Consider the following 144,179-nt stretch of genomic DNA (forward strand, 5'->3'; position numbering starts at 1 on the left):
AATAATAACACAATGGCACCCAAAGACAATGAACTCCAATCATATAACTCTAGTCATGTGAGAAAAAGAAAGCTATGATGACAGGTCACCCAACCTACAGGGCCCATGCCTAGGGAATCTTTGGGTCTTCAGGGATGTAGGAAATGCTTAAGGAATGGGGCCAAACTAATATGGGAAGATATGATGTTCCTTAGAAAGATTCATTATGCCAGTTAATTCTATTTTATTATTTTAAAATATCATCATCATCGCAAATTATAACCATTTACATTTTTCCAATAGATTCAGTGTGAGACCACAGACTTCAGTTTCTGAATTCTTCTTTGGATTTAACTCCATGTTGAACTGGACAGTAGATCTGAGCTATCATGGACTACTTTTTTCAATTTAATCCTGAAACTGGGGTATACGTCTAATGTTTATGCATCCTTAACATTTCAAACTATATCTCCCATTGCACCCAGCATCAGAAATACATGGGCATAAATGTACAGTATATGCTCCTTTTCCCAACCATTCTGAAGTGGTTGTCCATTCCCAAAGAAAAAGAAAAATGTAAATAGAATAGAAAAGAGAAATATTTCATCAATTATAAATATGGCTAGGGAATGTAAGTACTTATGCCATTCTGAATGAACACATTAGCAACATGTGCACAGGGAAAAATGGGTAGCATATTCTCTCAAAGGCTGATTTTATCCATAGGAAACAGCACTTTCTTCAAAGACTGTATTTTTCAAAATGTTTACATCCCTATATGAGAAAAAGTAAGACTGCCTATTTGATCCATCCAATGAATTAAAAAGTACCAAGTTATTTTAGTTAGGATGTCAGGAATAAAAGAGAGAGAGTGAGAGATCTGAGAAATACCCAGGTATTTTTAAAACCTAGCTTCCTTTCTGATGATCCATGAAATAGATTTGTTGTCTAAATGCCTAAAAGGAGAACAGAGGTGAGAATCTGATTCAATAGATGTCCTCAGGCTTACAATATAGACACTTGTATCTTGTCCTACAGCTTCAAAATAGCAACTGAACCTGCAGTTGATGACATGCTAAATAAAGGAAACTCTAGGATCAATTTATAAGCCAATTTAGGCTGACGACCAGCAAATCCTTAAAGTTATTTCCAAGTCACATTTTTGGCAGTTATGCCTTTTGCACATATTATATCATTATCTGTTATTTTTTTTAAAAAAAAATCAGTATGATGAATGTTTCAGATGGAATAATCTATACCAGGCACTTAAAACATAAAACTGGCACAATGGAGTTTAAAAGAAAAGCAGTGTGATGGATAAGCTAGTGTTATGTATAATGTTCTCTCTCAATAAGGACTTTGTTTCCTTAGAAGTCCAGAGTCATTTTTAAAAGGTTGTTATTTATTGATCATCTTTGTTTTAATGATCAATAAATAACAACCTTTTAAAAATGACTACTGCATAACATTACTGGTGTGAGTTTCAGGCTTGTCTTCAGATATAACGGGTAAAATCAAGGAAAACATTTAATGACTGGCAACTTTCTATGAAGTGCTTCTATATTGTTTCTCCACTACTAGGTGGTTGATAAACTTTCCAAAACTTTATGTACATAATAGCCTGTCATATGCAATGCCATTTTAGTCAATCCTAGAATTGGAACATAGATTGGAACATGGTGTTTGATTTCAGATATATCGCTGGCTGAACCATAAAATACAGATTCAGTTTTAATGGGCATCCAAATGCACTTTAAGGGTGCAGTGTGTGTGTGTGTGTGTGTGTGTGTGAGAGAGAGAGAGAGAGAGAGAGAGAGAGAGAGAGAGAGATCTATTGGCACATCCTGCAGACTGTATAAGAAGAAAAAGCTTAGGAAAACTGTATCTCTTTCATAAGAGAATTCATGTTTTCTCTTGTAGAATACATTCATTGAATGTCCTTCTTTGTATTAATTTATAGCTTCTTAAACTGCCAAAAATGTGAAGGGGTAATAAATTAAAGTATCCTATTTTATTTGACTTGCTCAGTAAATAGATGGGTTAGAATTCAAGCATTTTAGCACGAATGTTATAGAGATGATTTTTTGGGGGGGGGGATTAGGGCCAATTCTCTTCCTTGTGCATTTCAAACATATAAGTACTACAATGGCCACCCCCCCCCCAACTTTCTGTTTTCTGCTGCATTGGAAGGTAATTATGGACTTTGCTTGTGTCTGGAAACGGATCAGGGACATCTGACTGATTTTTGGTAATGAGGAACAATTATAACAATGTTTGTCTGTTCAAATAACACATTTTCAGTGCTACCATCTTGCAAACACTCGTACAAGGTATCAAAAGACAGGGAAAGGGTCAAATGAAGCATTTCCTTGGGGGGCATGATTTCTCGCAGTTAGTAGTAATGCAACATATAGCAGGCAGTGCATAACTGAATGGTGTTCTGATCTAAGTAAACATTGTCTATAAGCACTTGGCCGAGACACATTTTTAATTTGACTTCACTTTTGCCTCACTAGGTTTGATAATGATACATTTTAAGTGACCCACTTCCCAGCCATCAAAAAGCAACAAGCAGCAATTCTACATTTTTTCCTTTTTTATCTTTCTTTAACAGAAAGTCATAGTTCCACAAGTATCCAAAAGAAATTCATAAAATATTCAGTAAAAGACTGATGCCTGACTAACAGTGAACTTTCAGAATTTATTCTTTGGCCATAAACTCCTGGTTATGAGGAGGTTGGATATACCAATAGGTTTTAAGTCATAAGAATATATGCATTCAGAGAAAATGGTGTCATCTGGACATCACACTAAACCAGAATTTCCAATGATTTTTTCCTGCCATAAGCAGTAGCAATGAAGTAGTTCTGTTCCAGTATGTTATACATTTATACTAGGCCACAATCTGCATCTCTGATTTACAGGTAGAAGGTCAAGACTTGCTTGTACTGAGTTCAAATCCTAGTAACTTCCATATAGCTTTTGAGGAGACAACACAATAAGCTAGAACTTATTATCTTCATGTTCTGCTTATGAGATGTTTTAATTTATATGTGGGCCTCATTCTCTGTTGATCTACATCTGATTGCATAACATAAGGTCAAAAGTTTCAAAAGCCTATGCAAAAAAGAAAAAGAAAAAAAAAGCCACCAAAAGAATAACTATCAACTAAAATGTTTAATGTTACATAAGAGGCAAATTTCAACATACATGAAGAATAATTATATTAACTGGAATTAACTGAAATTGAATTGATTCTCTTAACCTGGCCTTGCCCACTTTTTCTAGTGCTGCTCCTGGGATACAATTCAAAAGCTAGCAGTGTCTTCTGGCCTAACCCACTAAAGCTAATTTATGTTAGAGTTCAGGGGTAGAACTGATTCTGTGCACACTACTTGTGCTTCCTGCACATACAACCATTTTTTTTTCTTGAACTATGGCCTGAAGAAGATGCCATTTCTCATAATCTTTCTACCAGGAAATTGAGGCCAGCACTTTTTTATTGTACTAATATTCATTTATTATCAGACAGTTTAGATGAATAAATAAACTGCAAAAGGTCCTTGTATATAAAATAACTTTTTTTTTTTGGGTGCCCTGTCAAGCAGCAATATGAAAAAGATTTTTAACTCCTCTCTGCCAAACATCTCTCTTCTTTTCTGGTGAGATTTTGATGCAATATCAAAGAGACACCTGGTCATTCTCCTGGCTCATTCTGTGATATTGTATAGAATCACAGATAGATTTAGAAGAATAAGAAATCTTTCTGGTTTTTAAGTTCTTCAAGACTCATCACGAAAGTTACTGACCATAAATCTGTTTACACTTATAAAAAGTGAGGAGGAAAAAGGCTTACCAGGATATCTTAAGCCACTAACTATTCCCCAGAAACACGTTTGCCATCCGCATCTAAGAGTGTAAAGGCAAAGATATCCATGATATATACTGTATGTCACACATTCAAGTTCAGTAGTTTTCAAATCTTCAAAGATACTGGAGATTAATAGCTTTTTCAAAAGCCCTGTGTACAGCATGAAGTTTTTTTCTAAACCTGAAATTATGAACTCATCCTAGAGATTGCTGAAATGGTACCAGCATTGTGATAGCCTGCAAAGAGAGCACCAATATAAGTGGGATTTCATTAGACACATAGCTTCTGTTTGGATAACTGTTGCTTAGCTTTCACGTAAGTATCTATTAATCTCTCTCTCTCTCTCTCTCTCCCCCTCTCTCTCTTTCTCTCCATCCACCCACCCACCCACTATGATGGGATATTTCAGATGCACAGGCATCTTCCAATTGGAAGACTAATTCTGGCAAAGATATCAGATTAAAAAAAAAAAAAAAACTTCTGTTGGCAATCATTTTCTCTTTCGAAAGCTTGAGGTGAGAACTGAAGAATCTCCTCCACTGGATTTTGTCCTTACTAACAGGGATGAGTTGGCTGAAGATGTAAATGTGGTGGCAACCTTAGGTACTAGTGACCATACATTATTAGTGTTCTTGATTTTAATAATAATAATAATAATAATAATAATAATAATAATAATAATGAGCTTCCCCAAATTTGTCAGCAAGAGGGAGCCAACCCAGATGGTGATCTCACTGCTTACTTTAGTTGGAGAAGTTTTAACAGCTGACCAAGGAAAAACAGAGGAATTTAAGTCTTATTTTGCCTTCGTTTTTACATCCAAAGGAAATTGTGATTTGAGGAACACAGACTGGGAACTAACACAACAGGGGCACGTGCAGGTCAGCAAGGATGTAGTAAAGGATCTTCTAACTAATACAAATGGTTTCAGATCTCTAATGATATATACTCTAGAATACTGAAGAAATTGGTTGAGGAGCTGTCAGGACCTTTTTAAATTATGTCTGAGGAGTTCTGGAGAACTGGAGAGGTACCAGAGGATTGGAGAAGAGCAAATGTCAGAGCAGATAATTAAACAGAATATCTCTTGAAGAGCATGCCATGATTGCTTTGAATTAGCACAGTTTTGTAAAAATTAGGTCATATGAGACAAATCTCATCTTCTTTGATAAGGTACTGGCAGTGCAATAAGATGATTGGCTAAGCACATTTCGAAAGTCAGCATTAATATCTTTACATTTAGTAGAGAGCAGTAACCAGTAGGATAGCACAGGGATCTGTCTTGGGGCTGGTTCTATTCAACATTTCTATTGATGATATGGATAATGGGATTGATGGGCTGCTTATCAAATTGTGGATCAAAAAAATGGAAGGTCTGGATAATACCCCAGGATGACAGAATGAGATTGCATTCTAATCTGGACAGGTTGGAAATCCAAACTGAGAAGAACAAAATCTCCTTCAATAAACATTATATTTAGGGAGGAAAGATATAGGGCACACATACAAAATGGGAAATGCATGACTTGGAAACACTTCATCAAAATGTTCATTGACAACAACTAAACATGAGTCAGCAGTCTAAGAAGAGCTGCTATAAGGGCTAACATACAGTCATTCTGGGTTGCATTAGAAGAAGCATTGCATCAAAGATACACTTGAAATATTGTGTCCTTCACACCAGATGGACTGTGTATGGGTCTGGGCATCACGCATCTAGAAAAATATTGACAGGGTAGAACAAAGAAGGTGACAATGATGATATAGAGAATTGAGGACATGCTGTATGTAATCAGGAACTTGAAATGCTCAGTCTGAAAAAAAAATTGAGGGGAGACATGATGCTGCTGCTTGATAACATAAAAGGGTGACATAGGAAACTATGTAACAGAAACTAGGACCAGAAACAATGGACATAAATTGCAGTTACCTAGATTTCATTTCAATATATGGAAATTAAGAGTCAATAGGATCAATAGGTTTAGGGTTCATATGGGATATGAAATGGAGAAATTCCCTTAATGATGAATAACCAATTCCAAGAACTTTCACCAGCTATGCTGGTGGCAATTAAGTCCAGAATAACTAGCCATTTCTTCTGACAACATGATAATATAGCACAAAGTAGGGTTCTCAGAAATCCTAGTTCCATATGCTGCTTTTCCCCCACCACAGAGACATAAGCCTTGGAAATCCACATGTGGTTTTTCTTGGAAAAATACAGGAGTGGTTCACCATTGCCTTCTCCCGTGCAGTATGAATCGATGCCTTTGGCATTGTCACTAAAGTGATAATTTGTCTTCAGCATCTTCCTATGTTGCTGCTGCCCAATATAGGTGCCTGCTGGCTTTAGCTGGGCAGCTAGGGTGACCTTCATGCCTTGGGTCACCCTGTGGGAATATATACTGTGAGCATACACTCCTGACATTCTTTGTCTGTAGGCAGTTAAAAGGAGGTTGATGGGTCTCTTTGATTAGAAAACAAACTATGTCTTGTACACTTAAGTAACCTGATTTGCCTGCAATGTCTCTCTGTTGGTGGCTAGACTATGCTTGGCAGGGGTTGGCCATTTTTAAAGGATGATTTGTCAGTCTCCTTTTACAGATTTCTCATAGAGATCATACACTACCATTAGAGATGAAACTGACTGAAGATCCTGTATTCTAACACTGACAACCAGTCCCAGAGTTAAAGGAGAATATGTCTCATTTGGTAACATGAATCATTCAAGTATGCCTATCTATAGTGTGCAACCATCTCATTAGAGCCTGACACAGAATCAGAAGGAATCAGAACTCTCTATAGCCAGTTTCATACCGAATTCATTTAACTGGGTTCCATTTTTTAAGGAATATAAAGAATATATTTTTTCCTAGGTTTCTCTGCTTATTATTAATTGTGCTAAAATCTGTACTCTTTGGAATACTTGAATTCTTCCCATTTTTCAATGTTTCACAAAGCTGGTTGTCAAAAGTCTCATTGCTTTTTATTTCAGGAGAGCAATAGATTTTTCATGCAAGTGCCCAAAAGCAAAAGTTGCTTAAGGGATACATGTGTGACAAGGAAACTGAGAAAAATGGCTGCAGCAGTTGGGCAAATGAATGCTTTAGTTTGAGACTGAATAGTATTTTACCAGAGATTTGTGAGACTTGTAAAAACATAGTGAAATAATCTTTGCATCTGATGTGAACCACATACATCATCTATTCCATTAAAAATATCCTTGACAATTACCCATTATATGAATTTTGACTGTATTTTTACCAAGCAATTCAATAATTAGACCATTATCCCGTCAATTATAATACAGTAATTCTTCTCCAACGCACATAATGTTTTAATAACAGAGTAAAAAAGATAAAGACAGCCCTGAAGCAGAATCAGCTCTGGAGTTCTTTTTTAACAACAATACAGAAGTATTTTACCTTTGCCTTCCTCTGGAACGTTTTTTTTTTTTTTTTAATTTCTCAGTCTTCCGCCAAAGTACTAACCCATTTTGATCCTATTTGCATATTTTCTTTTAAGATTAAGCCCACCACCCCCACCCACCCCTAACTTTTAAACACCAAGGAATACAGGCCAAGGAAGAAAATAATGAAATAATAAAGGTCCAGTATCCTGCCAAGTCCAGCTGCTTAAGATGGGCTGAAAGCGTCTTACTTCCAGGTATTAATTAGGTCTACCTAGAACATGTTTTACTCCTGTACGTGAGATTTGCCCCGTTCGACAGAGAAACTCTCGTGACACGTGTGGTTCACAAAGAAGGTTTACTCATGCGTAACGTAGTAGTCACAAGCAAAGCCAGGACTGGCTTGGTACAATTGCATCACTTGTTATATTCCCCCCTTCCCGCGCTTTTTCCCGCCTCGTGATCGCGTTGCGGCTGTGGGCTATTAGGCCCCCCAATGTCCCCCCTGATCGTTCATGATGGCAGGGTCGGTCAGAGTCCATTGTCCTTGATTGCCAGTCCCCCTCCGGCTGGGTTGGTCCCTCCCTGCTACGTGCAGACCCGCGGGTTCTGTGCTGCGTTGCGATCTTGTTTCGCTGCCCTGCGGCCCCGTTCCTTGCATGCTCGCGCCGTTATCAGTTCATAGTTAAAAGCTTCCGCTGTGGTTTTCCTGTTTAGCTGGCCGCAGGTGGCTCGTTAATTAGCGGCGCTTTCGGTTCCTCTTTTCCCCGCTAGCTACCGCCGGTGGATTCCCCGTGGTCTGGTTGCGAGCTTCCCTGCAGCCCCGTGCTTCCCTGAAGCCTCGTGCTGACCGAACCTGACACTGTACAAGTGCAAGAGGATTGTTCCTGATAGCTCATTACTACAGACCCACACATTCCTGCCTCATCTGTTTCTCTGCATTATTGTTTTGTTTAATATACAGTAATTTTATTAAAACTTTTAAGAAAGAAGATAAAAAGGTAATAGAAACTAATATAAAGTAAGAAAAAGAGAAATGAAAAAAATGCTAAAAGTGTAAAAGCAAAGAAAGAAAGAAAAAGAAGTAGCTGCCAATTTTCTTTACAGCAGTTATAAGTACAATTATAAATTTACCTCTTGGTCTTTGGTTACAGAATCACTCAATTTTTTCTATAATCTATCCTGTCTAATCATCAAAGCTGTAAATCATATGTTCATTTTTTTCCCGTTTCACACAAAAAGTCTATAAGGGGTTTCCAGTCAGCAATAAATGTAGATAATGTCTTTTCTCTAATCAAAGAAGTCAGTTTAGCCATTTCCACAAGTTCCATCATCTTCACTAACCATTCCTCCATTGTGGGTAGTACCAAATCTTTCCATCCCTGTACCTATAATAATCTTGCTGCAGTTGTCATGTATAAAAACAAATTTTCGTGACTTTTTCCCAACTGTATGTCCATCAGTCACAAAAAAAAAAAGCTCCTGTGTCAATTGTATACTAATCCTTGAAAACCACTGAATTAGTGTTATGTATTTGAATCATCATCCACCAAGCATGATAGCCTTGTACAAGCTCTACTTGGAGTTCACATTTCCAACATAAATTTGAAGTGCCTTTATACATTCTAGACAATTTCTCTAGTGACATATACCAGTGATACATAATTTTATAAAAATTCTTAAGATTATAGCATCATATCAATTTCAATTCTTTCAACCACCTGTTTTCCCATTGTTCCATCTGTATATTATAACCCCCCCCCCCAAATAGTACACTTTGCCATACATTCTTTCATTTAATTTTAGCAATAACATGTTCATCATTTGTACACAATTCTACTTCAAATTTAGTCTTACCATGTTCAAAACCATGAATTCTTTTATCTACTTTGAATCTTTCTAATAATTGTACAGAAGAAAACCATTGACAAGTATATCCCTCTGCCACCAGATCATCTCTTGATTTTATCTTACATTCCGCCTGACAAAATTCTATTATCTCACAATACACTAGCCATTTGTGTTTGCTTACTATTTCTCATCTATAAAATGCTTCTTATTCTGAGAACCACAAAGGTGTTTTCGAGCATAACCTGAGTTTGTTTCTAATATATATTCTCAATATGGCACATCTAACATAATCGTTTTTTTTAAATCTACATTAACCTTAACTTTATTGTACCACAAATATCCATGCTATCCAAATATTAGGTTGTGTCCTTCTAACTCCAAAAGCCTTCTATTTCTCAGCAGCACCCACTCTTTCATCCAAACCAAACAACAAGCTACAAAATACAATTTCAAATCAGATAAACCAATCCTCCTCTTTCCTTCACATCTTGTTACACCTTATATTTAACTCTTGTTTTGTTTTTTGGTTTTTTTTCCTCCTTGACATACAAATTTAGATATATCTTTCTGCCATTGTTTAAGTGGTACATCAGTTGTGAAAACAGGAATTGTCTGAAACAAAAACAACATTCTAGGCAAAACATTCATCTTAATCACAGAAATTCTCCCCAGCAAAGACAATTACAGTTTCTCCCACCTTAACTTGTCTTTTTAAAAGCTTTTTAAACTTCATTCCATGTCTTAACATAGTTATTTTGAAATAACATACAATTCTTATTTGTCATAGGGATACCCAAGTGTTTTATCATCTTCTCAATCTTAAAACTTGTTTTATTTCTCATTCTGTTTGATTTTGCATTTTCATATTTTTGTTAACATTTTGTCTTCTGTTTATTAATCTTAAACCCTGCTAATTCACCAAATTATTTTAATTTACCCATTAATGTTTCAATTCCCTTTAAAGGATCTTCCAAAACCAACACCAAGTCATCTGCAAAAGCTCTTAACTTACAAGTATCTTTTTTTTTAATCTTTAGTCCCATTATCTTGTCATCTTGTCTTAAGTCTCTGTTCACTATTTCAAGAACCAAAATGAACAAGAGAAGGGAAAATGGGCAGCCTTGCCTTGTTCCTTTTTGTATCTCACGTGGTTTTGTTAGATCTCAATTAACAATTATTTGTGCTTTCTGTGAAGTGTAAATCTTTCTTACCCATTTTATAAAATTCTCTCCAAAATTCATATCTTCTAATACATTGAACAAGAAAGCCCAGTTCAAATTATTAAAGGCCTTCTCTACTTCTAAGAAGATCAATGCAGCTTGACTTTCATTATGTTGCTCCAAATATTCCAAAATGTCTAACACATTTCTAACATTGTCCTTTAACTGTCTTCTAGGTAAAAACCCACATTGATCCTCATTAATGCATTCTTGTAAAATTATTTCAATCTACCAGCTAGAATCATTGTGACAACTTGTAGTCATTTTTCAATAGTGATATTGGCCTATAGTTTCTTGTTAAGGTCAAGTCTTGTCCTTGTTTAGGTATTAATGTTATGTTAGCCTCTTTCCAACTCTCTGGCATCTTTCTTCCTTGTAAGATAGAATTCATCATGTTTTGTAGAGGTTGTAAAAGTTCACCCTCAAAGCATTTATAATAAACATCTGATAATCCATCTGGTCCAGGCTCTTCTCCTGGTTTGTTTGTTTGTTTGTTTGTTTATTTAATAGCTTCAGAAACTTCCCTTATTGTTATAGGTCTATTCGTAATTCGTCTCTATTCCTCTGTAATCTTTGGTAAATTTTGTTCCTTTAGATAGTCATCTATTTTCTCTAAAGAGATATCACTTCCTTTATACAAATTATAATAATATTGATAAAATGTTTTATGTATGGCCAGATTGTTCATTAATACAGTATCTCCCTTTTGTAATTTCAGTATCATTTTCCTTCCTTCTTTCTTTCTTTCTTTCTTTCTTTCTTTCTTTCTTTCTTTCTTTCTTTCTTTCTTTCTTTCTTTCTTTCTCTCTCTCTCTCTCTCTCTCTCTCTTTCTTTCTTTCTTTCTTTCTTTCTTTCTTTCTTTCTTTCTTTCTTTCTTTCTTTCTTTTCATAATTTATATGCCAGCCACTTCTTTGGTTTATTTGTGAATACACACAAACACACACACATACACACACACACACACACATACATACACATACATACATACATACATACATAAAGTATGTCCATATAGGCTATACCAAGGTTATGAGCTTAGATAGAAACTCTCTTGCCTTCCTCTCCTCCTTCGCCTCCCAGCCACTTGACTCATTATTTCCCTTCATTATTGCTAAGTTGAATGGTAAGGACTGAGCTGAGAAAACCTCTGGGGGAGGCATGGTGAACTAGCACATCTCTGAGTGAGTGGAGACAATGACCATGGAAAAGATGGAAGAACTGATGAGTAGACTGGTTCTACAGAACCTCTCTGGATAGCTGCTCCTCTTGAGGAGACCACAGGACAGTGGTGTCCTGTGGGTTTGAGTGCCGGGAGATGAAGGGAACAGCCATCACACTCCCAACCATAGTGGAGCCTTTTAAAGGACACTGGTTTTGCCAACCTCACTTTCTAATCACTTTTGGAAATTGCCTATTCAACTACCTTACAGCTATTTGAGATCTTCAGAATGACAAATTTAAAAAGCCACTTGGTGAGTTTACTTTCATTCTTGAACAAAAGAAAAATTAACTATAAACTTAAGAATTTAAAGAATTGGAAATAAACAGCAAAAATTAAATAACATTTTGATCCAAGAAAGTTATAAATGAAGTAAGGGTCCATATAAACTTTTACTACAAGTTTTAGAAATAAGTGTATACATAAACAGCCTTTTGTGGGAACTAAATAGTTCTGTCTATCCTAAGTCATAAGATAGATTTGAGACTATGATTTCAGAAAGTGGACACTAGAGGGGACTAAAGATTCCAGGCAGAAAAGGAAAAAAAAAAGTGAAATCTTGCATTTTGTTTTAGGTTAGCACTGGGTTTAAAAAAAAAAAATGACACAAACTGTTGTGACATTTGAAACAGTCCAGGAGATTTTTGAAGAATGGGGTCAGCAGATATTTGCTTAGATGGATAGATCATATCCAAATGATGTTAATGAAGGAATGACAGATTTGAAACAAATTTTGCCTGATGTAGAAATATCAGAACCAAAAACATTGGATAATTAAGAAAAAAGAGCATGGATTATAAGACAGAGAAGGCAGTTAAAGTGGAAAAACAAATACAAATGAAAACTCAAGAGAATGTTCTTTTAATGATAATGTCTTTTTATTGGATTTGCAAAAGAGGGTTACTGAAGCCTCAAAGAAGCCTTTGGGATAGGAAAAGGAAAAATTGAAGAGATATCAAATCCCACAGCAACATCTGAATGAATTAAAGATCAAGATTGTTAGAAGTAAAAGGAAGGAATATAAAATTGGTTTCTTTGAACAAGGTTAAAATAAAAACTGTTTATACAAAGCTCTGGTAACCCTTTATGGACGTTCTGCTGACACCAGGACTGAAAAGTTGTTGCTTTATGGATTTGCATAGAGATAAGAGATGGTTAGGGGAATAAGAAATATTTGTGTGCAACCTTCTAGGGGGTGAAGAATTATTATGTTTGTTTATAATTATTGTGATAAAGATCACAATTTTTAATTTTGTGACAATTGTCACTTTTTTAAGTATTATTTTCTTCTTTTTCTTTTTCTCCTTTTTTCTTTCTTTGCACTTTTTGTTCTTTCTTTCTATCTTTGTCTCTGTCTCTGTGTTTATATTTGCTTTTACTATTGTAATAAAAATTGTTAATAAAAATTAAGAAGAAGAAGAAGAAGAAGAAGAAGAAGAAGAAGAAGAAGAAGAAGAAGAAGAGGAAAAGGAGGAAGAGGAAGAGGAAGAGGAAGAGGAAGAGGAAGAGGAAGAGGAAGAGGAAGAAGAGGAGGAGGAGGAGGAGGAGGAGGAGGAGGAGGAGGAAGAGGAGGAAGGACTGAGCTGAAATTATACTCTGCCTGCACATAAACAAAAGTCTTCCTAGCATTTGGGACTTCTGGGTTATCCAGATTTTGTGGATGGGACCAACTTCCATGGATTCATTCCAAGCACATGGGTCAATCCCCTTTTCATCCTGACTACTGAAAAGGCTTAATGTGCAGCACAGCTCCAAATGTTTGATTGAATTTAGAGAACCACTCAATTCCCTAAGGTTCTAGGCAGCATTAAAAACAGCATTAAAAACAATGGATCCCAGATATAATAAAAGCACAACGTATTTCACAGAAGGAAATATTCAATTAACATATAAAATCCTAAAAAAGGTTAGCCACCCACCCTAACCCAAAAACAGGACATGGTGTCCCTGAGCAATGAAGTGGCTCCTTATTGCATCTGGGAGTCCAGCTTTATATTTGACAACACTATATAGGTTCGGGAGATGTGTCTGAAAACTTTGGCTTTCTATCTCCCTCTTCCATAGAAGTGATGTTCTCTCAGCTGTCAATCAGGCAGTTCCCCAACAGAGTAAAACAAAAGAGAGGTTTTGTTAGGTTGGAGTTTTTTGGGCCATTGCCATTCTTAAGGGAAGTATGTTATTTTTGTATCCTTGCTGTCAATGTAATAAAAGAGATGTGTTGGAACAGCACTATGCTTCCAGTCTCGCATTTGGCAAGAATACCAAAACAGCATTATTCCATTAAAGCTGATCACATGCTTATGTACAAAAATCACAAGCCTATAAAGGAATCAAAGGTAAGATCACACCAAATTTAGCTATAGGGAATAAAGCAGCAAGGTAAAATTTGGGCACTCACATGACATCTGTAAAACTGTAAAATTGATTATTAGGGATCTAATGAGCAGTTTCCTCTGGTCTCTCCTGTAAAACTCTTTTTCCCTATTCAGAATTAAAAATATCCCCTCTTCTCCCTTTCCAGGTTGGATGATTTTATTTTAGATTTATTATTCCTTTGTTGGCATGTCAAGACAGCAAATTTATTATAGACAACTTTAATATTTTATACACAGACACACACACACTTTAGAGTATTCTCATTTTATGTGTGTGTAAGTTTGCAAGTTTTCTCATTTTTGATATTCTACTACAGAATTTCTTCTCTATGAAGCAACAACTTTTGAACAAACAAGTGATGTTCATCCACTGAACATTCATAAATTATACTGGAAGGGAAGCAAACAAACATAACCCCAAAGAAATTGGCTCCTCAAGCTCACTTCAAAAACAAGACAATACATTTTTTAAAAGGGGGGGGGGGAAAACGTGATTGCAAAATGAACAAAACATTAGCATTCTTATCAAGACAATCTGGCATGAAAACAATTCAGATAGCCAGATAAAAGAGATGACAGGTAAATGGCATTGAGAGGAGCCAGTTGCAACCTGTCTCTTAGCCTCTCTTTTCTTCTTCAATGTTCAGCTAGTTGGAATTTTTAGTACCAAGCAATAAATAAATCTCAAACTAGTAGAATGTATGTAGAGAGGCTGCTAATATATCAGCACCAATCCACTGTACTTACTAGTCAGGACTATCAGCAGTTTCATAACCGTATGGCACCATGTTGGCACCCTGCAGAAGAGGGTGAATATTTTTTAGTAACAGATATAGTTCAGGGAAATATAGACTATTATTGAATAAACATAGCAAAACGGCTGATTTTTTCCAATCATCCAACCTGGAAAGGAAGAAGAGGGGATATTTTTAATTCTGAATAGGGAAAAAGAGTTTTACAGGAGAGACCAGAGGAAACTGCTCATTAGATCCCTAATAATCAATAAACTTTACATAAACCCTTATGGTTGGTGAAGAGAGAACTTTTTCAACTGTGCATTCCTTCAAGGGAAAGACAGCTATAGCCCCCCAAGTGAAAAATTAGATAAATAAACCCTGAGGAATAAAAAGCAATTTGCTAAACACATTCTTGTTGATAGGATTTTATACAGTGATATTGCAAGTTCTAGATTTTCAAAACTGCAAGAAGGTTTTTAGTACATCACCCAAAAAAAGCAAACTGGAGAAATCAGGTTCAACACATTTATGAATAATATGAGTTAGGTGGCTAATAACAAATTCTTATGCAAGCTTGATCTTTATCTTTTTAAAGGTTCCCTTTGTATTTTCCAGATGTGACCTTCAGTTCCCTTCTACTTAATATAAATTTGACATTTTGCCCATTATGGACATCTGGTTCTTGAGCAAGAATGGAAGCAGGAATATCTTTCTTTTATTGTCTTTCATGCACTATAACTATAATATACAGCCTGGAGAAGAAAACAAATAGCTGTTACTTATAAGAGTGGAAAGGAGCAAAGAAAGTTATTAGCAGCATACACCCATACGGTTACACTTACACAGTACTGCAGACAGTGACACTGTCTCTTTTTGGAATATAAGAGGGCATGAAACAGATGAAGGTAGAAAATCTCCAGTCTGAAATTTTAGCCAGAGAAATGAGAACTATATTTTGATGTGGCAGATGTGTTTTAATAATTATATCATGGCATTCATGAGCTCACTGTGTAACATCTCAAGTTTTACGTTCACAGTTCTCTTTAGGAATAGGTGGCTAGCTTTTTCCTCACAGAGTCAGGACAGAAAACAATTCTGCAGATTCAGCTATTCCTGGCACACTAATACAATGAGAGAGACAGCTGTCATATGGTGAATTTTTGCTGGATAAACCATTATGCAAGATAGTGAGTCTTAATCAGTTTGAAGGATCTGATTGTTTTTAATTCCCCTCTCCCTCTTTTCATCACACAGTAATAGGGAGTTCTTTCTCCTGTTGGTGTTAGAGTTGGAATTCAATTTTTTATTTTTTAAATATTTATGTATTGCTATTAAGTGCAGGCTGCTCTTTTTTAGAATTAGTTTGTGCTTTCATAATTGCAGTTAGTTCATCTAACTGTTTCTGGGTAAAAGCATCAAAAGACTTTTTTTAAAGGATCCACACTGTTGTTTATTGTTGTTAATTAGTCAAAAACAGAGATTAATATATGTACTATTAAAACACATTGCTCTGTGAGATTCTTGATCTGTCCCTCCTTAGTGGAAGTTAAAGTTGCCAGAGAGACAGTAGCAGCCTCAGGAGAGGAGTGTATAGTAAAAGCATTTTGGCGATCGTCTTGGAGAGAAGAGAGATCTACAAGCTGTTGCTCAACATGTGATTTGATTCATGCAAGTAAAGTTTCTTTCTTTCTTTCTTTCTTTCTTTCTTTCTTTCTTTCTTTCTTTCTTTCTTTCTTTCTCTCTCTCTCTCTCTCTCTCTCTCCTCCTCCTCCTCCTCCTCCTCCTCCTCACCACCACCATCCTCCTCCTCCTCCTCCTCCTCCTCCTCCTCCTCCTCCTCCTCCTCCTCCTCCTCCTCCTCCTCCTCCTCCTCCTCTTCTTCTTCTTCTTCTTCTTCTTCTTCTTCTTCTTCTTCTTCTTCTTCTTCTTCTTCTTCTTCTTCTTCTTCTTCTTCTGGTTGCACAATCAGCCAGATGTTTAGACTGAATTTGGCATTTTTATCCCCCTAGAATAAAGGATATGGAATAGGCAGATGATGTTGTTTCATAGTGTTAAATGTATCATTGCAGGAAATCAGCTGTTCCAAGTAATTGGAATTGATTGATGGTGATTTTGTCAATGCCAATGGTGTTCAAGTATGATGATGATGACGATGATGATGATATTTGCTTACTGATAAGTCATTCTTTGGTGCTAAATAGTTGCTCACTATTAAAAAAGAAACCAATGCAACTTGTCCTAATTCCAAACTGATTCAACTTTTTGAAGGGCATGTATCCCACATTTTAATCTAATCAGATCAAGTTTCAAACTTTGAATTTAACAGACTTAAATTCAAATCCAGACCTGATCCACTCATTCATTCAAATCACATTTTCAAATCTTAACTGGGTTTTTGTTCTTTTCACACTTCTATTCAGTTCATGCATATTGTATACTGTCCTGTTCAAAAATATACATGCATGGATATTTTATCCTGTGAAAATATATGGTGGGAAATTAGAATTCTGCAGGACATGCAGAAGTTGAATGTTGTATAGGTAAAGGTCAATACCAGTCCCAAAAGTCACTGGAGATACATTTTAACAACAACAACAACAACAATAATGTGTACAGGGTGTGGGCTTTTGAAGGCTTTTGTTTGCAATTATTTATATAATTACATTATACATTTTGTATAAGTATTATACTTATGTAAGTATTATATTTCATTGAAACTGTTTTATTTTGTATTCACAATTTAAATTGACCACTCCGTACTTCAGACACAAAAGAAATCAGGATGGAGAATAGGGAAGAAAGAAGAAAGAGAAGAGAAGAGAAGAGAAGAGAAGAGAAGAGAAGAGAAGAGAAGAGAAGAGAAGAGAAGAGAAGAGAAGAGAAGAGAAGAGAGGAGATTAACATCAAACTGTCTTATTTGGGATAACATAATAAAGTTTGTCATTCAAAAAAGTATCTTGATCTTGAAGACCTACAAGAAAGCATTCCACTTCCTGATTTAAATATTCAACATTTCTCTGTCAGCAGAGTTAACTCTAAATTTTTGGGTGTTTAGTGGGTTAATTTTAAGTTAGTTCCAAATCGCAGACTGTGACATTCCTTCATAATGCTTTCATTAGCCTCCCTATATCCAAAAAGCTTTCAGAGAAATTTAATTTCACTAAGCAAAGTTTGGGCAGGTCCCATAGGTACTTTACATGCATGTTTTGTTTTGTCAACTCCTTTCTTTTTGAAACGATCAGACTTGTTAAGAAACCTTCTCAATAACATGAACTGCGCACATCCAGATCTTCACATCGCTCTGCCCATCCCTGAGGGAAAATCAGGTGTATCTCATCTAGGTCAACTTTTGACAACTTCTAGATAGTTCACATATTATTGACAGCTAGGTAACAATGGATTGATCCACATTGATCCATGAGAGTTTGTTGCCTAAGAAGAAACAATGAATACTCATTTCCCCTACCCTCAAATGTTACCCAAAATGTTTTACCTCCTCAGGCAGAAAATACCAAGAAACATTTCTCCCCTTTACTGGCAATAAAAAATATAAACATAATATTGGTAGCTAATAAGCAGTTGACACCCCACTGTGTTAAGCATAAAAGATCCATAATGGCAAGGCAGAAACATTTATAAAATCAAGAAGGTGGTCTGAGTGATAAACACATACACACAGCTAGTTTGATTAAAGTTCTATTTTAGTCATTTTAACTAAGTGAAATAAAATAAATTGTCAGAAGGCCGAAAGGAACTTAGCTAGTTTGGGGAAACGGCTTCCTGACCCAAGAGGATAAATCTGTCAAACTGAAACAAGTTCATGTGGAATAGGCCATTCTTGCATTCAAATCAGGTGGAACCAGAACTCTCCAAAACTGTCTGTTTAATTGAAAATGGAAGATTGCAAGGGTAGGAGAAAATAGTTTTCATACTGTGGTAACAGACTCATGCAAATACCATGGAACTAGCTAAAAGTTGCTGGAAAAAATTACTGAACCCCAGCATTTCTGACAACCTAATTGGGTTGTTAATTTCCTTTTGAGGCACAAGATAACGAGACTGTAGAATGCAGGCAACAGCACACACATTCTTTTCTTTTCCTTTATTTTTCTGGTAACGGCAGTACTGATATTCAAGTGAACTAAAACTTTCTTTTCTATTGACTAATACTTCAATAAAGCATCAGCTAAATGCTTCACTGAGTTGGTAAAATAGATTAAAATACCCTAAATGATTGTCAACTCAGATATTCCTCTAAGTCAAACACTTTATCCTTCAACATGTCATCACTGCTTTTCAACAGTCATATAATTTTCTTAACTAGGTTTCTGCCCCAAGGCAGTAACATTTGTAAAATAATAAATAAATAAATAAATAAATAAATAAATAAATAAATAAATAAATATTCAAATAAAATATCCAGCAAACTCAATATCAGCAACATGATTTAAAGAGGGTCTTCTCTCCTTCGCTTATCATCTTAGTATATGGCCCAAAGGAGAGAAATTTTATGACAGTAAACTCAGCTTTAAAGCTCAATTCATCACTGAATATCTTGGGGGGGGACAGCTGGTAGAATGAATGGCATTCAAGACAATTCAGTATATATATGTGTGTGTGTGACTACTATTGTATCAGTTTGATAAAAAGTCCATCTGTTTTGCAGTTTCCATAGAAAGTTAAACTTAATAGTTAAGACAGCCTTGAAGCCTTGAAGAAGAAGCATATAGCACTCAAACTTTAATTTCATGGACATCCATTTTTGTCATAATTTGTCTAGTCCTAACACCTTTATAGGGCTTCAATAATTCCAAGACCTGATTCAAAACTTGATAAAAGTAACAATCTGTGATTCCTTAAATGAGCAGATCAAAAATATCTCTCCACAATCACAGATATTGACGGGATGTTACATTTCCATATATTTATTATTATTACTGGTTCTATTTCTAAACTATCCATTTCTGCTGCCACAATCAAAGATACGACTCCCAAGAAGCTACGCCCACAGCAGTGAATAGGCCAAGCCAGTTTTATGTGGTATTGGCATGGTCAGCCTTGAAATAGACTCCGACAATCCGTCATTCCTCTATCTGTTGTTTTATGCTTATTTTTGAATGTTTTGCTTCTTGCATATCATTGGCTACAAGTGTCACTTTGCTGTGCCATATATTACCAGTATAAAACAGTGTTTTTGTGCTATACATTAAACATGACATGTGATTATCAACAAAGTAGCAATAATTGTGCACCTCTAAATACTATACAAAAGTTATCCTTTTATCACAAGGAGGATGACCTCAGAGCAAGATTAGTAGGTCCCACTGTTATTGTTTAGTTTGATGGATCACAAATTGTGCAGTTATGTATTGTTCCAGTGCTAATGACTGAGCCTCTCACATCTTTTGTTTAGCTTCAACCTGTCCCTAGTGTTGTCGTCGTACTTTATATTCTGAATCTATACACTGATTTTACCCTGGAAAGAATTTGCTTTTTGACCCCGCCCACCCCAAAAAAGAAAAAAAAAATGCCTAAAACATGTGGTATCAGCTTGCACATGATTTGACATTTGTTTGTGGTAGCACGATTCACATTTGAAAATAAAAATGCAAATGCAAATGAACTGAAGAACCTGAAAGCCGCAGCAAATTAGGAGGAGAAAGGAGTATTAGGTATGTTCAGCGCCTTGAGTTATTTATAAAAAATCATAAAGGCGGGATAAAAAAAAATCTAAAAAAAAATCATAGCATTAATTTTAGACATTTTCCTAGCTCTATTAGAACTGAGGAGGATTTTTTTTTACAAAATGACAAAGTAAGTAAATAAAGGACATGACTATGTCTTTAAATTTACATGCAATTTGATGGTAGCAAAATGCATATGTTCCATTGCTTTACAAATTATGAATCAATGTGTATGGCTTTTCAACAAAGTTCAGCCTGCATAAGCAGTAGAAGACTGGAGAAGTCTAATAATTTAAGAGGCAGTGGCAGTTTCCATGAACCAAATTTTCAGATGTTTCACTGATCATAATTCTATCTTCCACTTAAACCTCTCATAAGGAGAAGTTTAGGGTACATTCCAGAAATTGATTCAGTACCTGAAATTCTTTTACATTAAAGAATTCCAGAGGACAATTAGGTCATACACTTTGATAATTTCAATTTCAATTTTTACTTTTGTACATCTTAGAAATTACTTCTGTAGTAAATGAAATTTAAATTATACTCACATCTGTAACCAGCCCATGGGCTATTACAATTAATTGATAGAATACCAACCTGAGATCTTAGCCCACAGAGTCAACTCAAAGAATATCAGAGTGGTATTAAGCCTTCTCTGGTGAACGTATACCAACACTTTCATAAAGTAAAGGAAAGAGCCATTTTCAAGACTACACTGAAGATTTGTTCCTCTGACAACAGTGGCAAAAACTCAGCCAATCAGATTCTGTCTTCTAGGTACAGTGAAAAAAGTGAAAGTCTATCCAATTTCTGTAATTGGCTATCATCTGTCAATTACATAGAAGACGGGGGGGGGGAGAGAGAGAGAGAGAGAGAAGGAACATATGTGGTTATTATGCATTTTTAGGTTTTAATTGTATATTTATTTATTGTTTTAATATATTGTGAGCCGCCCAGAGTCCCCCATTGGGGGGACATGGGTGGGGGACAAATTAAATAAATAAATAAATAAATAAATAAATTTTAGAATGACAGAACCAGCTCAAGAAATATTGTAGAATTTAGGGCTGAAAGATAAAATAAGGAGATTGTAAATGATTTGGTGGAAAGTTGTAATCCTTGATCAATTGCTTGGATTGCTGTTTTGTATACCTTTTGTGTTTTGCTATTTATAATATATACAAAATGTTAATTGGCCCAATTATAGAGATTAACATTCTTACAGATCTGTTCTTAATGTATTAACACTTCCACTGGAATTGCTCAATATTACATATTTCTATAAATCATGATATCTAGCTTTGCTAAAGTAGAAATATGTAACCCTTGAGATTTTGTTAAGCTATAGTTGAACAGCAAATAAACTTTCCACTTTTCTGCCACTTTTCTCAAATGGCATTTGAACTGATAGGTTCACTAGATCTTATTTAGAAATTAAAAAAAAAAAAGATAAATGATCGTAAATTGGTTGCCTTTTACATTAACAGAATTACAGTATGTATCAGTATTTGAAAAGATAATGAAAGAAAAAATAAAAAAGAATACCTGAAGGTAATTAGTAGTTCCTCTTCTTTTTCTTTTGTAAATTCATTGATTCAATTTTCATTGGCAGACAGTCAAATGCATGTTATATGAATTAAATATCACATCAAAAGAACAGGTAAAAATTTAGTGTAGGAAGTAAAATAATGGCATATGTTCTTCTAATATTGAACTTAAATGGTGGGTGCCATAAAGACTGTGGTCTAAATGGGACCGGAAGAAAAAGAATACAACAAGAAAAAGGCATCAGAATGCTAGAAAAATGCTAAGGTTTGCTAAATTACAAACTTTTAAATTATATATTTAAAATGATATAGAACAAGTGAAGCACTGATCTACAGAGAAATGTGCATAGTTAGTAATGGAAAATTGAAATAAAAAATAGGGTGGGAGAGATGGAGGGGAGAATGGAATATTTTATTTGGAGAGACTGGTTAATTGGAATTTTGAATGCAGGAAGAAATGTAATGTAAATTGATATACATAGACACGCAGAACAAACCTACAGTATATACGTACACATACTAAATGCCATACATCAAGTTGATGTCAGAAGTTTGTGTGTGTGTGTCTGTGTATGTCTGTGGGTGTCTGTGTCCGCACATGTGTACCATTATGGAAAAATTATTGTGAGATTTTGTGTAAAATCTTGTGAGTATTATCATGTAAGATTTCAGATTATATGACAAGGTCTGGAAAAATGGCCAATTCTTGTTCTGTGAACATCCTTCCTTTGCTACCTTCGCAAATTAGGAAAACACATTGGTTGTCCGGCTTATAGCAGGCAAGAGTGATTTACTATCTGAGCTTAGTGGATCAGATGTTATGCTATTCTGTCCACATTAATACCTCTCTAGAGATTTCTAGAACATTATGGTTCTTAAGAAACAGTATGCAGCAATCTCTTTCTATAAATTATTTTGCAGTTTTATCTCTGTAAGCATTTTCATGTTTTCAATTGGAAAGCAATAAAGTATAAAATTTGGAATTTGTTGTGGGGGAAGGTAGAATGAAGACAGGGATCTTGGGAAGGGTGTGACTTAAAGTTATTGACAGAAGAAAACCCTATGCCTACTGACAGCCTTCTATTCCAAATCATTCCCCCCCCCCCTTTCCATGGTATTAAAATGCAGGCTTGAAAATATCAGTTTTATCTCTGCTGGGAGGGAAGCAGCTAGGAGGAAATATAACAAAGTACCACTGAAATTAGCAGAAGATGTCAGTTGTGGTGGACTATCTTTGACTGGAAACATAGTTCTTAATAATAACATGAGGTGACCAGATGGTTCATACATACATATTCATCATTCTTTGACTTAGATGTTATGTTTAAAACAGCTATCTTCACATTATAAAAGGCAAAAGGCACAGCTGGTAGCACCTTATGCCTTCTATCTCTAGTCAAATACAACCGTTTCTGAAGGAAACATTTTTCAGTGGAAGCAGTTCAACTCACAAGTTTACCTTGAAGTTATCAAGTACTGAAGAATCAACTGATGTTTATGCATGCCTGAACCAGAGACCTAAGCCTGAACTATGCAGAATCAAGGAGGTTTAAATAAGACAAACATGAAAAATGAATAATTCTTTTGAAAACTCAAAATAATAGCACACATCTTTTTAAAAAATGCAGTTATGATGGCATCCATGATTTTTCCAGACTTTAATGAAAATCTGAAAACGTCAGAATTCTTTTTTTCTTTTAACTAGTTAACAATAGTCTCCTTATAAGATCTGCGAGTGGTTTCCCATTCCCACTATATTAAGAAATACAGATTTGATTGTCTTGGCAGAGGCATTTAAAAATTGAGTATCTGGCAACATATTCAAATACACAGTCACCCAAACTCTGGAGAATAAAACTTCCTTTGGATATGTTGAAGTTTAATGGCTAACTAGACAACCCATGACCTGTTGGGTCATTCTTTCAGAAATATTTCCTTACCTAAACAGAGAAATAGAATGACCAAAAGCAGTGGGACTGGGAATGATTTGCAATTAACGACTTGCTGCCAGCTTCCCCATTGACTTGCTTGTGGGAAGCTGGCAGGGAGCGTCAGAAATCCTTCCTTCCTTCCTTCCTTCCTTCCTTCCTTCCTTCCTTCCTTCCTTCCTTCCTTCCTTCCTTCCTTCCTTCCTTCCTTCCTTCCTTCCTTCCTCCCTCCCTCCCTTTCCACATATAATATAGGTTTGTGCCATTTGCCCTCCCCTTATGACCCTGATGAAGTCACCACCGCTGCCGCCTCCTCCTCCTCCTCCTCCTCCTCCTTGGCTGACTCACGGAACTGCCTGCCACTTTGCTGGGGCAGGTGGAAAAAAAGGAGCTGTGGACTGTGATGAAAACTGCACCCCTGCTCCCCAATCCAACATGTCCCCAAGGGCCCCTTCCCTTGAGGGAGGAAGACGCCTCACCTGTCGACCACTGGCACCCCCCAGCCAGCCCTACCTCACCAGCAGGCATTCAGGTCACTACTTCATCCTTCCCTCATCCTTAACAGCCCACAGCCATTAAGAGATTTCAAATTTCTGCCTTGTTTCCAAAGCAGCCAACTCCCCCCATGGGGCCTTGCTGCAAGCCGATTGGGTGCAGGGGACAGAGAAAGGCAGGGCCTGGGCTGACCAAAGTGGTGCAGCAGCACAGTAGTGCTGAAGCAGCCACAAATTTCCCAAATTTTAATCCCACGTAAGTAATGTATCCTGGATTTTGAATGCATTCTGTAAGTTGGCCCATTTGAGGTACCTTGGTTCAAAAATTGTTGCCCTGTGATGCGCTGTTTTGCCCAGTTAATGTTACAAATACAAGAGTTTAGTAATATATAGATGGCTCACAAGATCTAATGAAGCTACATTTGAGAGACATATTGGCTTCATTTGTTCTCATGACTGTCCTCCACATCTTGTTCTTACATTCTTTGCATCATTGTCCTATGCCACCTTATCAATCTGCAAAAACATCACATTCATCTCTCAGTGGCTTTTCCGGATGGGCTTCAGGGGATGGGAATTAGGGATACCATCTTACAGTGCTTCCTTCCTTTGCAGCTGTTGGGGGATCACCGGGTCATCCACTGGTTTGAGTTTCAGCACTATCAGGATCCTGACAATACTCAATTATATCTTTTGTCCCCAGGCTGGCCAAGCGAAGCTCTTCAAGCTCTGTTCCACTGCCTGGAGACTGTGCAAGTCTGGATAGGGAGAAAGCAACTCCAGCAGAGCCCTGCATGTGATAAGATGTTAATGGATATCTGCTGATAATCCACCACTAAGGATAGTGATAGTATCTAGAAATTATGCCCACAGGAACGTATAAGAGTTTTCCATTAAAAGACAGGATGACTCATCCCAGATTTTGCTTTGTGGACTAATGGGAATGGATTGGAAATGACTTATGGTTTTACTCTTGCTTCAAATATATTTGTTTGTTGGATACATATCCTGCCTAATCCCACTAAAAATACTGTACTAATTGCTACAGTTCCATAATTATTTTTGTATCAGTTTGAAGAGAGAGACCCCAGAAACTCTTTTCTGTTCAAGCATATCCTCTGTTTGTTTTGTGTGCCATTTTTCTCTAATTATCAAGGCATGCATGTGTAATTTTTAACTGAGGCACCATATTTCTTACACTTCTTGATTACATTCAGGAAAATGTTAATAAAGTCTGGTTGCAAAGCTTTTCACCAACCATCAGAAACTATTCCTGATTTTATAATCGTCATTATTTTGCCAAAGTATTGCAGTTAATGCTTGGGATACAAGATAGCACAGCTTCACTTCTGGGTGATGACACTGATAGCTATGGTACATCAGTTTTTAAATTAGCAGCACTCTGTTGTTATCTTTCTAATTAAGAATAGTAGGTACATGATATTGAGAATTATCATGATAAATAAAAAAGGCATAACTAAAAGAGGATTGTGAGGATGAAACAGATCAAAAGCTAATACAGGTAAAACCAGACCGTGAGTATTGAGAAGAACAGGAAACCATTTCCAAGTGAACCAAGTGATAAAGGGTGTCTTGGCATGTTTTACTAAATTCTGAAGATTTCCCTCAGTTTATTTAATTAATTTACTTCTTCAATTCTTATTGAGAGGACCTGTGGGATAAAGAAATGCAATTTTAATCACAAAACAGAGGCTTCTCTGGTTTGAAACTCACTTCTGCATGAATTATTTGGGGGGCCTTTGACAAGCCATTTTGACTCTGCTTACACATCATGGGAAATGAAACAAACTTTAATTTTGGCTTACTGTGATATTACTGGCTTACTGGCTTGCAAACTATAGTACTAGTACGTAGTAATGCAGGGTGTGTATATGTGTGTTTGTGACGAAGATAGTGACAATGACAGAAAAAATCGGCTTCTTCAAATAGCTATTTATTGAATATGAAAACTGTTTGACTGATACTTTTTTTCCCCTTTCTTTCTTTTCCCCAAATCATTCCCACAATTAAAGATACTTTCAAGCTGTTTGAGTTCAACAGGATAAATTATGCAAATATGTTCTCTTCTAACTACTTGAGTAATACATTGCTATAGATGTGTGTGTGTGTGTGTGGGGGGGTGTCTTTAAATCAAATTGTTTATAGACTTTTTATTACGTAAACATGAAATAAAAGGTATTTACTAAATAAATTCTAAACTTCCTTGAATTCTATGATGTGCGTTGGCTTGCTTGTTCAATTCCTGAATGAAATGTGATCAGGACAAAATTGTTTAAAATATAATGCTTTCTCCAGAAACAAGAGCAGCTTAAAATGTTACTATTTACTTAGTATTCTCTCTGATGTTGTGTCCAAGCAGGTTTTCCTTCCAGCTATCAGAAATCTGAGATCATATGGGGGGGGGGGGGGAATGGTGATACAACATCTTCTGATTCCAGTGCTGCATTTCCCAAAATAGGTCTCAGCCACATGGTTATTAAGTATAAGTGGGGTGGATGTTCCTTTCTTTTATTTCAAATTGTGATATCTGAAGTATACTATTTCTTATTAGCCAAGATTGATTGATTGTTCTACCTTCTGTGAGTTTATTCATAAAGCAAATGAACAAATATAAATCTAGCTCAGCTAGTCTCCATAATTTCACCAACTAGATGTGAAGTCCATAATATGGAATATGACAGTCTTTCTCAGTGCATCATCTTCCATGGATATCATACGATGACTTCCATTATTCCTACGTAGCATAACCCTGAGGATTAAAGGATTAAAAGAATTATGGAACAACGTATATCAAGGCATTTATGGAATATACAGATAGATAAATTACATTTTATAGCTACATAACATAATTCTGAATATAAATGTTTACCTTTTAACCTCATGGGCAGAGAAATCATTTCTGTGTTGTGTTTAATTCATTGTCTACCACTAACAGTAAATACATGTGCGTGTATATTACACACACACACACACACACACATACATACATACATACATACACGAAAGTAAATGACAAAGCAGCATAAATATTCCACTGCTGGCGGAATAGATTTTATACTATATTTGAGTTTGATGAAAGATATTATGCTTTGCTGGGCACTGCACAGAAACAAAAGAGAAGCTGATTTTGGAAAGTGTTTGGATTATAGAAGATTCCACACAATGTGTTACCATGCTAAGTTCAGCAGTCTCAAATCTGTTCCAGTTTTCATGTTGGCAGAGTCTAGATTGATCCAAGAAAATTCAGCAGTCTCCCATTCTTCCTCCAATGCAATCTTTATGTATCTGTTCTGATTATATGTTATCCTTCAAAGCTGAAACAACTTGGGTCTATGTCTTTTCTGGATATCAACTCTATTAAATGAAAGTTTCTTTGAAAAGTTTCCTAGTGTACACCACATCCTTAATATAGAATTTAATCAATCCAAGCTTCTCAGAGTCAAAATAAGAACTTTAACATTAATCAAGATTTTTTAAAATATATTTTTATTAGATTTTAACGAACAACAGGTAACTACATGAACATAAATCCAAGATACATATAGAGAAAAACAATGAACAAAAATGAACAAAAATAGAAAATACAAAAGAGATCTACTTCAAGGAGAATAAAGAGACAGGTACTGTACATATGAAAATTTGGCATATATATAAAGTATACCAGATTATAGTCTATTGTTATTGAGATAAACCATACAATCCATCCAGATTTGATAGAAATTTGGTTCCTGGCTCTGATGTCTCATTAATTTAACTTTGTCTGTGATTTTTTTTTCTAATGTAGCAATTGAAGAGGCCTTGTTAATCCACAACTCAACTGTTATATTATCTAGAGTTTACCCATGTTGCACAATTATTATTTTGGCTGCTAAAATTAAATAATAAGTTCCTTACTTTCAAGTTTGATGTTAGATCCTGTATATAAATGCAGTAAGCCTAGCTCTGAGGAGCATTCAGTTCTTCAATTAGTTATAGTACTTATCTCCTCAAAGATTTCATGCCACAAGGGTATGACTTTATCACACGACCACCAAAAATGAAAGAATGACCCTTTTTTTTTTAACATTAATCAAGATTGAATTATCTTGATTTTCTACTTGACTTGAAGTAATCTTCGGAAAACTTCTGCAACCAAGTGCCACACTTTTTTTGGTGTGTGGGGGGGAACAGCCTCTGACAGCTGAAAGGGGAATAACAATGTCATGGTGTCATGACTGGAAGAGTTGGAGACATAGTTATCTACTCATTTTTTTTGTTTAATATATATATGGTGGTGCTGTTCTTTCTAAAAATAAAACAGATGTGTTGTCCAGCATACAGTTAACCATCTATCTTATTCTTGATTTAAAAATCTGTGCCACCAAAACCTCAGTTTTGCTCCTGAATTTCAGTAGCAATTTCAGTGGCACCATCCTGTGAAACTCCAGGGGCCACAGTATAGAGGTAAACTACATGAACACTATGAATCACAGATTGCCAATAGATAGGTCAGAGAGCCAGTTTGAGACTGGGAAATCATGAGTTCTAGTCCTCCATAGGCATAGAAGCCACCTGCATGATTTTGGGCCAGTCATTCTTAGCCAAACCTACCCCACGAGTTGTTGTGGAGGGGAAAATAGGAAAAGGAAACATTATGTTCACCACCTTGAGTTGTACAAAATAAAGATGGGATATAAATCTATAAAGAAGTAAAATAAAATCTGATTATGAACACTCATCAAGGAGCTTACAACACCACATGTTAAGAAAGAAAATTGTGAATACTTCTATTTGCAGTACTGTTTGTTTATTATGCTGTTTTCTACAGCCTACCCTATACCTAGAATTAAGCTGATAGTAGGTTGCAAGATAATAAATAGGAGGCACACACAAAACTGCTAATGCTTTTATAATGCCTGCCCCTTTAGTCAAAATCCTCAAGGGAAAGCAATGTTACAGAGCATATGCTTTGCATACCTAAAATTCCGAGTTGTTTTGTTTTACTATCCGCATTAAAAACAAAGGGCCAGAGGATCAGCTTAGCAGAAACAGTACTAATAGAGATATCTAAATTGTGCTAAGGTTGCACTCTTATATACATGATTATTTTCAAAATATCCATCTACCCATACATCCATCTATATTTCTGCTTACAAATAGGAACAGCTAAGAAAGAATGGTGGAGTCTAATAATTAAATATATAGAAGAAAAACATCCAGATTATGGCTGTCTACCATAATGTGGAGATGGAATGTGCTACAGTGAAGACATAGATTAACTAAGGAAAATGACATTTCCACTTAAAAAAAAAAAAAAAAACCTAACTAGGATTTATTGTCAGATTTGTTTGGATGGGAAACTGTGTAGAAGTTCTTTCTTAGAAGTGTTTGAACACAAGAAAATAACAAAACTGATGCTGATGTAAAATTATTAAGTTTCCAAAGTCCATTAAACCAAGGTGGAGGATAAGTACTGAAGCTTTTTGAAGTTGCTTTTCTGCAGCCCTTGTTCCTGCTGTGTTCAGTGTTGCTTGTTGCTTAGTAAGGTTTAAACCTTAGTTCATACTACCTTAATTTGGTTGTTGTAAGCAAAAAAAAAAAAAAAAAGGTGACCTAACATAATTTCCTAGTTATTAATTTTCAGACGTATAAAAATTCTAGTGTGACCTTAGATCAAGATTTGATTTATTCGGTTTTCCATTTGAGTTAGATAGCTTTGGCCCAACCCCATTCTGTGATACACAAAGGCTTTTTGGTTTGACTTGGCAAACATCATTCGTCTTTTGGCACTTAGAACTAAAACAATAACAACAACCACCTTAAAAAAAAAAAGCGTTTTAGCAAGTTTACGGAGAACTTTTGCTTAGTATCAGTTTCTATGTGTGAAGTGGATGACTAATTGACAAAAGCAGCAAAAGAAAAAAAAATGTTCCAACAGTAATTATTTCAAAACAACACTGATGGAAGTAACATTCCATTGTAAGTCATATTTCAACACTTACAAAAGAGGCAGCATATTTACTGACTAATCTTAGCATCTTATTTCTGAGATATCACAAAACAATCTCCCATCATCCAGCATTTCACACTTTCTTATAAGATGTGGGTCAAATACTGAATGACAGTTTTCATAACAGATATGTTCAGGAGATCTAATGTAGTCTAATATGTAAATTAAATTATTCTTTATGCAAACTAACCAGAATGGCTATAGAAATAAGAACAACTGGAAAAATGTTATAAGCCCATGTTCATCCACAATCTTGAGCTAGAAGAATGAATAGACTTGGTCTGTGTTGGGAGAGAGAAGTGATTCTTCTGTCTTGGAGATTTGCTCTTCTTGATTTTGGGTTCCTCAACGACCTTGACTCCATGAGCAGGGATAGGAATAATGATGACAGTAATAGAAATTTTGTCTGGGACCTTTGGATGAGGTGGAGTGTGAATGTTTATGTGCAGAGACAGTTTAGTGATCCTGTTCCTGTGTTAGCTGGTATGCTATACAAGATCCCCTCTTATGCTCATAAACCTTGTCACTGGGCAGGTTTTAAAGATCCTTCAGATGTTGATGCTGGATTATTTCAACCTTGATGTGTTGAGTGGTGTGCTGAGAAGGCTTAGAAGTTAATGGTTTGTCCCAAATTATATTTGCCCACTCTCCTCGGTAGAGATGCACTTGATCTTGTCTTCACCTCAGAATTGTTGATGCATAATCTAACTATGAAAGATGTTAGACTGACTCTTTTGTTCTGGTCAGATTACTTCCTGGCCAAGAGATGTGTCACTGCCAGTGGCCTGTGCAAGATGGATTGGCCTATTCAGATGGTCTCTCCAGAGGCCTAGTGGATCTGAATTGATTTTCACAACAAACCGCCAGGTAGTTCCAATGAACATTGGGTGGACTCCTGAATCAAGAAGACAGCCAGAGCAGTTGAAGTGATTGATCTCAAGAAACCTGAAGAGATTGGAACATCCTGGAGAGCTCTTTGATTTAATGAGCACTTGTGGAAGATGAAGTGGCAGAAGTGACACCTGAACTACCAGTGGAGGAAGACTGAAAGTAAATCTGACTAAGCAGAAATATGTAAAGCCTTCACTGTAACAGTAAGAGCAGCGAAGCACTTGTACTTATTGTGTCAGCAGGTGAATGGACTCAAAAAGACCCCCTTCCCCATCTCCAAACTCCAAACACCAAACTCCAAACACCAAAATCATGAATACTAAAACTATTCTTATTATAGGGTTACAGTAACAGACTCTTGCAACTCTGAATGTGTCTCCCTGTCTGAATGTGTCTTCCATTCCTGCTTGGGTCTCAGATTTCCCTTATTTGGCCATTGCCTTGGCTGCATCTCTTCCTCCAGTTCCTCAAAATTATTCTCACAACACATTACACTAACCTATTTAATTATCCAGTTAGTTTCCAACTGAATGTGATACAATGACCAAAGGCTATTGGAAAGCCATCTCTTGATGAATTATAATACTGAAATGTAAGAATGTAAGCAAAGTTAAAGGAGAGGCTTCAGTTTCTCTGATCTTGGCTTTGTTCCTAAGGTGGCAAATGGCATGCTATTATGAAGAGTGGTCCCGGTTGTTTACAAGAAAACATCCATGTGCCTTACTCCTCAAGACATTAGCCTTGGGAAGAGTTGATAATACTTAAAATTATAACTAAAAGATAATATTTGCTAACAGTATCTACCTGCTGGGAACCTCTATTTTTGAAGTGAGATGTATGGCTAGGATTAACTGTGTTCCATATAAAATAAACCTTTAAAAATATCCCTGAACAATGGAGATATGATTTTCTTATCACTGAGCAATATTATAATATACTCACACAACAGAGTTAAGGAGCATGGGTTTCCATTTTTTTTATTATTATTATTTTGTGTTCCACAAAATTTGAGCCCTAGATGGAAATAAGAACTGGAAGGCAGCAGTTATATCCATATCAGAAGAGGTTACATTTAAGAAACTTGCATTGACAGAAAACTCCTCAGGCAACTTGTGACTTTTGCTAAATAAAAGAGAATCCTGTCCTATCATGCTGGTATCTCATTAGTTGGTGATACTGCCTCACATACTGTATTTTATTGAATATCCAAAGTGAAGTGTGAAGGCAAGTAGATCTTCCACATCTTTTTTTTTTTTTTTTTTTTGCAAATCAGAAGAATCTAACTTTTCTTTTTTCTGCTTTTCTTTTTTCATATAAAGTGAGTTGCATATAACATAACCCTTATTCTATTCCTTGTCAGACTAGCCAATGTTTCCCAAATAAATATTTTACCATACCTTTCTATTATTACTAAACAATTTGCTTCTACCACATCCATGCACTAATTCCTGCACTAGTTTTTGTCCTTTAAACTCTGCTAATATCCCTGTTTACTTACTTTCATTGCACTGCTGAAATACCAAAGGACTGGAGTTTAGCTATTATAATGCCTATCTACAAAAACAGCAACCAAGATTTACCTGCCAACTATCAGTTTTTTAGGCATAATAAGTAATTTTACACCAAACAATTACATAACTGTCCAACTGCATCAGTTCTGAGCATATTTTGATGGATGATTAGGCTGATTTTAGAGCATCTATTTTTCATCATGACCTTATAACTCAACACCTGACCAAAAATATTCATCTGAATTAAGTTCTGCATTATAAACTAAATTTAATGGGTTCAGGTCTGCATTTGGTCTCATTTCCATAGGAAAGCTGTGAGGTAAACTCATAAACACTAAATAAATAGATGGGTACTTCTGCTAATGTACAAACTTCATGAGTACTCAAGAAGGAAGAGTTGCAGTATGGAAGATGACTATACCAGTCGTTCTAACGTGAAATTCTAACCTGAAGACAAATAAGTCAGGTACGCTGTTCAACTGGTACATCAACCCTTTTGTGGCCAAAATAAATAATTTGGAGCATCATGTCCCAAAACAAGACAATAGGCATATTGAAACCTTGTTGTATGGAGATGATGTAGTGCTTTAAATATTTAATCTTTAAATTTTGAGTACGGTTTTTCATAGATCTACCAAATGCAGCACACACCAAACTATGTAGTTCAAAAGCACAAAAATCAGTGACAGAAATACAAAGTGAATTCCTTCCATTTTGCTACAGGGCTACATCAGATTGCACCAGCATTAAAGCTTTATCTGATTAAGGTACATATGTAACTTTTGTTTGGTTCTCACTTGCGACTATACAGCTCCTTTGTCGTCTAGACAAAGTTAGGAAGAATGCAATATACATTCTTTAGTACTACAGTATATTTCAAGTGACCCAAAGCGTACCTAATGTGGTAATTGTCAGGTTCATCCGGCGCGGCATGGCTAGGAACTTGCCCAGCCGCGCTTAGTCAGTTTCACCGCTCAAGCGCTAGCAAGAAAAGGGGAAGTGAGAAACCGCAAACTAATTAATGGGCCAGCTGGCGCCGCTTTACTAAACTGCAAGCGGATGCGTTGTGTTAACGCCAGATGGCCGCGGGCACTATAGACAAAGGGGAGAGCCGCCGCGGATCGAGGAAGAGCAATCAGCGCGTAATTGGAAACTCCCGGCTTTGCGCAAAGACCCAACGAAGACAACGACCACGCCAGCAGAAAACAACAGTCAAAGAACAAAAGAACTGGGCTGAACCTGCCATTCGAGTAAAAGGGGTAATCTGTAATCTGCAATATGTAATATGTAACATAGCAACGGGGCAAAGTGCAGGAAGGGGAGAACTATAAATTGTATCACAAGATGTGCCAAGCCAGTCCTGGTTTTGTTTGTAACTATGCACGTTACACTCGAGTAAACTTCTTTGTTGAACAGACGTGTCACGAGAGTTTCTCTAGACGAACGGGGTAAACCTTACAGTAATAAGGAGAGAGAAACGTTTGACTAACGTAGAAACAAGCAAAAGGATTTGTATTATTGCCCACTAGTTACAATTTAAGTTATTGGTTTTTGTTTTTTCTAGTTTTGTTTTGTTTTTCCCAGAAAATCTAGGCTCCTTGCTCATTGTGGACAGTTATAAATCCACATGTAAAAGGTTATCCTGGCAAAACCAGCAATTTATGGGTTTTCAATATTTGCTTTCACATGTTGTTACTACATTGTATAAGATACAGCTGAACTGTGATTTCATTAAATTAATGAATGCACAATATCGTCTCTCATGTACATATGATTTTTTGAATAGATCTTTTCCCAGCAGATATTCATCAATCATTTTAATTCATATGTGGGTATGCAAGAGGCCCAATCACTTTTTCTGGACTTTCTCATTTGATTCTCACCCATCTATTCAATAAAATAACAGAATATATATAATACATACACACACACACACGCATACACATACATATACACACACATGCACATGCATGCACATGCACATGCACATATATGCACACACACATATATGCATACATAATCTCACATTGTGTTCATTCAAACTGCTGCACAACTTTTTTTTTTGTTTCTTCCATTCTTTTCAGTGAAAAAATATGCAACTCTCACCAACCTATTGATTCCTACTCTTATACACACCACAAAAACCTAGCTGACATCGGTTCATACTTAACCCTTTTATTCAGAATTTAACCTACACTTTCATTTCCATGTATTTATTTGTCATATGTATTAAAATCAGATTATTTTCAATCAGAAGGATCGATTGCATTCTGCCTTTTTTACAACACATTCAGTATCATTTCATTCATTAAATCCTGCTCTTTTTTTATTCCAAGTTACAGTCTTCCATATGCCTATATGGGCTTATAGATACTGACTTCCATCACTTACATAACTCTGCCAAACCATTAAAACTGGGACAGACATGGTTTGCTGGTTCTCCCCCAAATGACAGCACTTTAAGTCTTCTAAGGGTATTTTTATGAGTGAATTTTATTCTTTTGATGGAAGCACCGAGTTTTAACCTATTCTAATGCAATACTTGGGGAATCCCAGCTAGTAGTTTGTACCACTGCTGACTTTATCTATAAACATTATCATCCATATCTCATCACCCATCATAATTTCTACAATCCCTCCATGGAAAAGGACAGCAACAAACCGTACAGTCCTAGAGGACACTTGCATATGTTCCCCTTATCTTCTAAACTAAATGTCAAGTCCACAATGTCCAACTCCCAGTTCTGAAGCATTCTCACGCAACCAGGCTTGGTTCAGAAAAATACTTCTTTATTTCGTGGTACATGTAGCTTGTAAACAGAACATTGCTAAAACTAAAGCCTTGGGTAAACTTCCCTGTATTTATCCCCCCCCCCCTTATTTCCTGGCATCTCGATTCTTCTCCACCTGTTGGTGACCTCTTTCCTTCCTCCCCCTCCTACCCGAGCCCCTTCCTGGCTCTTTGGGCCCCAGCTGCCTTGCAGGCAATCAAGCCAGTCTAAATTGCCCATATATGGTTAAGCTGCTTCCCAGCTCCCATTACAACCATTAACAGCAAACCCCCCCCATAGTTACAAGTGGCAGAAACAAATCACCCCAACTCCCAATGAATGCAATATAATGGAAAACAACAACAGTTGGGTGATGCAGGTTCTGACACTAAACAGATGAAGTTTCTACAAGGAAACTTCTTCCTCACTGAGTTTGCCCACAGCTGTGGAAAGCAGTAGGAGACAGGCATGCTTGGTTCTTTAAATGTAAGTACTGGATTCCAGTTTTCAAAAATAAATGTTATACTTCAGTATTAGGGCTGCTCACATCTTTACATGTCATCTCTGATGGGTGACTTCTAGATATATTGGTGAAAAACTGTCATAATTCATGCTAAGGGTAAATGATGGCTGGCCAGGCACTATCAGAGTAGTAGTCTCACGCAAACTGAGGCCACTGGCTTGGGGATGACATTTCAACAACATGACACAACTTTTTTCGTGGGAGTAGGAAAAGCAAATTCAAGAAAGTGAGAATGGCTTCTTATGGTTGTTGTTGTTTTCCCATACACATTTCTCCTTTTCCTCTTTTCTTCTTGAACTGATGGGTGTTTTTAATGCACTACAGTAAGGTACTTGTAATCTGTCTCACATGTAACCTGCATTTGCATACCCAACCTGTATTCCCCTTCCTTTTCTCCCACCTTCCTCCCCCCCCCATTTGCCCCAATTTAAACCATACATCAGCCTAGCCACTCTATGCATCTGATGAAGTGAGTTGCATTTGACAAAAGTTTATATCTTTTAATAAAATTCGTTAATTGAAAAATGTGCTACCAGACTCCTGATTTGTTGCCAATGAATGTAACCACAGTTCATTGGCAGCTGTTGTTATAGTCCAAAAAGAAGGTAACATTTGAGGAGCCAGAACTCTTCCAAAGGCCTACAGGAAACCATCTAATGATGACCCCAAAAGGACTGTGACTGAAATTTCTGAACTGGTTTTTGTTTGTTTGTTTCTGGCATTTCACAGACAACCCAGTGCTCCATCCCCACCCTTAATTTCAACTTTCCCCAAGTCCCCCCACCTCCAAAGGTCAAAATATCCCTGGAAAATGGTGCATTGAGAATGTTTTCAGGGCTACAGAGAAGAGTTAATTTGGAAAAAAAAAATTCTGCTGAGATTTGATTTTGTTGTTGATTCTTCAATAGCACTATCTCCAAAACAGGGAGGAGAATACAGTATACTGTATGTGTCTTGTGGCATTCACCTCATTCAACGTTTGTCCACCTCTGCTTTATTCAGCGACTCGTCAAACTAGTTACATAAATAGCAAAACAATCTTGAATTAAAGCTGATAGAATTAGAAGACTGGATTAAAAGACCATACCAGTGTACTAATTTGCTGTGTATATTATAGACCCTCTTCCTACAAAAGTGATAGAGACAATGCCTAAAATGTTACAGGTAGACTCTAATACTAAATTAATTAGTAACATCTATAGACAAAACTTCAAGTTAATATATGAAGTTTAACCAATTCAGGCAGTGCACAATGCTTGACAACTTAAAGAGCTGAGGTCTGGGCACAAATAGCCCATCAAAGTTCTGCACCAAATTTATGGGCAAATAAATTAGTTGAATTATTTCTTGAAATATCTCTGGTGAAAAGAGATAATTCTCCAATAATTTACCAAAAGCAAAGCTATGCTGTAGTGGTGATAGCAGCATCACTACTGAAAAAAACCTAAGGGAGAAGTTTTCTCATGAAACCCCTTGAGATTTAATGAAATACAACTTTGCAGTTTAAGAGAAAGTAGAACAATCTCTACTTGGAACACTTTGTTTGCTCATATTATCTATGTTCTTGTTCTTGTATTTCTTCGTTTTTATTGTGAGCTGCCCAGAGTCACCCGTGGGGGAGATGGGCGGCATACAAGCCAAACAAATAAATAAATAAATAAATAAATAAATAAATAAATAAATAAATGACCCATCCTCAGTTTCTAAGAATCTTCAGGATTCCAAGCGTCACCATGGAAAAACTATTTAATGAGTTAAACACTATTTAATCCAGATCATATCCTGCCTACCGACATGATCTGCTTACATCTAGAAACCTCTGAGTCCCACATCTGAGACTCCTATGGAAAAGTCAGTGACTTTGAGATCTAGGAATATGACTTGCTTTTGTCTCCTGCCAACATCAAATTGAAGCTAAGCTAAGCTACAAAGGCTGTTTTAGCAGAATAGACAGCTGCTGAAGAAAGGACATTTAGAGAGAAATCTTATTCCCTAATGTCTAAATTATTTCAGTTAAAAAAAAAGGGGAGGGGAGGATCAGCTACCATTGCCAAGAATGCAATTAGTCTTGTTCATGAGACTCACTAGAGCTGTTTACAATAACTCAGCAGATCTCCAAGCTAGCACAAGATTTGTTTATTTATTTATGGTGGTGGCTGAAAGGAAGGGGAAAAGTAGAAGAAGAAAAGTGAATAAGGAAGTGAATGAAAAAAGGAAAGGAAAGTGAATGGCATCTCCTGTGCAGAAAGAATAATTCCACATGTTCCACTCTTCTCTCTCCCCAGGTCATCCAAAGTGTTCTAGAGCTGGTAGTGTTGTCATCTTCACTCCTGCAATCCCACAAATACTGGGAATAGGCAAGGAACAGCATGAACTAATCAGTGTTCTTTCAACCAAATAATGGAGAGCAGACAAATCATCATTTTTTCCTACTACAGCATCTCCTCAATAAAAAAAAAAAAAAAAAAATCCCCTCATCTCCACTCAACAAAGACAGGAAAAAAAGAATTGCTAGCTGCCCCAGATCTTTAATACATATCTGAAGCTACATAATGACATCACGCTATAGTTTTGCAACCAGATTTTTTTTTTTTTAATCAGATTATCCAGGGTTGTACATTGCAGGATATTCTGTACCTGGGTGTTATGAAGTAGGGGGGAAAAAGACTATTGGTGTGCTTGAACCCAAAGATTGGAATTAGGATGAGAGAGAAGTTTCAGTGTATATATCACCATCATCATCATAATTATCATTATCATCAACCTGAATTAGGATGCACTGAAGGTTGAAGGCCTCTTCACTGAAGATTATGGAGCATAATCCACCATGCTAGCCCTAATCTAGGACTGAGAGAGAATGACTGATCTTAAGTCACCCAACTAATTCCCTGCCTAAGGAACAATTTGAACCTGGATCTTCCCACCATCCATGACTGACTGACTGACTGACTGACTGACTGACTGTCTGTCTGTCTGTCTGACTGTCTGTCTGTCTGTCTGTCTGTCTATCTATCTATCTATCTATCTATCTATCTATCTATCTATCTATCTATCTATCTATCTATCTATCATCATCATCTGTCACAAATTTTGTCAGGATTATATATGTTTTAGCCTTATAAATTTCTTGGTCAATTATATAGAACTAATCACAACATTTCAGGAGACCAAAACCTTGTTGGCAAAGCATTTTGCCAGATTCCACAGGTGAAGTACTTGCCAAAGAGATGTTGAATCTGAAAGTTAAAGAAAGGTGACTTATATCCTCTTGAACACTTTTTATTGATAGATAAATAAGTTATATGAGGCAAAACCTGCATTATAATTAATGATTATGGAATGGTATTTGAGCATCCAGAAGCGTGATTGGGAAAAAATCTTTATAAACAGTATATATATTCTGTCAGGTAATAGATTTATTTCTACAATATATTAAATAATATCTCTAATTTAAAAAATTGAAAGTACTATATTTAATATAACAGTTCTTTCTATATATATCATACTCAAGCTTGAATCCAAATACTGGAATTTTACACATTTATTGTAATAATTTTAAAAGGCCAATTAAAGTGATCAATGTGTTTCCTGTGCCACTTCTTAATACTTCAGCAAATCAATTGTCACCTCCTTTCATGCCCTTTGCTTCTTTTATATTGGAGTACTTTATCTCAGTTTGAGACAGACAGACAAAGATCTGACTGATTATATCAAATACATGAGTGAAAAGAAACATCTCCCTCCACTCACCCCCATTATTCCCTTCCTCCAATGTTGAACTTATCAAAACTGGTAACCATAGTTATTCAAAACAGAACCTTCATCCATTTGTATGTTGAGTTTCGCCTGAACAGTTCTTTATAAGTCAAGCGCTGATGTCTCGTGAATCATGACTATAATCTTAGGTGGGCTACATTGTGTGATGTCCTGAAATGTTCAGCTTAATTTGTGAAGAGCTAGTATGAATGCAATAGCAGGTACTATCTACCACATAATATGAATCACACAATAACGCTGAGCCAAATTTTGAAGGAGCTTGGATTCCATTCTTCCTGCTGGGAAAGGTGATGGTTGTGTGAACCACAAGAACAGTGGCTGAAAGGCATTTCAGTACAGTGCTGGTTAAAACTCAGTGGAGGATTTAACCTTTACTCAGGAGTAGTCTCACTTAAGGGCCTGTGGACAGTTTACATAGGTCTGACAGGCCATATTTGTATTGTGAGCTTGATCTGGGATGCCTTGATTTTTGTATTGGATTATTTAAAACTATTTCTTCCATTTGTTAATAACAGTTTTTATATTATTGCTCTGGTGAACTGATTTGCTGCTACCCAAGTTATGCACTGAGGCCGGGAGGGTGGATGTTTTTTATCCATAAATAAATAAATGCCACAGAGATGCTCCCTCATATTGGGTTGGCCAAGAAATAGGAACTAGAAAGATCTCTTTTAAACATGAGGGAAGATGCCATTACATAATGGTGAAATGTTTATTGCCTTTTGGTGCTGGATTTCTTCACCATAAACAAATACACTTTTACATTAAGTCAATATTTTACTCTCTGGAAATCTCTGGGTATTATCAGTATATGCATTCTGGTTTGTATATTGATTAGGGAACTGTACATTTAACAGTTAGCAAAATTATTAAATATTTCTATGGTACATGCTGCACTGCAGTAGAGATATTTTATAACTGGCTATAAGTTGGGAGAAGCTTTCCATTATGTTTAACTCTGTATATGTGTTCATTGTATCCAAAATAAACATCTGAACAAGGTCTTTAAAAATCATGAACAGTACAAACTACCTATTCGTAAAACAGCATATGTGTGCTAAAAAATGAACACCAGTGCTAGTATAAATTGGATCTCAGTAGATGAATGTTATGAATGCCCTGGGACATGCAACTTGCATGTTTTGCTACTGCTGAAACTTTTTTAAATGACTGGCCAGCATTACCAACTAATCAGACTGGTTGATGTCATGCTGTTAATGTGTACATAAATGGTTTTCTCACTGTACTATCACACTGCCAGAGAGAAAGAGAAAAGGTAATTTAAATCTTTGCTGTAGGCCAGGTATGCTTATGTTAATTTATTACTGAATTAAGTATGTGTTCCAAGTCATACTTTCAAACTGGTTCCTCAAACATTTTCTTTCAAATGTGATAAGGTGACTTTCTCTTTGTTCTTTTGCATCTTAGGTCATATTAAATGTAGGCTAAACTAACTGAAGAAATGATTTGTGTTTGTGTGTGTGTGTGTGTGTGCATGTGCTTGTGGAGCAGGACAGTGGGTAAAACTATTTTTGTATTATCTGTTGCTCATTATCAAGTTGATACATACCGAAGAAAGTAAAAGAAAGAAGGAAGGAAGGAAGGAAGGAAGGAAGGAAGGAAGGAAGGAAGGAAGGAAGGAAGGAAGGAAGGAAGCAAGCAAGCAAGCAAGCAAGCAAGCAAGCAAGCGAAAGGTCCATGTAGTAGGTGAAGAATCAGTAAGATCAATCCAAAAGGCATGAACAATCCCTCCTTTACCTGAGTTCACAACTTTCGTAGGTTAAATAAAATTCACAATCAGGAGAAGTTGTGTATAACCACACTGACATTTAATTTGGTTCTCAGCTCTGCAGAGAAACAGCAGTCATGCCCCAGACTCATCTAGAGGCAACTGTGGGTGTGTGAGTGTTCAAAATAATCAAAATGGCAGCCAGAATGTGATTGAAGCCCTGCTTGATTGTGGTCATCATCTTGACTTTTCTGAGCCCACTCCCTGCATACACTCCAGGCTCATTGGTCATTTTTGTGTTTTAATACTGAGTTTATGAATATGAATATGAAAGGAAGTCATACGTCCATTTTAGAATGTACCAGGAGAAGGTGGAGGAACCATTGCCAATAATCTGTGAAAGAAAGAAAACAAAACTGAAGAATTTTCTGGTAGCAGGGAGAAGGGATGGATTGTTCTGTCAATTATATTTACAGTATCTCTTTCTCATTTGTTCTGGCTCATTTCAACCTCAGTTTGCATTATTATTATTATTATTATTATTATTATTATTATTATTATTCTGCACTATAATTCAGACTCAGTTTTGTACATTTTCCCCCAAATGTATGTATTATTGTTCACATTTTCCTTAATGTAGGCATGTTCTAAATTATTCTTTCTCCTAATAGGAAATTTTTGTGCATTCTTACATGCATTTCTTGAGTGGCAAACTGTACTGTGAACTTTGTGTCATTTGAATTTGCCTTTTTTAAATTTTTAAACTCTGATATGGTTTCATTAGATATCTGTTTATACCTCTGAAAGCTGTTAATACAGAAGAGGGGAGCCATTTTAAAATTGAGCATGTATGTTAGCTGACACAGCTTTTTCATTTGATTTACTGCCACAAGAAACAGGGGGGAACAGTCAGTTTGAAGTTTGCTTGCAAAAATGACCTTAACACACTTTTTTTTAAGGAAGTACAAGAGAGATCATTCCTAAACTTACTGTAGCTGTCAAAGAAATAATGTATTCAGAACACTTTTTCCAGTTCCCAGTGACTGTAGACACCAAGGAAATGAATGACAAGTTTGCTTAAAGGTTTCGGAGATAAAAGAGTAAGTGTCTCCAAATTATTCTTCCAGTGCACACCTAAGTCAAATCAAAGAATAAGAAACAGTACAGTCTATGAAAATAAAAAATGCAGGGAGATATTTGAAAAGCAGAGGATGTATTTTTATGAGTTTGATTATCAAATTGTTCAGTGCATGGATTAAGAGAAACAGTAAATCTTCTTGCCAGAAGGAGAGAGACAAAACAAGACTGTATAACTACTGGGGTGCCCCCATGCAACACCTCATGACTATAAAACTTGTTAGCTTATCAGTGGTAATAAAAGTTCTACCTGTTCCACACACCCAGTGACTGTATTGCCTCTTATTTGAAGGATTTCACAACTTTTCAATTATTTGCATATGTTCATAAGACACATTTGCCCATTTGAAGTTTTTGTTTTACTACCATACAGAGGAATGGATACTTCCCGAGAGTTAATGGAGAAAATGAGTGCTGGAGAAGATCTAAGGACTGGGGGGGGGATAGAAGAAAGCCTCTCTCGGATTATTGGATATATCCAACCATACTTTCCTTGGACTCATGGATAGTTAAAAATTAATAAAGAGATCTTTATCTTAGGGGGAAGGCAATGAAAAATTTAGTCAATATCATGAAGAATACGAACATTTCAATGACACAAAGATCAGAATCATTAAAGTGATGGTACTTTCAGGTTTTACATAGAGTTCTGAAAACTGGACACTGAGAAAGAATGAGAGAAAGAAGATGAATCTCTTTGTAAATAAAAATATATTTATTTTTAGCTACAGTTACCTTTTGATATCACTGACTACAGAATAAAGCACAGTTAATTACAATAAGATCAATAAAAAAAAACAAAAGGAAAGGAAGCAGTAAATTAGCATTTAAAATTTTAAATTAAAACTATTTTTTTAGTTTTAGTTTTAGGTTTTTTTTGTTTTTTTTTTAATGCCAACAGACATTCTAAATTAGAAAGAATAAGATTACATCCTGGCAGCCTACAGGATGTTTACTTAAGTGTCCAGGAGCAACTCTAAAGAATCCTTAAACCCAAGTAGCACCCAGATGAGCCCCTAAGATTAGTAAGCACATCTCTTCTGATGACTTTAATGTGTATTGAAGCTTCCTCTTGATTTGCCTTCCTGAGTTGCACTGACTAAAGCTCATCATAATCTCAAATGGCTCAATGTCATGAAAGAATTACATAAATATATATATATTATTCAATTTAATCCAGTTAGGCTTTTCTTGAAATTGACAACCATCTTCCTAGCCATCATAATTCTATTAAGAAATGGCACAACTAAACTTCAGCTATGTTCAAATAAATCATTCTGTCATATTAATCCTTTGATCCAAGTCATCTTTTTTCTTTTTCTTTTAGAATTTGATAAATGGCTGAATGGACAAACAGAGAGATCATTCATGCATTTTCTTTCAATCTTCTTTTCTATCGCTGTTTAAAATAAACCACTAAGAAAACATAATGATTTCCATGTTAATAAGCAATTTCAAGCAGCTCCAGAGCCCATCTTGAGGCTGTCTTCATTTTTAAATGTAATCTGCAAAATACCAGGTAATTTACTTCTATAAGTAATAGGAAATCGGTTTTGTAACTCTGGATAAATTATAAAGCTTAATTACAACCAAGCAAAGTGTCACATTAAATAGTGTTCTGTTGTGTTCTTTAAAAAAAAAAAGAGTAAAAGAGGGAGATAGCACTTGACTTATGACTTTATAAGGAACATAGTTTTATGGTAGCCAAAGCTTCCCATTTTGCCTTTGGCCTTAAATTAAAGTAGTCCCTTCGCTCTGGATTATATCATTTAAGACTGTGTTTCTCAACCATGGTGGCTTGAAGATGTGTGAACTTCATTTCCCAGGATTCTCCTGCCAGCATGCTGGGTGGGTGGGTGGGGAATTCTGGGAGTTGAAATCCACACATCTTCAAGCCACCAAGGTTGAGAAACACTGCCTTAAGGGACCCCCTTGTTGCAGGTAACCTTTGGGAGGCTTCTTTGTGCCCTATCTAGCCCACAGATGGGATAGTAATGATGTTATGAAAACTCTAGAATGGGCGGGTTCAACAATGTCAGCCCTTTCTTTGATGTGACAATAGTACTGCATTGTATAATGATGGAAGATAAGAAAACATTCAGAGGCTCTTGCCAACAGTTCCTATTGCTATTGGTAGCTTAAGCCATAATTTGCATATGTACTGCATATGGATGAGCACTTTTAACTCACTGGATTTCCACAATCAAGCCATGGTCAAGATGATTTATAGATAGAAATATTTTCAAATGCAGAGTTCATTTTTAAAAACAAGGAAGAAAACCATGTTAAATATAAATAAATATTTAAACTTCTAAACTAGCCTCCTCTTTTATTTTGCAAAACACTCCTCGTGGTTCATCAGTTATATCAGCAGACAGTACCTGTTTATCAGTCTGATAGCTTCCATGCCTACCTTAAGCCTTTAAAGTATATTTTACTATTGTTCTTTTTCACTGGGATTAGCTATCCAAGGTCTATTTCACTTGAGCAAAGCAATTCTGAATGCATTTTGTAATTTAACATTTTCTTCTTCCTTTTCCTCCCACTCCTCCTGAATATATCAGCCTCTTTTTAAGAACCAGAATGTCATAGTAAATCAGTATTCTCATTAAAAGAGAAGGCCAGCCTGAAATTACTTAGTAATGGAAATACGGAATCAAGCATATCATACAGTGCTTTGTCACTAGCTACCTTTCAAATTGTATTTCTATCCCTGCAGTTTAAATAAATAAATAAATAAATAATAAAATCTGTAATGGAAACAAGCTTTAATTTTTGTGACATTACTTCCCATACTAACTTTACACTTCATTTCAGAAGTTGATTTCTTAACTATTGAGGTCTGAAGTCTGGTGCAGGTCATAAGTTCAACTACCCACATGATATTTGGAAGATCAGAGTTAGAATATTTTATTTATTTATTTATTTATTTATTTATTTATTTATTTATTTATCAATCAACCTTATCCCCACCCATCTCCCCCCAATGGGGGACTCTGGGCGGCTTGGAGCATATTAAAACAATAAATAAATATACAGTTAAAATTTAGAATTAAAACTATAGCCATATTTGCAGAATAGCATGGCTGATTAATTTCAAGATTCAGTAATTCCATATTCAAAAAAAATCAGTGCATGCTTCTCCCTTAAAGGCCGTTTGAAACCTACGGTAGACTTAAATTGGTGATCTGCAAATGTTAGTTAAGAATAAAGTCCATTAACTACTACCTAGCTTGTGCTGAAAGACTCAGATGTACCAGTCAAGGATTGTGTGGGTGCCCTATGAGTGACACTATTTTGCTTTTAATTATCAACAGAATCTGGGAACCATAGACAATTGCACTTGTCCCTGCTGGCAGCTAAGGAGCCCCATAGTTAATACCTATAGTTGTGTATCTATAGTGTGTACATATGTGTATGCTCTGGCATTGATCTGTCTGCCCAAATCTGATAGATAATCATGACTAAGTTGTTTGTTTTTGTGCTTTATGAGTTTCCATTATGTGAAAAAAGTGCTGGAGCAGAAAATTGCTGGTTGAAAAGAAGAGATTGCCATTTCACATCTTATATCTCATTCCTGTTTTGTTCTTAGATTCCTTAGCAAGTAATTTTTATTTGATTGTTGCAAGTTTGACTTCATTTGCATTTGCCCATGGCAATTATTTGGTAAATGGTATCTTTTACTTTCTCAAAATTCCAGAAACAGACCACCACTGAAGCAAGAAGGAAACTATTGAGATTCCATCCTGTAATTGAAAATGCTTATGTTCTTCCTTTTCCTGCTTGGCTTTGACAACTGAATTATGGAATAAGTAGTGGCATGTGAGCATCTGGCAAAGATGGCAAATTGTACTGCCATATATCTTTATACCGGAAAAGGAAACTTCAAACTTCAAAAGGGACTAATTCAGCGCCTCTGAAACTAATGAGAATATGTTGTGTGACCTCTGGAATTTTGGAGCATCTGTGGACAGCTTATATGCTTGTATTTTATGAGCCTGGATGCTGACCTGTCAACTTGTAAACACACCTGGATAAGTTCAGTTTTCCATTCAAAAACAAGACAAAAACCATCTTGAACTCACAATGATGGGGAAATATATTTGGGCCAAGCTATGCACATGGGAGATATTATTTAGGGACTTTCAACCAACCATTTCATAGCATTTCCCCACCCCGACCAGCAAGGTCTCCGGAGTCTAAAACGGAAGCATCTTACATCCACCATCTGTGTTTTGGGATAAGAAACTTCTGGAGGGCTAAAGAAGAAATAAAGCAATTGAAAAATAGGGGAAAGGCAATCAGGTAGTCAACCATTTATAATTAGACAAAGTGGATTGGCTAGGAAAGGGGTCCTGGATGAAATAAAATAAATGTCAAAGAACCAAAATCCATCTATATAGTACATAAGAAAAAGAAACCTGCGAAGTTGCTTACCTGTACATCCATTTTAAAGAGCTCATTCTCTGATTTCTCATGTTGAGAACTGATGTAAAAGGGCTGAGGGACCTGTGACCAAGAACATATTGAGGGTCACAAGCTTCCTATTCCCAGAACATGTACTTAAACTGAACCTAGTGATTTTCATAGGAATACTGTATATCAGTATGTCATGTGGGGAACTAGCTTCTGGACATGATAAAATATAACAAAAGTGGACCTGGGGATTATAAAGGGTCTTCTTTAAATTGCTTTCTGTCTTTTCCTCTCTGTGATTTAGACTGTGAGAAGATGCCTTTATCTCAGTAGGGAAACAATTCTATTATTATTATTATTATTATTATTATTATTATTATTATTATTATTATCTTTTTATTAGAAGGAGTCTATTGTAAGCAGAAATGTGCAGGCTCATAGTAACTATGGATTACATAACATACTGTACACATGGAATTACAATGCTGATTTTTAAATGAAAGTCTTCTTTACTGATAAAGATAGGCTTCTATAAAATTTAATCAGATGGGAATTATTCAAACACATACATCACCACTGCTGCTAGCACAATGGGGCTTTTTTTGAGTCTCATCCCTCTGACCTAGATTGCCCTGGACAACTCATTAAGCTTTTGAAGCAGCTATGATGAGAAAATAGGAGCTATTAATACTCTACTTCACCTGTGCAATGGCATCCATCAACAAAATTATATCATTGGATCCAAAATTAATTAAGAGGTAAATTATGCAGCTTTGAAAAAGTCTTGTCTAATTTTGGACCATGATATTAAAAGTTATGCAATCGTGTGTGTGTGTGTGTGTGTGTGTGTGTGTGTGTCTGTCTATCTATCTATCTATCTATCTATCTATCTATCTATCTATCTATCTATCTATCTATCTATCTATCTATCTATCATTTAAGTTTAATGTATTCCAGCCATATAGCACCACTGAAGTCTTAAATAGAAACTAAACATCATTCTACTGTGGATGCTGTAGTCCTAGACTTCTTGTATCAAGTTAGTGATTGAGGATGTTTACAGAGACTTCCAATTCTTTGATTCTAAAGGCAATTAAAATTTATATCAGATATGTTGTAAATTGAAGTGCCTTCCATAAAATAGTTATCTGCTATAATGGAACTTCTGCGGAGATCAACATTATTAGGCATACAATTATGTGCTTGCATTGATCAGATATATGTCATGACTTAAGCAAGGCCAGCCCAAATGGTTCTGCTACTGGAGAAGGAAAAAGGACCCACCACCAGCTCTCACATCTGTTTTTTCCTGAACACCTTTCTCTGCCAGCAGTGGGACCACAATTAATTCTCCAGCTGTGCAGTCTAGGCATCACTTGTTATGTGTCTTCAGACTAATGAACTAATTGGTTTCAGAGGCAGACATCACAACCACTTTAACAATGAACTACACTTAGGAAGCCCTTCTGAATGTCATATATGAAGCAGTGATTGGGGAGACTAACCATTCTATTGAATTGCATGTCTTAAGCATAATGAAATGGTTGCATCAGATAGCAAGTTGGGAAGATAGCAGGGGGTAGATAGTAACCTGATCTTAATTAACTGCCCATTCTGGCCCATTGCCCAAAGTGTTTGATAACTGTATCTGATGGTAGCATAGCCCTGGACTCAATATGATAGATAGATAGATAGATAGATAGATAGATAGATAGATAGATAGATAGATAGATAGATAGATAGATAGATAGATAGACAGACAGACAGACAGACAGACAGACAGACAGACAGACAGACAGATTTATTTCTAAATTAAAAGAAAATTCTGGGCATAATAGTAACTGATTTTTGGGGTTAGTTATAGTAACATCTAAAGTTTACTTTCTCTCATTGAATAGAGCAAGTGTGATAAAGAGGGTGCTGAACTATTATCTATTTATACAACATCTGCATTTGGCTTCATACAGTATGTTACTTTTTCAATAACCTTTAGAAATTCATGTTGCCCTCTTTGCACTGATTGTATGAATTAATGGAAAATAAAAGTCAGAAACCTTGATATTGGAGAAACAGAAGCATTTTCTTGCTTTGAACTTTAATGATATAGAACCTCCCACCATTATACAAAAGCAGTTAGATGTGAAAGAAGAATTTATTTCATCCTTGATTGAACAACCAGGACAAGAGAAAATACTTTAGTTCCTTTACTAAAGAGCAACTACTTTCTTTTCAGAAGTAAAGACTGTTTCATCCCCAACATTTTTTTTACATTAAATAAAGCTTTTTAGATTTGATTTGATTTAATTTAAAACAGCTAGCTCCAACAATAAAAGCTAACCATTTTGTCCCAGCCAGAGACAACTAGAAATGCCAGATAGTTTTCCAAATAAATGGGACATTAGTTCTCAGGCCCAAGGGCAGAGTATCCAATGGCCTTTTTCAATGACAGATTGCTCAACCTGGGATTGGGGAATTGCAAAATTGGAAATTTTATATCAGACTGATATTATGATGTCCACTGGTATCCTGACAGAAAAGGCTAAAAGGCTGTTACACAAACATCTCTACCTACCTAGATGTTTATTGGCTTTCCTTTTTGACCATGAAACCCAATATAAAGAACTAACCAGTTCTATCTATTTATCAATCTCGCTCCAGTAATTAATAATAATAACAACAACAACAACAACAACAACAACAACAATAACTATTGTAGGGGAGATGGGCGGGAGAGAAATCCAATAATAATAATAATAATAATAATAATAATAATAATAATAATAATAATAATTAATAATAATGTGGGGGGAGCTGCCAAGAACTCCTAAAGATATGCAGTCCAGAGCTTGGGAATATAGGTTAAATCTCTCTCCCTTAACCAAAAGAAATCAGAAAAGGAGAGCCTCTTTAAGTGGGCTTCTTCTGTTATCTTAATGTCTAGTCGTGTTCATCCTGGAATTACAAGGCATACAAAGGAAATAATCCCTCAGTAATTATTCTGGTAAATTGTTATTGTCTGTGAATATAAGATAGTTATAGTGTCATTAGTATAAGGAAAGCATTTTTGCATATTATGCACAGAAAATGCAGACAGTTCTGCCCAACTTATTCCTTTCAAGGTGTGATGGAATGTGGGCCTTGGAAGATGGGGGAAAGAGGTGCCGCCTAGGGAATGATCAGATAAAAAAGAAGGGATTCCACAACAGGGTAATGGTCAAAGAAAGAAACTTAGGAAAGACCCACCCTAACTACTCAGGTGGTAAATAGGGAGGACAGGAGATTTGTACTTTCAGACTTGCAAGATTCTGTTAATGTAGCCTTACAATAAAGTAGAATTAGTTCATCTAGTCTTGTTTCCTTCCTCTATGTGGGAGGGCTGACACAGGGATCTTGTATCCAATTGGGTTCCTGTATCATTTAAGGAGATGGAGGATTTGATTTGATAGCTCTGAGTAGGCTAGGTGTCAGGTGAGGATTATATAAATTATTATATATTATAATTATTATATTATATTATATTATATTATATTATATTATATTATATTATATTATATTATATTATATTATATTGTATTATATTAAAAGCCCAGAGTTGCTTTTTAACGAGATGGGCAGTGACAAATTTGATATATATATATAAATAAATAAATAATATGACACCAGAATTCTTTAAGTCAGTTTTAGTATGGTGGGCTCTCATATTTTCCTTTATAAATAGTACAGTGCAAATCCCAAAAGACTGGTGAGTGGCAATTATCATCCCTCTATTTAAGACATGCAACATAATTGATCCAAACTATTTTTCTTATAGCCGTTTGAACATCATTAGGCAACTCTATGTGAAATGTCTGTGGTAGAAACTGCAGGATTGTTAAGAAAGAGAGAATTTAATTGGAGATGAGCGAACAGGTTTGGTGAGGGGAGATCTCTCATTATGCACTCTTTAACTCTCACCTTCTCATTCTCTAGCCCAGATGCTGAAATATTTGTACAAGTAACCAAATTCTGGGTGGTAGACTGTTGAATTAGGGAAGAAAGATGTAACGCTAAAGTTAAGATTTAAACTTTGGATATTTTAATTTTGAGACATATTTTTTATTACTATAGCAAATTTATTGCTATAGCTTATGATATTATGATTTTGCATTTGGATATAGTTATGTTTTTATGTTTGTAGGGTCCCCCCTCCCTTCTTTTCTTTTGGTTATCTATGTTCTGTTCTGTGACCAAAGTAGACCACATTGGAAACTGAGGGAGTACCGGGTGGGAGAGGTTTCTTTTTACCGGTAATCACTGCATTGTGCTTTGCAAAGTATATAAATTACAGGAAACAATCCTCTGGTTTCATTATTGGACTAAGAAAGGTTCTTGCCACTACAGGTCAAGGTGCATAACTCATTTAGTTAGCCTGCAAAATACCATGCAAGCATTTATTCCTAAATTAAAAATACAATATCACTCAACCACCCTTTAAGACACCCCAAATTTGCTTCCTATCACCTTGTACTTCCTAACAGTACGGATGGTCAGGTCCTTCCTCTTTTGAAGTACTGTCATGATTTCCAGTTACTATCCTTTTGCTCAGGTTAATATCCCAGGTAAAGGAGACAGGAAGCAGGAACAATACAAACACAAGCATTTGAAATACTTTTTCATGGTTATACAATATTCATTATAATGTTAGTTAAGCATCATTGGGCTGAAATCTACCCTTGCTGATTGCATGGGCAAATCATTGTCCTTCCAAATTAAATGTGTCTATCCACCTTGTCCATTGTCTTCAATTTCTTCTGCTTCTTTCAGCCTTGCCAATCATTATATTTTCTAGTTCATCCACTCATATTACTTGCTCAAAGTATTTCAGTTTCTGCATGCTGATCATCAGCTCAATAAAATTGTCAATTTTATTTAGTTCAGGGGTGATTGGCTTTCTGTTCATAATATTCTTAGTAGTCAACTTCAGATTCATAATACAAAGGCATTTAATTCTTTTTCTTTCTCTTACTCTTTCTCCATGGCCAGCTTTCACAGATTTTTCTAATCTTTGTTATTGAAATACATTTATCTGCCATGTTCCTGTTAAATTTATAATTGTTGTCATCTCTAAAATAATCCATAGACCTTTGAAATATGCTAGGGAGGGAAGGAGAAAGAGGAAGAGAAAGAGGAGAAAGAGAAAGAGAAAGAGAGAGAAAGAGAGAGAGATTGAAAAGAGAGACAGAAGAGGGAGAAAGATGGAAGGAAGGAAGGAAGGAAGGAAGGAAGGAAGGAAGGAAGGAAGGAAGGAAGGAAGGAAGGAAGGAAGGAAGGAAGGAAGGAAGGAAGGAAGGAAATCCATGCTGTCAGTCAATTTCTTTTTTAAAAAAGTCATGAAATATTACCTGGTATTGCATTATCCATAGAATAAATTTGAATTTATGCAGTGAGCTTGTAGATTCTGGATGGTTCCATATATGCCCCCACACACACACACACTCATGGTACAATAAATGAAATCCTTAAAGCAATATTGTGTGTGTGTGTGTGTGTGTGTGTGTGTATGAAGATTTTTACTTGGATAAAAGATAGACATGAAAATATATAAAGAAAAATTAGGAAAAAGAAAAAGTGCAAAAAACTATACAGTTAGAAAAAGAAAAGAAAAAGATAATTAAAGAAGCAACTTCCGATCTTCTTTGCAACAGCTACAAACAAAATGTTTCTGTCCCATATTCAACCCTTTTTTCAATGAGCAAATCCAGAAATCAACATTTAACTTTTTTTCCCCATTTTCAGCAAAAAGTCCATAAAAAGTTTCCCTTAAAACAGTAATTTGATGCAGAACAAAATACAGACATTACAAATTGCACTTTTAGTAAGCATGGTGGATTAGTTTTAGATATTTTTCTGGCATACAAATGATAAATAAACAATGATTTATGTAAATAACAAACCCTTTCAGTTCAACTTGCCCAAATATATCCTTCAGAAAATACGATGTGCATTCATGCATTCTACAAATTCCATTAAATGCTCTGTAAACATTTGGATATAGATTTTGTTTTTAATTTCTGACTAATAATTATGTGCATCTACAATATGTAGCAAACAGGCTTTGATTTGAAACAGGATGATAAAAATTGATAACGTGCAGATTACTATGTAGATTGATTTATTAATTTACATTTCATTTTGCTAAACTGCTGGTAAAGTTTTTTTTTTTTTAAACTTGCACATCATTTTGGGGGGGGGGGGTTATAATTTACATGTGAAAAAAATGAAAACAAATTAAATAGCCCAATTTTAGAAAAGTTAAGAGTATAGAAAATAAGTTGGCAATTGGACATGGCTGATCATTATTATCCTGGAAGCAATACTGAATATATATTTGCTTTTATTATGTGGTCTGTTTAATTATTTATTATCATTGGTAGTTGTGCGGTAGGTCCCTTTAAATGGAAATAAGGTTCCCAATAAAAATAAATGTGCATAGTTATTAATGATGCCAGTTATGAACTGAGCAAGACCCTTACATAAGAAGGAACTGAGTAACTGAACTGAGCAAGTTCCTTACATCACTTACATTTGCTTTATAACTAGTATAGTTAGTTCAGGGTATAACTTGGCCAGTTTGTATAGAAACTTTTGAATTTCAAGTCCTTCTCCCTGCACCCCACCCACTTTCTTTTTTTTAAAAAACAAAGAAAAGGCTGAATTCCAAGCTACCATATTATCAGCTAGAACTAACATGAAAAAATCCAGGTTGAACAGGGTCAGAAAAACCACTTTTTCCAAAGAAGGCAAAATGCTTTTTGAGATTTCATTATTCTTGGATCCATAGCTATCTTGATCTACATAGCTTCAGACAGTCAACAGCAGGCATATATTCCAGCTTAATGGGTTTTCCATCTGTCCAGGAATTCTTGCATTGATAAACAGTAGCTCATTCTTGGCCTGCAAAGGGTACTTTATAAAGTTCTTTACAATCGCTAACCAGGTTCATAAAACATGATACAATTTCTTGTTTTATTAAAGCAATTTTTGTTATAATGTTTTGTTTATTAAGCAATGTCTGCTCTGTCGGCCAAATAAATAACATTTGGGCTGTGTGGAACTAATGGTCTGTTCAATCATTTGACAGGAGCCAGATCAGAAGAAGGCTATCAGGACTGTTGTTATATCACTGGAGAAGGATAAGAAGGAATAATGAAAAATACATAAAATGTAGACAAGAAAGAATAAATAAAACTGTGAGTAACTTTAAAAATAAAAAAAAAAATAAGGGAAAAGGAAAGGGCACCTAAAGATGAAGAAAGAGCAGGACTCACCTAGCAGTGATTTTTTTCCCCCTTTCCCTTGACTATAGACCCAGAAAAAAGGATTCACTTGGTAGCTGAAGGCTTTAGTGAAATATATTCTGTAATTCATCATTTATAAATGAATATATATATATATATATATATATATATATATATATATATTCCGCTTTCAGTAGTGAACGATTCTACGGAGACTGCCTGGATGGGTCCCTGCAGTTTTCCTGGCAAGGTTTTTTTCAGAAGTGGTTTTCCATTGCCTCCTTCCTAGGGCGGAGCCCAGCTAGCGGTCGCAGGAAATCGAGTCTCTTCCATTGCATTGCATTGCATCCAGCAACCAGCAACCGATTCCCGTTTTCCCGTGCAAGGCACTGCCAGGATTTTTCCTCCCACCGGGGTAAGAGTACCTATTTATCTACTCACTTATGCTTTTGAGCTGCTAGGTGGGCAGGAGCTAAGGGAGCAAGACGGGAACTCACCCCGTCGCGGGGAGCTTGGGCTCGAACCACTGAAGTGTCAACCATTTCTGGCCGGCAACTTCCAGCATCATTAAGCCACTGCACCACCACGTCCCTGATGAATATTCTTAAACAATAACAACTATAAATAGGCCCCAACCCTGATGAATTTAAGGTATCTCTTAAAGTCCAGGGTTGGATTATAAATGATTGTTTTGATCAGTTATTTTAATTTTATATTTCTACTGTTCTCATTTTGTTAGATTATGGAATACTTTTATAACAATTGTAAATAGCATGGGGGTTTTCTGTAATGAGAAGTGATGTGGAAGTACTCTTAATAAGTAAGTGTACAGTGATATGTTTGCAGTGGAGGTCTCCTTTTCTTTACAATCCAGGGCCAACTGAGAAAACATGAAAATAGCATGAAAATAAAATCACCATTCTTCTGCTAGCAGCCTTCTGTATTATTCAACAGCACATTTTAGCCATCTGGAGAAGATATTCAAGGTATCCAGGTGACTGGATGAAGGAAGATGGGATGAAAATTTGTTTTCCTCTGTAAACTTCCTAAGTTCACTTATTTTAAGAACCAATGTTGGATCTTTTTGTGAAATAACAACATTCCATATGAAACATTCTTCTAGATCTCAGATCAGATTAAAAGTTTCTTCAAGACTAGAAAAACATATTGTGGCATAAACATTTCTTGGTGACAGCCAATTTCATGAGAAGGTACAGACCACAGGAAGCCAATTCTTTGATTCCTTCTTAAAATGTATACATGCAAAGAAAATAGTAAAATTAAGATACAGCTAAAAAAAAAATGTTTCATATTTAAATAGCTAGGCACAAAAAGGAGTAGAATATTGGCCGTAGGCATATCTTCTGTGGAGGATATTCCAAAGTCAAGGCATCACTACAGTAACCAGTTTCTTTTTATAAATGAGGAATGTACTTCCTTTGAAAGATGGGAAAAAGAGTCTCCACCGGTGATCTAAGAGAAAAACCTTTGAGATATTAAAGCAGGAGATTAAAAGAAAAGTGACTACTTTTATATTTCTGTCCAAGAACTTACATCTATACTAAGGAGAGATCTTAGCCTCAATGCTTTATCTTTTTTTTTTTTTTTTACCAAACAAAATCACAAGAAAATATGTATATTATAGGGAACAAATAAGGGATGCTCAGAGAATATAAAGCCCATTTTATTACTAAATTGTGACTCTATTTTGTATCATATAGGATTATTCTGATATTCATAGGTCCATCAGCACCACAGTGGGCTCTTAGAGAACTAGAGGGACCCATGTCCTATCTTAGTATACATCAGCCTTTTATCTTAAGTACACTGAGCCCTGCCACCCCATAACCCAAATACATTTTTTCCTCTACTTTATTCACGTTAATAGCAAAGAGACACTTGCTAGGAATCAGGGGCAATGCCAAGTAGGCCTATGGGGACATTGCAACAGAAGATTGTCTCTTTTTTTATTACTACAGATAAGCCATATTTCATTCAACAAATTCAAATTTTGCATGATGACAGCCTAGTCATTCTACAACTTTTTCTCAGATAAATACCAGCCAGCTTAGAAAGAAGTCTCCCCAGTAGGGAAAAAAAGAACAGGATAGAAAAACTGAGATCTACATAGAATAAAGTACATTCTATCTGACTGAAATGCAGTGAAGAAAAAATCCTGCCTTTACGAGTGTTGCCTGGAACCAGATTTTTTTATTGGCTTACGGTCAACATTTTGTGATTAGCCACCATGTAGCCAACAGCAGAGCTATGCTAACTTATGAGGATCTACTCATAATAACTGACTTGTGCAATTCCCCACAGGGTTCAATAATCTCCCCACTACATACATGGAATGTGTATGATGTTCATGTGGAATATAGGATTGGGACCAGCATGGAAGTCTTCAAGCATTTTCCCAAGGACATTAAAACAATTATACCGAATAAGTAAATGGGAAAAATGAACAGTCTACTTTAGTGACAGAAAAAACAAAATGACCTTGATTTCTACAGAATATAATAAATCAAAATGTCAGTATTAAACCATTTAAGGATAATACAATGTCCTTTCTTTCAGGTACTTAGGAATTGATTCTTATAAATCTGTATTGCTTTCCCTGACCCCGTCATTTATTTGATCTTCTCTGAGTCATGCCTTTCCCTCTGCAAACACTCTGCTTTTAATCAGGGTGAGGCTGCCATCCTATATCTAGTTATTGGGACCTAAGACCCACTGAATTCAAGTGCTTACTTTTGATAAGAGCAATACCTATAAGTACACAAAGATAGTAAGAACACTATATATTGGCCTTCATAAAGAATGGAATACTAATAACAAACTTTGAAGTTTGAGGTCATGTCTGAGCTAGTTATTCCTGATTTATTCTTTCTTTTCCCCATTAATGTTAACATAAAAGGGTACTTTTTTTAGCTTGCTTTACATAATAAAATTATTCAGAGCTACAGAATGAAGAGTTTCAATTCAACTTGGGGGAAAACAAACAAGCAAACAAACAAACAAACTACCAGTTGTGTCTGTAAAATCTGAGGGAAAAGGATATTCCCAAGATTTTAATGCAAGCAAAACTTCAGAACAGGAAGAGGAGAGAGATCATCAGTTCTGTCTTCAATCCTTCAAAATCTTGGGATTTTACTAGAGCTCTTGAGCCATAATGCTCTGGATGCAGGATGTGGAAATATTATATTATGATATTATTCCTGTGCTTAGGTTTGGCTACTCCATTCTTACTTTGATGAGTTGTAGAACTTTGTAAGAGATAAAAGTCACTGCTGGCTTGATGGATGAAACCTAGAATGTGCAGCATTCTGATCACCAATGTATCCACCCCCCTCAAAAAAATATATATATTCTTCAGATTCGGCATAGGCAGGTTCTGTGCACCTGTGGTGGCTCTTTAAAAAGTCTGTCCCTATTCTTGGGTTTACATAGTAGCTGTGTGATCATGGGAACATGCATATTTGAGTAAAGGAGACATTAACAAAGAGACAATGAGTTTTGCAATAGGGCTACTGTCGAAAGGGAAAGGAACATGACTATATAATCTCACTCATCCAAGAGTGAGTCACCTGACTGCATGATCCTGAAAATATACCATGGGTGTGCCACTCCAGATGGTTTCAGCAAGGAAGGATCACATCAAACTAGTAAACTCTTGTTCTGAAATTGAGAAAGGCCAAGACTGAGATGCAGGTGGTGGTCTGGGACTGACTTCAATTGCAAGAGAGGAAAGGGGCAGAGTTGTATCTCAGTGCAAGGAAACCTCAGAGAAGAGATGCAGAGATGCAGAGATGACCCCCGCCCCCGAGTTTCATGATTTTCCCATCTTTGGCAGTAGCTTAGGTCTTTGCAAGTCTCCGAGAAGCCCCAACAATTGTAACAAAGGGGAGGGGAGAGGCCAAAAGTTGAAGAACAAACCAAGGGGTGATTCATAAAATATCCTGGCACCAAGGTATTTGGGGATTTAAACTATTTTTAAAAGACACACATCTTCAATGGACAACCAGTAAAACTGGTAGAAGGATAATTTAATATTGTCTGATCAGTTCTTGCATCTAGTAACAATTTATTGACTTACTGCTAAGAAGCTGTATAAAATCTAAGCCATCTAAGGTTGGCTGACACCAGATCTTATGGCAATGAACTCCATAAGTACTAACACTTTTTTTTTTTTTAAAGCATTAAACTTCTGCCAATCTACTGTATCTTTTAAAACATTATGCAGATTGACTCTGCATTCCTCTCAAAAAAATGGTTTGTGTGTGTGTGTAGACCCATTTATTATTCATGCAAAAACAAGACGAGCATTTTTAATTAGAATTATTAAAAGCTATTCTGATTGACTGGATTTGTTATTAAAACCATTCCGGTTGACTGGATTTGTTATTCTAAAAGACAATATGATTTCTATCTACTTGGGCTGGAAAATAAATTGGGGGAGAGAGGGAAGGTGCTGTTAGATAGCCAAGATTAGGTTGCACTCTTGATGCCAAACAAGCAATTTCTTTGCAAAGCAAAAAAGTAGCTAGGGTTATCAATCCTGGATTTGATGAACAATTATTGGCAGAACAGAATGGAACATATACTGCTGTACTTTTACTGTTATGACATATAATATGCAGAAGAAATGAAAATGTGTATGCTCTATTGTCAGGAGTGGTAAGGACCTAGCTTTAAAGGGCTTTATTTCATTTCCACATTGCCCAACAATGAAAGCCTTGTATGTCTTCAGTAAAGAATAAAGCATAATAAATTTACAATTTCAGAAAGTGTTTAACAATTTGAACTGGAAAGTTTTGGAAGATATGAATTTTGGAGGGAACTTTATAAAATGGGTAAGGTCAATTTATACTTCACAGAAAGCACAAATAATTGTTAATAGAGATCTAACAAAGCCTTGTAAGATACAAAAAGGAACAAGACAGGGATGCCCCCATTTCCTCTCTTCTTTATTTTGGTTCTTGAAATACTGAACAGAGATATAAGACAAGATGAAAGGATTGTGGGAGTAAAGATTTAAAAAGAAATTTATAAGTTAAGGGCTTTTGCAGATAACTTGGTGTTGGTTTTGGAAGGTCCTTTAAAGGAAATTGAAACATTAATGGGGAAATTAAAAGAATTTGGTGTGTTAGCAAGTTTTAAGATTACAGGAAGTCCTCCACTTATGACCACAATTGGGACTGGAGCTTCCATTACTAAGTGATGTGGGTTGTTAAGTGAGTCATGCCTGATTTTATGACCTTTTTTGCTTAGGTCATTAAGCAAATCATATGGTTAAGCAAATCCAGCTTCCCCCATTGATGTTGCTTCTCAGAAGCCCCCTGGGAAGGTTACTGGCAATCATGTGACCATGGGATGCTGCAATGATTATAAATACATTCTGGTTGCCAACCACCCAAATTTTGATCACATGACTGCAGGGATGCTAAGACAATTGTAAGTGTGAGGACCAGTCATAAGTTACATTTTTCAGCACTGTCGTAACTTTGAATGGTTGTTAAACAAATGATTGTGAGTTGCGGGCTAACTACCTGTAATAAACAGAAAATGAAAATATTAACAAAAATATGAAAATACAAGATCAAACAGAAGTGATGAATAAAACAGATTTTAAGATTGAGACGATGATAAAACACTTGGGTATCCCTGTGACAAATGAGAATTGTATGTTATTTCAAAATAACTATATTAAGACATGGAATGAAGTTTTAAAAAGACATGTTAAGGTGGGAGAAACTGTACTTGTCTTTGCTGGGGAGAATTTCTGTGATTAAGATGAATGTTTTGCCTAGAAGGTTGTTTTTGTTTCAGACAATTCCTGTTTTGACAACCGATGCACCACTTAAACAATGGCAGAAAGATACATCTAAATTTGTGCATCAAGGGGGGAAAAAAAACATAAGTTAAATATAAGGTGTTACAAGATGCAAAGGGAAGAGGAGGATTGGGTTTATCTGACTTGAAACTGAAATTTAACTGTCTTTTAGGTAAAACCCACATTGATCCTCATGAATAAATTTGCAAAATTATTTTCAGTTTATCAGCCAAAATCATTGTAAACAACTTGTAGTCATTATTCAATAGGCCTGCCTATAGTTTCTTGTTAAAGTCAAATCTTGTCCCTATTTAGGTATTATTCAGCTATATTGGCTGAAAGAATTATATGCTAATCACCCTCATTGACTGGGAAGTCTGCAGTCAACTTAAGGCAAGGATAAATATATATTTATATGAGAAAAATAACTTCCAAGACTTATCAAGTCCATGGATAATTATCACATCATGCTAATTCATATGGGGACAAATGATACACAGTTCAAGCACATCATCATGGACACTGAAGTTCTAGAAATGAAGCTCAAAACTTTGGTGTTCAATAATCTTTCTTATGCATTATTCAAGTGCACACAGGATAACTCAGAAAGGGAAGACAATACTGCAAGGCAATGACAGGATAAATTTGGTTTCTGGGACTATAGTCTCTGTTATCTAGTTAGCGTGAAATTGGTTGCATCTCACAAAGACTGGTCAACCATCTTCTTGGCTTAAGCATGGCATGTTTTACAGGGTGGCTTTAAACTGAATCCTATAGTGATTTAAGATGAAATAAGGATCTCAAATAAGTATTTGTGTACTGTAGAAGAATAAGAGGATTACTAAATGGACAATCTAAACCCACTTGAGTAGGTGGAAAAAGAAGTTACAATTCATGAAGTTTGTCTCTATAATAGTGGGAAATAAATAAGATGAAATTATTATAGAAAGGCAAGCATGTATTGCACATCATGGAAGCCTGATAATACAGGTCCCATGACTGGGCAACTTTTGTGCAAAAGTTGAAAGATTCAACAGTTTAATTTGTACAATTTCAGTTTGGTCAATTTATATGATCTGTTCAAAAGGAATAGAAGTAATAGACGTAGAGGAGTTGTATTAAGCATTACAAGTATCCAGTCTTGTTCAGAAATGCAAGCTACTGAACCCGGCAATGCTGAAGAGAGTATCTCAGTTAAAGTAGGTGAGGGATTAAAGAAAGACAATACCAATAAAAATATTTATTTATTTATTTATTTATTTATTTATTTATTTATTTATTTATCATGTTTATATAGCCACCCACCTCACAAAAACATGACTGGGTAGCATACAACATAACAACAGTTAAAAACTCCATAACAAACTAAAAACAGTAAAACATATATAAAATAAAGATATAAAGCACAAGAATGTGGGAGAACAACCATCGCTTGATCTCATACAGCCAGCTTGCAGGCTGTTTACAGCATGAAGTAAAACTGATGAAGGGATTTCATTACTTCAGTATCTGTTGGGTGACTATTTTCTTCTTAAAAAAGATTAAAAGATTGGCTATGCATGACTTGACACTAATCAACAGAGAAAACCTGGCTGAAATAGTAGAAAAGTGGGACTGCTTGATACACTGAGGAAAAGTGAGAATGTAATGTTGGGTTCTTGAAAAACTAAAAACCAAAGTAAGGAAATTAAAGCTAAGTCTAAATCAAACATTTATCTTCAACTTCAAAAAAGTGGATTTTAATAAACTCAGAGCAAATTATATATATTTAATAAACTCAGAGCAAATTATATATTCATCTTGAGTTACTTTTTCCAATAGTTTGTGCCATGGGATTATATATATATGGGGGGATCCTAAAGAAAAGGACAGGATAAGCAGATCGGGGGAGAAAAAAATCCAAAATGGGGGATGAGGATTAAGGGAAATGAGTACAAGAAGCCAATATGGCAATACAGAAAACTTTGTGAAAATCTTAAAACAACAAAGGATACAGAAAGAGATGGATAATAAAAATACATTATTGTAACCTAGAATTAGAATATGATGTTTGGAAAGCTGTTTCATATGAAAAATTATTGCCCCGTCATCTCTATAATAAAAAGACATTAAAAAAATCAATAATGAACACATCTTCAGTCCACTCTTTAACATTAGGATTATAAATTTATTTCCCTTTTCACAGTATATTAACAGGGTAATAGATCTTTTTCCCCCCATTCTTTCTTAGTTATTTGTTCTATCACTGTTATTATTAGAGATGTCTGCAAGAAGAAGGCCAAGGGAGCATGTACAACCAAGGACTGAAGCCACACCCCTTTCTATGTGTATTAAATTCTAGGCATATACAACGGGGTGGGCTTTGATTTGAGGTCGCACCTGCTATCCTGCCCCCTTCTAGACACCCATGCTGTTGATGATGATTTTTTAAATTTTCTTTCCTTTTTAAAATTGTTTATTATAAATTGGTTGTTATATTCTGCCATAAAAATGATGCTGAGAAAAGGAAAGCAAAAGTTCAGAATGATCTGCAGTTAATGAAGAATACTGAGCGACAAAAGAACTTCTTTAGAAATTTTAATAATAGAAGACAAAATAGTATACTAGCTGCTCAAGGAAAATGACTAAAGGGTAACAGGTAAAAAATAAAAGCAAAACTATTCAATTCCTATCTTATTCATGAAAATTGCACTCAAAATGTGGTCATCAAAGGACAAATATATACTGTAGCACTGGTCATTTTCCTCAATAAATAAATGGACAAGTATAATGTTTTTAACTTCTTGTTTAACTGGGTTTTCTTTATCTACAGTAGTTTTAGGATTTGTGTGGGGAACAGATCACAATTTAAATGATATTTATGCAGAAATATTGAAAATTCAAAAGGGTTCACCAGTGTTTATACACCACTGTAGGTCAGATAGCTAATAACCCAGAAGGCAGAAATTTAAAAGAAACTCAAGAGGTTAAAGAAATGGGCTGAAAATAGCAGAATGAAATTTAACAGAGACAAATGCAAAGCCCTTCTCTTAGGAAACAAACTAACTAACAAAAAATGAACACATCCTGTATAGTAATGTGGCTATCTAGTTGGATAATAGTACTTGTGAAAAATACTTTGGAGTAGTTGTTAACTGAAAACTGATTTAGTTAACGGTGTGGTTACAAAAAGGCAAATGCAATTTTACCGCATTGACAGAAGTGTAGTTTTAGAATCATGTGAAATAAGTGTTCTACTTCTTCCTGCTTTGGTCAACCTCCACCCTGAGTAGCATATTCAATTCTGGACATTGCACTTTATAAGCTTTCTGAGATACTAAAAGGAGGTCAGAGAAAGGCAATGAGAGTGATCCGGGGCCTGAAAATTAAGTCCAGTGATGAGAGATTGAGAGAGCTGGACATGCTTTGCCTAGAAAAAATTAAAAAATGATAATAATACTCTTCAAATATCAGTTCTCTGTTATTCTAGAGTTTAGTGGAATAATGCATTTAACTAACAGGAAGGCAGACTGAAATTTGATGTTAGAAAAACCTTGCTAAAAGTAAGAACAGTTTGGTAGGTAAACCATTTGCTTAAGACATGGTGGGCTCTGCTTCACTGAATGTGCTTGAGTAGAAGCTAGGCAACAATATGTTGATGGGGGCAGGGTAATTTGAAGTTCTGCACTAAGAGGAGGGCAGACTCAATGGCCTACGTTACCGTTCAATCTGTACTAAAAGAGGAAAAGAAAAGTAGTGTGTGGAAGTGATAACAAAGGATGCACAGAAAGATAAAGAAACGTTAAAATATGCATATATAAATATCATAAGAAAAAGAAATAGAAATAGAAATATGTGCATAAAAACACATTGTTGTGGCAGGTAAGCAGCCAGCTTCAGACATTAAAGATCCCTAAGTAAAGGGCAGAAGATCTCCGGAAAACAGATTCCAGCCAGCAGTGTGATGTCTCATACTATCTCAAGCTGATTATAGGTTGGGAAAAATATGGGAGACTTCAGTTAGGAAACACTGGGGAAAATATGATTAGACCAGGTTCCTTCTGCTGTTTAGAACACTGGATTATTTATTTCATTTTTAGGAAATTTGGAATCATGCTGACATGATCCCCCAATGATATTTAGCTAGATTCAAAATATCACCAGTCCATAGCTGTATGTGCTGAATAAAATGGGAATCCATTTTCTCCCCAGGAGTTAAAACTTCTATCAGATCTATTGCAATACATGTTGCAGCAAGAAAAACACTGTCAAAATCTATCACATCAATTCTAGTATTCTGACTTGTTTATTTAGCTTTGTTGATTCAGCTGAAAAGTCAATTGAATGGACACAATATCTTATTCTTACTACAGTCAGATTTGCCAGCTAAGCTGCTTTAGGCCCTGTGGTCATAAAGTTTTTTTTTTTTTGGAAGGGGGAGTAGGAAATGAAGTGAAGGAAAAAGAAACTCATTTATGTCTGCCTGTTAACAGATGTTAACAGCACTGAGGCAGTAAAATATTTTTAAGACGAAATCATTATTGATACAGAATGTCGCAATGTTGTAAAATATGGTCCTTAGAAACTTATTTTATCCTGATTGTTCTGTCACCAAACATGACCATGATTATCCCAGGGATCTGATGAATGTAATTGTTTCTTTCTTCATTTCTCTTCAACAGCATGAAAGAGAATGGAAAGTAAACAGATGTTGTGCAGAGAGGATGAATACTTCCTTCAGACAAAACAAAGCAACAGTAATTGAGTAATGCCAATGTTAAGCTATTTATAAAACTGGAATGCTTAACCACACTGAGATCAGGAAGCCTTTGAAGAAACCAAATTTTAATGCAAGGTGAAGCATGAAGACCGACCTGATGCAAACATTCTGCTATCCTTCATAAGTAGCCTAACCCACTGACAATGTTCACTGACCCCATCTGTCATTTCCTCCTCTTGATACATTCAGTGCCATCCTTTCTTGGCAACTCTAACACAACATTTCAGGGTCCAGCCCATAAATCACTGATGGCACCTTTGCTTCCATTAACTTCTGAGGGATAGCTGCCTGTGAAGTCAGATTCTATAAAAGGGAACATGATACCCCTTGTTTCAGTGATGCATAGCCGCATATATAGGCCAAATGCCTGGGAATGAATTTTAAAAGGAAAAGGATAGACTTAATAGCTGGCTCATGCATTTGAAACAAAGCTTCTCCCCCTTGCTTCATTAGGTACCAAAGCTCTAGTACTGTTGTTCTCACGTTAAAGTATTCCTTCGCAGTAATTATCTTTATCTACTATTCTTTACAATTGAAATGTGCTTCTGTGCCTTGCAATCTATAGACCTGCAGGGAAATCAGTTTCAATTAACTCTCCAGAATTGCAGGGCTGGACTCTTCTTAACTAGGCACTCCTAATTAATCTGCTCCTAGCGCACAGTGAAACTAAAGCAGGAAAGAGCTTGTTGTACCTTGCCAGCAGGATTTGTAGGTCATCACAAAAAACAAACAAACAAACAAACAAACATCAAGGGGAGATGGCTTAAGCAAATAATGAAGAAATTCCCCCCTACCCCCAACCACACCGACCAAAATTAATTTGACTTCGGCTACAATCAAAGCCAGTGTTTCTCAATCTAATTTCTTGAAGCCAGGTTTACTATCTCTGCATGTGAGCCAGTCAATCTGTTGTAGATTGGTTGGTCTACTTTCTTATGATTAGGTTTAAAACACATACATCTATGCACATGGGCATAGGCAGAACCTTGTCCCAGAATTCTTTGAAGGAAGAAGTCTGTAATTCTAGACTATCTGAAAAGAAGGGAAGGAATATATGTCACCAGTCTTGGGGTGGGGGGGACAGGGGCATGGGAGGCTGGGGGGATGGGGGATGGGAGGGGATTATCATGAATCTTCAGTGATTTGTCCCCTGCACTTTCCCTTGCAAAGGATAACATAATTTTGAAAACTAGTTTTTGGGTGATGCTGAAGGATCCTAAGCAGAGCTCTCAGGAAAGCCTGATTGATGCTTGTGTCCTCTAGTGCAGAAAGTTTGCAACAGTTATCGACCTTGGAAAAGCCACAGAGCTGATAATCAAAGAAGTAATGCTATGCTATGGCCATCCCTACCAAGCTCCGTTGCTGCTGATCAAGAGAGACAAGCTGCTGATCACCAAAGCAAGAGTAAAGTTTAGATGCCAAGACCGAGACAACTCAGATGACCATATAAGGGGTGGTAGCTCAGCTTAAAAAAACAACAACAACAACACTGGGTGCAAAGCAGGAAGTGGGCACTTCATTTTTTTTTTTGCCTCAGGCTGTGCAGCTGGGGCACCCTTTCTGTCTTTTGAATAGCCAAGGTGAAGCTTTTTCTGGCTCTGTGTTGCTGTTCAAGCTCAAACTGCATAGGAAGAGAATGGCAGTTGTTTCTTAAAGACAAAGAGCACCTAAAGAAATACAGATCGGTAGCAGTCTGCTCCACTTTACTTGTCCCTATTGGTAGAGCAGTATTCCAATCAGTTTTTTTTAAGAGTTAAAAAAAAAAAACACCTACATCTGTCTCCCTAATGGAGGGATATGACTTTTTTTTTTTTTTATCCGCACTCAATCGTGACTGATTCTGCGGCGACTGCCTGGACAAGTCCCTGCAGTTTTCAAGACAAGGTGTTTCGGAAGTGGTTTGCCATTGCCGCCTTCCTAGAGCAGAGCCCAGCTGGCGAGCGCAGGAGGCGGGGTTTCTGTTGCTTCGGGCCTTTTTCGGGTGTGCACGGCTTCTGCATTACCGGCAACTGCTCCCGTCTCCCATGCAAGTGCGGCCAGCATTTTTCCTCCCACTGGGGTGAGAGTCCCCATTTATCTACTCACGTAAGTTTTTGAGCTGCTGGGTTGGCAGGAGCTGGGGAGGAAGCAGGAGCTCACTCTGCTGCGCGGAGCTGGGCTGGAACCGCTGAAATGTCGCCCATTTCTGGCCGGCAACTTTCAGCATCATTAAGATGCTGTGCCACCTTTAAGTTAATGTAAATTTTCCTATACCTCTTTTAATAAACAATCCTAGGTGTCATTCTTGCCTTCATCAGTTTTTTTAACATACTTTTTTTCCCCAGAGTTAGCACTTTAAAGCGTGGATGTGCGCGCGTGCACACACACACATGTAGCTTCTCTTTTTATACATTACTTTTGAAAATGCATTTATTTTTTGGACACTCAAAAACTGGAGGTGTGGCTTTATAATGGGGAAAAAAAGAGATACTCAGGAATTCAGTTCCGTATGACACTATGTGCCATGGCAAAATCCATTTTTCTGACTCTTATAGATCTGTTCCCATAGAAATTCAGGGAAAATTTCTTTTAAACCAGCAGCACTAACACATACTCCTCACTTAGGTCAACCATTTGAAATATTTAGCTGAGCCAGGAGATAACAACTTAGCAGAAAAGACAGACAGGAAGAGGGGAAATCAAGGTTGGGCAAAAAAGAAAGAGAGGAAACATTGTTCTTGGAAAATTGTGATAGGACCTACCATGGTTGCCCAGTCGCCCCGAGTCCCCTATTGTGGGGGAGATGGGTGGGGGGAAAATCCAATAAATAAATAAATGGTTGAATATGAATAAATAGAGGCCTAACTTCCTCTTTTCTTGGCCATGCTTCTTTGGATTGATGCAGTATATAAGGGAGAGGGAGGAGGATTGTCTCTGAAATTCCTAGTGTAATCCACCCAACAATTCCTTTTGAATGATTCCAAATGTTTCTCAAGTAGTTATCTAGCAACTAAGCAGCAGAATAGTTTGCTTAATAAAGAAGTCCTGAACATGCATAAATAAATTAGTTCTTTACTCTCCAAGAAAAATGTAGGATGAGGTTTATAGAAATTTACATTTCTACTGATCTGCATTTCCCTAGCTGCTTGGAATAAAATGTTAGATCCTTATCACATCATGTCTATGGAGCAGAAAATCTTCCACTTGCCAGACAAGAACTGTGGGCCACATGTTTCCTTGTTGTCACTTCTTTTTATCGTTTCTTCACCTGCTGGTAGCTCCAGAAGATGAAGGCCATGCTAAACACATTCAGAAGGAAAGTCACGGTAACAGAAGAGCCAACTACAACATGTAGATTTCTCCCACATTGTATTAATTTGTGGTACAAGAAAAAATTGCATGGAGCAGTGAATATACTACAAATATAACATGGGTTGCAAGCCCTAGTTTTGTTTAGCTTTTCCTCCTGGCAATCTGGATTGGCATCTACAGCCTTTGCTTTGAATTTTGCATTGAGTGCAGTAATGGAAATGGGCCACTTCCTTGGGCAATATCTTCCATTCAAATTCCATAATGATATGAACAAATATGCAGGATGGCATAGAAGCAAAAGCATATTGGCACAAAACCTGTGTTTTAATTTGAAAGGTGGCATTAAGTCCTGGATTGGAAACAGCATCAAAGAGGCACAAAACTGCAAAGAGATGTCTTTGCTTATGAACATCTTTTGTCAATAAGCTTCTTACATGTCCATGTCTTACATGTCTTACAATGTCATAAACGATCTCAGTATCTGAACCAGAATACACATTCAAAATAAAATAGTGTCAGGAATAAAGAAGGGGAGTGGACATCATGTGGTAACCAGCTGAGTTGATCACTTCCTTGCATTCACAAAGCATAGTTGTGCTAAATGGTTTTAACTGTAACACAGCAGTTATTTGGTGCAAAGATAGACTACATGATTTTAATTAGAGATGGGCCACACAGTAAATAAATAAATAGCTTTATCTCAGCTGCATAAAACTTTTGAGATAAGTATTGTCTGTCAGAACAGTTGATTTTAAGGTGATGGACACCCCATTTCAGAATGTTCTTAGCCACTCAGCAACTTTTTGTTTTATTTCTTGCACAGATCATTACATTTTTGTAGGTGAGAGCTGCATTTACTAATGCAAATGCCTTCCAAATGCACTGGAAGAGTAAATCTAAGTTTTAAAAATTGATCGACTTATATGACAATAAGGAAAATGATTAATCTACCTCAGCATCATGTATTGTAGTCATAGTCACAGAATGAAGAAATAGAATTGGAAACAGGATGCAGATGGAAATTAATTCAATTCCTCTCATTGTATGGATATTTTGAAACACAAAGATCAGAAAGTGTTTAGGTAAGGCTAAAGTTAAGATGTGATGAACCCTGATTTTTTCTTTCTTTTTTTTTTTTGAACTGTGTATGGGCACAAGTGGTATTGCCTTCTTATCAGACTTGACTCCTGGCTGACCTACTGTACATGGACACGTCCATGCAGTTATCTAGGCATGGTTTGTTTGTTTGCTTATTTGGAAGTGGCTCGCCATTGGCTCCTTCCTAGGGCTGAGAGAGAGTGACTGGCTCAAGGTGACCCAGCTGGCTTTGTGCCTAAGGCTGGATTAGAACTTATGATTTCCTGGTTTCTAGCCTGGTGCCTTAACCACTAGACCAAACTGGCTTTAGTGAAGGCTTATTCATTTCTAACTTTACAAAAACTGAGCAATTTCCATTTTCTTGAGAAACATACCAGGCCTCCTGCCTTATGTTAGGGCTATCCTCCAAAAGTTGGGGGAGTCAATTTGGGGGAACAAGATTTATGGGATGCCTTAAACATCTGCAAAGTCCTTAAATTGTCCCAAAAAGAAGGAGAAGGAGAAGAAGGAGAAGAAGGAGAAAATATTTGGCCTCCCATCCACTTTGGAAAGCTCTGGGAGGTGCAAAACTGATGCTGGCAGGCTGAATTAATTCCCTGGATTATATTTTTGCATCCCTGTTGTACAATACTTAATTAATTTTTCCCTTGTTCTCCAGCAGTCTGAAACTCTCCAGAGGTAAGATGTAAAAGAAACTATCATAATTTAATAGTGGAACAGATTGGTAATATCCGACTGTAGGGTGTGGGAAAGGTGTGTTAGTACAAGCAAAGCACCCTTCCCCAAAATGTTAAAACAATTGATCCTTTCAACACCTTGGCACAGCTCCTACAATGACTTTCTCGGCAGTCTCATCATGTGTGTATATTCACAAACAATGCAGCAATTGTTGGGGCTGCTAGGAAATGGAACTGCCAGAGACAAGCGAGAGATTCTAACCACAGATCTTCAGAATCTGGCAGTTTGTATCCTGGGAGCAGTAATTATATATTTGGATAACCATCAGTATAACTGCTGAAATCTGACATGATGAACATTCTAAACACGCCCATTGCTGAAATGTAAATGGCATTGTGGGTGTTTGTTTTTGTTTTTTTTAAATTTCTTTGCACCACCAAAGCAAATTTTCTCACCTGGCCTATTATTAATTGCAAAAGTCTCTATGTTCAAGAGACAAAGGGAACTTCCAGGTTTCTCTCTCTCTCTCTCTCTCCGTCTCATGGTTCCTTCTCTTCAAGAAAGTTTAGGTAGAAATGAAGCTTTTCTATCCTCATATATTTATCAATAAATCTAGCTTTTACTTCAAAAACAATGAATGCCTATTAGTGTTCATTGGTAGCTGAGCTAAGCCTTTGCTTTGCCTCCAAGACAACTTTATTCTGAAGGCTTTTTTTTTTTTTTTAATGGGACATTTTGTCACTTAATTTCAGCACTCAGTTCATGTTCAGGTGCATCCACAAGGGATTTTGCTGATTTCAAATATCCAATAATGGATAAGGAGAGAAAAATTGGACTGACCTCCTTTAAAAAAAAATAGCAAACATTTTATTGCTGATTTTAGAGCTGTGAGGTATGTCAAAACCCATTCAGTCTCTTAAGTTATGTTAGGCATTGTCTCCAAATGCAGTTTTTGAGCAGTTGTAGAAGAAAGAGATGGCCAGAGTTACCTGAGAGAGGTAAGATGATATACCAAGTTAAAAGGTTGCCCTTTGTTTTCACCAGTGCCCTTCAGATTTCCAAGTAAGATGCTTCTTCAGCATGCCATTCGAAATTTTCCTGGATCAATTTCAGTCTCCCCAAAACTCTTCCAAATAAGCTCTTCCAAATGATGTACCATTTCTACACAGGTCCATACGGATAGCAGCAGATCTTTTGTATGACATGCCCCTGACCCAGCCTAGCAAAAGTGTTTTGATTTTACCTCATTTCTAGTTTTTGATGGGGACAACTCTAAATAACTCATTGGACTCTCTTTGGCATGTTACATGATGATGGAACCATGCTCTGCCTTGCCTTTTGTTTTGAAAGTCAGCTCAGATACAGTATTTTCCCCACTATCCAGTGATTTTTGGACCAGACAGGTTTGCATTTTCTTGCCTTAAACCATTCATCGCAGGATATACATAACAGGGATAAGTGGAGGTGGAGATTCGAAAGCCTTCAGCACCTTTAAATAGAGCATTGATTAGCACTGATTAAATATTTTGTACTAACAGAACACATATAAAAATTTCCCTCTCACCCCTATGGGTGGTCTGTGTCTTCCTCAATCTCGGGTTCTCTACCACAGGCCTGGGAGTTTGAGGGCTCTGTGCAGTATCTCACCTCTTCCTAGCACTGCACTCTTCTGGACAGAGAGCTCTGATGTTGCTCCTGGGATCTGTTGGAGCCACTCTCCCAGCTTAGGAGTCACAGCTCTGAGTGCTCCTACCACCACGGGGACCACTTTGGCCTTTACTTTCCACATCATCTCTAGTTCCTCCTTCAGGCCCTGGTATTTCTCTACCTTCTCTTACTCCTTCCTGATGTTGCTGTCACTTGGCACTTTATAAAATGTGCAAAATCCATGGCAATTATTCCTGATCATACCATTCATTATAGCTTAGACAATCAGAAAAATTCTTCTGGATCACACCTTCCCTTCTTTCTTTCACACACATGAGACTCTCTCTAATTTTAATTTCAAGCATGCCTCACTTTCCAACCAAATTTATAGCTACAGTCTATATTGTTCGGGGAGCACTAGGTAATATGAGCATTAACTTGATCCTAGGCAAAGATACATGAGGGAAAAACTAACCTCAGAACACACCAACAATTGGAAGGTATCCAACAATCATTTGTTAGCAAGTTATAGTGAGTCAATATACTGGTCAATGAAGTTCTATAGAGTTACAGTGATTAAAGATGAGCACATGGATATACATTTGACCATTGACAAATAATTGTTTTATAACTGATAAAGAGTGCATGCAGTCATACATGGATATCTGGGCATTCCCATGTCCAAAAAGAGAACACTTTATAATAGAGGATACTTACTGTACTCTTTGAGAATTGTGAATGCCAATCAACCATTGTTATTCTAACTGGCTCTGCATCTCACTTTCAAGGGACAGTTGTAAAAAAAAAAAAAAAATCAAATCAGTATCCATAAGAATTTTGCAATTTAAGAAGACATGGGTTGTGAATAAAGGATTGTTCATTGAGTATTCCTTACTCAGTGCATCAGCATTAATGACAAATTATGTTAGACAAAAGATAAGAAATTGTTCACAGTACTGCTTTCAATTTCCCTATTATCTAGCAATTGTAGATCTCTCTCTCTTTTTAGATTTTTTATCCCTACTTTATTATTTTTATTATTTATGTTTTATAAATAACTCAAGGTGGCAAACATATCTAATGCTCCTTCCTCCTCCTATTTTGCCCAGAACAACAACCCTGTGAGGTACATTGGGCTGAAAGAGAGTGCCTGGCCTAAGGCGGAACTAGAACTCACAATCTTCTGGTTTCTAGCCTGGTGCCTTAGCCACTAGACCAAACTGGCTCTCTTTTTCCCTTAATCTCTCTATAATCTCTCTTTCTCTCATCACACCCAAATGTTCTATGTAAATTTGGGGGAGAAATTTATTTGGTTTACATTTTAGAAGAAATCTACCTAGTTAATCCTTCCTAAACTGAAATAAAAAGCATATAGTTTTGCTGGTGCCATCAATCTGACAAAATGATAGATGAATTTCTGTTGCAGCTATGACAGTTGCCTCAATACTTAAAAATAAAGGTATTTAAAAGTTAGATTTTTGTTTGTTTGCTTGTTTGTTTGTTCCAATGGTTGGGGATGGCTTTCGCTCTTTTGATCAGTGGAAAAAACAACAACAAGGTTCTTGCTTTTGAGAATTTAGGAAGGCTTACTTTGTATCATTAAATGGGGTGTGTGTGTATGTGTGTGTGTGTGCACACGCGTGCATAAGAACTCAATGGAAATATTTGTTGATGATTGGGGGGAAAAAAGTAGTTCCTTTAGAAATAGAAAGAGAAGTGATTGAAAAGCTATCCTAAAGCTTTATTCTTTAAAGCCTGATTAAGATTTAAATAGAAATGACAATGGTATGCTGCTGAAATGCATACAATTTATTTTTCATTGAGAGCTTGGTATATGGGCATTCAATTATAAACTGTGGCCTGTGCTCATTAGCCAAATATCTGTCAGTTAATTGCTTCTAATCAAGAAAATCCAAGGCAGAGTGTGCTAGCAGAATTAAATTCTTTGTTTAAAAATCATTTAAGGGCCTCTTGGTCATTAAAATGACTAAAACTGCTTGGAATACAATAAATACAATTTGTGAATCTTTTCTAATTAAAAAATGGTTAGAATCAGAACATAAAAAATAACTATCCATGGTATGCAGCCTGAGAATGTAGAAACAGAGATCTGTAATACAAGAGATGATTAGAAGTTGCATGGGAAGAAGAAATTTGTGGAAAGGCGTGATCAGAATAACTTCTCATTTTTATATCTTCAAAGAAATACAAGCAATTGCTTTGCTGTGTGATTATGCTTCCAATGAGCAGAACTGTCCAACATGTACAGAAAAGTTCATTCAGCAACAATTGCTGGATCTGTCGTATAGGAACAGTTGAGTACTTAAACAATGTATAGCACAATGTATCCAATTCTCCTTGGTTAAAATATGTTTTTGCCTTGCAGTATATGGTTAACCTTTTACATTTTTTTGCACATACAAAGGCACTTTGTTTTCTATATGGGCTTGCAAAAGTACTGACTAGTCACTTCCCTATCCTAGAATATCTTGACATATGGCTGACCTTGGTTTCCTTGTATGTGACCTATATATTTGGAACTAATGGAAAATAATGTTTATTTGACCCTGCAACTGTGTCCCAACATATCATGTGCATCTCAAGAATATTTTGCAGCAAGCAATCTATTTAGTAAGCCATTTTCTTTTAGAGTTACGACAAACTCCCCCCCCCAAAAAGCCCACTACCTCAGTAAGATGATATTTTATTGTTCTTTCTTACACACACACACACACACCCTTTCAATCCAACTATAACAACATGGGGACTGTGGCATTTGCACCTTCAACCCAATGAGGTAGAATAGACATGTAACCATTAAATCACAGCATAGCTAATCTTTTGTATCTCTTTGCTCCTCCTCCTCCTCCTCCTCCTCCAAACCAGATCTCGTAAGCCTAGGATCTGTCATACTCATCCACAGCAGTATTATGATGAAGTCAAAATTTCCTTTTTGCATAGTGTTTAAATAGGAGGAATATTAAATATTTGTAAGTCCTGTGTGTTTGGTTATTTCTGTCTATTGTGCAAAGGCACCAGACCATCTATGTATCCATAGGAGAAACATGAGATTGTGAGTTTGGTTGCAGACTTCCAATGTGCATGAACGGTACACTGCAGTCTGTACCAACTAATCCTACTATCAGTGCTAGCACTAATTAGGAGTAGTTACCTCTCCCTACAGACATACATGACCAAGAGAACAAGGAGAAAAATTAATCCTGCTTGAAATTCCCTCGTCTTGTAAGATTAAAGATAAAAGTGGGAGAAAAAGCAAGACTGGTTCTGTAATACTAAAGCCACTCCAGTTATGAGACTTTGCCCATCTCCAACTTATAAATCTTCTCTGCCCACCCTTCAGCCATTAGACAACAATCTGCCATGAAATTTGCTGTTTTCATTCCCAATCCCCATTTGGCCTCAGCCACAACTGTTATCCTTAGATCAGCTTCCCAGTCACTGCCATCACCTGCTTTCCCTCCAAAGTGACAAAGCCCAACAGATTTCTCACACCTTGATGCTACTCTGGAACAATGTCAGAATAAGGGACAAACTAATCATTTAACAGTACAGCTAGGGATAAATTAAGTCTTTCATACTCAAGGGCTGAAGGGCGATGAAGGGGAACAAAGGAGAAAGTAAACATGTCTAAGGCATGTTAGTGCCCTGCTATGCTAAAGTTGGTTAAGGGCCAACCAAGTCCTTATTAGACTTTAAACAAAAGATTGAGCATTTCTAGATTAGTTCTCATTCTCATACTGCATGAAAAATGTTACACAATTTCTTTATTATTTACATTCTACAAACTAAATATTGGGCCTTGCTTGTACAAAGAAATGCCAGCATTACTGATAAAGTTTTGAAAGCAGTTTGAAATATAATAGCATTGTGGTTGCTTTGTCTTCTTCAGAAGCAATATATTATAGACATTTGAGAATGCAAACCAAACTCAGATTGGCTTGTCCTATTTTTAATTTCCTATTCTCTCTCTCTCTCTCTCTTTCTCTCTCTTTCATTTTCATTGATATGCCAGGATTTATTTTCAAGTACCAGGAGGTGCATGCAGTTAACTGAAGGTTTATTAAGTTATTGGCAATTCCTGACATACTGTTCACTTCTTCACCTCTGCTTTTTTAGATATGGAAAACTTGCTTGAACACATCCTACAGTTTTAAAAGGACACCTTTTGTTGGCCAATTACAAAACTTTTTTTTTTTTTAATGCCCTTAGGGCATCACAGTATGACTCTTATGTGTTTATGATAGCTACCAAAAGGGAGGAGGTAGGGAGGAGGAGAGAAAGAGAGATTTATTGCATATTGACCCTTACAAAAGGAAATAAAACTAAGTAATCTATAAAATGTAATTTGCAGCTTCGACACGATTTACATATCCATGTGCACATATATGCACATATTTATATGAAATGTTATCGCCATTTAATTTATTTAATTAGACTTAAAATTAACTTTAAATTAATATCCTAGCTGGGCCCACTTCCCATGCATTTTTAAAAATAATTTCTCAGCCCAACAAAGGTTGTTAAACTTGCCTTAACTTGTTTGTTTGTTTTTTTAATGAGTAATGAGTTGGGTTTAAATAAATCTGAGAAATCTGGTGGAAATTGGGAAGAAGTTCATCAAGAAAGCAAGTATCAGTTGGGTACCAAGATCTGGTTGCACAAGTCTATAACTGAAAGAAGTTAGAAGCAGAGGAAATAAGGCATTCAGAAATGCTAAGTTTAGTAGGAGTAAGTACCTACAGAGCTCACAGGAAAAATCAGGGGCTTCTTGACAATGTGAAGCCCATGAAAAAATTAAGAAATAAAACCCACTGGAAGGGAGAGGAATCTGTTCCAAAGAGTAGAGGTAGAATATTTCTTTTTTCCTTTCTGAATATACCATGAAGAAAGTAAATTTCTCCTTAGAGTTCCCACCCTTGCTGGAAAGTTTGGCAGCAGCAAAATAAATAAAATAAATAGCTTCTGGGTTACAGCAGGAGCTACAGATCTAAAATCTTAAAAAAAAAAACCTTTTCATTAAAAGCAATATTATAGGCACTGACATTGATGGAATGATGTCTGTTTATGGAAGGGCCTTTTTTGTGAGGGGCCTTGTTCTCTGGACTGTTGTCCTCCTTGAACTTGAACACATTGTTTAGGCAGCTCTGAAGACTTATAATTTCACCAAGGCCTTCCCAGTGTGGATTTGGAAGAATGCAATTTTAAGAGAAATAGAAAAGTGAAAAAGAAATATAAAAAAAGAAGTAGAAAAGAAGAAAAAAGAAAAAGAAAAAGAAAAAAGAAAGAATAATAAAAAAGTGGCTTCAGGTCTTCTTAACAGCAGTTATAAGTACATTTATATTTTACCCTCTCCCTCTAAGGTTACAACAAAGTTTCATTCTTTCCATAATCTACCCTTTCTAATCATCAAATTGATAAATCATCATATTTTCTTTTTACAGCAAAAAGTCCATAACTGGTTTCTAGTTGCTAATAAATGTAGTAGCTGATCTTTCTCTAAGCAAACAAGTTAATTTTGCCATCTGTATTAGATCCATCTTCTTGACCAACCATTCCTCCATTGTGGATATTTCAGTATCTTTCCATTTTTATACATATATTTGTCTTGCGGCAGTGGTCAAATATAAAATTAATCTGCCTTCCCCCCCCCCCAGTTGTCTGTCCATTAATCCCCCGAAAAACAGTTCTGGTTTCAGCTGAATTGTAGTCTTTAAAATTCTTTGTATCAGTATATGTATTCGAACCCAAAAATTTTTGAATTTTTTATAAGTCCACCAAACATGATAAAATAACCCTTCATGTTTTCCACATTTCCAGCATAAATCTGAAGTACCTTTATAAGTTCTGGATAACTTGCATTTCTTCCTCTTCCCATTTAAACTTTTATACAAATTATCCTGCTTTTTGGATTGAGTTCAGTCTGAATCTCTGTTGTTTAAAAGCAATGATTACTCCTTCCAATTTATTCCATCAAAATGGTATCTTGCCCCCCCCCGTTTGAACCTGTAAGTTTTTTTTTTTAAAAAGTACTATTTTCTGTTGCGCCATTCTCTGATCTGGATTTCTTTTAAGTACAATCACATCTGTATTATTAATTATCAGTCTGGTAGTAAAATGCTGCTGTAAAACTTGCTCTCTAGCCTTCTTTCTGACAAAGGGCACAAGAAAATTCCTTGGTACATTTCTTAATTTTGCAAATTGTGTATTAATTCTATAGACTTTGTCAATTCTTTCCTCCACATCATCTTCATCCCAAACCAAAAAGTTTGCTAAAGCTTGAACAACCTTTTCTCAGTGTCTTCTCCAGGATCCTCTGGAACTGCTCTAAATCTCAAGCATAATTCTTTTACTCTCAATTCCAGTAACACCAGATTGTCTAAGTCCTTTTCCATCTTTCTATTATTTCTATTTTACTTCCTAAAATTTCCAGTTTGCCATTAGTTTAATTTCTCCCATAAGTTGCTCTATAGATTCTTCCAATTTTTAAATAACTTATTCTTTCACGTCCTCTTTCATCTTTACAAACCTTTCTTCCATTCTCACCTCAGAAGCAACCAGCTCACTTGTAACAGATTTGACAGATTCGTATACCTGCTTTCCCACCTCTTCAAACCTTTTTGTAATATTTTTGCATGTTAAAATAGGCTAAGAACTTTGGTTATAATTTTCAAATAGATCAATGGGAGAGAATGTGGTTAAAAGGTTTGAAATTCACATTGCCTTATCATTTAAAAGATAATTTCTATAAAACGATGTACCATTGGTATATGTCACCAGAGAAATTGTCTTACTGCTACAAAGAAGATTGGAAGTTGCTTCTTTAGGTATCTTTTCTTTGTTTGTTTTTTGCTGTATATATGCCTGTAGATCCTTATTATTTTGCATCTCACTTTGTTTTTAACTTTATAGCCTGATGCACTGATATCACATGAATATCAGAAGACAATGCATGAGGGTTAAGAAATTCAGGTACCACACTATGTCATGGCTGGGCAACTTTTCTAGGACTAAGAAATGCAACTCATTCTTCCAACCAGAGATCACTATAGGAGACATCATTATAAGGATGGCAATATCACAAAAAGCTGCAGATCCAATTTTAGTAAATATTGAAATGGTTTGGCTTAGTTTTAATTTTAATTTTAGGTCTAGATTTAGTTTACTTTTACTTTTAATTTAAGATTTAGGGTTAGTTTAGTTTTAATTTTAGGCTTATGTTTAGGTTTAGGTTTAGTTTAGTTTAAAGGGTGAACATGGGAGAAGAAAGCCTCTGAAAGACAGGTTTGTCTTCAAGCTTCCATTTCATCCTTCTGGGATAGCAAATGGGGACCACAGTTAGTATACTTTGCTCTTCTCTATGATATAGTTGAGCATTTGGTTAGTGGGTCAGAAATTTAATAACTCCCCAAAAGTGCATTTAAAACACTGCCTAGAAGACCAATTATTTTCTTCATTTTGAAGCAATGCAGATATATCTGGATTACATCATCTAGAACTAGCAATCAACATGGGTACATTGTTCGGTAATTCCATAACACCTACTTGGGGAAACGATTCTACTGAATATAGATATAGATATAGATACAGATACAGATATCGATATAGATAAAATCTCCCCTCTTACCCCTATGGGTGATATGTGTATTCCTCAATCTTGGGTTCTCCACCAGAGGCCTGGGAGTTTGAAGGTTCTGTGCAGTATCTCAGCTGTTCCTAGCACTGCACTCTTCTGGACAGAGAGCTCTGATGTTGTTCCTGGGATCTGTTGGAGCCACTCTCCCAGTTTAGAAGTTATAGCCCTGAGTGCTCCTACCACCACTGGACCACTTTGGCCTTTATTTTCATATCCTCTCTAGTTCCTCCTTCAGGCCCTGGTACTTCTCCAGCTTCTCATGCTCCTTCTTCCTGATGTTGTTGCCACTTGGGACTACTACATCTATCACTACCGCTGTCTTCTGGTCCTTGTCTACTACCACAATCCCGGATTGATTGGCCAGTACCTGCCTGTCCATCTGGATCTGGAAATCCCACAGGATCTTAGCCTTGTTATTCTCCATGACCTTCTGTGGAATCTCCCATATGGACTTGGGAGGGTCTAACCCATACACTGTGCAGATGTTCCTGTACACAATGCCAGCTACTTGGTTGTGCCATTCAGTATATGCTGTTCCTGCCTGCATCTTACACCCTGCCACTACATGTCAGACTGTCTCTGAGGCCTCTCTGCACAGTCTGCACTTTGGGTCCTGATTAGTGTGGTAGACCCATGCTTCTATGGATCTGATCCTTCCTCTGCTTGAACTTCCTCCCATGTCTACTGCTGCCTCAGGCATTCTCTCAGCAGCTCATATTTGGGTGCCATCTTACTGATGTACTCCTAGATCCTCTAGGTTTCATCCAGAACAGTGGCTTTGACAGTCACCAGAGTTGTAGTGGCTGGATAGCATAGTGGTTAGAGTACTGCCCTTTGATGTGGGAGACGGGTTCAAATCCTGGCTGGTACCTACCTTACCAGTAGGGGTCCTTGGGCAAAGACCCTGTAATGCTTCACCTGCCTACGTTGGATATGAGAATGACATGAACTAAAACATTCATGCTGGCTTGGGCATTGCCTGGATTAACAAGGTCCATGCCAGATGTTGGGGAATAAGGACAATATGACGATAAGTGGGCTACTGGAAGGCACCATAAATGGATGAGACAAGAGAACCTGGAATTGATGGTATGCTTATATATAAACAAAAAAAAATCAATGGATTTCTTTCTTTAGAATAATATAGGAAATTAAGGTATGAGCTGAGGAAAACTATTTATTACATGTGTAATCCCAATGGAGTTTATCTGCTTCTTTTGTGGAGTAGAAGATAAACTTTGCTGAAAATATCAAGTCAATGTATGTGCAAAAAAGCAGAGTTAAGATATGACAAGGGATAACAAATAAAACAGGTGCTGTGAACAAAATGCAGGTAAAATATCACATAGTAACTTTTAAATGTTATGTGTTTGAAAGGAATAGAACACTGACTTCTTTCCCACTCTCACTTAACTGTTAGTATTTTTCCTATCTTTTCCTAGTTGATGCTGAAAACAGCACCTATTTTTCATTCTATTTGCATGAATGTTCTTTCTTGGAATTAAGAATAAAATCATGCTGTGGAATAAATTAAACCCAAGGGAAACACTGAAGAGAATGTTGTTTTTTGGCTGTGACACTTGTTTAGAATAACTCCATACCTTGCATTAATGTAGTATAGCAATGACAGTAACAGTAAAAACACTGATATAGTTTTCATGGCCTTTTAAAACTAGAAGTCTTTCCCAGCATTCAAAGAGAAACTGGGTATCTCTTCTTCAACTCTGCTCTACTCAAGTTCATGTAGACATGCTGACCACCTGTACACATAACAAATAATAATACATCCTTAGGACATTTTCATTCTCAGGGTAGTTTACATTGGAAAAAAAAGGAAATACAAAACATAAATGAAATTCATGTAAATATATCAGAACAATTTTAGAACATAAGCCTAGAAGGCAGGTTCATCCACGGAACATCAGAAAAGTCAAGATGGCAGCTACAACAGTAAGAATGAGATCCTGCTTCTTTGTATATGTGTTGTGGATATGACACGTATAAAAATGTAGTGAGCGTTCAATGTCATGGTAGTGGCCACCATCTTGGTTTTTAGATCTACCCCTGCCCCCCTGGATAGCCCTGCCAGGAGTCAGGAAGTTATTGAAAGCCAGATAAAAACAATCAAGTGGTCTAAATGTAAGGGTTAATATTCTACAGTAAAAGGCTTTCTTCTTCTTCTTCTTCTTCTTCTTCTTCTTCTTCTTCTTCTTCTTCTTCTTCTTCTTCTTCTTCTTCTTCTTCTTCTTCTTCTTCTTCTTCTCCTCCTCCTCCTCCTCCTCCTCCTCCTTCTCCTTCTCCTCCTCCTCCTCCTCCTCCTCCTCATCCTCCTCCTCCTCCTCCTTCTCCTTCTCCTTCTCCTTCTCCTTCTCCTTCTCCTTCTCCTTCTCCTTTGGGGCCAAACAGGTCTGTCTGGGGAAGCATTCCATCCTTGGGTGCCAGGAGTGAGACAGCTTTGCATAGCCTGGTTAGTCAAAGCAGACCTGTTGCCAAAGACAACTTTTAGACACTTTTAGAATGTATTTTCAAAACCCCAGATTTTCACCTGGTAACTAAAACATTATTTGTGGAAGGACCTTGATGCCCTTTGCCAGAGAGAGCATTGCCTGTGAATTGTTGGAATGGGGAAGCTCTTTGTTGAGACTATGGTAATAAAGGACAATGCTGTTGAAAGTGGAGTAACTGGCCAGGAGATACCAATAATGAAAGTGAGTAGCTGGAAGAAGGGAACAGAAGAAAAGAAGCCATGGATGTAACTTCAAGCAGGGATGGGGACAAGCATTCAGGACCCATCATTCTCTTGTTGCTGAGAAGACAGCAATAGAAAAGGATGCTACTAGAAGTGAGTGAATGAGGAGAAGGTGGAATATTGAAAATAAGTAGCTGAAAGAGAAGAGGAGAGTCTCAGCAATGAGCATGCTAGCCCTTGTTGCCTCCACATATAGTGAGTGACTGCAAATGGACAACCTCCTCTATCCAGGAAGACTTTCCATATGGATAAAGACAAAAGAATATGATGAACAAGGGAAGAAAGAGGATGATACACTGACTGAAAATAATTTCAATTCTGATGCATAAGGATGCCCCATGCGGTATTTCCAGGTTACCGGTTTCATCCTTATTGGAAATCTTCAGATGTGGGTAGCCAGTTGGATGATTCCAATCAGGATGAAACTGGTAATGTGATGCCTCCTGGTAGTCAGTGTAACTGGAAATACTACATAGGATATATACAGTACTGTGTAAAACTAATTTCCCCCTGTAGTGGATGAGGGTGGAATTGTGTAAAACCCTGCACATGGGGGCTTGACATAACATAATATCTGTATACCTTTGTTCTGCAAGCTTAAGGAAAGGTGGACTGCATATCCCGTTCTGATATCCTCTACATAAAGATAAGGATGTATAAAATCATATTTCTAGTTTTCCTTCTCTGCAAGGGTGAGCGTATGTGTGTGAGAGAGTGCATAGTCTGTGTAGGATCCATTGATTTTACAAATGGGTAACTTACTTGATAAACAATTAATGTTTGAATGTATGTCTTGGCCCTGTTCTTTTGGGGCCTCTACACATAAGTTTGCATACGAACATCTACCCCCCAACAAACATACAATGTGTTTATCACAGGGGCACATTTTTTTGAGGAAAAATTTTCAGTTAGTTAAACTTTCAATTAAACTTTACGTAATAGTGAACCTGGGCAACGTATGGAATGTGTGTTTATAATTTTTAACAGTCTAATCTTCATTACTGGCAGATGTCATCTGAAATGTAAGGTTACCTTCCTTTTGGAAGATAATAAATAAATAAATTTTACAATAAATAACAACAACTCATGAAGTGTTCTTTTGACTCCAAAGCAGCCACCCCACTCTGTGCTACATTAAAAGTTCACTGGTGTATCCATACTGTATTTATGATGCCTATCCCACTCCTGTTTCATTTGATACTACTCCTAGGTGCAGAGTCCTGGTCTTAATATTTAGTGTTTTTTGTTTGTTTGTTTTAATTTTGTCTGCAGTTAAGCTAAGGAGAATAAGACCTAATCAAGGCTGGTCAGCAGTCCAGGAAGAAGGGGAAAAGGAGGAGAAGAAAAAAGATTAGTGGGAGTAACTAAAGAGATATTTAGTGGGAGTGGGATATTGTCCTTCCAAACATTCCAGCTCTCATCTACTCTGTCTCTACTCTGGGACTCTGAATCAAATTTGAGTTTGTTTGCTTGTTTGTTTAACTACTAGAAACCCCCTTTGAAAATGGGTCAGTTGGGCTTTAATTCTGATTTGACTATTTTCTGGCTATTTCTGATTTTTAGAACAGCGCTTATCCCTGGGAACAATCTCAAATTTCTAATCCAAATTTAAACAGGCAAAACTGAAAGTGCAGTTATGTTTTTCCCTGTTAAAATTGGTTCCCAAACTGTGTCATTGAGATTTTAAATACCATATTTTGGGTAAGTTGGATTCTATCTTCATAACATGTTATATACTCCTGGAGGTGACCCAGCTCATCATTTCTACCAGTTTTATAAAGCTGAGGTGGATCATTTTGTTTTATAAGCAGTATAATATTCAGAAAATGAATAACAACATGTTATATTTCCAATATATTTCTGAATATGATAGATTATAGATAGAATAGATTCTGAATATTAGCTAGCTAGCTAATATTAGCTAGCTAGCTAGCTAGCTGGATGGATGGATGGATGGATGGATGGATGGATGGATGGATGGATGGATGGACAGACAGGCAGTCACATGCTCTCCTAATACTGGCTCAGCCTAGCAAAAGTAAATCACGACACAATCTTACATAAATCAATTATTGCTTCTAATACAGAGCTATAAAATTTCTAACAAATGAGTAATGAGAAAGAAGAACATAAAAAGACAGGGAGTGACCTAGAATTATGGGGATGGATATTCAGGTATATATTTCATAGTTTTTGGTCTTGGACCGTTACAGCCTTCCAGGGTCCTGGTTAGCTTAACACACATTAACATATTTGAGTAGCACTCACACCCCCTCAAAGGCCAAGCACTTTAGCTGTGCCCTGTCCAGTGATTCTCCTGCATCACTGCCACATGCCTCTTTGGGGCCCCTTCCAGTTCTAAATATCCATCTAAAAAGTTGCCTGCTAATATCTACCAAAACAATCTCTCTCTTCATACTTACTAAACTGGGTTGTCTATGGGTTACTTGCTTTGTTTGTTTGTTTAGAATAACAATTTGATAAGTAGAATTCTAAGGAAAATCCCTAAATGTTAAAGATGCTAATGTTATGTTCAATTATATCCCAAAAGTTTTGAACTTATTGTTTTGAGAAATTATGGTTGTGCTGGGTATGGGTGTTGCAAAAGAGTTATTTTGTGAAATGGGAAAAGTGGTATTATTACAGATATTAAGGATTGACTTTGACATGTATAAGTTATCTGTTTTGGAAAAGGCAAGATTTTCCATTAATCAGAAAATGAAGCAATATGTGTTTCTTCAGTATAGATTTCATGGTAGAACAGTAGAGTACTATTATCAGATTTTTTCTATTTATTAATAATCACAGCATTATTAGATATTTTCTGTTAATCAGTGATTGACATGGATAGTATTCATATTTAGATCCTTAGTATTGGGGGGGGGGGTCTTTCTGTTTGTTTTCTTAGTCTGTTTTGAGGTTTCAGTTTTTAAATTGTCTTTTGCCTTTCATTGTTACTTTTTTGTATTTTTATTTATTTTATGCAATCTTGTTATAAAGTACAGTAAGGTCCATGATCATAACATTTTTAAGAGCTCTCGATCCAAAATTGCAGACATATTTTGCTAAATATTCTGATCATCCAAGGAAAGTAAAGAGAAGAGAAAATTTTTTAAAATGCCACAGATATCAAAGTGACCTGGATAGCCCTAAAATATCCATTTACATTCTTTCCTGGCTACCTTTTAGCTTACGAGTGGGAGACTATTACATCTCTAATATTCCTTTGTACGCTTGTGCAGTGATCCGGATTCAAAGGGGAATATATGATTTGTAGCGTGCAAGGGTGTTCAGGTCACCTCTGTCCTTAAAGATGCAGCATCTTTCCCTGGGATGGTCATTTGATTTAATTTGATTTAACGGAGGTGTCAGCAAGGGCAATGTGACAGGCTCTAAATCACCTTTTCCCCTTCAAATCAGGATTGCTGTACAGATCTTTTCTTTTGTTATTGTTGGTTTAAAATGCAAGAACATAAAGTGAATAATGCAAGTGAACCAAATTGTGCTCTACAAGCAACTTGCTTAAAGTTCGATAAAAACCTTGAATTAATTTCCTTCCTTCCTTCCTTTCTTCCTCCCTACCTTCCTTCCTTCCTTGTCAAGGTAGGGGTCACATTGTTTCTGAATTTTCCACTGAGGATCATTAAGCACAGTTCCTGATACAGTGTATGTATCTACACAGGTTTTTTTCTCTATTTTGCCAGTTTAAGAGTAAAGATGCTAAAACATTTCTCCAAGTAGCATATCAATCTTTCAACTCACTCCATTCAGTGGGAAAAGTTGTGAGCCAAGGGAAGCACCAGAAATTTCTGGATGTTTCACTGTGCTTTTATATATACATTAATGGGTGGATTTTTTAAAATGTATATACTGTCTGCTATGCAAAGCTTCTTCAAAATGTGTGTGTGTGTGTAGTCTATGTGTATGCATATGTATATGTGTACATGTGTGTATGCCTATGTACATGTGTGTACACACATACATTATATACCACATTAAGTATTTCCTCAAAATTAAAAAAATGCTTAATATAAAACAATAAATTATAAATTTATAGAATACATACACACACACATTTCCATCTGTTACACAACAGCATAATCATGACTTTTCAGTTGATGAGATTAATTAAAGGAAATCAATAACTGATTTAATTGTAACAAATTCAATGCAACTTTTAACATTATGAATAAAGAAAATGGACGCCCCATTAGAAAAGTGGACCGAGCAACAGAGCATATTCTCTTTCTGATCAAAATAAAGATCCAAGAGATGTGGTATGAACAGTATGGGGTCTCTATGGGAGAGTGGTTTACTGAGATTTCCTAATTTTAAGTTGTTTAATTCATCTCAAAATTTTAAACTTTACCTAGAAGCAATGCAGTTCTGTCAACTGTGTGATACAGCAAAGCTAATTGTATTCCACAATAACCTTGGTGCATTTTACAGCACTACACCTTCTGACCTATGAATAACAGCAGTCCCACCTAGGGCACATTATAAGGATAAAGGATGCTGTCCTTTACTTTATTTTTAGAGAATGTTAAAATATTCAACAGCATTTGTCACTTATACAGCATCATAGGTTGCATACATCATTTCTGTAATAACAATTGGCCATGATTATTGAATTTCACAGGTTTGTCTAATCAGATTCAAAAGTGGAAAATCTCGGTTTGTCCTGCTTGAGCCTCATCTTGATAAAAATCAACTTCTGCCTGGATCGATGTAAATATCATTGGCACTGAAGCATATAAAGTGGCCATGAACAAAGGGCATACCTTTTCAGTAGGGTCCAGGACTTCATATTCAGAGCTGACATTATTAGACACCTGTCAAAGCCAATAATGGGGTTACTGCTAGAATCACTGCTGATTAGTAGAAGTTCTGCTTCTATTATAACTCCTTGGATGGTTGTGAGATGCTCTCTAACCCAGAGGAATAAGAATTGCCAAGGATTGGGCATACTCTTGAATGCTCACTATTCTTTCCTATCTCTCTGGGCTGTGATAATAATTAGAGAAGAAGTAGAGGAATGACCAAAAGAATAATTGCAGGGACAAAGAGCAAGGCCAAATGAAGGCATCTTACCAAGCAAGTCACCACATCTAAGCTGGCATCAAAGCTAAGTATTACTTGAATATTATATCTCTGATCATGCAAGCCTATGAATGACTACTCAGTTATACGTCTCACTGGGTTTTATGATTTGTACAGGTAAATGTGCAGGATTTCAGCTGAGATTGGCCCATTGAGACTTTTTGCACATAGCCTGAGATAAACTGAATTTTATAAGCATATTAAATGCTTTGTTTATTCATTTAACTTGACACATTTTAGTTTTGTTTTTTTTCTCCAATGAATAGGGCAAATATTTAAAATATATCTTGTCCTAAATAAAATTATCAGGTCTGGTGAACTGCTTACATGGAACTTCTTTTGCATATACCATAATTGTTTTATTCCCATAAACAATTAGACAAAGTAAGCACGCATAAATAACTTAAGTATAAAGAGAAATACTTGGCTTTGAAATAAACACTTCTGAGTCATACTTGCCCCTTCTAATCAGTGTTGTCTCTTTTAGTAACCTCTCCCACTTGTTGCTCTGATGTGCAATCCCCCTTTTTTAACATTCAGAAAAGTATAACTTTTTCCATTAAAAATGCTGCTAAATAGCTGTTTTCAAAGATCCTGAATCACTGAACAAAAGAAATAGATGGGCCCCAGGATGGGCAAATAGTCTAAATGCAATAAAGTGGCTGCAATTTCACAGGATTTTATACACAGTTTTAAGTTCTGGCATTAATTAGTACATGCATTCCTGCAAAGTTAATTTGTTATTCAAATCTGCAAAACAAAGTGATTCTGCTTTTAAAGCTAGGGTGAATTTCCCTCATAGCAAAACAGAAGAGTGATGGAATGAAGGCTTTATCATTTATAATATCTGAATTAATTTTTTCCCTGCCTGTTGCCCATTTTGGATAATAAAAAAAATGATATATACAACAGATGGTGAGCGTGCTTTCTTTGCCATTAACATGCAACATCTTCTGACTTAAGTCATGTAAAAATTGCATTCCAAGAAGGAAGCCTTTGAAGCAAATTGGAACAGCTTATTCTTATTACTTGATTCAATGGCAATGAGAAAACTCTCTAGGAAGAACATTCCCTACAGATACCAAGAAATTACTGTTATGTCAAAGAATTGCTGCCAAATGTTTCATATATTGGACTCTTATAAAAACGTTTGAAGGGACAAGGAGTCTAGAGAAAGATGTGAATATATTATCAACCTATTTAGCAAGAACCAGGTGTGTTCTACTAATTAGTAGGCACCTTTTTGGAAGACTGAAAGAGTAAAGTAGTTAAAAACAGATTTTGTACACTTGAAACCTAAAGGTTAATGTTGATGAAATGGTTGAGTACTGATAAGAGCACATAGGTCTCTGACACACAAAAAGATTTCCTTTTGAATTCCAAAATGTGGGACTTCACAATCATTTAAACCTGTAGGGAAGAGAATGGATGGGGAAAAAAATACAGAAGCTGAGACACTAGTAATAGTGTGAGGTTCATTGTCGCATAGGTTCTTATAAGTTCACTTTTCAAATAACACAAACCTACTTTTTAAAATTTCCCCTTCAGGTTTATAGGATTAGGAAAAATCACAAGAGATAAAAGGAAACAAGACTGTTCAAGAAATTCATGATGCAACTGTAAGCTAAACCATATAGTTCATATTCTAATTGCTGCCCATCATATTCCTCTGCATGCACAGAGACACACGCGCAGTTTGCATACATGCAATTGGCTTCAAAAGTTTTGTCCTTTGATTTAAGTATTGTATGTTTAAATAGAAAACTTTAGTAGCAATGTCCATTTAGACCCACAGCCCCTAAAAGACCTTCAGAAGATACCAATAAATTGCCATTTCCAAACAGACAAAAGGGAAGAATGATTGAATGCATGGGAAATAATCATATTAACTGTATTTAATGAATTTAATGTTACATTTAAATTAAATAGGCTATTACCCTGATTTGACCTCTTCTTTGTTCTACAGTTTGGAATATAGTCCCCAGCATTCCGATTAAGGGCTAAGTGCAGTTCTTGGCTTCCACAAAGTTGGCACTCCTACTGTAAATCGTTGAGTGATATTCAGTATTTACCTGACTGTTTAGGCAAAGACTGGCTCCGGCTTCTGCCTGCAATGTGCTGGAAGCTGGCCTTTGATGTCTTTGAAATAAAAAAGAACGGAATGCCACTAGCCCAGTTAAGAGTAATTAATCTTGAAGATTGTTACCACTACAGAGAGATGTGAGGAGACACATTGTCCTTCAGATATATTCAGATTCCAAGATAATGCACTGGGCTGGTGATTTCAAACACAAATATAAAATGCATGAGATACTTCATGGTGCAGTGAAGTAGAAAGGTCTTATCGGCAGTACTTTGCGATGGTACTATCACACATGAGCAGGAATTACTTAAGCACAGCATTTCAGGTTTCTCAACTGATCTTGCATGGAAAGCAGTGACTTTGACACTTCCTGACATTCAAGGGCCCTCTCCTTACTCTTACATTAGTTAATGCTGAAGAAGAAAAATAGTTTCTGAAACAAAGGGTATAGAGAAGGGACAACGAAAATTAATGGTATGTGGTAATGATCATAATGGTGAGATGTAGTGGATAAAACATAGCAATTATATCTGGACTAGAACTCAATGAATCACAGTGTTCATTGAATGACTTTGTTCTAGTCAATAACTCTTAACATAACCCATTTCATGAGATCATGGTGAGGATATAATGGGAACAATAGCTTATTAATACAGCAGTACCTTCATGTGTAGAACTTCTTTACTACTTTCTCTCTGTAATTAATGTCCCCAATGTAAATTCAAATCCAATCCAATCTTTATTCTAGTCACACATATAAAAGACTAAAATATTTCATTTATTTATTATAAACGTTTTAAGTTCTTTTTTTTTTAAATCTAGGTTATTTACAAAAGCTAAAACATGCATACATGCACATATACACACCAAGTAGATTAAAAATAACATTAAACCATGTGAGTAAACTTTACACAATATTGATGTTCCTACCAACCAATACCCAACCAGTACAATTTACACTTGAGAGATACTTGGCAACTCGGGGGGGGGGGGGATCTTCATCATATTGATCAGAGAGAAGACATAAAATGTATAAAACCAGCAATGATAATTTATTTTAGAGTGTGTATGTGTGTGTGTGTGTGTGTGTGTACTCTCTCTCTCTCTCTCTCTCTCTCTCTCTCTCTCAACTAGTATGCTTGTAATAGTTGTAATGGAGTAAAAAATATGGGCCATTGTTTCAATTGCCCTGGGCCTTCTGGGTATAGTTTCTTTGAATATGATAACTTCATATATCTTCCTTAGAAAACTGCAGAATGGAGATCATTAAAATGAGCTAATGAAATCACTTTGCAATAGTTCAGCACAGCATGCTGATTTTAATACGTAGTTGGCTTATTAAAGTAAATCTAAACAGGCATTTTCTGATCAGTTGGATTGTCTCAATCAAAAATCCATTGTCTAACCTTCAATTTTGCAGTCATAACATCAAAAGAAAAGCAAAATTGGAAGTTTCTTTTCCAAAGTACATTTTCAGAATGAGGAAAACTTACCTTCAAAAAATGAAGTGTGCTAAACCCTGAGTGTAGGAATTTAATTTAAGTCAATGATAAAAAATTATTAGCCATTGACTAGATAGTCAATGGCCCACTTAAATCTTTCTAATGTCTAAACCAGAATCAAATACTCTTTGATTCATCATGATGATAGAATGGTAAACCATCCTTTCAAGTAGTTGTAATACTAATAGTACAAAGGCATGGCTACACACTTGCATATAGAAACCCTTCCAAGAGACTTCAAACTTCATTTTACATTAAATCTGTGTTGCAGGAAGCCTTTGAAGCAGCCTGGGAAGGGAGAAGGGAGCTCAGCTGTAAACAATACATACACAAATAGCAACACATTGGAAATGTCATTAACCAGTGCCTAGCCCTCTATCAGAAGGGAGAAGGAGAGAGAACAGTGATTGCAGATAGCTGGAATGCCACAGTGTTACATAAATATGAAATGATGAAGCTGAATACACTGTTGAGAGAAAGCTGGATGGTTAACAATCCTTTTCATGGAAAAACAACTATCCTTGCTCTCTTCAATGATCTATAGAAGTGCAGTTAAGTTTCCAGTGTAATAATAATGCTGCTTACATTGTTGATTTCAAATGAAAAAAAAAGGGTTTTCTTTGCTGAAAAAAGGCTAAGGGAAAAAAAGGAACATTTATTAATGTGATATTAGAATACACCATGGCTTTCATGTAAGACAATAAAGGAATGCAACAATCAACAGCAGCCAACAGGTCAATAAATTCCCATTGCTTTCTTGCTGTATAGTTGACTGTACAGTGGGCAACTTACTTGTAGCCAATACTTCTCAAAATATTCCTATAAAGTTATATTAGTATTAAACAGTACAAAGAATTATGGTTTAATACATTTGCTGGGTGAGCTTAGTAAGTTTATAAATTAGATGGTTAACAGTAATATGAAGCATAGGATGTTTTCCATATGAAGAGGTGGAATATTGGAGGCTATGTGGGAGGAAGGAAGGAAGGAATTAATTTTAGAAGGTGTAAATACAAAATCATACTAACAAAACATGTGCTGCTTTTAACATATAAAATAGTTGGTCAAAGTTCTATTGCTTTTACTTCCCACCTCATAACTTTTGCCTTCTATACCTAAGTAGGATGAAACTAGAGAGTTCATTCATTCAAATTAGGCATTTATTTTGCCTTGCATGGATAGGAGATGAACACTTATTAAAGTACTTGGTCTCTACTGATAAGAAAAGAAGGCAATGGTTCAGTGGATGTAGAAAACTCAGAAAATCCTCCATACAGAAGTTAAAATAGAGTTAGTTAAAATCAAGTCAATTTTGATTTTATTTGAACTGAAGATCTGAGATTCAAAGAAGGCATACTTAAGTCTGAGTCTGCAATCTGAGGGCAAACCTATGCAATTCAGGGGGCTTCAATATCAAGTATGAAATAGTTATTCATGGCTTATATTTGGGAAATAATAAAACACCTGCTTCAGTTTTCAAGGGATTGAAAATACCAGGGATGGCAATTTCTTTAGAAAATATTAATCCTGCCAGTTTCAGCCAGATATCTTTAAGGAAAGGAGTGATGGTATGAGGGAAGCACAACATGGCAGCCCCCAAAATGTCAAGAGAATGTCAAGAACGAAATAAATTATGGTGAACCAATACAAGAGGTGTCCATTCCCAATCTGAAAATAAAAACAATTTCTTACATTTTAATTTGATTTTCTGGGATGCTGAGTAATGATACTGAAGAATGCTCAAGGATTTGTGTCCTTATGGAATGGTGCTACTTTTCTGCCCTGATCACTGGATTTTCTGGGATGTTAGGAAGGTTGGCATTGCTAGTTAGGGGTGAAAGGACCCCTTCATCAGTAGCACCATGTCAAGTTGCTGTCTGTTCACACTCAATGCTACTTAATTAATTAGCAAAGGCACCAGCAACTGATGGGCACAATGAGATACAATGCCACATAGAAAGACACTGACACATTAAGTGAAATTTGTAACCCTGACATCCTATATTCTTCGAAACAGGAAATATTTTGGTCGGCACCTGTATGCTTTAGGCTGGCACCCAATCAAACACTGTGAAATACTTAAACTTACTTTGGTACAATTTAAAAATGCATTTGACCCAAGAGTGTGGTCAGCTTTGAGCCAATATTTTGAGCAAAGATAATCCACTGCACTCCCAATTGTGTTGGGATGACCAGCACAGAAGTTTAACATGTCATTAGCACCAAAGAAAAGAAAGATGAAATTTGTTGTAGGCCATATTAAAGCAGCTGAAAGCTGAGAAAGTGAATAAAGCCAAGAGCATGTGTCAGCTTTACTTGTCAAGGAATGTAAAGATTGATAAAATGTCATTGAACTTATTATATGAGTCAGTCCCTTACCTCCCAACATTCTCATATGTAGAACTGAACTTTCAACATGGGGCATTGTCTATAGGTTCTGCAGCAACCCTTAAGCATCAAAAAAGCCACTGAGTGTGTGAACTGGTTCAAAAGACTGACATGCCCCTTCAAAGTTTTGCAAAGCTGTTAAAAAAAAAAAGAAAGAAAAAGAAAGAAAGAAAGAAAGAAAGAAAGAAAGAAAGAAAGAAAGAAAGAAAGAAAGAAAGGGGGGGGGAAGAAAACATAAAATAATTAAAATTATCTGTCTAGATAGAACTTAACCATGCTGATCATAACCATGTATACAGCATTTGTATCACATATTCATATACTTTGATTCAGTGTCTCAAGATTTTCTGAGACATTCTAATTTGTTAATGTGTGTGTCTGTGAATGTAAGCCTTGCAAGGTAGTCCAAACAAGCAGCACACCCAGGAGTATAAGCTCTATCTTTATTGCAAGATTACATTAACAGAATCTTGCAAGTGTGAAAGTACATCTCTCCCCCCTCCACTTTATGGTCCAAGAAACTAGGGAGGGCCCCTTCTGAGATGTTTGCCATACCCCCATTCCTTCTATGGACTCAGCTGCCATTTATCTGAACATGTTTGTGGCTTTTCCTCCTGTCTCCCAAGGTCATTCCCACATACCATTACAGTGTGTGTGTGTGTGTGTGTGTGTGTGTCTGTGTGTGTCTGTGAGCGTGCTGATTGCTTCTTGGTGAAAAGTCTTATAGAATGAACTTGGGCTATTAGAATTGATGCTGGAACTGTTCTAGTTGCTTTAGTTATACTGATAGCCACCTTGAAAGCTCTGAATTTCTACATTTGGCAGGGCAGAAATGATAGCAACCAAAGAAGTGGACTGATTTGTCTACAAATATTACAAACCAAAGAAGTGGACTGATTTGCCTACAAATCTTACAAGTTTACTGTACATAGTTTTTCAACCATGTCAACTAACATGTATGATGGCCTCATCAGAATAGGTGATTCTGTGCTTTCTTTTCTACATTAACCCATTAACACTCTCACTTCATGGGAATGAAACGTGTGAAGACGGCAGACTACCCATGTTTATGCTGGCTGGAAGTAGAAAATGGGAGAAAAAGAAGGACTTTCACAAACTGACAGTTACAGAGCTCTGAGCTGTTTACACTAAATTCCCAAAGGAATTTATCTATTTGCCATTTTTGCCTAGAATATAACTGACAAGTAATAAATAGTATTATTTTCCCCTTTTTTCTAAATAATAATAATAAGAATAATAATAATAATAATAATAATAATAATATAACATATACTTTGCCTGCAAGCCCTGTGCTACTTATCTTTGGCACATATCTAATGTTATGACAAGAAAAATCACAACTAATTTCCTGGCACAACATCCAACTCACTCCTTCTCCCCTGTGTTTTCCCTTCAAAGGCCGTAATTACATGACAGTTACAATAACATTTATAGCATATCTCGCCATGCTGCCTATTGCAAGTTGCTCTCTTTGTTTCAGACTGGGAGTAAGATTAGCATCAGTTTATCTTAGCTGTTGCATAGCTTGGGATGTGAATGTATATAATACACATACAGACAATTTAAGAATGTAAACAGTGTTTTGGCAAAAATAATTTGAAATATCCCCTCTGTGTAGCTACTTCCATTGCCATCACCACATTTCCAAAGTTTTTTTTTTTAAAAAACAATTGCTGGTCTGGTTTTAGCATAAGCTATATTAGCTTTAGACCATGAACATGACCATGGACAATTGTTTTTGTTTTGTTTGTTTTTTTGCTCTTTCTCCAGCATTATTCTATCTAGAATCACAAGGAAGGAAGGAAGGAAGGAAGGAAGGAAGGAAGGAAGGAAGGAAGGAAGGAAGGAAGGAAGGAAGGAAGGGAGGGAGGGAGGGAGGGAGGGAGGGAGGGAGGGAGGGAGGGAGGGAGGAGTAGCAGGGTAGTTTTGGTTCCAAAGAAGTGCATATTTTTCCTGATGTTTTTAAATATCTGAGTCACCTGAAAAGCATCATGCCATATTATGCTGATTTAGACATTATCTCAGTATATTTCACCTTGGGATTCATACATACATGATGCTACTTGAAGATGGTATAAACCTGCTCAAACTACAGTTTTGTGAAAAAGTGCACGCACTCTTTCAGATCCTTTTCATTGGTCTAATATATGAGAGAATGAGAGAGAGAGAGAGAGAGAGAGAAAGAGAAGAAAAAGAAAAAGAAAAAGAAAAAGAAAAAGAAAAAGAAAAAGAAAAAGAAAAAGAAAAAGAAAACACACACAAGGGTAAACAGAAAATAAAGGGGGAAATAATCTATTTTGTTACATAAAAAAGCCATTCATCCTAACTGACAAATTTATCAGTAAATCTTGAACACACAAAATAATCCTGATCAATCTTTCCAAGAGCTATTAGGCCATTTTTCTATCAGTTGAAGGACAAGTGGATCATGCAGAAAGTTAATAATCCCATCAATAAAGTTCTACCAAAGGAAGAGGAACTTTTTTTTTTTCTTTTTTCGTTTTTGAATGTCCAAGTCAAATTCAGGCCTTATCCCATAGAAATGTTGTGGCGAGAACTGAGATGAGCAGTTCATCTAGAAATCCATCAAAGTTTCTCAGCTGAGGTAGTTTCCCATGGAAGAATGAGCAAAATTTTCTACACAGCAATATGAGAGACTGATCTCCAATGACTAGAGAATGTTTACATGCCACCTGATCTTCTGTAGCCTTCTGCTATCCATATTCAAGCAAAGAATGTTCAGTCTATGGAAAAGGTTGTTCTATTTAAAATTTTAAAAAATGTGAAGCTCAATAAATTATCTCCATGTCTTATGACTAAAAACATGCCAAGGGTAGGGTGGGGGATCAGTTCCAGATTTAAGCTTCTATTAGTTTTCTATTGGAAAACTATCAATTGTTTCAGACACTTCCTTTTGAAATAAAGTTTTATTTTTTTTTAAAAAAAAGACTATTAATATTATTTCTAAAGTTAATTTCCATTTTCAAAATGTTTACTAAATATAGCACAAAGTACGTTTTCCAACAAGTTCAGCATCACATATTTTCTTAAGATATGTAAATGATGGGTTCTAATAAAGGACAAAATGAGCAGATTTATCAGTTACTTTTTATATCTTAGATCTTAAATTTGCATTACTTTGGAAACTAATAAAGCACAATCTGAAATATTGTAACTTGTCCCATTGCTTACACTGGTTTCCTATATTTCTTTCCTCCTCCTCCTTCATCATAATTTACACATAGTTTAAATTTAAGGCCTAGGTGTTAAAGATATCTATGGTCTCAAAGCTCATTTAATCTCTTTATGAGAATTTTTCGCTTAACCTTACTTTGGTTAACCAGGAAAAAAAGACATAAAAATGTGGAGGCCTAGTAGACCTGTTTATACAGTATTTATAAGCCTGAAAATGTCTTAGCTACTTAAAGCAGTCTACAAAATGAACAAATTATATAAAACAGCCATGCCTTTGATATGATTCATTAAAGCAACCTTTTTTGCTTCAATTTGCAGGAAAACCTTGGGGGGAGGGAGAGAGGAGAAAAATCAAAACAAAAAGACCCAGCTGCTTTTAAGAGATATTGTGCTTATATTCCTTTGTGTTCCAAAATACCTCTTCTGAATCATTTTCACATGAATAGCCATAAGTAGCACTTTAACCAGGTACTTTTTCTGTCTTAAAATATGAACTGGTTCCAAGTAGGAGCTGGAAGGCAGATTTCCCTAATGTGAGTTCAGTTGTACCCTGGTTGCTAATGATTCTTTTCCTTTACGTCAGATTAGTTTTATGCTGCCAGTCATAAATAGCTTCTCCTATGTTTAAATTCAGGCCTTTGGGGAAGAGATTAAGTATTTTCTAGTGTTTCCCAGCAGCTGATCTACAAGACACTATCTCAAGCCGCCAATGCATAGGTATAGATGTAAAATATTTTTTTTTAAAAGGGGGGAGAGTAAATTCACTGCACATACACTGAAATATACTCATTGTGGCAACTGCTATTGTTTTTTCCATTACATAAGGAGGACCCAGTTGTATGCCAGATTGTAATTGATAATGAATTTACTTCTATGCTGTTTTTCTACCTGATAAGACAAAGCATGGGGCACTGATTTAGGAAGAAGAGAGAGCTTCAGTCATGCAAATTCTGTTTCCATTCCACAGTCAAATGAATATGTAGCTTGTGTTTTCAATAAAAATGTTTCCTACCTTATAAAAAAGTAAGGGTTTGGGAATCCTGAATTCCCTGGAATCCTATTTAAATAATATTTAAATAATCAAAATATTAATATTAAAATGTTTAACATTGAATATGCTAATTGAATGTTTTATTACTATTTAGAAAAAAAGCTAATAAACTGAGTCTTGAGAATGTCCTAGAATACCTTTTCTGTTTGGAAAGGACAATGAAGAAGCAGATTATGTAACAAACACACACACACAAACACATTTCCCTGTAACACCCAGGCCTTCAGCTATGCAAAAGTTACTAAATTCTAGCAGATATACCTATGGAGTCAAATGCATATTCTTCCCTTTCTTCTGCTTCAGAAGCCTTCTTCAAAAGCCTTATTCTTCAGCCCATGAAAGCAAGGAGATAAGTTTCACTACCCTACCGAAGAATAAAAGCGGAGACCCAATTACATAATAAGAGAAGGAGACAGCCCAATTGTTTGATAAAACGTAAAGAACCCAAATCATGCAAGCCATCTTTTCTTTTGACATCTAGAAGTCTGCACTGTATATCTGAGAGTGCTGACTTCAAACTGCTAAAAGTAATGGCATCTGCTATTTTGATAGATATATGGCGTCATACAAAACCCCTTCTATTTATTAGAAGTCAGAAGACTGTACAGCTCATCTTACAATAGAAAGCTTTTGCATCAGGATCTTTTTTTTGGGGGGGGGGGTAAAACAATGTGAATTCCATGATCAAAGCTGGGAACTCATTCATAATCAAGTTCATGTGCATTCTTTTCTACATGGTACAAAGGCAGGACAGGGGAGATAACACGCCACCTTTAACCTAAAATTTGGGGAGGGCATAGTTTGTCATAGGAAGCACACAAGTAAAACTTTACAAGATTGCATATAACCCAAGGTTCCATCTAGTTCAGAATTGTGCTTTTAATAGTGCATGACAGATGTCACTGAAAAGGAATCAGGGAATGGGACAGAAAAAGTCTAAAAGCAGATGGTGGAGGAACAAGCCTCAGAGCAATAATGAGTGCAGGTCATGTGTAATGTCTGTTCAATATTGATTATTGGATGCCTACAGAATGATGGATGCTCCAGAGTGGAATGTCATGGAAGAAAGCATGACTTTGGAGTGCAACCCCAAGCAGGAACATTCAACTCTGCAACCATTTGTTGCAGGTTCTGTTTTTGCATTTACACATACAGACTTGACTGTTTATAGTAGAAGGGAAGGAACATTAACATTATCTGGAAACATAATTTGTGAAGAACTTACCCATTTTCCCTCAGGAGCAGTTTACTTTGAGAAACTGCTAGCACTGTGTTACAGTTTGTATGAAAACTGGTTTTGATATAGTCTGATATATGTTCTTATATATCATTACTATTTAATCCAAAAAGTGTGTGTGTGTGTGTGTGTGTGTGTGTACATATACATACATAGATAGATAGATATAGATATAGATATAGATATAGATATAGATATAGATATAGATATAGATATAGATATAGATATAGATATAGATAAGATTTTTTATCCTGCCTTTATTATTTTTATAAATAACTCCAGGTGGCAAACATACCTAATACTCCTTCCTCCTTCTATTTTCCCCACAACAACAACCGTGTGAGATGATTGGGCTCAGAGAGAGCGAATGGCCCAAAGTCACCCAGCCGGCTTTCATGCCTAAGGCAGGACTAGAACTCACCATCTCCTGCTTTCTAGCCTGGTAGCTTAACCACTAGACCAAACTGGCTCTCTGCATTTTATATTTTATTTTATTTTATATTTATATTTTATATTATATATTTGCATTTACTGTTTAAATTCTCCTGTCCTATGCTAAACTGGCTTGACTGGTTTAAGAAAATCCTAACTGGGCTGAAATATTTCGGCAACAAAGAGCTTGTAAGGCACTCCACCTGAACTGCCTGCCCCACATACCCCATTAGGCAATTCCCCTAATGCTGTGCCCTCTCACTTTTCTGTTTCATGGAAGCAATTCCCAATTTCTTACTGCCATGCTGTTTTCCAATTTCTATTAGTAAATAGTAAATAGATTAGTAAAACAATATAGTTGTCCTTTGGAAGCCATGTCCTCTTTTAATTCACTATGAATACCTTCCTTGCTCTTTCTCTTATAGAATTTGATAATGTAGTGGATTTTCAATTATAATAATGAGATTCATCAGACCCAAAAGTAACCTTAGGCACTGATTTGACAATTCAGAAAAAAAGAAGTTTTAGATTGATTTGGAACACACATACACTATTCTAACTTAAATGGGGTCTTATATGAATCTCTCATGTATGAAAAATGGCTCATTTTTTTTTTTTGTTCTATTTTTTTATTTGGCATCAAAGAAAATGATCTATATGCACAATTTTTTAAGTGAATAAGCCAATCCCATATCAAACAACTAAGTGCAAGGCATTTTATTTTAAGCGTCTTTAAATGATACTGTTGTTGCTACTGTTTTGAACGGAATGCCAAGAACTTAAACAAAACACTTGATAGAATTGGATGAAATTTGGAGGACCTTTAGGATAAAACTAATCAAATCTACCCAATTTGTTAAGGGTTTTTTTTTTTGTTGGTTTGCTTTTTTCCTTCAGGAAGAACTTCATTTACATTTTGTGCAATGCAGAGTTAATGTATGTGCATATCTCTGTTTTAGTGTCAATATTATGAAATGACTATATTGAGAATGGGTCTTGGTAAGGACAATTTCACAGCAGACAATTTTTTTTCTGGCTACCATGTGAATGTCCCCACTGCTGTGTTCTGATGTCCCAGGAAGCTGGATGTTGTTCCCTCCAGCTGGTTAATGAGAGGACATTAAAAATGGCAGGCAATTGGCACCTTACTCTCATTTTTCCCTTTGCATTTTGAAAATAAAAGAGATGGGGGGAAATAAAACAATTTGCTGTGTTTTTAAAACACTGTGCAGGATGAGTGGGAAAGTTACTCATTAGAGTGATGAGAGGCAATGTGAATGATGGCAAGATGCAACAGTGCCTTGACTACAGAAGGGAGGGAAATCAAAGGAGCAAGCACAAGGAGGGAATTTGCACAAATAGGAAATTTCTTACCCCATATTGCCAGAGAAAACATTGTTTCCATAGCTTTTCCGCTGGAGTGGAAGCTGAGCAAACCATGAAGCCACTCACTTTTACATAACCCATGGTGCCAGGCTTTCATACCTGAAGGGGCCTAAGAAATTAGCAAGACTTGAGAAGAGAGGCTGCTGTGGTGGAAGTGGGATTTCTAGAAAAGGGCAGGGGAAGTGAAAAGTAAATTAGGTCCACCTCAGGGATTGGAAATAGAGGCATCATTTGTATGAAAATGATAATACAGTATATCATGGACATGCCAGTATGGAAGCAGCCAGATAAATAAGTGCAGACACTATGAAGGTATGATGAATTTAAAATGTATTAATGATTTTCTATTCCATTAACACTGAAATCACAAGCATTTCAATAGCAGTGGGGGGTACATTTGGAGAAAATGCAAGCTGGGTGAGAAGGTCCTTTATATCTAGTATCTAGCAAATACTCAGTGACACATCCTTTCAGAACTCATAGATTACCACCATATTGTTTTATATTCTTTGTTCTTTGACAAGAGAACTACCAAAGAACACTGTTCTCCTAGTTGTATGATATATTACTTCAGCATCCTTCCAAAGTACTTAAAAGACCTGCTTAAATCATGCATTGTGAAAAGAAACTAGAACTTTAAGTCAAAGTTCAAAATTTCAGTTAAATGTGAAGCACCCCTTCAATTATGCTAATAACCTTTCTGCAAAACTCACTTTGAATGCTTTTCCACATGCATATTTTTGATCTGTATCATTTACATTTTCTGACCTTCCTTCATATATTAGGAGTTAACTAAGAATAATATCAGAAGTTTGAAAAATATCCTAATGCAGTCCAAGCTTATTCAATAGCTAGTCCAACTGACTTTATCCACACATATTCCCAAATTATTCAGCAAAGGGATGCAGCCTGAGCTTCGTATTCATTGCAATGATTCACATTTCCAAGGAAGAATAATTGTATATTAAAATCAACAGCAGTATTTTCGCAATTGACCTGCAGATATATACATGGAAGTACAATGATCAACCCACAGCCTTTTGAAAAATTGTCAGATTATACCGTACATCAGATTAGACATAGAAGTATTTTAAAATTCAGCCATTTTCTCAGAAGAGTACAACTTTATTTTGTGAAGGAAACTAATACAAGCATTTGCTAAGGTGATCGCTAAAAGACAGCTATTTCCAATAAATGTAATGGTGCCACTCAGGAATAATTTTTGAAAAGGGGATTTTCCCTGACATTTAAAAAAAAAAAAGCAAAGTTATCATTTTTTATTCTCCTAATTCCGTCTAGGACAGGACTAAAAAGCCTCATTGAAAATTAATCTGGGAAATCTAATGGCATCTTGAACTAATATTGTGAAACAACCATACAATTTGCAAGATGGTACTGATAGAATGGTCCTAATCAACTTTGAACAATTTAGAAAAAAACCCAGCAGTATGAGATACGAATAGCAGCTTCCAGATCTGTATGTAAGATTAGGAAGTCAAAGAAGTATCTTGGAAGAAGGCAGCAACAAACCATGTCTATATTGTTGCCAAGAGAAGTAAGCTATTCTTTTTGGGCCCATGAAGTCATCAGGACTCAAGCTTGACTCAAAGGAGACTTTACTGTTGGTTTTACTAGCAGCAAGGCAGTGTTGTCCAAACTTGGCCACTTTAAGATGAGTGGACTTCAACTCCCAGAATTCCCCAGCCAGCCATGCTGGCTGGGGAATTCTGGGAGTTGAAGTCCACTCATCTTAAAGTGGCCAAGTTTGGACAACACTGCAGTAAGGGAAAGACTAGTTTCAGAAGAACAGTTTGTGAATTTGAGAGTATTTCCACCCACAGACCACCACAATTTTGGTCTCATTTGGAACAGAACCCTAAGCACGTTGATCCCAAGCTAAGAACACAATATATTAAATATGTATTGTGTGCCTACCCTATTATTAACTTGGTAGAATCTGTGTACCATTAGCTTAATCCACAATGAAACCACTGTCTATACTGGCAAAAACCTTAATCCTTCCCACCCAGGCCCATTGTTTCACAAATAACCAGTAGAAAAGATGTAAGGCCATTCCAAACTACAGACTCGGCTGCTTGATTCCCATGCTACTCCTGGCTGTCTGTGAAGCCAACTTTAAACATTCCAGTCCAGACTGCAGTGGATTGGCAATGGGTTGTGTCTAGATTATGACATAGGACTTGATTGCCCTGCTTCTTGACCTTCCTATCCATGCAGGGAAGGCAAGCTTTGCTGGCTGACTCCTATGTGCCTGGCTGTTTTCCTTTTAAGTTTCCTCCTTAATAGTCCCCATGCCTTTCCTTTGATTTCCCAGATGTTTGTACACACAAATGCTTTCACACCCGCTTCTCACATTCTCTCCTTTGACACTGTCACAGACCATTCTTTTTTCTTCTTTTCCCTTATTGTGCCATTGTTGTTCTGATGTTACCATAATAAAAGCAAAAGGGATCAGGTTGTTCATTCATTCATGCATTGCATGAAGGGTCCATAGAAACTTTGTGGGAAAGAAGAACTTCAATTTCATAGAAGTGAAGTAGAATCATTGAAACTTTGTAGCTTTCCTCCAAAGGGCTGAGGTTGCAAATGAATGATTTAGGGAAAAGAAAAAAGGAAAAGGGAAGGGAAGGGAAGGGAAGGGAAGGGAAGGGAAGGGAAGCTTTATAATACTGTGGGCAGGGGTTGGGAAAGCAAGGGGCGGAATCCCAACCTGGACAGAAATTGAAAAGGAGCCGACTGGGAAATGTATGGGTTGAATGGAACAATGAGCTTCTTGGGTGGGGTGAGTTAAGCACAAGCTGAGAAAAGTCCATTGATTTAATAAGCCATCACTGGATCAACCACAAGTTAATAAGAAATGGCAGCTGTTCATCAGCAGAGGATGTAAGAACCTAGCAGAATGAAATGGCTGCATAGAGTATTGACCAGCTGGTGGAAGGAGGGAGAATGCCAGGCCTCTAGCCAATCAGAGCTGGGGCAGTCACTAGATTCGAAGGAAGTGCTGTAGACCATCCACTTGGAAAAATCTAAGATGGCTTAGAATGAAAAGCAGTTTTAAAACCCAGGCAGGGTGTCTATTTGTGATTGACTGAGAGTGTTTGACAAACAACTTTATTCATTTCTGCACTCAAGAAATGATAGATAGATTGTACTGGGAATAGGGCAAATACCTTTAAAATATTTTATATAGAATATCTGTATAATCTATACCGGTTACCTTTCTTATTGATCTATTACCATAATACTGTGGAATTTCCCTAAACATCAGAGCTACTGAGATGGTTTTCTTGTCTTTTGCTTTAAGATAGAATTTATATATCTACATATACTTCTATACATCCCACCTCCCAAGGCTCAGACAGTTTACAATCACCATAGAATCAAAATCAAATGTAACTCCAACATCCACAAATGCAATTCAACAACCATAAATATAGTCAAAATACTACAAGCACAGGAATAATAAAAAAAAAAAATGCAGCTCAGCTTATCCATAAAACCAAAAGGGAAAAGATCTGTGTCCTTAAATCCTAAAACAAACAAACAAACAAGCTATGCAATTCAAATAATCTCCAAAAATCCTGCTTACAGAGAAACATCTTGATAGCTTTACAAACATCTGGGCAAACCTTTGGGCTCAAGATGTTCCACAAAGTAGGAATTTTAAAAGGGAATAATTATCCTTGAATCTTTGTCCCCTTGGTCTCTGCTAGGGGTAGGATCTTAATGGATGCACATATGGGAATTTCAGCATCTTCCAGTCACACAGAATAACTGAGATTTGAGACTAGAAAGACCCATATCAAACTTATTTTACAGTTATAGTGATTGGTGATGTCTGAAAGTACTCCTTTACAGCCGGAGAAATAAGGGAAGATCCCTTCTGAGCCTCTTTCTCTTCCCATTATGCAGCTGTGGGCTATGCTTTCTCTTATCTGACCGTTCCCTAGACAGCATCTCTTCACCTCGTTTCTCAAGGTCTTTCTCACATACCATTACATTGGCTGTCTCTATTCACTGACATCTTTTGGGGTCTTCCACTCATTATTACTGGAGAATACATTTCAATGCAAAATAAGAAATAAGTGGATGAATGATGGATAAGGGACTGCTGGATCTGAGTATGGCTACTGTGTGAAGTAAATCACTGAAAGAGACATGGCAGCTTTCTCAGTAAGACATTCTCAAGCCACAGATTGATTTCATCTCCCAAACTGGCCACTGGATATTCTTTGGAAGGCAGGCTTATAAAGGAATTTCATGTCATAAATATATCTAGCTTGTCTATCCTGGTCTTCCAGGACTCAAGAATCCTGGTTTTTAGTTATTCTTGGACAACACTGAAGCATGGTATGTCAGCCAATACATCTTGACCTTAGATGTTTTATTGAGGGGAATAGAAGCTCTATGTGAGTTTTTGAAAAATCTTTGAGGGGGGAAAAAAAAAAGAAATCTCTTGAGAGGGTATGGTGGGGGAAGAAATACTTCTTTCAAACTTGTCAGCATTTTCAGGAAACATGAAATAATGAGTGCATAAAAACTTTAGCTTGCAAATTGGGAGAAGCTGCTTTCTCCTCTTTCAACACACTTTTCTTCAAAGAATCCATAATTCAAAATTTAAAATCCATATTTAAAATCATATTATGCAAATATATGATTAAATGATGTGCAAGATTCTGAGTTCTGCAAATCTCTATGTTATTAAAATAGCAATCTTGCACATAATCATATGTGCAGTATATACTACAGAAGTTAGACACCATCTTCTAATAATTGGATAAAGTCTACAAAAATAATAAAAAAGACTAAGTGTGCTTTTTTTTTTGCATGAGACAGACAGGAAGAAGATGAAGAAGGGGGGGAGAAATTGAGCATATACTACACTGTATGATTCTGTCTATTATTCTAAATTGCTCAATATTTTTACCAGTTGGTTGAAGAATAAATAGTAATTTCTTCTTCAAATTACAGCCTACCAAATACCATTGTACTAAACAATCAGTTGACACGTGAAACTATAATTGTTTTTCTTTACAAAGATGATTTGAAATATTTTGGTGCTAACATTTTCAAACCAATTTGTGTATAATTAATTACCAATTTTACATTAAGTTTAATAGGAAAGGTGTCACCTCACAAGGTACTTGAAAATATAAGTGATCTTATAGCTTTAGTAATCAAAATCTTCAAATTGGAAACTTTGAAATGTCAAAGTTCAGGAAGTTTAGTGCCCACGTGAAATTCTCCTACTACTTTTTGAAAGAGCTCTTTTGGTATTGGCTGATCCAACACAGAAGCCAAGATTTTAAAGCACCAAAAATCCAACCAGGCAGAAACCTCCAACCACCTTTATGTGCATATAAAGTAGCCTTGCTGTGTCAACCAGAGAACAGAAATAGCCTTCTGGATTCCTGAACTAATGAACTCTGCCATGAGAATAAATAAGCCAACAATTTCAATGGCTTGCATGCCCACATATTTCTGTGCTAATAGTTTGCAGTAGGGTATGAGCTGGATTCTGCCAATGTCTGGATCTTAAAGTGAATGGTGAATAATTCAGAACTGATTTTCAGTTACCTAGGGAAGATATGGACAGGACTGAAGCTATTCCATTCTGCTTCTGGGCCTCTATGAAACTTCAGTCTTGATCTCTCTTTTCAAAGCCTTAGGATACTACAAAGGATAAGTTTATAAGAACTGTAGAAAATTCTTTATTGTCAGCTAAACAGTCTGTTTGTTTGCAGTACCATTCACATGAAACTATATGCAAGTCAGAGATCCTGCCATTCTCTCTCATGCTGACAGTTCCTAATATTATGACCCTGAAGCACTTGGAATACATATTTACTACTTTGTCAAAGTGATGAAGATGCTTAGGGTTGCTGAGATCTGACCAAAAGGGCAGGACACACAATTTAGTTTCTTAGACTCTGGAAGCACTATCTATAAATGGCAGATCTCTATTGTTACTCTATTGTTGTGAACAGATAACTGCTTCATATACTTGTCGAATCTGGAGTGATTATCAATTAAAAACAACAACAGCAACACTCTGATGTTCTTAACGTATAAGAAATATTTTGCATATGTGAGGCTTGATCATATAGTTCTACCAAGTACCAAAGGGTTACCTCCATCATCATCATCATCACCATCACCATCACCATCACCATCACCATCACCATCACCATCATCATCATCATCATCATCATCATTATTATTATTATTATTATTATTATTATTATTATTATTATTTTAAATAAAGCCTTGGCTTAGGTACTGAAACGCTCCTATTATAATCCTTGCTGTTCTTGACGCCATCCCTGGAACTGAAATTAAGCACTGTAGATCATTCATGTACAATCATTGCAATTTAGCTCCCCACCCCTACCCCCAACAAGAAACCACAATGGTTATACCAGCCAGAATTGAATAAAGTCTCCACTGGCCAAAGCTGCCACTGAAAATTCTGTAGTAGCCATGAGTTCAGGAGAACACCTGAGTTGTGGGTCAGTTTCTTCAGGACAAGTGATACCCCATGCAGAGTTCAAACTGAAGCAGACTTTGAAACAAATGTTTTCTTGACAAACAGCTTGTCCATCTTGCCTGAGTTCAACTTCATCCTGTTTTGGATGAACTCATTTAGGATACCATAGCCTCCAGTCCTCAACATCTCTAATTATGCCCTCACCCAGCCAGGATGTGTTACAAACCAGGCTTATTCACAAATATGGTCTTATTGCAAATAGACCTGGCATTTATCAACAGCAAATTGAGATCAAGGTCACCCAGTGATCCCACTATTGGACCCATGTATGATACAGCTGAGCCAGAAATGGAGACATTCCCTTCCTCTAATGGCCTACCAAATGCCTCCCACCATATCCTCCAGACCAACCAAAATCTTCCCATCCTTCTCCTCTGAATGGTCTCTAAATATACCTCTAAGCACATAGCTGTGAGAGAGAACCTAGCCTACTTAGGCTGATCTCCAGAAACTAAGCAAGGATGCATCTGATTAATGTTTGGTTGGGAGACTATAGGAAATGTAGAGTCCTTGGGGTTCTCTGAGCTTGGTTGTTTTCTTGCAATTGTTTAATTACCTGGCTAGGTAACATCTTCAGTGCTAGAGTGCTAGAACATCTTCAGTTCTAGCACTGAAGATGTTATCTAGCTGGGTAATGAAATGTTTGCAAGAAAACAACCAAGCTCAGAGAACCCCAAGGAGCTACACATATTTGCTTCTATTGGTACTATAGGAAATCTCAGGCCTGTAGACTACACTGGGAAATTGGGGAGGAGGAGAAGCACCATGGAAGAAGACAATGACAAATCATTTCCATACTGTTGCCAAGAAAACTCTATGAACATATCCATAAAGGAAATGAAACTGACTTGGAGAATAGCTTTTGTTACAATATGCTAAATGTTCTCTCCACTGTTAGCCCTTCAAGGTAGGCCAGGTCAAGAAACATTTTCCACAAATCTGACTGGAAGTACACTTTATTGATATAGGCTTCAGAGACAACATCTTAAAAGCCTGAGGGAGTTTTCCCCTCCCTCCCTCTTACATATAATGAATTACAGAGAAGCCAATGTGAGCTTCTTTCTCACCTTTTTGCTCTTTCCCGGGCTTGAAATATGTTTTTGTTTACATAACCAACATTGTCTCTGCCTTGGTTCCCAAAGTCCTCTCAGTGGCTCAGGAGCTCATTTTTTTTTAAAGTATTTTAAAGATTAATATGGACTCTAGGGACTAGAGACTCTAAAGTTTTTGGTTGAGAGACTGTGACACTGGAATATATCTTGGATATCTTTTAGGGAAAGACAGGGATCAAATATCACATATGATATAAATAATAAACATCAACCAAAGTCACATATCATATCTTCAGATACTAAGTACAAATGCATACAAACTTGATATCAAACAAGAAATTTCTGATACTTATCAGAGTTAATACCCATTTTGATTTCCAATTAGTTATCTAATCATATCAAATAAGAATTTTTCTCTTATAAATTTCAGTCCACTGGCTTTAATTAAACAAATTAAACCGATTCTCCAATTCCCTTAGCAATTCCTGCATCTTTCCAAATAATTTTAAATTTGTTCAGCTAGTAATTTACATTGGCACCCTAACTACAATGCTACTAGCAAATGTGATATTGAAGTTATTTAGCCACAGGTAAAGCATTATTAAAATTAGTATCAAATAGTTCTTCAATATTCAGCCTTAGATGCTGGCAGTAATTCCTTTTCCAGTTCATTACGTGTCATATTTCATTAGTCCAACATACATGCAAGGAACATTTTTAAAAGTTCAATGGATGAAAGCAAATATTGACTTGCACACACGTACAGATCACTTGTTAAAACTAAACCATTATAGCAGCATCTTTTGACTTTTGTATGAGTGCAAAACTTTGTTAAGAGCAACACAGATTGAAGATTGAATGACTTTCAGAGAATTGAGAAGGCTGTTGAGGCCTTTGGCAAATATCACTCTACTTGCCTGCTATTAAATGTTTGCAAGCATCTGTATTGCCATAGGCAGCATTTTTTTATTTTTTTTTCCTGAGACAGGAACCCCAAGAGGAATGTTTACTAGTTTTATTTTCCTTAAAGTAGATCAGGGAATCTTTTCACATTTGAAAACTTTACCTTCATGGCCCTGAAAATGAGGCACAAGATGAAAGCAATAGGGACTTTATGAAGTACACCCTTGTTTAACCTTATGGTTATCTTTAGAGGGTAGAAACAGGAGGATATTGAACATAATTTTACTGAACATCCTAGCTGAATTCTAGCTATTCCAAGGAGTGGAAATGAAAAACAGAATAAGGGAATAGATTGCTACTTTGGTGATTGCTTCTTTCTTTCTTTCTTTCTTTCTTTCTTTCTTTCTTTCTTTCTTTCTTTCTTTCTTTCTTTCTTTCTTTCTTTCTTTTTAATTTCATAGCTATAAAATATTTCCACAGATCAAACAAGACCTCAAGAGAATATAATAGACTTCATTTAGAAGGGCTATAAAACTATGTTTTATTTCACAATGGCTTTGAGCTTTGGGCAACTGACTGTTTAAATCCTCGTACAATTCAGCCTCAATATAATTAAAGTTAGCTATGAGTATCCCATCAATATCAGTGGGATCTGGACTACTCATGATGCTCAGTTGGTTTAACTAGGGTTTAATAGGACTATATATTTTCCTCTCTTTTGTGATAGCTGTATGCCCATGTTTCTTACTGAATCTTTTTAATGTTGAACTCTTAAGATGATTGAAATGATTGTAGGAAAGAAAGATATACTGTACAGTTAATCCATAAACTGACATGAATACATATTACAGGGGGGGGAGGAATGGCATGGTGCATCTTTTTCATATAGTTTATCTTAAATTTTCAAAGCCATGCTTTTCAAATAAATTACATTTGACTTGATACTATAGACAGATACATATTTGTTATCTCAACAAACACATTTATAGATGAATGATCTATTGCAATGTTGCTTTTCTTGAATTTTTCATTGCTTTAACCATAACTTCTGGTCAGAGCTGCTATTTATTTACAAAATCTGCCAAAAGAGATTGCATAAATATTCATATGCATTATTGTATGTCTTTCTCCTAATGTACATATTTTATATGCAGTTTTCTTAATGATCATATTTCTTACAAGCTTTTTTTTTCTTCCCTTGAAGGAAAATGCACCCTTCTTTGTACTTTTCCCCCCCAGTATTTGCATATTTCCCCTAATCTATTCACGTACATATCACCCTATGAACAAGTATTCTATATAAAGAAAATTCTGTGCAACAGTAACTACTAATGTTATTTGTAAAACAACAACAATAATTTAACTGTAGAGCAAACTGAAATACTGTGTTCCTTGAGAGATTACCATGGAACATACAATGCTTCTGCCAGTTAAGATGACTCTCTGTCAGCAGGACCAAAAAAAAAAAAAGCAAGAAAAGCATGTAGCAAGAGTTGAATTAAATTCATCCAAGCCTGGTCAGAACACAGAGGTGTTCACAATGCTAGCTAACTTTAGGTCATATACAGTGGGTAGTCTTTCTTATGTAATTTCCAATACAATGACTTCTGCTGGGAGCATCAAAATACACATATGCCCCCTTTTAGAGCTTAAAACAGGTGGAGTCCAACACAGATTTATGATGACTTCTACGTCAGCTAAGACATTTTGGCTACCTGGATCACGTCCACTGAAACTGTAAAATGCTGAGAGCTTTGCCAAATATATTTATGAGTCTGTTATATTTCCCTTAAGTCACTGCAATATGTAATGGTGATGTTGTTTTATTTAGACGTTATTAGCAGATTTCTATCTTAATTATAACCAACTTCAGTATCTGTATCCCTGAAACATGATATAATGAACGATAATGATGAATAATTGCATACATTGGGTATGAGTATGAAAGTTTAGCATGTCTGGAATATCACAAACCAAATATTGGGCATGGCAAACCCTATATTGGCAGATTTCACCAATATTAAAATATTTTCATAACTAGGAATTTAAAGGTGATAACATATGATACAAGGGTATGCTCAAGATATTAATATTTTTTCTCTGTGAATTGTCTTCCAGAATCAAGTATAACCATTAGAGACGAGATCATTTTTTCCCCATTTATATATTTATTTTAACATATATCTTTTTTATTTGTTTAATTTAACATATTGTTTTTCAGGATTTTTGGTAAATCTTTATCAAAAAATGAACCAATCCTTCCCCCTCCCCCCCAGAAAAAACACTGATTGCAAAAGTGCTGAATTAAGTACATTCAACATGATGCAGTGGTTTTCATTTATGGACTAACATGCATCAGAAGTAAATGTAAAAAATCCTATGGCTCTAAGATATCGGGTTCCATGAATTTTATCTGCTTCCTTTCCTTCTCTTCCTTATTTTCATCATCGTCATCGTTGTCATCACTATCACCATAATCACCATTGGTTTAATGAATAAATTAGTGGAATAATTATAATAATATATTAATGGGACAACCATTGTGAAATATGAAGATTTCTGCATATTACAGAAATTAAAAACCTGGAATTGAAACAAAATCTGTGTATATACATTGTGATAGAATGTTTTTTCGTGCAACTTCATATTCCAAATTGCCAATTCTTCTTTGTCTAGTTCCAGCACATTTTTATCCCACTGGAATGAGCCTACCAGTAGAAGTTAAGAGGATCAGAACTTCGAGGAATTTCTGGAGATTCTATTCAGTTTCAGAGATGTAACATTAAAAAAAAAATGTACATGCAAAGTAGATGCATTGGATCGTTTCCTAAAGCAGCATGGGCTTAACAAAAGGAGAAGGAGGAAGAGGAGCACCTTCTGGTCAGGTATGCAATGAATTTTTTTTTTTTCTGTCACACTGTTCTTAACGTAACCTGCTTAAATAAAAATACAGGCTAGCTAGACATATCTAACAGAAAAGAACATGTAATGCATAATATGTTGGATGTCTGAACAATTGAAGTCCAGGCAGTCTGACCTCTGTTATTTGTGCCCTAACAACTCCTAAATTAAATTACTGTAATATGTTATATGTGGGGCAATATCTGAAGGTCATTTGGAACAGTAGCACTGAACATTGCTAGCAGACTGCTTATTCTTCAGAATAATAAATAACAGATGGCGTTAGCTGATCAGGTTCATCAGTTAAACCTGAAATAAGGTAGGTCAATGTGGTGAAGGGAGAATAGCAGCCTCCTCATAAGTAAGCCACAGCGCCTGATTGTCAGTGCCTGCAGGCTCAGGCCTGGCTAAACCAGGCTGCTCTGCTGAAAGGGCAGGTGTGGGGGTTAGAAAAATATGATAGATACCAAAGCAGGATGACAAAGAGAAGCCTGCAGTAGAAGTGTTGGAAATTCCCTTATCAAGGCCTGTATAAACAGACTGGGCCTGTCTAGGCTGCCTCGTTGGGATCTGGCTCATTTGTAAGGCACTAAATAGACCTGGTTCCTCTCTTGGAATTCTTTAGGAGAGGAAAGGAAGGGGCCAGAGCCTTCCCAAGTAGGGAATTACCTGCTTGTTCAGGGTAGGATGCCCATGGAGTCTGCTGGTGTGAGGGAGGATAACAAGCCTCAAACTGCTGCTGTCCATCCCATTTTCCTCCCTCGGTCTGATATTGTATGTTTGAGAATTTTTCTTTTGTATTCTTGGTTTGGACTGCTGACACTCCAAAGAGTCTGTTTTGTTTTCAGCCCCTGACCCTGGATGCTTAAGGGTCTGGGAAGAATACACTGCAGCAGGTTTTCTACATCTTCGGAGTCCAGTGTTTGTTTGGTGTTACTCATGAGTCAGCTTCCCACCTCTCTGTATACAAGGGACTTTCCCACAGTCAACCCAAGTCTACCTGTGGCTCAAGCAATAACTAAGGCCAAACTAAGGAACAGACCAACTGTTTATAATCCAGATGGCATGCTGAATTTATTTTAGATACAGAACTCACTGTGACAGGTATCACATCTCTAAAATTCCCTCTGGAAGGGAAAATTCACATTGTGAAACTATATCTGAGATTAGAAAACATCTTCTACTGAAAAGAATTGTGTCTTGCTTGGTAAATATCATTCACAGGGATTTGTATACCTGAGTAGGACATTCCCCTTCCTTGCCAGTGTGCTTTGTAGAAATATCTTCCCCATATTTTTTTTTCCCCAACAAAAGAAAGCATGTATTTTATTCCTTAAAAAAACCTAAGTATGTGATCAATCATTCATAAATTATGGCATATGCTTACATAGTACATGAAAATATTCAAATTAAGCAGATGAATCAAAGTAAAAAATTAATTACACTGAATACATCTGACTCATTTTAGCTAAACATATTGCACTGCAATGCTTGACTAGGGATCTCAATCACTGATTTAAATTCAGCATTTCAGACGTGCTGCTGCCATCTTATAATATGGATATTGCTATTTTTTAAAAAATATTTTTAATTTTTTAATTTTTTTGTAGTGTTCAAGTTGCCTGCAAATGGAATTGAAATAGAAATCGTCAAAAATCAGAAAACCAAACCAGGCAGGCACAGTGAGTGATCAGCATTATTACCTGGCAAATGACGGCTGTGATTTGCAGGCTCTGCAGCAGCACGGGACTTTCTTCTTCAGGAGTGTTTTTGTTCTTTGAAAGTAGGTACCGTGATTTTTCTGTATTTGTGATGTGTGAGAAGGTATATCAGATTGAAAACGTAATATGGAAGTGGCAAAACTGTAACATTAGTTTCTTTCAAACTGTCAGGGTATTGTCTATGTAATCGTTGTTTCCAATGCTTGCCTCAAGGATCTAAATGCAAAGAACTCATCTTCCAGACTTTGGGAAAGGTCTAAACTTCAGGTCTAAGCAAAGTTGTTGTTGCTTTATGACTTGATATTGTGCTTAGGCAATAGAAAATCATGTTGTTCCAATTACTACAGGGACTGTGAGACAATGCATTATTTTATTTATTTACTGCATGTGCACACAGTACTTCACACAAGGCTTCAGCCATGTGTGAACCAAGAACTACCGGATGTACAAGCTGGGTTTCGCAGAGGCAGAGGAACTAAAGATCAAATTGCTAACATTTGCTGGATCATGGAGAAAGCACGAGAGTTCCAAAAAAACATCTGCCTCTGCTTCATTGACTATGCAAAACCTTTGTGTGGATCACAACAAACTGGCAAATTCTTAAAGAGATGGGGGTATCAAACCACCTTACATGTCTCCTGAGAAATCTGAATGGAGGTCAAGAAGCAACAGTTAGAACCAGTCATGGAACAACTGATTGGTTCAAAATAGGGAAAGGAGTACGACAAGGCTGTATACTGTCACCCTGCTTATTTAACTTATATGCAGAGTACATCATGAGAAATGCCAGGCTGGAAGAATCACAAGCCGGAATTAAGATTGCAGGGAGAAATATCAACAACCTCAGATATGCAGACAATACCACCCTAATGGCAGAATGTGAAGAAGAACTAAAGACCCTCTTGATGAGGGTGAAAGAGGAGAGTGCAAAAGCTGGCTTGAAACTCAACATAAAAAAAAAAGCTAAGATCATGGCATCTGGACCCATCAATTTCTGGCAAATAGAAGGGTTAGAAATGGAAGCAGTCACAGACTTCATTTATTTGGGCTCCAAGATCACCGCAGATAGAGACTACAGCCATGAAATTAAAAGACGCTTGCTCCTTGGGATGAAAGCTATGCAAACCTGGACAGCATATTAAAAAGCAGAGACATCACCTTGCTGACAAAGATCTGTATAATCAAAGCTATGGTTTTCCCAGTAGTAATGTATGGCTGTGAGAGCTGAACCATAAGGAAGGCTGAGTGTGAAGAACTGATGCCTTTGAACTGTGGTGCTGGAGAAGACTCTTAGGAGTCCCTTGGACTGCTAGGTGGTCAAACCAGTCAATCCTAAAAGAAATCAACCCTGACTGTTCATTAGAAGGATTGATACTGAAGCTCAAGCTCAGATACTTTGGCCACCTAATGCGAAGAGAGGACTCTTTGGAAAAGACCCTGATGCTGGGAAAGATTGAAGGCAAAAGGAGAAGGGGACAGCAGAGGATGAGATGATTAGATAGCATCACTGAAGCAATGAACATGAAATTGAACAAACTCAGGGAGGCAGTGAAGGATAGGAAGGCCTGGTGTGATATGGTTCATGGGGTCACAAAGAGTTGGACATGACTTAACAACTGAATAACAACAACAACATGTGCACACAAATTAATTTGAGAAATGGAAAGGTAACAAGGTTACCCAAAGAAAGGGATGTGATCTCTGGCCAAGATAACCAGAATTCTTCCTTTTGCTATGGCCACAGTGGGATGGCCAAACAAAACATCTATGAACCCAAGTCATCAGCTTTTGGGACATCCTGTGAAATGTTCATGTTTCTCAGCCAGACCAGGGCAGCAACCTAACTGGTAGTAAATTTGGCTAACACTGATGGTTCCTGAACAAAAAAGCTGGAAGAGGAGAAAGAAATAAAGCCAAGAGTAAATATAAAAGGAAATTTGTGGGTCTTGGGATGAGCTGGTTGGGGATACAAAGTGCTTGAAAATAATTATTAGCAAGGGCATCTGACCTGGAAAAATTAACTCAAAATAATGGGACAAGGGATAGAGAACAGTAGATTTGGCTGGTGTGGGTCTTCCGGGCTGTGTGGCCGTGTTCTGGAAGTTTTGTTTCCTAACGTTTCTCCAGCATCTGTGACCGGCATCTTCATAGAGCAGGAGCACAGACAGGAGCAGTTCTCTCTGGGCCCAGGATGAGGTGACCCTTTTGTGTGTATTTATAGAGATCTGAGGGGGGTGTTGGGGGTATGTGGTGGGGGGTTAGGGGTTATGTGGGGGGTGTGGGGTTTGGGTTAATGAGTGGCTGCTTGTTTTGGTGTCAGAGCAGCCACTTGTTAACCCAAACCCCTCACCCCCCACACCCCCTAACCCCCCACCACACACCCCCAATCCCCCTCCTCAGATCTCTATAAATACACACAAAAGGGTCACCTCATCCTGGGCACAGAGAGAACTGCTCCTATCTGTGCTCCTGCTCTCTGAAGATGCCGGTCACAGATGCTGGAGAAACGTTAGGAAACAAAACTTCCAGAACACGGCCACACAGTCCGGAAGACCCACACCAGCCATCGTATTCCAGCCATGAAAGCCTTCGACAATACAACAGTAGATTTCTCTTCTTGTTAACTTCTTTACTCCTTTTTTGTTACCCTTTTTTCCCTTGCCATAGGCTTGTTTGAAGGTTAATAAGGGAGTGTCTTTGTATTTAATGCTGTGCAGGAAATAAAAATCAGGAACTTATTTTTGTAGAATAATTCCAATTGCTCCCCCAAAATGCTTCTTTTGTATTGTGATGGCAAGGCTGAAGCTACCTTGTAAACAAACCATACAAAAGAAGGGTTCTCTTCCATTATACATATATGCTGAATTCAGCTAACTCAGATGAGCTCTTAGCTACCACCCACGAGAATGGTGCAATTTTTTTTTTCTCTTAGCAACACAAACAGGATGAGAGGAAAACCCCAACCTCCTTGTGCATAAGTCACATCAGCAGGAAATGAGTGTTTGCAGATTCAGTGCCTGTAGAGCTTAAAGGCCACTCTAACCAAGGCAGGAGGGTTTGAAAATAAGGGTGAGAGCAAATGCAAGCAGAAAGAAAAATGAAGATAGGAAAATTTCTGCTGGACTAAAGAATAGTCTGTATAAACAAACTGCTCCCACTCTTAAACTGAGCTTGGCCTTGAATCAACTTACTGACCAAGCAAAGAATAGAGCTTGAATTTCCTCAAGCTGGAATGTCAAGAGGAAAGAAAGTGAGCCAGAGACTATGCAAGTAAGGTTTGCCTACAAGCCTTCCTAGAGCTGCTCAAGGGCTGGGAAGAATAAACTTCAGGTTCTTTACACCTTTGGAGAGTCCAGAGTTTGCCTTCAGTTGCATACTAGTCAGCTCCCCACCTTTCGATCTTTGTTGCTGTTTGGGAAAGGAAAATGAATGTTGGAAAAAGTGGTATAAAAATGGATGGTAAGCATGAGTTTCAATGCATTCAGAGGTCACAGTGTTGGGAAGGTCAAGCTAAAACCTAATGTGCACATTCTGAGAATGATTAAGAAGTGATTCAGACATCATGTGAAGCAGCAACCCCCTGCTATACATTCAAGCAGCTTGAATTTTTCAGGCTTTTACTCTAAGCTTAAAAAAAAATGCTTCTGATTTAGGAGAGGCATTAGCTTTACGGCATGGGTTCCTTAAAACAGTCATCCTTCAGGTTTCCACAGAATCCAGAATAAGGTGGACTGCTTTAAAGAATACAAAGAGGTGAGGCTGGAACACTAATTTCAAACCATTTCCAAAATGTGCCTAACCCTTATAATTTATGTGACATTTTGGGCGATGCATGATTCAAAATAAGTTTATTAACTTTGGTTGAATTTACCCAATATACTAAGCCATAAACTGGTGGGGGTTGGGAGGAGAGTCATGCACTAGATATAAATTATAGATGGTCCAATGTGGCCTTCAAGCAGGACTTGATAATGTGCAGGTCCCAGGCCAAAATTTGTTGATGAATGGGTGGCCTTAAAGAATGAATGAATGAATGAATGAATGAATGAATGAATGAATGAATGAATGAATGAAAATGAATAAGATTGCCTACCTCACCATTAACCTTGATCTTTAAACCACTGTTGCTGGGTTCAAATAGCATACAAAATCAAAGACAAAGAAACTGCATTGTAACAAGAACAGTGTGTTACTCTGACCATTACTTCAACAACACATCAGTCTTGTCAGGTGCAGGTTCCTTTAACCATTAAATGAATGAAAACTAATTTCAGTGGAGTGCAACAGCATACACAGAAAAATATGTTTATCTTGCAATGCTCACAATTCTACTATAAAGCTATTTTGAACCATATCTAATAAATGTAGCTTGACTAGATGGGTTATAATACAACTTTTCCTCTGTGCTGTTATAATTTGGCAGGTCTTTGAATAAAGGTCACTGGTGTCTGTTACAATGAGCAAATTGTTCTCATATTTTAAGTCACTTTTTGTTTTTAAAAAGAACAAACTACATGGGCTGTTCATTTTTTAGGCATATCTTCCTTGGGATAAAATGGATATGATGTTTAAATGGCCCACTAATCAGGCACTAAGGTCTGTCACAAATGTACAAAGAAAGGCTGAGTTGAAAGTTTGCTCAAAGAAACCTTCCCCAGCCTTGGTATCATATAGAAGCTTGATTCAAAGTTGCAATCTTTCACAAGCCATAGGGATCACCAACAGACCCAAATTGGCTTTGACCAATTGAAACTGTCACCTATGACTTATTACAACCTTACACCTGTAATGCTACTTAACAACAACCAGAGCTTTGTTTCATCCCAGGCGTGCCTCCTACCTTGTGCTCCAATATTGTTTTCTTGGAATAAAAAGAAAATGAATCAGTTTTAAGAAATGAATGTGCTTTGTATGCCAACCACAAATACTTGATGCTGAGTTCAACATAATGGCTACAACATTTATTTGGAATGTTAAATGATGAACACTTAATGCTGCATAGCACTGCAGTCTTTTAAAATGTGGTCCAGATTGTCTTCTGTCTCGAAAACCACCTTTGCTAATTCTGAAAGAATTGTTTGAAATTCAAGGCAAAGGCCTTTTGTTTCTCCAGAAGCTGCCTTTCTTGCTTGAAACAAAGGTTTCAGAATCAGCTGTATTTCCTGTCAAGTTGTGTGTATATGGGGCGGGGGGGGGGGGTTGCATGTGTTCACAAAAGTCAAGATAGTGGTCACATCAGGATGAAGCCAACTGCTATGGCTGTCCACACTGGAAAGTTAAAAAGAGTAGGCCTTCAGTTCTATTATGATGCAGGATTAGTCTCTATAGGATTCTAATTTCTATTAGCAATGCCTTTTCTCCTTTATATGGTAAAGTGTAGTAGCCATGGGCATCCATGAGGGAACGGAATGATTTCACATGTTGTAACATCACTGTGGCTAGTGATATAGTCTATATTGTATATATGTCTCTATAGTGATCTCTACTTGACAGCAGTTAGACTTGTTCAGATTGGCTATAACAATACTAAAAAAAGGGGAGGGGGGAGTTAGACATCCTCACATACAAAGGGGTGGGACTTTGATCATGGTACAGTGACCACCATCTTGATTTTTTATATACCTTCCCCCTACACCCACCCACACCAGGTGCCGCTGCTTCCAAAAACCTTTTGTTTCAGGCAAGAAGAAAGACTTCTTGAGATACTGAAAGTCTTCAGTTTGAATTTCAAGCTAGGAACTTTAATATAGAAATGATCTTGTAAGCCAAAATCCTGTAGCTGTGATTCCAGCAACTAGAGGCTATGTGCAGCGTGCTAACACACACTCAGAATAAATCAAGAGAAAATTACTTTATTTTTCAAGATACATCAGTACCTAGTAAGTACTAAAACTAGACAATCTCTCTCTTCTACAGGATGTTGTTATTTCATTATCTGACCTCTTCAAATAGATATCTTGTTTTCTCTTGCCTGTTTCTAAAGCTAAAGACATGCATTATTTTCTTGATACATTTCTGAATGCCTATAATGGGTTCTTATTATACAGATTATTTCAACCATATTGGTTAATTATTCCTCTTTCATTCGTATAAAGTCTCCCAGTGGCCTCAGACTAAATTCTGCTTCAGTAAATGTATTATTTCTTTGTCACTGGATTCTAATGTATGATGCATTTGGAAGAGAGACCTGTTTCTTCACATTTATAGCACCAATTGTACCTGGACAACAACTTTGCCATGCTATTTCATTTACTAAGTTACAAATGGTCCTGCACGATTATCCCAAGACTTGTTCTGCCCCCGCTATTAGGTTGGAAATGTTGCTGAGTGGCACATTATTGTTTCAAAGATGTAAAATAGACATCTATTATTTGTTTCAAGTTAAAAAAAAATCACAGTAAACTGTGGAAAAAAACTGGAAATGGACACAACCACTTGTAACAGCTCATGTTTTTCAGGACTAAACAGTGGCACTCACAATAGTGAAGCAGCAAGTCTTTTCTGTACATACTGATCTGCAGATTCCTGCCAGCAGGCTGCCCTATTCCTTTTGAGCAAAGATGAGCAGGGTAAGATGCTTTTATGTGTGCTGGAGGAGTGTGCGGGTTTCTTGAAGGATAATGTCTTCCATTACTACTTTGGTCTGAACAGGAATCCATGGTGATGAATGAAACAGCATCTTGTGTTAAATATGGGGTTCTACTGAGTTGTGGAATCCAAGGGAGTGGACAGGGTTCTTTGTGATTCTCTGCTACTTATGAGCAATGTTCTTCTAGGGATTAGGTTGGGGGGGTATACAGCTGGCACTGGGAGAGAGGTTTATAATTCTTAAATCCCTTTTGGATAATTTTATTATTTTATTCACACACATGCATGTTATTACCCATGTTGCTAATTTTAATCTCTCTCTCTCTCTTTTTTTTCTTTCTTGTTGCAGATGTGTAGCTTGAGTAAGTCCTTTAGCATATTTTGATTTAATATTGTCTTTTAGTCAAAATTCTTTGTCTGTATGTACTTTTCCTAATTATCCTGATATTGTCAATTTAGTTTTGGATATTTTGGATAATTGAGTACCAATTAACTTGTGCTGGTTGATGATCACAATAAAGTTATTGCATTGGCACTGGGAGGTAGCCCATGCTTCTTTCAGGGAGTGACTAATGTGTTAGGTAAATACCATCTTGAAGAGTCAATCCTGGATCTGGCTGCACTCATTACCTTTTGCCCAGTTGCCAGTCTGCCCTTTTTGGGCAAAGTTGTGGGGAATCAGCTAAAGGGGATTGTATCTGGATCTTTTAAAGTCTGCATTCAGTTCAATTAGAGGATGGAAACAGCACTGGTCATCCTTAAATTCCTCCGTTGCTTTTAATACCATCAACCATGGAATCCTTCAGGTTCATCTACAAAGTGTGGGAGTAGGTAAAAAGATGTGCCTTTTTTGTTTTGGTGCCCCTTTTACTTAAACAAACAGTTCATGGGTATTCCAGCTGGGTAGACCAAAACAAGGTCAGATTAAAAACAACCAAAATGGAGCTGCTATTTCTCAGGAATCATACTGGTACTTACTCTGAAATCAACCAACAGAGTGGTTTGTAACTTAGGAATTCTTTTGGACTCTCTGATCCTGCTCAAGCAGCAGGTGGAAGCCATGACCTGAGAGGCCTTCACCAGATTTAGCTGGTGAATTAGTTATAATCCTTCCTAGATCATTATTCCATGATTTGCCAGGAGTGTGTGTTATAAACTAAAATATACCCAGGTGCCTTTGCTGTGACCACTTTGCCTCATACTTGTCACAATGTTTAAATTCAGACATATTTTCAGATATGGATCTTAACCAAAAGACAGATCAGCCTTAGAAAGAGGCCTGTTCAACAAAACATGGCAGATGAATACATGATGAATCCTTTGTAAGTGTGATTTGTAACAAAAGCCAATGAATGCTTACATGTTTGATACACAGATGTGTTTAGGTCATTTTGCTCACAGAATTGTCATAACAATATGATTAACTTCTAAGTTAGTTTTAATTCCTTGGAAGAGGAGTATACTTTTTACTTGGACGTTCTCCAGAACTTTGGAGAGGTTTCTTTGTTTTTAATGATCCTAAACATGTGCTAAGAACTCTTTTGAAATTCGTTGCTTAGTCAGAGCTCTTTTATGACTTCACCTCTTACTTTTAATTCCTACCCAACTGCTCTCTAAGAGGTATTCTGACACCTGAAGTTACTATTCTGTTTTGTCCTGAAGGTACTACTTCTTGGATGACCAGTCTGATTGCTATGACCATCTGCTTTCAAGCCTCTCTGTTGAGGCAACCTGCTAACAGCAAGTGCAAATATATATACATATACGTGTGTGTGTAATTTGGTGAGTGTCCTGCAAGAAATGGACTGTGATAATATACTTCAACTTATATAAGATGCAAAATAACCATTCTGTATTTTTCATTTAGGGACAATCTGGAATAAATTTAGATCTGCTGCAAATAAATGTCTCTTACAATTCAGTTTTCATGGTCTCAGCAATTGTTTATACTAATAAAAATACTTTTTTTTTTTTTGCCCTTCCATCCTCATGCTTCACTAAACAACCCATTCACAATTAATTAATTGACTTCACTCTGCCTTGGACTTCCACTTGCGGAGTTAGCCTTAAGCATCATGTCTGCAAATCATTAAACCTGAACTATATTTTAACACTATTTGATCATCCATAACATACACAGCTGAACAATTTTAGAGTACTGGTGACTAAGCCTTCATGAAAAAAGACTAACTTCAAGACAGTATTTTATTTTGAAAGCTTTAAAACCTCAACGTTTCATCATGTTGAGGTTTGCATATTTCCTTTTTTGAAAAAAAGAGAAAGCAGGTCCAGAAATTTGGTAGGGAAACTTGCAAAACCAAACCAAGCTATAAATGCACAATACATATTTAAATCCTCCTTCACTTCAGAGAAATGTGGCAGACTTAGAGATTGTACCAATTCAAAATACCACAGAGGTGCCAGTTTTTTGCTTTCATTTTAAATATCACCCTCTATATGTAAAAAGCTGTCCACAAAGACAAAGGAATAGCACATAATCAACACTTCCGCATTACGTGTTGAGGTTTGCAAAAAACTGTTTATTATGTTACTGTAGCATTCCAAAATATGACATCATCCAGATTATGAAGTGTCGTTATGAAGAATTCTGTCACTTAAAAAAGAAAAAAAGAGTTTGTAGTAGTGGTTTGATTATTATTATCCTTAGAGTCAAACATGGCTTCTCCACGTGTCAATGCCACAATGAGATGGTATATCAAGGACATCCATTACTACAGCTGTAGTAATATGGTGATATTAGAAAACTCTCTTGTCTATTGGGAGAATTTGAAGCATAGGGTGTTTTTATGTTTCAATATTCTCCTGCATTACTCAACCCATTTCAGAAGGATGTGATATGTATATATGTATGTGTGTGTATATGGCTATCATTTTCTAACTTCAAAGTAGTTTGCCATTGTGTGTGTGTGGTGTTTAGCAACATCCAGAGTTTGGCAGGTCTGATATGCAGCATAGAGGTGACCAGGAGTCATAGAATCCACCAGTAGAATTTGCACTTTGCTGTAAACCAGAACATAATATGACATCTATGACCTTTTTTCCTTTTTCTGAAATGTCACAAAGCAATCTCCTAAATATGACAAAAGCATCCTTGTTCTTGTGAATGTTTATTAGCCCCAGCAAGAAGCAGAGATAAGAAATGAAATTTGCAATAACTTGTCATTGTTCAATGGTTTAATTTGCAATTGGCCTTTTAAGTATTCATAATGAGACATTTCAAAGATGTTTAAGTAAGTCAGCTTAAAAACAACCACAGCAAAAGGTGAATGAATTAATAATACTGTATTCAAAAAAACCAAACTTAACTAGTGCAGGTTCATCTAATGGGATGAATGGATGAGTTCCAGGAAAATCTCAGTTGACAAAAACACCTTTTCTAAACAAACCTTAGAGAAAAAAAGGGGAGTTGTATAGATAGCATTATGCATTCTACATTTGAGTCACTTGTTGAGATGTGCAACTATAAAAATTGATTAAATAAATAAATAATTTTGAAAAGAGGTGATTCATGACCTGCTGTTGTGTGTATGGACCGCCTCTCTTCATCTAATTAAAGTAGCCATGTCATTTTCCAGGCTTGCAAATGAAATCCATACCAAGGATGCTGTCTTGGCAGTGACTGCCTTGGTCTACTGCAGCTCATGCAGTTTGAGAAGAGTAGCTATAGGGCAGATGTTTCTGCTACCACCCCAGTACCATGGCTGCTGCATAAACATCTTATGGCAGTGTGGTCCAAACTTGGCCACTTTAAGATGAGTGGACTTCAACTCCCAGAATTCCCCAGCCAGCCTGGCTGGCTGGGGAATTCTGGGAGTTGAAGTCCACTCATCTTAAAGTGGCCAAGTTTGGACAACACTGCCTTATGGCTCTATCCATGTGATCAGAATTTGGAAGCAGTTGCTAAAACACTCTCAAAAGCCTGGAAAAAGATAGAGAAGATTTCATAATGTAAAGATGGAAAGTGGATTTGGTTCATGTATTGTATGAACAAAATAAATCTGGTTTGTAAGCTTATGATGCAAGGTGAACCTAGCAAAATTCAGCTGAACAAAGCATGATCAAATATACCATTGCTTAGCCTAATCTATGAAACAGGAGAGTCTGCAGAAGGCTATAAAAATTCTGCCTTGGTAGCCGAGTCACTAAAACCTAAATTTAAACCTGACATTTAAACCTAATATTTAAATATTCTTTAAATGTGGGATTTAGTTTCTACTGTAGCTTCTTTTCTTTTTATTTAGACAAACCTGTCAAGATATGTGAAAATGATTTCAAAATCTTAATTGCATTTGTTGTTATAACAATTGATAACCTCTGCTTACTGGGGAAATAGATCACTTTCCCCATTCTTGACAGTTTGAAAATGCTCCAGAACAAACAGATGGAAGTTCTATAACATTATTAACTGATTCCCAGTTGTTTACATTTCAAATTTCAAGGCCCACTGTGTAGGTCAGGTGTGTATTATCTTATTTTACATTGCCTCTAGCCTTCAACAAAATACTAGTGCAGTTGACCCAGGATATATTAATATAGTTAGGTACTCAAGTCATTTGCAAATCAGCTGGATGAGGAGTGAAAATAGTAATTTTTTTTTTCTTACTTACAAGCTATTAATGTTTGCTGATGTTTTACAAGCTTTTGCCTTATAATAAAATTAAGTTATAAGGAAGCTTCCTGAAAAGGAAAGAAAGAAAACCAAAAGATAAATATAACAATCATGTTTAAAATCAGTAGCTTATGTATTCTAAAAATTAAATGTTCATGCATACAGGAATGGGAAATTTATGACTTTCAAGCTTTTACTGTAATACAATGCCCACCTTCTCTTGTCATTATTCATCCATGCTGGGAGTTGTACATCAGCAAACGTCTAGAGAGCCAAAAGGTCTCCTCTGCTGATATAATGATGTTTTACATTAGGCACACTATATTTGTGATGCAAAAATCCATCAATTTTCTATTAGTTTTCTGTATCTCTTTGCTGCTATCTTCTGGTCATCTGGATTTGTGCAGCCCAGATATGGAACATCTGTTTAAATGGACAATAACCTTAGGGTTAAGGAAAGCCTAATGCTTTGAACTTACTACTCAAGAGCCTTCATATGTCCAAAGCAAATAGGATGTGATTCCATGATTAAAAGGATTATGGCTTCAGAATATTGCACAGTTACCTGAATTCTCTAGCTTCTTCTTCTTGCTATTGTTGTTAAAGAAATGAAACTAAAAATAATATATATGTATTTTATCTAGAGGTAGAGTGAATGAGTGAGAGAGACAGAATTAAGAATAAAAAGTTATCCAGGGAGAAGGGACAAAAAGGAAGAAGTGGAAAAAGATTCAGATTAAATCATACTATCCAGCATGGCGCTTGTGCAGATGAAGGTAATTTTTTATTGAATAGCCAGGGCTATTTCCCACAGTTTTAAATAAATTATTTTTATTCATTATAAAAATAACACGTGTATTTTAGTTTTCCAGTATCTAATAAGCCTGACAATTAAAGCCTGGAACTGAATCATTTCTTATGTTGTATCAATGTATACATCTTAAAATAAGAAAATGAACAGCAGGATTCTTGTGAAAGGTTGTGACACTCTCAATTTCTTAAGAAAAATCAAATCTTGAGAAAAATAAAAATGAACCAAAATGACTAATTGAGGATTGCCACTAAAGACACTCATTTGGTTGACAAAGCAAACACAATTAATTTTATCATTAATATAGTCTGATTTTTAGTGGAACATAGTACTGCCTTATCTAATCTAAAAGATAGAAACTATCAACCACTTTGATATTTTCATTGTCAATTATAAGGCTGGCCTTTGTAACTGGTCTCATTAGTCTGGTCGTCTTTCTATTTAACTTCATCCCATTTTTTTTTCACTATGTACCTTGACTTTTATTACTAGAGCTTCCAGATCATTTACGTACCTAACTACTGTCTGATATACTGTAGGTGCCTGCTTGCTTTAGCTTGGACATATGGAATGACCTTCAAACCTTAGGTGTCCCTGATGAGAATGTATACTCTTGGCATACAGTCCTGACATTCTTTGCTCACCCATCCAGGAATATACCCACCCACCTTGATGAGTATCACAGGACTTGCAGGGAATTTATAAATTATTGCAATACAACATTTCAGGATAGGAAAAATTACATATGGCTGGGTCCTATATCATAGTTATGGTTGTTATTTTTTGTCTTTGTCTTTTAGTCTTTGCTTATTCCATTTTATTTGTTTTTAAGGGGGGAGGAGGGTAAGGCCACCAGGAGGGGACTTAAGGAATTAAAACATTCAAATGCAAAAAAAAAAAAAAAAGTTAAATGAAAGCAAAGTCAAAAAGAAGCATCCTGTTCCATGTTATATGTGGGAGGTCTGAGGAGCCACAGCTGCTGAGCAGAGAGGAGAGGGAGGTAGAGGCAAATTGGTTCCTGATAAGCTGCTTTTCCCATCTTCCCATTCCCTTTCATAAGATGGAACCTGGATTTAAATTTCCAAAGTTTCAAGTGACCAGGTTAGCCCAGACAGGATTTACAACCCAGCTGAAATTTCTCAAGATTTTTATAATCACAACCTAAGATCCTGCAAGGTCTTATGAGAGAACAGGAAATTCCTTGAGAATTTGATAATCTCATGAGATTCTTTTTAAGTTTGGGAATTGGTGAAACCCTTTTAAGGGGTGCTGTGAAGCATACAGGTCCTGTGATCTGTAAGGACAGAGCTGCCACCATCTTGCTTTCTCCTTTAGTGTAGAAGCTCTCCAAAGCAGCCCTGGGTCTCTGAGCACTGAATATAACAGAGGCACCAAAACTCAATAGGTGACAGAATCTGGCTTGGAAACTAAGTAATGTAAGATGTTTGGAAGAAACATTTGCTTCCCCCCCACCCCCCCCAAAGTTGATAATCTACTTGTCTGGTAGATTCTAAACTGCTTTTGCATCTCCAGTCATCATTACCAACATATCTTTTCTTTTTAATGTCTATCCACCATGCAGTTCTTAAGTATACTGTCAAAAAAAAAAAAATGTGGCTACCAAGTGAAGAAATAACTAGTATTTTCTATTTGCATCAAAGAGGTTTTGGGTGAGTAAAGTAATTACACTTAAAATTAAGGGTCCTTAAATGTTTGCCAGAAATGCATTTCAGATGTGAACAACAGCAGTAGGAAAGCTACAGCTGTTTCATTAAATAACATTGAAGATTTCATTAGCGTGCCATTTCCTTAATCTTAAAGGGTAGCTAATAGCTAATAGCTTCAAGTTATTGCCTAATAACAAAAGTCATTGAAAATATTTACACTCTTAGTCAGACAGATCCCCCCCCCTCCCCAAAATAAGGCTTTGATGGGAAATTTCTATTTAGCCATTTACACAGAGAAAGAAATAATGTAATAAAAAACAAAACAAAAAGTTAATTACTCAGGTTTTAATAGTTCTAAATGTACATGTTTATTTATTTACATTTCTCACTCTGGAGAAAGAATGCACAAAGTAATCAACTGAGAATTAAACTAACACATTATTTGCTGTTTGATGGCCAAGTCACTTCTATATCTATGAGGTCACTACCTGGAAACCATTAAATGTAAAAACAAACAAATGAACAAAACCCTTAGTTTAATTAATAACCTGGTTCAACAGTAATACCCTTTGTTTTTATTTTTCAAAAAATATTTTCCTAATGTTTAGGATAACAATTTTTACTACTAAAGTGTCATTTAAAGAAGATTAACAATGCAATCCTAGGTATATCTATTAAAAATAGGCCCCACTTAGTTCAGGAGGACTTATGACATCATACGTGAATATAGAACTGAAGCCACATATAATTACCTACATAAAAATGCTACTGGGAATAATTTTATTTCAGAGTTTGAATATACAGCCCCATCCTGTGATTCTAGCTTGTCACAGCATTGGAACCAGTTGTTGGTTTCTGAGATAATTCAAAATCTAAAAGGTTTAGCACCTTAATGGTTTTCTAGTCCCGCAACAAATTTCCATCTACTAAAAAAATCATCTCCACAAATTCTTTTTCAGGTCTTCCTAAACTCTGGCAAGAGATTTCTTCAAATGTGTATCCTGGAATATTCTCTAAGGCGACTTGCATGCAGCTTTCTTACCCTGCATGAAGATTCCCCTCTAAACATTTTCAAGAGACATGTCAAGTACATCCATACATCCCCCTTGGTACAGTGTAAGGACTGCCTATTAACTATTTCCTGAGTATGCACCTGCATCTATCCTCCTGAATCCTGGTGTTCTGCCACATCCTGAATATGGCTTAAGGTCTATCCTCTTAAAGTGGTTTTATCTTAACACCCCACATAATAATGCTAAACGTCCCTGACCTCTTCACCCACTTATGAGTCCTCTTTTGGCTGTGGTAAAGATTAGATTCCTGATGCCTGCAGCCTTTCCCTCCCCTCCCCACCTTTGTAAATGGATTGATTGAGTAATTGTCTGGCCAATGTGCAAAGCGTAAGCCCATGACATTGACGACACTGTCCTCATTTTCATGAATAGTATGGAAAGTACAATGGAAAGCCTTGGTTCTCTTGGTTGCTTGTGGGTGCATTTTTTGTTTGTCTCTTGCAGGCAATCCATTGACCTTTTGAGCAAGCAGCCAAGAGTTAAACCACTTTTCATCTGCCAGTTAGTGGTTGAAGAGTCAAAAGGTCCACCAATTCATCCATAGTTAGCAGAATTTAAAAAAATCAGTCAACAGTACAATGGGAAAAGGGGGGAAAATGCAGCTCATGGAATAACCAAAACAAAAACAACTTTTCACATGGTAGATGATGTCGTGTGACATGGTCCCCATCTGCATGTACAGTATAGGTGCATTGTGAGAGCAGCGAGATTTAGGACATGCGATTCTTGCCAGCACCCAAATACGAAAACACCATGACATATGGATATGGCCCGAGAGGCATAACCATACCTATGGATTTCTTTTATAGTAGGTGACAAAGTGCTCTATTTTCAGGCTAATAATGCTATTTTTATTTCTATTGTGTGATTATTGTTTTATATATTTCTGAATAAATGAATTTTATATATTTCTGAATAAACTGGAAATAATTGAACAAGAACAACAAAAAGCAGTGCCCAGATTCACCATCATGTGAGATTTGTCATTCTGATGCTGTCCAGAATCTTGAAATACAACTCCCATAAATCCAATCAGCATGGATGGGAATTGCTTGTGAATGGTACATAGTTGGTTATCCTGGAGATAAATAAAATGTAAATGACATTTGTGTAGAAGACCTTAATTCTGGATTCTATCAATATAAATGAATGTAGGTATCTGAATTTGTTCAAATTCTACCTGTTTTTTTGGCCATGAAATCTTCATTATTGTGCTGTTTAAAACAGGGGAAAGTTATTTATGTGTCTATTTATGCAAAATGATCATGTTCTTTATTTGATTCAGAGGCTTTAATGTCAGCTTAAAATCTCTTAAAATTCAATGATTGCACGATACAACTCAGGAAATAAAATAGTTATAAAAGACTGAAGGCACATTCCTTTAAGCATGCTTGCAGGTGGAACCTTTTACTGCTCAGCAACCCACATATAAATATATTTATTTCCATATGATTGTGAATACAAAATGTACTGAGTTACCATCTATGGGGGTGGAGAAGAGGCATGATAAAAGACTGGTCTCTTCACTCAGACAAGCCCAGAGCAACAGCCACAAGGTTACATAGGTCTTATACAGAATGTTGATCAGACAGTCTGAGCTGGTAGATGATTCCAAATACAGACATAGTTGCTTTATAACTGACAAAGAAATAAAATAATCAGAAAAGAGACCGGGGTATCTTTCCTGGGGGGCAATCATTATGACGTATTTCTAGAAAGGAAACTTAGTAGCTTTGATATGTGACTTGAACCAAAGCTCTGCTTGTTAGCCTAACAAGCTGACCTTGTATTTACTGGGGAAGAGGGAAGAGATGAAGAAGCCAGCAGCATAGATTTTTGAACTGTGTCTTCTCTTAAGGCACAAGGACTATAACCAATTAGCACTATCAGGCACAGATTGGCACAGAAATGAAATTCTGTTCTTAAGGAGGATGCAAGAGAAACTACAGAGGAAATGTGTGCATATAAAGAAACATTATTTATATAAGTGAGGATATGATTAATGAATGGAGTTATCCAAAGTTCTTATTCCAGCTCTCCATACCTAAAATAAATTGGTGCATATCATAATAATTATGAACATATTTGGGGATTTTACTTACTCAGGTAGGGTGATTGGCAGGTGTATTCCAGTTGTGGCAGGTTGAGGGAGATATGAAAGGAGGCTGTGAGGTGTCTGTTACAAAGAATGGAAGACAAATAATCTGGGAACAATGTCCACTTCAGGCAGTTGGATCACTGGTGATCTGCCACATGCTGTTGATGGTAAGCATGAGGTCTTTATGTAATAAGACTTCACAGTTGAAGGCAATGACATGAAAAAATATTATATGTCTCTACCAAGTCAGTCTTCTGACTCTAGGGACCCACCACCTTCCAACTTACTTGGTAGCCCAGTAGAATGGACCAAAAAATAAAAAATAAAAAATGCTGCATTAAATTCCCATTGATGTGAGTCCAAGTTGACCCTAAGTTATGCATGAGCCCTTAAGAGAGAAATGCAACCCATTCATGACGAAAAAAGAAACATATCCAGACCTGGCTGGTGCAAACACCTCCAGCCATTTCGTCTTGTCAGGGTGCAGCCTGAGATTGTTCCACTCTGTCTAGATCCACATACCTTCCAGACACTGGGGCAAGACCTTGACCGTATCATTTGATTAGCCCAGGGTTGAGATGTACATCTGAGAATCAGATAATACTTCACCCCAAACTAACGGATGATATAACCCAACAGTCTCATGCAGGTGCTAAATTGAGGCAGGGGTTCTCCCTACCCCCACTTTCCCTCTTTGAATTCAGTTATTTTGGGCAATTATTGTCCAGTCTCTAATCTCTCTCTCTTTTTAGTGAAGCTTATTGAGACTATGGTCTGTTAGTAACTACAGAGCACTCTAGAGGCAATGGATTATTGGAACCCTTCTCAGACAAGTTTCAGGTCTGTATGTTGGACAGAAAAATTTTTGGTTGTTTTTGTCAATTACCTTTGTCAACAACCTCCTAGTCCTGTTAGATCTCAGAGAGATGTTTTATACTATTGACCATGGTTGTTCTGAAGAATCTGGGATGACTGGGGATTGGAGGCACAATTATATAGTGGTTCCACTTCTTCCTTAGCATGTGGTTCTAGCTGGATGGTGGTGGAGGAGGACAAGTAGTTGCTACCTCATGGAGTGCAAGAAGGTTCAACCTGCTCTCACTTACTCTTTAACATTTACATGAATCTTGATGGGAGAGGTCACACTTTGTACTAGAATTCATTTTATTACCTTTATTCTTATTGTTAGGTATTCTTATTGTAATGTTGTGTCTATCTGGTGATAACTCAGTAGAAACTCTAACCTACTTTATTGCTCCCTATATAAGGACTCTAGACAGACCCTTATATATCCAATCTTGAAGAAATTTCCAATAGAAAATGTGATTTTTATTTAATGTTGCTTCTTTCAGGCAAGGACTCAAAATAGCTGTCCTTTCTTTTTGTAAAATAAATGATGACATGGTGTAATATGTCATGTGTTGTTCATCTGAGGTTGTATTTACCTACTTTTGAGAACTGCTAAGGACCAGATGAGTTTTATTATGTCCTGATATGTAGAACCATAGAACTCAAAGAGGGTGTACTTTCTTTTTCACATGACTGTATACACACAAACACACACACATAGAAGGATGTAATACTACTACTATTAGATATTTTAACTGTGTCTGGCCTAAGGGCTGTAATAAATTTGACTGATTGATATTGTTAGGTATATGTTTGTTGTGAACTGCTGAAAGTCCAATTGACTGTAGTGGCTACAAAATGAATAAAGTAATGATTCATATTAAATGTAGCCAAAATATTTTATAGATGGAATGAAGTCCCATCAGGAAATGTTTAAGGTAAAGGCTGCTCTGTTTCACTGACTAGGACATTTCTGCTAGCTACAATTATTAATGAAAGTTAATATTGAATACTTCAGGTTAATTTTAAAGAAAACAATTGCTATAAAATGTTCCATAGGAACAAATTAGAAGCTAGTTTGCTGTATTATATTGTGATCAGAAGGTTATATAACTTTCAAGAGATTTTTTTAAATGGATTATTCAACCAAGAATACAACTGGAAACAAGAAGTCAACTGGATTTTTCTGAGAAACATTGTTCTAAAGTCTGGCAATGAAAAGAACAGTGTTCAGATGTGATAGTAGAGATGACCCTGCTTTAAATTACTATCAGTTTCTGCCCTAGGTAACATGATAAGCCACTGTCTTAATAGGTAGTGTAGTGGAATGGAAGGGCTGTTCTTTCAAGAGTATCACCACCAAACCTTTTGGTGGGGGGCTGGGGGAAGGAATGAGGGAAAGAGACTGTTGTGGCTTTAAAAACAAAAGGGGGAAAAGGAGAAGAAAAGCAAAACTGTTGGCACAGAACATGATAAAAGTATTTATCAGCTACATGGGTATTTCTTGTTGCAATCACCAAAACGGAACCCAACTCCAATTCACCACATGGAAATGAGGGAATCTAATTAGAAGCTTTTTTTTTTTTTTTTTTAACACATCCCACACCTCCTCCCAAAAACAACCACTGATGGGTAGGTTTTCTTTTTTTTAATGGCCCTTTTAAATTATAAGATGTTCTTTGTTCTTAGGTATGTTCATTGTAGGTATGAAAATAATCTAAGAAGCAGACAGACAAAACTACTGTGGTTTGAACTGCCACATAATCAGTATATAGATGGATCTTTTGTAGCCAAATTCTAAGGAAGGCATAAAATAAACCCAGCACTGAACATTTATGTTGATATTTTCCCATATTGAAATCAAACTGCTACAATGGCCTGGTTTCAAATACTCTATTTATATGTAAGGAAGTCTAGGTTTTTTTTTTCTTTCCCCCACAAATAAATAAATTAGATAGTTGTCTCAGATTCTCCAGAGTAGAACAGTGGAAACAGGTAATCTTGTGTCTGGCTTTTGTGTATAAACTTCCTTTTGTGGGAATTATAAATTTAAGATATTTTTTTTCTTTTGAGTAGTCTCAATTTGGAAGGGGTTGCCTAAGAACATTCTCTCACAAATACAGTTTGTGATATATATTTTCCCCAAATGGTTGCTGGTTTCTTAAAAGTAATATCTCATACACAATTTATTTTCCTCTCCATATTGTTTTTAGTATCAAAATCAACTGGAGTTGCTTTAAGACATGAAGAATCTCTCCCCTATTCTCACTCCTCTGTAGCCAGACAACTTTTTCAATCATGTTGTTAAAGAATGGAAATGATTTCACCACCTAATAATAATCAGAAAGACAAGAACAGATTGTTTCCAGTTCTTTGGCATAAAGGTCATAAAATATCTTGCAATGACTGGCTAGGATAATATGACCCTGAGTGTACACTTACGAAGTGATATAATTATATTTCAGAAAGCTAAAATTGATTTTTCCAAAACATAAACTCAGAGACTTGTTGAAGATGTGTCATAATTTGATGTCCTTACCAAACTGTTCATCTTACAGAAAATAAACTATAATAAACAAAAAGCTTCTTTGGGTAAACAAGGTTATCTTCTCTTTTTTCACCTTGAATTCAAGAGAGATGTTCCATACATATCAGAAAACCCATCCCTCTCAGAAAAAAAGTTACATAATTTATTATTTTTTTTAATCTACACATAGATATATTTTCTCAATACATTGGCTGAAAACATTATTTAAATGGATACAGTAGATTGATCATATTCCCCCGGTGTTGTATTAACTAGAGGGAAGGGGTAGATAAAACGTCTAAGAAATGTTGGTCCCTGAGACTGAAGGGGAAAAAAAAAAAGTTTTACAAAGGTATTAAAAATGTCAAATAAATAAATAAATAAATGAAGGTTTCCTGCCATCCTGAGGCAGGCTATTTTACATTAATAAATTATTACTAAATTGACGAGTAAATTATTTAGTCAAGTGTACAAAATGTAAGAATGACAGACTAGGCAGGAAACTTTGGAACTTCATAACTGATCTCTTACCTGCAATAGCACAACTATGCTTTTATAAATCTACTTCCCACAATTTATACTACCTCTGTCTCCCTGATAAATCTAACCAACTCCATATGAAACACTTTTTTATGAAATGCAGAGAGCCCACAGTGTCTTATCATACAGACTTTGAACAGATATTTGTGATATCTGTCTCACTATTCCTGAGTCTTCTGATACATGCATATGAATTAAGAGGAGATTTTTACTGACTTCTGGGCCAAGCCATTATTTGCAGATCCTGAGCATAATCTATATAAAAGAAAATGCTGGTTTCCCAGATATTTCTGGATTACCATTTTCAGCATTCTTACCACACCATAGAGTATGTTGGCTGGATATTTGATTCAGGTATGTTTGGAGGGCAACAAATTCCCCATTTTGGCCATAAAACATCCATGATATATTTTAATTTCATATCAAATTTGACTACGACACTCCCTTACCTCTTCCAGAACACCTTGAAATTTGGTGTACACATTGTACTGGATGAAGGGCCAAATAATTCTATCACAATAGTTGAATTCATACAAGAAAGTAAGCTAGATCCAAATAAGCAGATTATGTCTAGGATTATCTACGACTGTGTAAACAAGACTGTATTTTAAGAATAGATGCTAGTAGTTCTCCTGCTAGTTAAAAGGCTGAATATTCTGATATCATAGCTTTTAGGGAATTATTTTTAGCTTCTGAATTAATCGAAATTGGTAACATAACAGAATATATAAAGAGTATTTAATGATTTAGGAGCACAGAGCCCATTCTGTCTCTTCTCTTAAGCCTACTTCCTCACTGCTCCAAGAAAGTTGCATAATACTTGATAAAATATACCACAAAGCAACATTTTCATTTGTTGAGAGAAACAACTTGATTTTCAGGGAAGCACATATATATATTTCATATGGATTTGTCAGCTTTGAGTCATTTAATTGAATTTTCCATCCTCCTTTCTGCATATTTCACTGCTGGGTTTTATAAGATTATACAACAGAACTGAGATGAGATAAGGTTTATACTTTGGAAAGGTTTTTAATTTCCTTCACTTACCATTGGCCAGCTTACAAATAGCAAAATGTGATGAGCAGATCTTTTGATAATGTATATGAACATCAAATAATTAGGTTGTGCTGGCACTATTAAAAAAAACGAAGGCACACCTTTTAAGGCACCACTATAGCTACAGAAGTTGGATCACATACTGCAGAAGCTTAAAGAGATGTGAACTAATTTGACAGTGGCAACCACAAATGGTGAAAACATACAAAGGGTTGAAAGGCTTTACTTGGCAATTTCAGCCTAACTAAGGAATTAAACTAAGGTTCAAATATATTACAGATGTTATCAGGCTATCTTCTGTCCCAGAGGCATACCACATTTGATTTTTCTTACAGATTATGACAAAACTGATTCCCATTGATTTTCCTAGGGCAGGTGAAATCCTTCACCAAATTGCCCAATTTGAAGGCAATTTGCATACCGCCTTAAAGCAAAATCAAGTTGCTACAAATAAATCAGAACAAGCTTCACACAAGCTTTTGTAAGTTTCTGATGTGCTTTATTCACATGGAAAGAGATTGTTTCGTCTTAATATAACCATGCAAAACTAAGAGCTCTGAAGGAAAAGATGTTTTTTCCCCCCTTTTAATTACTTGGATTCATTGCTAAAGGACAGAAGCTGAGATACTTCTGTGATTAAGTAGGAACAATTTACTTGGCAACAACATTCTCTGCAGTTACCCAACTAAAAATTAATAATCATCCTCTGCCTGCCTTTTTACTTTCTTTTCAAAGTAAGGTATATGAAAATGAAAAATTCACTATTTCTTGAAGCAGATGGGAGTTTGGATTTTTGAGGGGTTCATATTATTTTAATATCACTACAAGAAGACCAAGTGATGTTCTTCCACAATTTTTAATAACAAAGATTTCTAGTACTGCTCAGTGTTCTGCAGGTAGCTGACCATACGTCTTTCATTGTCTATGGGTTCTTCTATGGGCCTGCCAGGAAGAATGTCAGTAATGGGGCATGATGCCACTCAAAGCTTTAAGGAAGAGCATGACATCCAATTCTTAATGTTATGAATAGAAGATAAAGTATTCCACAATCCCTCCATCTCCAAATTTCCCTTAGCCATTCATTCATTCATTCATTCATTCATTCATTCATTCATTCATTCATTTATTTATTTGGCAGGCAGAATAACTGGGAGAAAAAGGAAAGGCTGACCAGCTTAACCCAATTCTCATCCAAACCTAATACAGGGCTGATCTACACTACCTGCTGACTCCTTTGGGACAATAGGCCACCTACCATTTGGGACAATTGGCCATCCCACCCTGCTGGAGAGAATAAAAATCTTGTTCTGCATCAAAAATAATCTCTCTCTTTCTCTCTCTCCCCCTCCCCCTCACCCATTGTTGCATAGTCTGATCAATCAGCCTGATTTGCTTCATTCTTTCTTATACAAACATCTCTTTTCTGATTGGCTGGTATGTGCTCCAGCAGCCACATGCCCACCCCAAACCTCCATCGTTGCTCTCTGCTTCACAGCCATTTATGCCTTCCATAAAAGGCTGGGCCTTTTGTTTTTGTTGTTTAGTATTTATTTATTTGAAGGAGAGTCAATAGTAGAATGGTGAAATGCTGCCCATTTCTCTGTTGAGAAATGGCAAAATACTGGCCCATTCTTAAAACATAAACAAAACAAACCCAAGTGAAATGAACAAGAATTCGGGCAAATTTCCCCTTCTAATACAAATGACAGGAAGAACTGTAAAACTGCTTTCCCCCCCATCAGCCTGCCAAAGACATGGGTGTGGAAAAGAAAGCAATTTGCACCTAGCATGGGTGGAGCTAAAATGAAGAGGAGAAATCCACCACTTGGAGACAGGATTAACTACTATCCAAAGAGAATATCTGCCTTTCACTATGTCTAAAGTGAAGGAAGGGAGTGAAACCTAGACAAACATTTCTTAAGCTTGCTTCATTTCTGTCCAGTTTATACATAAGAGATGAGTAGCTGAAGGCTGCAGGGTATAAACTCCCACAGTTACAGGCTGCAAATATCTACCTGGCACAAACACATTCTTGAACCTATAGGAGAGGTTCAGACAGACATCACCTTATTTTTAGATAAAGAATGACTTGAGGAGTTTCTGCAACAACAAAAGGATGGAATGGAATGGATGGAAAGTTGGACTCCTTGTGGCAGGAAACATCTGACTAAAGAATTGAGAAGTGTCAGAAACTATCATCTATAACCATCCATCCATCCATCCATCCATCCATCCATCCATCCATCTGATTTATTGTCATCTCAGTTGACCAAAACTCTAGGCAATGCACAACACTCCAAATTAATAAAACCACTTAATGAATTGATACACAAAATAAAAAACATTCTTGTGCTGTTTGCTCCATCTTATTCAATTCCCAAAGGCCTTCCAGAAAGTGGGAAACATCTTTATTTTGGAAGCCAAGCTATTCCAAAGGAAAGGAGCCCCCACATCCACCCCCTCTCCTGTTCCACTTTGCAGTAGCAAGCAACCTTCAGCAAGTGTTCCCTGGTCACCAGGATAAAAAGCCGGATTTTACATGGGAAAGGCATTATAGACAGGAAGCAGCACTTTGAATTGCACTTTGAAACACACCACTAAACGGGCTTCTGTGGGAGGTATGGTGAACTGAGGACAGCTCTGCAAAAGCAGAGCCAATGACCGTGACAAAGAGCAAGGAACTGGTGAGTAGACCGGTTCTTTGGAACTCTTCAGATAAGGAGAGAAGGGGAGTTCACCCTCATGTGCTCCAAAAAGCTGCTCCTCATGAGCAGACCATGGACAGCATTTTTCCATGGGGTTGAGCACCAGGAGATGACAGGATCAGCCATCTTGCTCACTGTCAGCCCTCCCAGGTAAACTAGCCAGAAAACATGACTAGATGAGCTAATTCTACTTTACTGTAAGGTTACATTAACAGAATATTGTAAGTCTGAAAGTACCAATCTCCTGTCCTCACTATTTACCATCTGAGCAGATAGGGTGGGTCCTTCTTAAGTTTCTTTCACTGGCCATTACTCTGTTGCAGATTCCTTTCTCTTTTATCTGATCATTCCCTAAGTGGCATCTCTTCCCTTGTCTTCCATGGTTACCCTCACATTCCATCACACTAGCAACTGCAATGGAGACTTTTAAAGGACACTAGGTTCACAAACCTCACTTTCTAATCATTTTCAGAAATTGCCTACTAACTATTCCTAAGCTATTAGAGACATTTGGAATTACAAGTTGGAAAAAAGTCTTAATTGGGTGATTATATTTTCAACTCTGAACAAAAGAAAAAATTAATCACAAGCTTAAGAACTTAAAGAATTTGAAATAAACAGCAAAAAACTAAAGATTTTGATCTAAGAAAGTTATAAATGGATTAAGGATCCAGATAAATTTGGAACACTGACTTTTACTATAAGATTTTGGAATTAACCATAAAAAAATAAACAACTTCTCATGGGAAACAGACTTATTTTGGTTATCCTGGTTATTGTAAGTCATAACAAAGGTAAGTGATGATTTTAGAAACTGGACACTAGTGGGTACTAAAGATTTAAAAAATAATAATAAAAACAAAAACAAAAACCCAAGCCTGATGTCAATTAATAGTAGAACTTACAAAATGATACAGAATATTATAACATAGGAAATATTAAAAGAAATCTTTGAAGGATGGAGACAGAAGTTAGTAACTACAATGTCAACATTGTCAGTAATGATGTTTGCCTCTATGGATAGACTACCTTTAAAAGATCTTAATGAAGGAATGGCATATGTGGAACACATTTTATCAGATAAGATAAAGTACAGAATGTCAAATTATTAAGTTAAATTTAAAAGGGAAATACAAATGGTAAGCCAAGATAATGTTCTGGAAGATGTTTACTTATTGGATCTACAAAAGATGCCTCTGAAAGCCTTGAAGAAATATGTGTGATGGGATAAAGAAGAATTGACGAGAAATCAAATCCTACAACAAAATTTGATTGAATTGAATATTAAGTAAAAGGAAGGAATATAAAGTTGGCTTATTTGATCAAGGTTAAAATAAGACATTTTTTGCAATGTCTTGGCAATTATTTATGAACTTTTTCCTGACACCAGGATTGAAAAGTTGATGTTTTATGGATTTGCTTATAGATAAGGGATGGGATATGGGATGAAGAGATGTCTGTTTAACCTTTTAGGGGGTGAAGAGTTATTAAATTTGTTTAAAGTTGTTGTGATGAAGGTTGGAAATAACTTATTTATATATTTATTTTCTTTTTCTTTATTAGATTCTCCCTTTTCTTTTTCTTCTTTCTTTCTTTTTCTTTTTTCCTGCACTTTTTGTTCTTCCATTCCATTCTCTTCTCTTTCTCTAAGTTCAGTTTGTGTTAGCTTTTACTATTGTAATTAAACTTCTTCATAAACTTATATTTTTAAAAAGGAAACACAAGAGTAAATAATGCAGCTCCTGTACTGGTGGTGCAATATGATAGTATTGAGACTGACCAGCTAATGTCTTAAATGACAGCCGCATGTAGAATGAGTTGCATTAATCCAGTCATGAGAGATCAAAGGCATCCTCATTGTCTACTGCTTCAGATAAGGGGACAACTGGCACACGAGCCAAAGCTGAGCAAAAGTCCTCCAGACCACATCTTCTAACTGTTCCTCCAGCAGCAGGTGGGACTCCAGAGGTCCCTGTTGTCTCCAAGAGAGTGCAACCATGTTGAGAGTCTGAACTGGTTTTATCATGGCCAGTAGGTTTCTCAACTAACAGCTACTGCCTCTTATTTAGATTGAGTCTGAGCCTGTTCTTCATGATGTGTTTTCCAATTTCATGCTTGACTGACTCCTGCTACTGGGTCTTAGTCTTCTTTAGGAATAATACAAGATAAAACGGGTCAGTTATAAAGTCATGGAGGTATCTTTAGTTTAGAGAAGGAAAATCATTTTTGCCCACTTGTCAAGCACATTCTGTCTCCTCACTGATGGAGCTTTTTTTTTTTCTTCAAAATTCTGTCCTTACCTGCTTTATAAAGTTTGTAGTTTAATTCTGACATTACATTTTTCTACACCTCTGAACTCCATGCTAGGAATTTCTATAGCCCTCCAAACACCTAGTCACTGATTGTATTTTAATTTTTTGATTCATCCTAATAAAGCCATTTATTTATTTATTTATTTATTTATTTATTTATTTATTTATTTATTTATCTTTTATTTTAATGAATTAATACTTCTTGGGAATATGTAACCATCTTTCAAATAACTCCATAAAGATATTATCTTTGCCCTGGACAAGAGCCTTGGGAAGAAACAATCCATTCCAGAACTTCTGCTATAATGCTGCTTTTCTAATCCTTGAAGCAGATGTCATAACTGTATTGTTATAGTTATAAATACATAAATAAGCATTATCATAAAAAGTTAGGGAAAAGATGCTACTCAGTACTGCTACTATTGCCAGAATCACACTGCTTCCAGCTGGTTCCCTGATCAAGACAATTACTTCATCTCTTTTCCCCTCAGGATGCGTTAGTGTTGCTTTTTTCTACCAAATCTTCCTTTATTAAAACTCAGCGATCTCTTCTAAACTTTCAAGTGCTCAAACTCTCTCTCTTTTATTGTGTTTTCCCTTCCAACCAGCTCTCAGCTGATAGGTGTCACTACCTTGAGACTTTACTGGCTCTTACAATTTTTTTACTTATTTATTTATTTCCTGGGACATTCCCCCCCCCTTCTCATTCTCTCTCTCTTTCTCTGAGTCAATCTTTGTACCTTTATTGACAGTTGGTACAGCTTCCCATTGAATTTAGAAGGGAAGAAAATACTTGCTGTTATTTTTTAATAAAGACCAAATGAAACTGAGATCAAGCATGGATCTGAAATGTAGTCTTGATACTTTTCTTTCCTTAAAAGTCTAAACTGATGTTCTGCATTTCTCCAGGCTAAGGCTTTGTTTTGAACAAAAGGTGGGATATAGTAGCAAAGAACTCAATGTGTGTGTGTGTGTGTGTGTGTGTGTGTGTGTAGTTTTCAAGAATCCTCCCTTCAAATTTGAGCCACATATATTATTTTGAAATATTTGTTTCATTCTTGTTCCCTGATATATTTATACAACATAAAAATGCATATTACACAATTTATATACATTATGTTATTAGGGCTATGCTTAATAAGTTGCCACTGACTTTTAAAACCATGATAGCTTTCTTTCAGGCTTGTATCGAAGCCTGGAAAAAAAATGTGGCTGCTTTAAGAGATAGCAGAGAAGTGCTGCATTCATGCAATATCCAAAACACTTCTTCCTGACCATTTCTGAAGCATCAATCACTCTAATACCAACCTGAATATTAATGTCATGGGAGGAGTTTCCCTACTTAACAGAAAAGTCTAGTTTCTTCTTAAACATTAATTAACTGTCCCGTAAAAAGTCTTCCAAGCCTCAAGGCTGCAAAAAGATATTAGAAATGTGCTATGCTTGAAAAGTTGAAAAGTAGTATTTTCAATTGTCTTCCAGGGAATTTGGATTTTTTTGGAAAATGCTCAGGGTTTCCTTAATGGCAAGATGAGTAACAATGGGCAAAATTCCCAGAAAAACAGCTTATGTTCACACCAACCTTCTACAGTGTGCTCAGCAACTAGATAGGCAACAGTTCTAGCCAATGTCCTAGCAACCCAGGGTACTTTCTCAAATTCTTAGCTTTGTGGAATACAGGGAAGGAAATCTTGCCAAACAGCTTCATTCAGAAAAAAAGATGCCTTTATGCAGAAAGCTTAAAACAACCGCTAAACTCTTTGTTGGCCTTTAGTCTTCACAGCCTTGAAAATAGAAGCTGTTCTAGATACATTCTCATCTCAATGTTTCTTTCTTTGATGTGGAGTTATAACCTGGGCCTGGGTTAAAGATCTGGCTGGTTTATCTAAATATTCCACTTACATGTCGCTTTCAAATACTGAGTCTATTTACTGAAACATTTTTAAATACAAGCTTGAATAGTGCCACAGCTGGGATGCTGGCCAGCATATCTAATTGGCCAGCAAGTTTCCAGCAGGATGATATCATGTCAACAAATAGGTTAGAATCCAAAAGAGAACTCAGCTGCAGTCTCCTTGAATTTGCTAGTGAACAGTGAAGGACAAAAGATGCACAAGAGTTTCTTGGCAGGGAGCTCGAGTTCATTACAATTAGAGATTGTTTGCTGTTGTGGAAATAATGATGATCAGGTAAAAGAACAATTGGTATTATACATCAAAGTCTAACAAAGGAAGTGATAAAACTGCAACACCATAAACTTTTCATGCTGTTGCTGAGAAAAGAAAGATTCCAGGTTGAAAGTCCAAACAGGTATTGCAGTAATCCAGAGAATGGATTTGGGCAGAGATATTTATTGGGTCATTTTCCTTCCTTCCTTCCTTCCTTCCTCCCTCCCTCCCTCCCACCCCTCACTGCCTTCCTTGAGTTCTGAAAATCATACGTGTGACAGAGAAAGCACTGCCTGCAGAATTTAATTTGAATTAGAATTTTAGTTAATCAAATATAAATTTGATTGGCATATAAATTTAATAAGAAATAAAAGAAATAAAATACAAGACCTTTTAAGAAAAAGCATTTGTTGATATAAGCCAACTCAAGTACAGAGAGAATCTGGGAAGTATGTAAAAAACACCCCATAATCCATCAAATAAAACTCAAGCAAATACATTTGTAGTACTTCTCATGTATTAGAGTTTATTTCAGATATAATTTTTTTTCCAGCCATGAGAGTATATATTAAGTAGAGTTTTAGTCTATAATCTAACAATGGATCATAAACATGATAAAAATCTCTAGGCATAATCTTATCTACAGGTGAGGGTTAAATTAACTACTACCTTGACAGAAAGCAACCTACATTCCTTTGCTTGGTGTTTGGTGTCAATGCATTAGTAAAATCAGGGCCTGGAAGGACCATAAAATATAATGTGTCAGAACTTTCTTGTGTGCATCTTACATAAAATATCTAAGTAATTTATACAATAAATAGGATAGTAGCTTATAAATCGAATATACTGTATAGATATTCCAGATAAATGAAGCATTATTCTGTGTAAATGTATCTCTACAGTCCACCATTTGATAAATATATTTGACTAAAAAAATATCTTGGACAATGGTGTCATCTATTTATCTGTCCGTAAATTTCTGTCAAATGTAAATTAGTAAACAGATTAAGAACACTATAAAAATAGAAAGTGTGTTGATATTATTTCATCTGAGAAAGAAGGCTTACTTTTCTTCTTAGCCACCCACTGTGTTATTCATAAAGACTTGGTAAGCACTTACTTCACAAGCCTTAATGGAGAGATGTGTCATTGGCTTGATTGTGTGAATCCTATGCCATGCTAAACGAATCTGTAATACTTTGATGTTATTTTAGCCTGCTCTAACATATAATAGATTAGTAACTCACTAAAGAATGATACTTTTTGTCTCTCAGAATGATTTTAAGACAAAATGTTGTGCATCTAAGATCTCAGTAGCGTTTCAAAGGAAACTTGGTAGTGTATTCAAAGAGTTCTTCCACATGCCATTAGCTTCCCTCCCATCTTTGAGTTGGCAGGAAAGTATATTGATTAAATTGCACAACCCACATGACTTATAATTAACACTCCTCAGCAACAGGTACAATTGTGTTGCTTCCTCACACAAGTTAATGTAAGGTAATTTCAGGGTATTGATTAGTGAATCCCTTGCCATCCTTCCCCTTT

The sequence above is a fragment of the Python bivittatus genome, unplaced genomic scaffold (assembly GCF_059951505.1).
Source record: "Python bivittatus isolate LINGU-HERP-01145 unplaced genomic scaffold, Pbiv_v1 ctg000060_np1212, whole genome shotgun sequence".
In the NCBI taxonomy this organism is placed as follows: domain Eukaryota; kingdom Metazoa; phylum Chordata; class Lepidosauria; order Squamata; family Pythonidae; genus Python; species Python bivittatus.